At 38.2% G+C, this 122,677-nt stretch overlaps 5 protein-coding genes across 5 annotated transcripts; 2 read left to right on the top strand and 3 right to left on the bottom strand.

Annotated features, from left to right (window-relative positions):
- Positions 1–30,064: 30,064 nt before the first annotated feature.
- Positions 30,065–33,222, bottom strand: LOC115921853. Its single transcript, XM_030980110.1, has 2 exons — positions 32,091–33,222; positions 30,065–31,272 (listed from the first exon to the last, which is right to left on the bottom strand). Exons 1-2 carry the CDS (start codon positions 33,220–33,222, stop codon positions 30,065–30,067), a joined length of 2,340 nt encoding a protein of 779 aa, XP_030835970.1.
- Positions 33,223–39,951: 6,729 nt separating this feature from the next.
- LOC105441791 (bromodomain-containing protein 4-like) lies at positions 39,952–70,007 on the bottom strand. The gene is made up of 9 exons (XM_030979552.1): positions 69,768–70,007; positions 56,233–57,557; positions 53,026–53,119; positions 52,211–52,304; positions 45,187–45,269; positions 44,044–44,204; positions 43,341–43,475; positions 41,744–41,802; positions 39,952–41,143 (listed from the first exon to the last, which is right to left on the bottom strand). The coding sequence occupies exons 2-9, from the start codon at positions 57,459–57,461 to the stop codon at positions 40,224–40,226; spliced, it is 2,775 nt and encodes a 924-aa protein (XP_030835412.1). The 5' UTR covers positions 57,462–57,557; positions 69,768–70,007; the 3' UTR covers positions 39,952–40,223.
- A 6,705-nt stretch (positions 70,008–76,712) lies between these two features.
- Positions 76,713–84,809, top strand: LOC105440270 (mitochondrial import inner membrane translocase subunit Tim23-like). Its single transcript, XM_030979553.1, has 7 exons — positions 76,713–76,873; positions 78,061–78,125; positions 78,885–78,978; positions 79,661–79,742; positions 80,617–80,675; positions 81,632–81,742; positions 83,156–84,809. The coding sequence occupies exons 1-7, from the start codon at positions 76,789–76,791 to the stop codon at positions 83,275–83,277; spliced, it is 618 nt and encodes a 205-aa protein (XP_030835413.1). The 5' UTR covers positions 76,713–76,788; the 3' UTR covers positions 83,278–84,809.
- Positions 84,810–87,361: 2,552 nt separating this feature from the next.
- On the top strand, positions 87,362–91,367 carry LOC105440269 (ubiquinone biosynthesis O-methyltransferase-like). Its single transcript, XM_030980061.1, has 4 exons — positions 87,362–87,651; positions 89,069–89,397; positions 89,970–90,105; positions 91,102–91,367. The coding sequence occupies exons 1-4, from the start codon at positions 87,399–87,401 to the stop codon at positions 91,275–91,277; spliced, it is 894 nt and encodes a 297-aa protein (XP_030835921.1). The 5' UTR covers positions 87,362–87,398; the 3' UTR covers positions 91,278–91,367.
- An 11,627-nt stretch (positions 91,368–102,994) lies between these two features.
- LOC579419 (opsin 4) lies at positions 102,995–121,134 on the bottom strand. Its single transcript, XM_011670231.2, has 4 exons — positions 120,944–121,134; positions 109,349–109,482; positions 105,667–105,745; positions 102,995–104,270 (listed from the first exon to the last, which is right to left on the bottom strand). Exons 1-4 carry the CDS (start codon positions 121,132–121,134, stop codon positions 103,229–103,231), a joined length of 1,446 nt encoding a protein of 481 aa, XP_011668533.2. The 3' UTR covers positions 102,995–103,228.
- Positions 121,135–122,677: the final 1,543 nt, after the last annotated feature.

The raw sequence follows: 122,677 nt of genomic DNA on the forward strand, positions 1-122,677 counted from the left end.
AGGGGTGGGGAGAAACTTGGCATATATATCAAACAACAGTGACAAAAAGAGGGACCATGGTAACATTCCTTCATTCTAAATATACTAATGATGCAACTGTCTTTGTTTCTGAAAGTCATTCAACATTTTTCTTGTCATGCTCCGCGCACCGACCAACATGGTCAATGGTCATGTTTGCATAATTCTGCACTATCATTCATGTCAATACAAAAAATCTCTCTCTCAAACGTCGTACATGTATTAATGTACACAACGTGGTGCAGGTGTAGATATTACAATTGATGCACCATATATTGCCCGTTTTTTAAACGTCGTTATTTCTCTTGAGAAAAATAGTACAAAATGAATGTTTTTTTGTTAATGCGAGTTGATTTAAAGCCCTTTCACCCTAACCTTAACAGCTTCAAAATTATCACCAAGTCATACTCTATTATTTGTGGCAAAGTGGATCTTTCATCGGTTATTTTATCAAGCATCACACAAATATCGCTATCAAGCTAGATGGTATAATAATAATAATGATCACATTGATTGATTGATTCGATAGATTGATTCAAATTTATTCCATTACATAGCAATTGCTTGCACAATAAAGAACATAGTTTACAAAGTAAGTTCCGCGTTTGTATAGTGTTTTCAGTTGTTATATTTTGGCTAGAAATCGTAAGGACTCGTAAATACTCATGATTAACTCGTAATTATTCGTAACAACACGTATACAGGTCGTAACCACCAGTTGCTCGTCATTATCCTCGAAAACTCGTAACAATTCTTAAAACTTTGCCGTAAATACATAGTAATAAATCGTAATAATCCGTGATAAACCTTAAATAGCTCCTAATAATTCGTAACAACTCTTGAATAGATCGTAAAAGTGGCCAAATCTTTAAAAAGGATCCGTGAAAGATCCGTGAATTTGTGCGATCCGTAAGGACTCGTAAGAAAAATCCGTGTATGTGAAGGGGGTATTAAGGGTTGTTTTATGTACGATGAATATTGAGATTTGAAAGTATCCCGTTTTCTGATGTTTAAAGGATAAGTCCACTCGAAAAATAACTTACTTTCAATAGAAGCAGAAAACAATGAAAAGCACACGACAAATTGGAAACTCACTCATCAGTTTGTGACGTCATGTCCTCACCATCCACTTATTATTTTCTTTATATTGATAATATAGATTTCCTATTTCCCCCCTAAGAATCTTATTTCTTTACACCAGCATCCTAGTTAGATTGATAGTAATATGTTTTTGTGTGGATGCACTAATATGGGAAACAATTTCCACTTAAATCATGAACATTGTGAATTGTGATAAACTTGAAAAAAGTGAATTTGATAAACTATTCATATAAAAATCAATAATTATGAATATACAATATTCAGAATATAGTATCAACTCTTCAAAGTTCATGAAATATTTTGTGAAATGTCATGCACGCAATATGATACAAATTATATAACCTGGGCAAAGGTATGGAGGAATCAAGTTTTTGGGGATAAAAAGGAAAAATTAATGGGATTAAAATATATAAAACAATTGATAAATAGTGAGGATATGACGTCACAAAAGGATAACCACATTGGCAATTTGTGTAGTGATTTTCATTGGTCCATAGTTTAACATACTTTTTCAAAAAGTCATAACTTTCTTCTTAGTTATCAGATTTTTGCTCAAACTTTTTTTGATTGGTTTGTCTGATTTTTCTGCTTCTATTGAAAGTAAGTTATTTTTGGAGTAGACTTGTACTTTAGGGTTTTCAAAATGATAAGTTTCATACTATAAATATTAATATTTTCATCCATTCAGATAAAAGAAAACGAATGAAAACGAATCATCTGGATTAAAAATGTTTATGATTATATGCGTGAGTGCTTGTGTGCGTGCGTATGTGTGTGTGTGTCATTTGAACCAATTTGTAGTCTTAAAGTGAATAAAACAAAGACATATTTTATGTGGATGGGTGAGGATAAAAACAAGCGTGATGGGCATTTATTTTGAAATTTGGCTAAGAAAATTCACATTTTAGGGGTTAGTTATTCATTAGATCGAAAGATGATTTAAATTATAAAGAAATTTAAAGTAAAATATAAACATTTTAATTTAGTGGAAAAAAGAGATTTAACTATTGTGGGAAAAATACGTTTGTTAAAAACGTATGCGATTTCAAAATTAAATTATAACTAATCTCTCGTTAATGTCCCTCATTGGGTATACAAGGAAGTAGCACAAATTTCATTTGAATATTTATTTGGAGGAGAATGATAGAATTAAACGGGCAATAAGGTATCAGGATTATGACTTTGGAGGATTAAGAATGATTCATTTTGAAATGTCCGTTAAAGGTAAAGATCAGTACTTGTCATGCGATTGCATTGTGAAATAAAATTTGTGGAATCGATCAGAAAAGGTTGATCATCTAGCTTAAAATTATTGGTGTGTACTGCAAGGTTCTGGAATCATCAAAATGATAAGAAATTTGGTCCAGTCTTGGTAAACTTACAAGCATTGTACACAGAAAGATGTATTATGGGACTATACGCGACACGTGGGTGGCACGTGCGCGATATCTATCCAGTCAAGATAGATATAATAATTTACCAAATATATCAATTAGTAGGCGGTTTCCCGGCAAAATTTGTATCAACACGTGTTAGTCAAACCATATTCTTTCACATGATTGGTAATATGAGCTTCCATTTCATTTTTCGAGAGCGTGGCGTTTCAATAACTGGTTTTTACCTTTAAAATACAGCGCATAATGTGGATAAAACGTCTTTTATATGGAGGAAAAAAATTGGGATGGAGTTTGTTTTTTGATTATTGCTTACAGTTTGTGGGTGGTAGATTCATTTTTCCATGTGATTATGATATAAAAAAGATTACGTTCGTTTTAGATATTCCATCGTTGTATATGGAAATGTTGCAAGCATGGCAAGATACAAATAATTAAAGATATTTGGACGGTATATGAATCCAATTATTTATAATATTAGGAATATATGTATGAATGGAAAAACTATATTTGATAGATACTTGTTTTAAAAGGGGATTTTTCAAGTGAATCACTTGATTTAGAAAGCTCATGTTAAGTCGGTTCAATATTGTGTGAACCTCGGCATGAAAGGTAATAATACGTTTATGATTATTGCTACTTATGATGCGATACCCAGGTTATGGAAAGAAGATTCAGGGTCAATACAACTCAGCAAGGTTGATGTTTTAAGCTATAATACATTTCTTATATTTCAGGTATAAAAACAAACTTTTTAGATGTGGGTTCAAGCACAATTCATGATTATTTTATAAAAGTACTACAGTAAACGTATGATTTGCAGGTAAGGGATGGGAAAAATAAGTATGATTTTATAGAGAAAGAATTAAAAGAAATGTTTGTTAGACCAAGAATTACTTTACTCATTAGAAAGCAATGAGAATTTCAATTCAGATTATTGCATGGAACCAAATATAAATGAGCATCTTCATAGATTTGCTTTTGTTGGCGATAATTTATGTTCGTTTTGTAAACAGGAAACAGAAATTTATAAATATTCATTTTTATCCTGCGGGAGCGTTCAAAGTATATGGCAGGTTTTAGTACAACTTTTTGAGTTAAATGAAATTAAAGATTTAGAATGGCGAGATATATTTGTTGGACTGGCAGGCAGTTCATATAGACTTAAAATCTGTAATACTATTATTTCATGGTTAAGAATATTATATTTATATCAAGATCGGGGGGGGGGGCAAGTACCAACTGAGGAAAAAATGAAGAAAAGCATTTTTAGTTATAGGGATGAGGAAATGCAAATAGCCTTTAGAATGGGAAAGCTGGAATTACATTTTCTAAAGTGGGAGCAGCTTAGGGTTAATTAAGATTTGTTTTTCCTCTCCACCGTGAGCTTGTTAAAGTGTAACTCTATTTTGTGGCCTGGTTAACTTAATAATTTAGTATATTTTCTTCAGGAGAATGTTAGCAGACATCCACTGAGTAAGTAGTGTGTGTGTGTGTGCGTGTGTGTGTGTGGGGGTGTGCGCGCATGTGTGTGTTTGTGGGAGGGAGGGGGCAGGGTGGGGCAGGAACTGCACCAGTGAAATAACCTCCAGATTTGTTTAGGTATTTTTTAAACATGTGAATAACGTGCACTTGACTTATACCTTATGTTTATGTACTTAAGGTTTACTTTTATACATGTGAATAACGTGCACTTGACTTATACCTTATGTTTATGTACTTAAGGTTTACTTTTAAACATGTGAATAACGTGCACTTGACTTATACCTTATGTTTATGTACTTTAGGCTTACTTTGTTGCCAAGTTATATACTGCAAAAGAGTTTTTTGTTTAATCATGTTTATGTATCAGCAATTCATATCAATATGGAAAACGTTTATTTATTATATTCAATTGTATTTTTTGTTTGTATTACACATTTAGAGAAGTAAAACAAAATTGAAAACGAAAACAAGTGTGCGTATGTGTGTGTGTTTGTGGCGGAAAAAAAGGGGGGAGGGAACAACCCAAACCAAAACACGTTGTATTTCTGATCTTTTTGTTATGTTCATGTTAGACTCAACGACTGACTCCTTCAATCAGGGTATATCAACAACTGCTTTAAAGGGCCACTCTAACTGAAACAAATGAAAAAAAAGACATGTAGAATAACTTTTGACGGAGATTCCGAACATGACAATGATTTTCTTAGAAATCATCAATAAATCTGGAATCTAGCTTTAAAAATGACGACTCAGAACGCGCAGAAAAAAAACACAGTTTCAGTGATGACACATTTGACGTCACTGCTGGCGCCTCTCCAGTAAAAAGGAGGATGATTTAGGCATTAAAATGTCTTTAAAAAGGCAAATTATGATTTTAATTGGAAGAAAAAAAAGAAATTTATCCAAAAAATAAAATGTACTTGATAATCCCAGTTCGTTTCTGTCAATTTCGTCATTCCTAATTATCAAATCAGACATGACCGCAATGACGTCGAATGTGTCATCAAGCCACGTGACGTATCACCTTTTTTTTCGAGGGGCGTAGTCCAGCGGGCGTCAGAACTGTGAAAAATGGATGGCTATTATGATTTTTGTTGTCAATTCAGAGATTTTCTTTAAAATCAGATGCTGGAATATAAAGCAGAAGTGTATTCATGTTTTGAAGGCTATGTTAGTTGGGTTAAAGTGGCCCTTTAAATCACTGGATCACAGTCTTGATTAAACGAGAGTTTATGTTTACATCTGACATTTTGACGGTTTTTAACATTTGGTGTAAAATCAACGGCAGTCCTTGTACTCTCCCGAAACGTTGAAGGAACTGCAAAGAGAAAACTTATATTCGTCGCAGTGCTATGTATTTTACATATGCATTGGATACATAATTGAGCTTACCATCATTACTGGTAAAACGACATAATTTGATTTCAGCATCTACTTTAGCTTGTGCAGCACAAACCCGATCCTGGTTCCGGTCATACCAAACAAGCCAACCAGATACGAAGAATATGCTTTGAGGATGCATGTCCAAACTTTGTAGGTTTAGTAATGTGAACGGTCCAACGCCAGTCTTCATGTCAAACGAGTAAATGATGTTTAGTGATGATGTCCAAAAAGTTCTTCTCCTGCGTAAGAAAAGAAGAAAATATTCGTTTAAACCCACACTTATGCTCATTATCTTTCAAAGAGCTCCTAGAGCAAAAATTACTATCCATATGTTCTTAAGGCTAAACACAAAGGCTTTGGTGAAATGGACCACCTATTTGTAGATCCATTTGGTTCATAACGTTCATCATTGATCGCTCATGCTGTTAGTAATATAAATGTTGTTTTTAAGAAACAAATTAAAATGGACATGGCTTGAATTTTAAAAAAAGATATAGACATGACATGCATCACAAATAATATGCACAAAAGTGCAAGAAGATCAGTTTTAATATATTAATAACAACATGTATTTTATCATTACTTTCTTTATAGTCACTAACTATTATTTTCGTTGTCATGAACTCTTGTAACAGTGTATTTGAATACAAATATAACATAATGAACTGCAGAATTTCAGCGGCCGATCCAATGAGGAGTATGCGTTACGATTAGTTTAATAAGTCGCCGACCCGTTTCTAAGGGCTAGTAATTTTATTTTTTCTCTCCACCCCCCCCCCCCAAAAAAAGGGGCGGCAGATTCGCCCCCCCCCCCCCCCCCGTGCATTCGCCACTGAATATTTACAGCCTGGGTCCATACTTACACGAATTTTAGAGCAGATAAAATTAACTGGGAAATTATTACGATGTCAACTGTTAATTAATTATCGTAACCTGTTTATTGTATGAAAACTTATATCATATTGAATTCCATTATGAAGTAGCACGATTTGCACGATCCTTGAACTATACCTTAATCATTGAACCATGCAATGATGTTCAAAATACTATGAAGAGGTCATATTTTATGGGCTTGATTTTGGTAAACTTTTTTCGGGGTAGCGTCTTAGCCGAATCATGTTAAGACCAAATAACAAAAATAACGTGTTTCTCGCCCCGAACTGACTTTATTCACAGATATTGTGCTATGTGAGTATACTGATTCATTGTATGACATAAGAAATGACTTGTATAACTTTAGAAGCTATTTAAACAAAATGTATATCACAGGATTTTTTTTGTTGCTTCGCTTTGCTTTGCTTTTCTTTCTTCTGAATAGTAAATAGTAAAAAATATTTGAAAGGTAAACACCAGTATTGGAAACGGCCCAATTTCAAAAAAATGAAATGGAAGCTCTTATAAACAATCATGTGAAAGAATATGTTTTGACTAATACATGATGATAACAATTTTGCCGGGAAACCGCCTACTAATTAAAATATTTGGTAAATTAGTTTATCTATTGGCCTGTGAGAGATAACACACGTGTCGCGCACGCGTGCGTAGTCCAATATACATCTTTCTGTGTACAGTGCTTGTAACTTTACGAAGACTGGGCCAATTTTTTTTTTATCATTTTGACGATTCCAGAACTTTGCAGTATACACACAAATACTTATATGCTAGATGATCAACCTTTTCTGATCGATTCCACAAATTTTTATTTCACAATGCAATCACATGACCATAACTGGTCTTTATCTTTAAAAAAGGAGGCGGCGGCCAAAAAGGAGGTGAGCGGGGACGGAAAGCACTTCATTTTTGTTATTTGGCTAAATACTAATAGTAGAAATGGAAAGTTTTCATTCTTAGCTCCCAAATTCTATAATTGGAAATTATTAAATTGACAAGTAAATAGGCGTGTCCTCAGACCAAACCCTCCCCTTCTTTGTTACTATTCACCTTTTTCATCTATTGTCAATCCATAAATTGAATCAGAAGCTACATCTGATGAAATTACTTCGGAATGCCAACTGTCTAGATGAAATCGAGTAATCGCCAGGTTACTGTTGCCTCTGATATGCCCGATAGCATAGAAATATCTGTAGAGAAAAAAATAAATTATTTGGAACATCTATTCTTTTCGATGTATTCAAGTTTCATGTAAAATAAAAAAAGCGTATGGTAGCGTGTCAAACTTTTTTCTATATACTCCACATGACGCCAGATTTTTTTTTTTTTTTAACAGTATTCACCTGCCCAACGCCCCGGGCGCCGTGCGATAAATTAGTCTACGATTTTTCGTGCAATTCTGGGGGGTATCCTATGGGACTACGGGCTACGGTGTTTGTTTTACATAATCTACGAGCATAGTGCCATTTCTTGTATTGGCCCTCGGGGGCAGCTCGATCGGGGTCAATCCGTACAGAGGCTGCTCGGAGATTGTACGGATATCGTGCAATTCCAATGCAGTATACGTGTTGTCTCCGCAGCCTCTGCACGGAAGTCGTACGGAACCCGTGCAGCTTCCGTGCAAAGATTGCTCGAAGAAGGCGCGGTGACCGAGCAGCCGCCGTGCCGTTTTAAAGCGGTTTTTTTTTTTTGCCTCTATGGTCACCGAAAAATCGTGTGTTCGCTGCACGATCACCGCGAGTCCTCCGCGCGATGCCCGTAGGGGATTTGGACTACGGACTACGGGCTTACGATTTTTCAAATTTGTATAACTTTTGTAGAGGCCGCAGAGCCCCGCGGGCCCGTGAATCCGTACGAAAATCTCATGATCTCACGGCCGCCTCCTACCTCCCTACGGAGGCCGCACAGAAAAGAAGATAAGGGCAGGAAACGGGCTCCGTAGACTAATCACAGGCCAAATGTATCCAGGCATTAGTCAGCGTAACTTGTCTCGATACAATAAAGATCTATTGCCTGGGTTCTTTGCTCTTCCTCTAAACAGGCCCGCAACACGTTAACAATAACAGCAAACGGTACATGGCAGTTGGCCCCATTTTGTGGTATATCACGCGTACAAAGCCCCTGGAAATTCTGGGGTCAATTTGAATTTTTGATCATCACTTATACCTTGTAAAGTCTTGAAATTTAATGTGAGTCACTTTTTGCGTGATTTAAAATTTTAATACTTCATTCATACCGCAGAATTGGAAATCAATCAAATTAGAAAAACACCCCCCTTTTCACGGTTTAAAGGTAAAGACCAGTATTGGAAACGCCCCAATTTCAAAAAATGAAATGGAAGCTCTCATTACCAATCATGTGAAAGAATATGTTTTAACTAATACATGATGATAAAAAATTTGCCGGGAAACCGCCTAATAATTCATATATTTGGTAAATTTGTTTCTCTCATGGTTTGTGAGAGATATAGGGTAGTCCCATATACATCTTTCTGTGTATAGTGCTTGTAACTTTACGAAGAATGGGCCAAATTTCTTATCATTTTGATGATTCCAGAACCTTGCAGATGCTAGATGCTAGATGATCAACCTTTTCTGATCGATTCCACAACGTTTCTTTCACAATGCAATCGCATGACCATAACTGGTCTTTACCTTTAACCAATGGTGAATGCAAGGCCGAAATAACAGTCGAATCAAGGGGGCCCGGGGGGCCCGCCCCCCCCCCCGGAAAAAACATGAAAAACACGTTAATTTTAACTTTTTTGGAGAACCCCCCCCCCCCTGGCGCTCAAGGGGGGGGGGGATGTGATTTTTCTAATTTTCGAGGGCCAACAAAAAAAAATCAGTGCTCGGTTTCGTTTTTTCTGGGAAGCACTGTATTATCGTTAATATACATAATTTACTCGTTCGACTTAAAGACGTTGGACCGTTCACATAACTATATATGTATATATAGGATTTCATTGAAATCAAACCATTAAAAACCAAGAGCAAAGTCCGAAGACTGACAACTGTCCTGGGTACAAAATATAATTTAAATCAAATGTACATAATAAAATAGCAGTAATGAATAAATACATACGTTACATAAGTCAACATATCAAATAATTAAACTATTATCACTAAATATTGCAAAGAGGACAAATAAACAATAACAACAACAAGTATAAATCATTACAATTACATCAAAAGAGGGCTCTTGGGCTGAGCAATAACACTAAATGAGGCACAGATCGAGAGTACATTAAAAAAGAAAACTGAAATGTACAAGACTGGGTTTAAAAAGATCAACGCTGAAAAGATGGGAATATGTCAGCTAAAAATTAAAAAAAAAAAACCTAGAACTTTTAAAAATGCAGCCTTGTAGCAGATATAATCATACTCGAGATTCAAAACATATTTAAAAGGGGTTTATATACATTCTTATAGGGAAAGGTTACCTCTGCTGCTGATCAATGACACATCGCCTGGGTTTCACGCTTCCAGGTATCTGGCCTAAATCGGAAACAATCCCGTACAAGGCTTCTTCTCCTCCTACGGTTCGCCGCTTATATCCCGCGTAATAACTTGACCAGTAAAGCTCCTGCTTCTTCACGTCCATGGTGAGACAAGGATATAAAGCTGATACATCATGACCATGTATAAAGAGCATAAAATAAGAGGTCAAAGTAGGCAAATATACTACTGAGGTTATAACCAATAAGTTTTTATAACACTGACTTATCGAACACCTTTTCTCTTGAATCGGGCGGCTTAACCCATTATTTACAATTTTACCAAATCACGGTCCATGAAACGACCAAAAAAGCTTCGTAGATGTCATAAATATATCATTGACCATGGATTGAAATAAAGAAACTGATTGATACCAATTTCACTTTGAATATGCTCATAGGATTTCGAATTAGAAATTGGTATTAATGTCGGCATGCAGAAAATACCATGAATAGGGATGTACGGGTCCATGAGCCAAGCCATTAATGGATTAACTTTGGTATTTAAGACGATTCATTATTTTTTTACCTTAAATTTTTGTTTGACTTTCTAAAATCTGCAGTAAGACTTCAGTAATGTCCATATAGAGTATGAAGGATACACACATTAGTAAGACAAGAACACATTCAAGATGTAAATACTTCTCGGGGAGTACAGATTGAAAATGTAGTCATTCGAAGAGTGATATCGTGGGCTGTCGGTCTATTGGCACGTCTTAATTTATGTGCTGTTTAAAAAAATAATCCCTCGATAGGTATTTGTCAGTGTGAACTTCGTCACTGGGAGATAATACTTCTAATAAATAAACCCTACCTTCCCGTGTATTGGAGAGAAGTGTTCTGTTAGGCATTCCCAACTTAACCATCACAATGTCGAAAGTCATCTGACTCCGAAGGATACTCCAACCAGGTGTCGCAAGATTTTCCCAAAAGAGTGCGTTAGCCCCGTCATCAAAATATATTTTCCGATCCTGGCGGAGCCCCCGAGCTCTATGAGACTCGAGAATACAAAGTCACTCATATTTGCAACCCAAAGTCCGGTCTTATCTGGGTTGACAATAAGTACTTGTACAGAAACGTCTGCGAGGAGCACAAACAAATGAAAAAGATGAAATGAGAACATCCATGTTCATTATTATGCCATTACCTTCCTGATGGGTGTAGTCAATATAACAATACTTTATTCAAGAAGCTATATTCTATGGCTGCTTGAATTTCTTGCTTTGAAACTGTTTATGTCGTTGAACAGAAGTAAATCATCCTAGTACTTACTACAATCTGTGCCGTCGTACCCAAGATCACACTGACATGTGTAGGCTGGTGTATGACCAGGAGAAGCCGTGCATGTGCCTCCATTGCGACAGGGGTTAGGTGAACAAAAGTATTCTAAACATAAGGCATAAGAAAGGAACGTGTGAACTGTCATATAGTTTTGGATGGTTAAACCCCCCCCCCTTTGGTATTTTTTTGTGTGTAAACCCCCCCCCATAACCCCCCCTAAAAACCCCTCTCCCCCCCCCCCCTTTGGATTTTTTTTTAATTTGTATTTATTAAAAAAAAAAAAAAAGAAAAGAAATTCCAATGGCTGACCTAAAAAAGCTGACCTAACCCCCCCCCCCCCCCCCAACGGAGCAAAATGTCAATTTTTCAAATTTCGAGACCAAAAAAAAAAAAAAAAGTGTCCTCTTACCCCCCCCCCCCCCCCCCCCCCCCCCCCCCCACGCTTATTCAGCGGTCGGCTGAGTCGTTGCGAAATTTTCAGCCCGATTTATACATGTTAACCCCCCCTTGAAAAAATCCTGCGTACGCGCCTGATGGGCCTGTACATCATACGTATACTAATTAATGGACTGACTGAAATGTTTTCGAAAAAAAGTGACACGAACACACACACATACACGCGCGCGCACACACACGCACACACACACACACCCTATTTATTTTTAGTAATAAAGGTAAAAAAAAGCCAAGGAAGAAAGGTACACGAATCTAAGAACAGAAATCCAAAGAAAGATAAGGAAGGATAAAGCATAATGGTTGAAAGAAAGATGTAGGGCGATGAACGATTCAACATGGCTGGTAAAGCCAAAGAAATGTACTCAGCTATCAAATTGGTCAAGACTCACCCCAGAGAACCACAACAATCATGCATAAAAGACAAGAACGGCATCATTTTAGATCAGAGGAAAAACATTATGGACCGTTCGAAAGAATATGGAACTGAGTCCACAAACAGAAGAGAATGTCCCTACAATGGAACAAGAACCAGTGCCACTTTTTTCAGAAGTTGCACATGCGGTGGAATAGCTCAGAGCAGGGAAGTCACCAGGAATTGATGGAATACCAGCCGAACTGGTGAAAGCTACAGGACCATATGGTATCAAATTTCTCCACAAATTGTGTGCGAGCATTTGGACTTCTTGCCATTGGCCAGATGAATGGAAGATACAGGAATTTGTTGTTCTGTATAAATATGGAGATCAAAAACTGTGCTTAAACTATAGGATCATTGCCCTTATCAGTCACACCAGCAAAATCGTACTCGTGATAATTGTTAACAGAATGAAACAAAAGTTAGAACAAGAGCAACCAGAAGACCAGGCTGCCTACAGAAAAGGCAGAGGGACCAGATACATGCTTGTATGTTTGCAAGTTTTACTTGAGATTAGGTGATTGCCATGGATCAACAAGCTTGTATTATGTTCATAGCATATTCAAAGGCGATTGATTCTGTAAGCCACAACAAACTTTTCTCCATCTTCTTAGATATGGGTTTCCCAAAACACCTCGTCACTTTAATCCAATCTCTCTATGTAAACCAAAGAGCCAGAATCCGTTGGGATGGTGAACACACTGAAGAGTTTCAGATAGGAAAAGGTGCAAGACAGGGCTGTATCTTATCACCATACCTCTTCGTCACATACACAGAAAGTGGGATGAGGGAAGCAGATGTTGCGCACTATGGCATTAAATTTGGTGGTAAAAACATCTCAAATATCAGATATGCTGACGACACAGCACTTATCGAATCTTCCAAAGATGGAATTGAAAGTATCACACTTGAAGTAAACGATGCCGGCAGAAACTCAACTTGCATCTAAATGACCAAACTCCTAGTTGCTGGTAAAACCTCAGATACCGATCGTAGCATCCAGATCGACGGGGAAACAGTCAAAGATGTGGAAAGCTTCACATACTTTGGATCTACAAAGAACAGCGATGCCAGCTGTACCAGTGATATAAATATCAGAGTAGCTATAGCAAAGAAGAGAATGGTTGACCTGCATGTACTTTGGAATGATAGGAACATCTCAACCGGCCTAAAAATAAAACTGGTCAAAACCCTGGTTTGGAGTGCTTTGCTTTATAGTATTTAAAGCTGGCCACTGCTTAAAGCCGCTGAATATCGCATCATGGCAGCAGAAATGTGGTTCTGGAGGAAAATGCTAAAGATCAGCTGGAAGGGCAAAAGAACTAACCTCGGTGTTCTACAAGAGCTAAACACAGAAAGAGATCTCCTAGGAAAAGTGGCCCGCCTCAAGATGGGCTACTTTGGTCACATTCTGCGTGGCAGTGGGAGCCCCTTAGCAGCACAAATAATAGAAAACCAAGTAGAAGGAAAAAGAAAAAGGGCAGACAGAGAAAGCAGTGGTTTGATAACATCAAAGAATGGACAGGTCTCACATATTCAGAAGCCACAAGATTAGCACAGGATAGAAACAAATAGAGAAAGACAACAAGAAGATGTGCAGATGTGTTCGCCAATCGCCAGCAACTGACGGTGGCAGCCAGGTAGCCAGGTAGCAGGTAGGTGTTAATCCCTCTATATTAAAAATCTAGAGGCTATTTTACTGGTAGGTAAGTCCTGCTCCTCCCTGTACCCCCTCACTCATACATACAAACACACACACACACAAACACACAAACACACACAAACACACTACTCACTCAGGGGATGTCTGCTAACATTAACAACTCAATAAATATACCAAATAAGTAAGTTAACCAGACTGCAAAGTAGAACGCACACGCACATACACGAGCGCACACATACGCACACCCATCCATCCGCCCATGTCATCTTTGCGACATGGGCCCAACCTAGTATGCTCTTTTTTTACTGGCGCCTAAAAAAAGGCTGCCGGGCATAAAAGAAAGGGGCTGTTTTCTGAAAAATGTGCTATTTTCATATTCGGGAATGATAGGCCTATGTTTCATTGTGATAATCAAAATCGCACAATTGCATAATGATAAATGGCAATAATGATAATAATGAAAATGAGGACGATGATGGTGATGGTGATAAAAATAATGATAATAAAACATAATATAAAATATAAATAATAATTACAATAATGATAACAATAATGATAATGATAATGTTAACGATATTGGCTAAATTCATATTGCGAATTACACATTCAAAAGGCACTGAAAGCAATCGAGGAATAAATTCCTACCAGGTACCCATTACACATAGATCGGGTGGAGATCTAGTCGCAATGTAGATTACTGTCTTGCCAATTATCGCCGCGGGGGGGGGGGGGACTCGAGCCTCGAACCTGTCGGAGGAGGTATAAACTAGACCACGGCACCTATATGTATACTCATTATTGACGCTTATGCAGATATCTCTTTAAATGAGGAGTTGTTAGGGTAATAGGTATTGATTTATACTTTGGAAGTGAATCGAAATTAGACATTATATATTGCCACTACGACTGCCAGTGTGATTCTGTCATGTCTGTTTACCCGCATCTGGTGATTTGCAAATAACTATCATAGGATCCTCTGCTGTCTCAGTTGATATTCTGTCAAAGCCCACACCTTTGACAGCCGTACCATCAAAGTGTAAAGAAGAAGGGCAAGGATTCGATTCAGGACAGTGACCATTTATCCCTACATAAGAAACACCAGGAAAAACATGATCATGAGTTATTAAAGTTCATACATACATTTCCAGTATAATCACAGTCTTTAATTTTTTTGTTTATTAAGAAGAATCGTTTTGTTCAAAAGTCATTAAACTTTTACTGCTATGTTGTAAACGAGAACTCCATAAATTTTCGATGCCATGGTAGAAGTAATATATGATCTGACTTTAGTTATCTCTCTGTGGTAATCACCGCGTACAATCAAATATCAAACAGGTAATATGCTTTTGGAAGAAGAGCGCCCACAACCATTTAAATTGTAAAAGTCTTTTTAATATGTAGTTATTTGAATGCTCCTTGTGAATATACACATGTATATACATGTAATATGTTTGGGTGCAAATGTCACAGCCAGAATAGGATTATTATCCTTTCAGGAAACCTCCCAGTAGTTAGTAGGTTTAATAATTGATATCATTTTCATCCATCTAAGGATGCTTTCCGTTAGCTTCTGTCCACCTAATATTCAGATAAACTGCAATTTGTGGGCGGGCTGCTGACGCCTTCACTCTCCCAATCTCCATACGCCACTAATCGCATAGCTTTTATGTTAGTGAGCATTAATAACCCTTGTTGAATTACTCCAAATTCGAATTTCTCTTCTGCCACATTTGAAACATTACAAAGAGGCAGACGAAAAGAACATCCGGCTGGGGTACAACTAATCAACCAATCCAACACTAAAAAATCCCGACATTATCTTCATATTGCAAAAGCATAAAAACTCACCCTTTTCCAATAGGAGTATTTGGGCTATCCAAAGGCTGATTAAAATCTATTATCAACACACAAAAAATAACACAGAATAAATCAATCAATGATATTGGCAGTTGATTGTATGAATTGATGTTATTTGGTTGCTAGCATAGATCATCAGCCAATAATAATCATTTTTAATGAATACTAATCTAGATGTTATTACCAAAGAAAAAAAGATGCCAGTCAGTTACTCAATAGTGTCTGACAGTGAAGTATAGAAGGTAAACGGTTCGCCTTGCATAATGCGAATACTAGGACACCCCTTATGTTTAAATTTCACAGATAGGACATACATGTTCGTATGTGCATGATCAATAAATTTGGACTTGAACTTGAATACATGACATATTTATAATTCCTGCAAAGTTCTACAAAATTTGATGTTAGCTGCAAAAGGGACATAGTATCTTTAATTTATATACAACACTTTGCCATTTTGAAAGATGGTCATGGGGCCTGTATCATTGAAATACCTACAGTCAATTGTGACAATTTTTTCCCTTTCACATGGTTCCTTTATTAAATAATATCGTTCAAATATGTACACAAGAAGAGATATATACATCCAGAATTTTAAAATGATATTTTTTGCCATCCAAAATATGATAAGAACATGCATATCAGTTATAAACTGCAGTTCATTTTAAAATAATAATTTAGAAGAAATAAACAATCAGAAACACTTTGCAAAAAGGAACAACTTTTTCATATTTGGTTTTCTTTTCTTTCAGATCTGTTTTACATATTTACTTCTCCATGTCATAATAACACTTTATCGCTGATATTATGTTAGCAAAAATGTCTTTCCTCACTATAATCATAATAAATACATTGATAATCATGATAAATATATTATTAATCATAATAGATTAATAATTATGACAATATGTTGTATCTCCAGTCTTGCTGCAATAAATTGGATGTAACCAAAGATTTTATCTTTCTATAACATGAAATTAATCACCAATTCACCATTTGATAAACAGATACCCCCTAGTTTGATTGAGTAGTATTTGGAGTACAACTCTTTTTTTTTCTTTTCTTTTTTTTAAAATTTAAATACCATGATTAAAAAACATGCTTTCAGCTTAGCATAGCCGTTTTTCAACATGTCCGTACATGGCACATTAAAATACATATTAAACACTGGATCAAATCACAAAATTAAACAATAACAAATACACAATATCAAAATAGGTAAATGTAAAGAAAAAAATACTTATTTAAAAAAATTAAAAAATTAAATACATGTTTATAACTAGAAAGGGTAGGGGTATAATTGAGAAATCAATCTGGTAAAAAATATTCAAGTTACTTGCTAAGCGGATTGACTCTGGGAGTTCATTATACGTTGACGATCAGCCATGCACAAAGAAGACGAAAGACCTGATGCATGGCTGATCTTCAACGAAACGGAGTTAAGTCTTTTGTCAACTATGTTAGTTGCTACGGCAGGCAGCCAGTGAAAACGAACTCGTTTGATCAAATTATGGAAATGCCAGCATTACTTTAAACAAACAGAACTTTGTTATTCCTGGCTCATTTTTCCTGATTGATGTGTCATATGAAAGGGCAGAAAATGAAATCTTTGGAAATGTGATTTTCTCCTTGAAATTCAGATAACCCCCGCCAAATGACTTTTCAAATTTCTTTTAATCACTCATGCGTGAGATATGAATCATATGAGTTGCATCAAATGAAAGAGGAGGATCTAAGCTTTTCCAAATATGTGTCATTTATTAATTATATTATTAAGTTATGATAAAAATCGATAATGTATATATCTTTCCTGCTATATCTACAATCTACTTTCAAAACTATATATGCACATGCACATGCACAGCACCTACATCAGTACGAGAATAAGACAAGGCAAGAGCACAGGCAGTCACGGTACATACAAATGTCAATAAAATACAGCAACAAAAAATAGGTGGGACAGAACAAACGATTGAAGTGTAATTTACAAGCTTATAATCCGACAAAATTAGGACCAATTCCGAACTGTTGCCACACTTGATGATGTTTAGAAGCACTACATATCAAAAAAAGTCAAATGATGATGAGGAAGAAGAGATATAAGTAGTAAAAATTGAAAATTCTTGTAGCTAAAAAAAAACTCGCAGGAGACGTCATAAAGCGCCATCTGTAATATGAATAGAATCAGTCTGTAAAATATCGGCAGAATAGATCACGAGAAGATCACGAGTTGCTGTCCAGCCTGCTCAAATGATTAAAATTTGCGGTGTTTGAAAATGAGCCCCTTCTTTTTTTCAAAGACACATGCCAACAACTATAGTTCAAAATACACAGCCCCTCATTCGGGGCATGTAACCATAGATTGTATCTTTCAATAACATGATATTGATCATCAATTCAATATTTAATGAACAGTTACCCCCTGGTTTGATTGAATAGTATTTGGAGTACAATAACATTTCTGCACCTAAAATACGCACTCTCCATTCCTCGAAACGTTTACCTAGTTACTGTAAGTATATTCGATTTAAAGTCGTGTCGTAGTACAATAAAATCGGGGCAGGAGAAACAGAATGACGATGCCATACACCAAGTTCAGGTAGCTATGGAGTTTTTTACGGGCATTACGGAGGGGGCCCGCAGGGGTAGGGCTGCGACATCGGCTATATCATGTTCTGGATACGCCACTGTTCCTAACCATCATCAATACAAAATGAGATACAAACAGTTTTTACAAGAACATAACATAATTACCGAGATGGGCATGTTGACTGCGATGTAGGCCTTTATGAATTATAGAAAAACGATATGAAGTCGTGCAATACAGGAGAAAGCATTGAACCATACGAAATAAGCTTTAAAAGACGTTCATTGAATCCCGGGATTGAATCAGTCTGTAAAATATCGGCAGAATATCGCGAGAACTTAAAATCGCGAGTTCCAGTCCAGCCTGCTCAAATGAATACAAATTTGTGGTGTTTGTAAATGATCAATATCATGCGGGGCGTTCAATAGAAGTCACTTTTAACGCGTGAATTAACAGGACTAACAGTATTTTGATGATCCAACCTATATCGGTTACAATTAGTTATGGAGAAATACATATAATATCAAGAGTAAGACGAAGGTCACGTACATCATACACTCGGGTATAGATAAAATGATAAAAAGATAACACGAAACCCACTTACATCGCGCAACTTGTGACACTTTTGCAGCAGAAACAGTTCCATTCAGATATTGAGGCACGATCTTAGTAAAGTTTATATTTTTATGAGGCAATTGAAAAGGACTAATTGAAAAACAGATGTTTATGTCTTTATGTCATGGTGTCCAATTCATATTATGATTTGAATAAGGGGGGGGGGGGGTATCTCACTGAACGGCGAATGCTTGCGAACGTACCGAATTTGGGTTTCGCCAGGGTTCGTGAAAGGTTGCAAAGGCTTCGTAAAGGGTTGTAAGAAAGTAAGACATTTTTCGTCCAATTAGTTCCTAAATGGCGTAGCCTGTTTGTGTTTCACGGGTGGGGGGGGGGGGGCAGTGGGTGTAGCAGCGTTACCATCAATGGACTGATCTATCATGGCTCTACTTCTACTTATATGGTAATACTCATTAACGCCTGTTCGGCATGTAGATGAGGGTAAAGCATAGAGTTGTTATATACATCTCTATGCGGTACAGTTCCTGAAAAGGGAACTAAATTGTTTCAAGAGCCACCTTGAACTGCTCCAAAGAAGGCAGTTCGACGATGATCTGAGGTAGCTCGTCCAAGTCCTTAAGTGTCCTGGGGAAATATCGGAAATATCGATCGGTTTGATGTAATCCGGTATTGGTATCGCAGTTTGTTATTTGCTATCTTGTAGAATATTGACAATCGTGCCCGTTTTCTTTTTTCTTCAAGAGTTGGGAGATTAAGTTGTTCCCGCATGGATGTTACACTGGCATCACGCTGGTAGATTCCACAAGTGAAACGAAGTGCACGTCTTTGGATCTTCGCTAGTTGGTCTATCTGATTTCGCTTGTTGGGGTCCCATACTACCGAAGCATACTCTAGCTGGGACCGTACGAGAGAGATGTATGTCAGTTTTTTTCACTTCTGTTGGACATTGTCTTCCGAGATTTCTCCGAATGAATCCAAGGGTCCTCGAGGCCTTGTTTGTGACCGCATCTACATGCGATTTCCAGCTTAGACGCTCATGTGGCTCGATTCCAAGATATGATTTGCTAGCCACACTTAGAAGATCATCTCCCCTCATAGTATAAGTGTGCATAATAGGATGCCTCTTTCTATGAATTCGCATTGAGTAGCATTCTGTGCGTTGAATTGCATTTACCAACGATCAACCCACTCCAAAAGTCTGTCCATATCTGATTGAAGTTTTACCGTGTCATCTACAGATGCTATTCTCCGCATCAAAAGGCAATCGTCCACAAATAATTTGATGGTAGAATCGACCTCGTCACCAATCTCATTTATGAATAAGAGGAACATCAGAGGACCTAGAACTGTGCCCTGAGGCACTCCTGATGTGACATGAACCGACGTTGAAGCCTCAGTAAAAGAAGGAAGGTTAGCGTCCCCTGTATCATGTCTTTTTAAAAGTATTTTATTTTTTTAGCTTTGATAATTATATAGAGAAATCCCCAAAATCAAGCTAATACATTTCTCCCGTTCCTGAGTAGTGACACAAAAAAGGAAAACATAAGATACATAATAATCCTTTTGTAATTTATCCATCTTGTGGGAAATGTTGTCCCACAACCACGCCCCCGACTGAGCTTATCTAGGCTATGCCACTGAAACTTTATGTACACAAATTAAGCAGGCCCATTAGCCTTATCCAAGGACCCTAGCCTGAAGTTATTCAATTTCAGCAAATGAAACGATTTAAAGATTTTTCTCTTCCATGAATTATCATAATTTGGGATACTAGTTAATATTAATATTAATAAACCTATTTTATTCATCCATAATCTTGATTTCCTGAAACTTTCCTAACATCGGAAACACACTGAGTTGTACTGGACCATGAACCTAGTTATCATCCGGAGAGGGGTGGGGAGGGAGGCACTTTAAAATTGTGTTTTATTTGGGGGTTAGGGGGCTTGAACACTTTCGGACCTTAAGGGTCTTTCTTTCATGTAGCGTACAAATATGTAATGCAATCCCAATATAATTTACTGTTTGAGTTCTATAATATTTCAGATATTAAAAACCGATAGTATTTATATTTCGTACGCTTAAATATTTATTTATACAACTGAACAATATGTCTTGCTCTGTATTCACATTACGAGTCATAATTCATGGAAACACGAAAATCTTGAAACTCTTCATTGGATGAACTTTAAGAACTTCTGGATGCCTCGATATGGCTCCGGCTATATAATTTGTAGATCCACAAGTTCTACTAAAAGCTACTTTCTACACAAGATTTGGAATCTACCTTGCTCACCATCTTGTACCCGAGAAGTCGAGAAGACGAGATTTGGAATCTCAGCTTTTCGTACTCGAGAAGTCGAGAAGATGAGATTGGTAATCTCGCCTTCTCACCTTCTTGTACCTGAGAAGTCGAGGAGACGAGATTTGGAATCCCACCTTTTCATCTTCTTGGATTAAAAAGGCCGAGAAGACGAGGAATTATCTCGTCATCTCAGTGGCACTTTTAAGCTTCCGTACGTTTAAAATCGAAGGTGCGTCGGTTACGCCAAACCGACCATACCATTCAGCATAGGCGCCGAAAGTGGGGGGGGGGGGGGGGGGGGAAGGGGGGGGGGAGCAAAACGCATTTTTGACCCCCAAAACGCCCCCTCCCCCCCTCCCCCCCCCCCCCCCAAAAAAAAAAAAAAAAGCAGTAAAGGAGTAAAGATGGTTTGTATTTTTAACCCAAAAGAACATAACAATAATAAAAACCTGAATTAAATGAGGTATAAAATTCCATTCAAAGAAAAGGAAAGGTTTTTATAATAGCGATACGCGCATATCGTGGACAGAATGGTAAAGCGTGTCTGTTTTTTGTTATAGGGGTGAGAAGCTCATGAGCCCCTGAACGCTGGCGTACTGACGAGGGGGGGGGGGGGGTATTCGATACCAGTGATTTACAAATGTTGCTGAAATAACATGATTTTCCGGTATTTTTTCTCAAATTTTTTTGTAAGTCATACCTTTTTATGCGTTTGTTGGAAAATTAGAAATTCCCAAATTTACAGTCGGGCAAAAAATATGCTTATTTAAAAGCCCTTATGTCAGGGTCTGCAAAACGGCCGGTCTCGGGGGCTCGAGCCCCCCTCACTTTTTGAAAAAGTTTGTTACAGAGAAAAAGAAAGAAAGAGAGAGAGAAAAAAAAATGACCTGCCAATGTCACAAATGAGGTATTAAAATATGCTCATCTGGTAATTAAATGCCTAAAGCCCCAGAGCTTACGGGGGCTCCGCCCCCGGACCCCACCAAGGGCCCTAAGGCGGTCACTTGTATGCTCATCTGACCGTTATTAAATACCTAAAACCTCCGAGCGTACGGGGGCTCCGCCCGCGGACCCCACCAAGGGCTCTAAGGCGGTCCCCTGTATGCTCATCTGACCGTTATTAAATACCTAACACCCCCGGCGTGTTACCAAAATGTCCGGTAAAGGGGCACATTTCGTGCAACAAAGTCCGGCCCCAGAATTGTAAAAAAAAGGGGTGTATTAGCTTTTCACCCGGAGATTTCTTTAAAAAGGGGGTGTTTTTTCTTTTTTTCTCTTATCTCTTTGGACTCCTGAGAAATTATTCCGAACTTAGGGGGGTACATTGAGCATTTTTCATGATTTAGGGGGGTCTCCAAGGCAGGAAAAGCTCGCAAAAGCACGCGAAATGGGGGTTCGAAAATGTTAGCAGTCCTCAGATAGGGGGTGCTTTCAAAAAGAGGGAACAAGCATATGCGTACCCTAAATAACACTGAGTGGGGAGGAGGGCCGGGGCTCCCTGGACTCTCCGCCAATTAGTGGCCTGCCAGTGTCACAAATAAGGTATCTAAATATGCTTATCTGATCATAATTTTAATACCTAAAACCCCTGAGCTTATGGGGGCTTAGCCCCTTGACCCCCTGTCGGGGCTCAGGCCCTGGACCCCACGCCAATTTACGCTCTACCTGATCGTTAATAATCCACTTTGAAAAACGTTCCGCCGGGCCTGCATGTAACGTGTAAGAGTGGTGGTGCTGCAGATTTTTCTTCCCCCCCCCCCACCTTCCAACTGTTTTTGCTTGTTACGTCACTGCCCCTGGAAAAGTGAGCCCCCAAGAATGTTCGCCCCCCCCCCCCTCCCCCAATCCCAAACTGCTTCCGGCGCGCCTGCCATTCAGGCTACTGTATTTCTCGTGTCTGTCTCTGTGTAACTGTGTCTCAGTGCCTCTGTGTCGCAGTGTATCAGTGGCCCAGTGTATCTCTGTCTCTCCGTCTCTCTGATGTCTCTGTGTTTCTCCGTCTCTCTCCGTCTCTCTGTCTACATGTGTCTATATCTCCCGACCATACCATAGTGTAATATGGAATCATGTTATCAGGGTAAACATCACTTTGAACCATGGGCTTATCCAGAGCTTAACCTTAGGAGGGGCAAATCCTCTCAAATTCATGTGATCCATTGTGGTATGGAAATCATATTTTGATGGTCATGGTTTTATGGTAATACGAGGGGGGCTGATTTATTTGCGATGGTAACAAATCCTTTGAGTAAATGTATCTCGTGCGGTTCTTGACTTACAGCAACGCTCTATTATTACATGTTAACTTGTATACAAAAAAAATAACGCAATTATTTTTCTTGGTTGGAAATCTGCCGGGAGGCGTTATTTATACCAAGAAACTGAACACATTCTTTCCTTTTTTATAATATTTACATCAATTTGTATAGGCAATAAATCACTAGGGATCTTCCGATTTCGAGAATGAAATATTACATAATTTGTTTTATCATAATTGAGCAATAATTTATTACATTTGAACCAATTATCCAATTTTACCAATTCATTATTCATAATATCAACTAAAGTAAATACACTACTATGTGATGTAATAACTGAAGTATCATCTGCAAAGGGTGTAAAATTTAATACATTTGAAGATTGTTTAATATCATTTATTGATATATATCACTGGATTGAGGAACTTGACAACTTGGTTAGATTTAGATTGGTTGCTCGTTCAAAACACAAAATTGTGTTGAACCAGCAACCTTGACAACTTGGTCAGTATGACGTCACACTTCGGTACTCTAAAAATATCCGAATGTTTGATTATAGGATCATACAAGTACGTGAACTATGTTGGATTCAACAATGGAGACTTTCATGCATTTCGACAATGACCACCCTCTCCTGAGTGGATTAAGGTCGGGACGAAAGGCCTCGGTGGAAGAGAACTACGAGTTTGCTACCCAGGAACGGATCTCTCTCTCTCTCTCACTCTTTCTCTGTCTCTGTCTCTCTCTCTCTCTCTGTCTCTCTCTCCTCCTCTCTCTGACTCTTCCCCTCTCTCTGACTCCCTCCCCTCTCTCCGTCTTTCTCTTTCTCCCTCCCTCCCCTCCAGGGGCGTCGCTAGACTTTTTTCATTGGGGGGTGTAGAGGCCAACGATTACCGACAAAACTAGCCACCAATTACCGACAAAATTAAATTTCCAATATCTACAAATTCAAACCTATAAACCTGGGGCCGAAGGCTAAATAGTTTTACCTATAGACTATCTATAGTACTAGCATATGCGCAAAATGGTCATTTTCCCCCGCATTTTCCTCGACGACATAAATATACGAATTATTTCTTCAATTTAGTCAGCATCATAGCTATATATTTTAATGCAGGCGCGGAGCTGGGATCTTATTTTAGGAAGGGGTGGTAGTGAGCAAGAGAATCACTTAAAAGCGCGCTCATTAGGGGGTTGTGGGTGATGGGCCGCGCGAAGCGCGGAAGCTTAGACGTTTCCTTAAATTATTAGGAAAAGAAGACGATTAATTGTACCGTTTTCGACTGATAATCCTTGGCCGAATGAAGTTTCCCCCCCCCTTCTCACGCGCGAAGCGCGAAAGCTTTGACGCTTTCTTAAATTATTAGAGAAAAAACATGATTCGTTGTACCGTTTTCGACTCTAAATAAGCCCTAATAATGTTGTCTGAATTCAGTTTACCCCTCTCGCGCGAAGCGCGGAAGCTTTAACGTTTCCTTAAATTATTAGAGAAAGAACACGATTCGTTGTACTGTATTCGACTCTAAATAAGCCCTATTAATTTTGTCTAAATTCAGTTTCCCCCTCTCGCGCGAAGCGCGGAAGCTTTGACATTTTCTTATATTATTAGAGAAAGAAGACGATTCGTCGTACCGTTCTCGACTCGTCTAAATGAAGTTTCCCCCTTCCGCGCGAAGCGCGGAATTTTTGGCATTTCATCACAATTTAGAGAAAGGAAGACGATTCCTCGTACCGTTTTCGAATCTTATTAAGCCCTATTCATCTGAATTCAGTTTCCCCCTCTCGCGCGAAAGCTTTGACGTTTCCTCAAATTATTAGAGAAAAAACACGATTCGTTGTACCGTTTTCGACTCAAAATAAGCCCTATTAATTTTGTCTGAATTCAGTTTCCCTCTCTCGCGCGAAGCGCGGAAGCTCTGACGTTTCCTTAAATTATTAGAGAAAGAAGACGATTCGTCGTACCGTTCTCGACTCGTCTAAATGAAGTTTTCCCCTTTCGCGCGAAGCGCGAAATTTTTGGAGTTTCATCACAATATAGAGAAAGGAAGACGATTCCTCGTACCGTTTTTAAATCTTATTAAGCCCTATTCATTTGAATTCAGTTTACCCCTATCGCGCGAAGAAGACGATTCGTAGTACCGTTTTGGACTCTTAATAAGCCCTATTCATCTGAATTCATTTTTCCCTCTCTCGCGCGAAGCGCGAAAGCTTTGACGTTTCCTTAAATTATTAGAGAAAGAACACGATTCGTTGTACCGTTTTCGACTCTAAATAAGCCCTATTAATTTTGTCTGAATTCAGTTTCCCCCTCTCGCGCGAAGCGCGGAAGCTTTGACATTTTCTTATATTATTAGAGAAAGAAGACGATTCGTCGTACCGTTCTCGACTCGTCTAAATGAAGTTTCCCTCTTCCGCGCGAAGCGCGGAATTTTTGACGTTTCCTCAAATTATTAGAGAAAGAACACGATTCGTTGTACCGTTTTCGACTCTAAATAAGCCCTATTAACTTTGTCTGAATTCAGTTTCCCCCTCTCGCGCGAAGGGCGGAAGCTTTGACGTTTCCTTAAATTATTAGAGAAAAGAAGACAATTCGCTGTACCGTTCTCGACTCGTCTAAATGAAGTTTCCCCTCCCGCGCGAAGCGCGGAATTGTTGGCGTTTCATCACAATATAAAGAAAGGAAGACGATTCGTCGTACCGTTGTTGATTCTTAAACCTTGTTTAAAATTAGTTTCTCCGAAAATTTTAAACCTCTGATTTCTTTAGCTGATATTATAGGAAGTGAAACTTCGAGAAAATACAAGTATTTTAGGTGTAGTCACTCTCGAAGTCGTCACAGCGGATAAGAAATCACAGTTCGTAGGGAAAAAAAAATTGTCGGCCGACCGACAATATACATCTCACCGACTTCAAACTTCTGCATTGATAGTACACGAGGATCGAGCAAGAATACCGACACAGCTGACCCGACACAGCAACATATTTACCTGCGTGTCTTTCTTGCTCCCTCGACGAGACGACTCCACCCAACAACCCCCTTCTCTCTTTTACTCCCACTCCTCCTCTCTCAGACTCTTACCTTCCCCTTTTCTCCTCTCTTTCATCCCCCGTTTCTTTTGTTTCCCTTTCACTCTTTTTTCTTCTTTTTTCCTTTTCTTTCTTTTCTTTCTTTTCCTTTCTTTCCTCTCCTCCCTCTTTTTCGTTTTTCTCTTTCTTTCTTCTCTTTTCTTTCCTTTCTTTTCTTTTTTTTCCTTTCTTTTCCTTTCTTTCTTTTCTTTTCCTTTTTTTTTTCTTTTCTTTTCCTTTCCCTCTTTTTTTCCCTTTTTTTTTTCCCCTCTCTTTTTTTCCCTCTCTTTTTTCCCTCCCCTTTTCTCTTTTTCCCGACGGCAGCGCAATTTTACCGACAATATCCTGACAGGTGGGGGGGGGGGTGTCGCACCCCCCCCACACCCCCCCCCCTTTGGCGACGCCCCTGCTCCCCTCCCCCTCTTCTCATTACCCCCTCTTTCTCTCTCCTCCTATTTTAACAGACAGTAGCGGATCCAGGAATCCCGACCTCTGTTTTGTTTATTTATTTGTTAGATTTGTTTAATGTTATTGTTTTGTTTTTCTTAGTTGTTGTAATTGATGAGTATAAACAATTCAAATAGCTTATATAAGACCAAATATGGAGTGAAAAGGCACACTTGGTGTCAATTTGCGCAGAACAACACAATATCGGGAACGAATGGGGAAAAAATGATCACATACATGGGACTTGCCCATATAGTTCCATAGAGTTAGGGGATCTGGGATTAATATAAAAAATGTACACATACCCTCTTTGATTCATCTGAGGCATTAATAAAAGCGAAACTTTGGTGTTGACGAAAAGTTCTTCCCGTATCAGATCTCACAACATGAAGAATTGTCAAAGGAATAGAATATTCATCAATTTATTTTGTATCGATATCAGCTGTCATATAATTAGAGATGTCTCTCTTTCTTTGTTAGATTCTTTGAAGCTTTCACTAATTTGTGTATTCGATTTGTTTTTCCTCCCCCTCCACCTTTTATAAATGGTAATTTTCTTTATCTTTGTCACCTTATTCTGACACGTTAACGAACTTCTCTTTTGTTTGTTGTTCTTTTTTCAATTTCTTATGCTCCCACCCAAGCCAAATATCTACGAAGATTTAATTTCCTTGTAGTACTTATTGTTCATGTTCATATTTAAACATAACAGGAGGTTACGCAGAAGTGGCGACTACGTCTGTTGAACCAATGTGTACCACGCGAACTAAGGATCAACAAAAGTCTTACTATCTCCTTTTTTCCTCAATTATAAGGTGGGTTAGTTTCTAATTTAGATGGCAGAATATACTCTAGGGAGATTCTAGAAAGTGAATAAACATTGAAAATAATGTGTCAAGCATTGATACAGCATGAGATGGAAAGACACACATCTTCGGGGAATAATTGGTTTGGCAAGGTGGGAATCGTGATTCTCAGATTTCAAACCATTAAAGCAATACTGTATTAGAACACTACCGCAAATCACCTCTCATAGCCTCCCTGTGTAGAGATGTTCATATTTCAGTTCCTTTGATCTTCGATCGTTTTTGTTTTAGTTTAACCCTTTTTATCATTCTATTCGGGTAGGACTCTGACATAGATGAGGCGAGTTACAGCGCTTTCCAAGCGGAATGGAAGGCCAAGACTGGAGCTGATATAATAAGTGCTGCATTCCCGACCGATATCAAGAGGGGCGACATCGCTTTGTATAAGAGACGTCGACCCGGAATCACTCCTTTCGTTTATGTCCTCCGCGTTGAAATACTTCCGGGAGCATCTGTGTAGAATGGGTTCCAGCTCCTGTCGATCCTGTGGGAGAAACTGAAGGCTGGAGGGATCCCGTTCAGCGACGTTTGTGCCTACAGTATTTGCTTTCTTTGTGATCCAGTCAAATGTTAAGCCTGTACCACGAGCCTTTAGGTCATTCACTCTCGTAAATCACCACGTCCAACTTTTAATCCAACTTTTAATGTAACCTTGTTTACATAAAATTCCAAATTGATTGTAATACTGTCCCTTCTTACGTAATGCAAGCATCTTACATAAAATATACACTTCTCTTTGATTTCTGATCTTAACGTTAGATATGTTAATAGCATGTTACTCAAACATATCCAATTCTAAAATGATTGTATTGATAACTGTTCCGTCAAAAAGAAGTACCAATCAGCGCGGTGGAGAGTGTGGGAGTTAATATTCGTCTATACAAACATAACGAAAATCATTTGGGAGCAGTAACCATCTCCATATTCAATGGAAATAAATCTGATTCTGAATCTGAACTAAAATGGCTAAACACCCCCACTGGGTCACGTTGCTTAAAAGACTTTTAGAGTACTCGTAAAAAGAAATGAAGCAACTGGATGTTTTAAACATTGCTTCAATAAGCCAGTTCGTAGATAAAATATGTGCGTGGCCAGATAAAAGAAATGTCTACCCCGATGTAGTGGTCCACCTCCATAACCCCAATCAGTTATACCGGGAGGGTAAACCCGAGGGTAGCATTTATTCAGTTTGATTTTCCCCTCCCAGACTTAGGTGAAGCCAAATACTTTGTGATAATTGTACAAATGCAGATCATTTAATCACATTTTAAGCAAATGCGGGGAAAGGTCGAAAGTTAACCCGGAGCTAAAAAGAAGGGGTCGTTTTCTGAAAAATGTGTTATTTTCATATTAGGGAATGATAGGTCTATGTTTCGTTGTGATAATAAAAATTACACAATTGCATAATAATAATCGCAATATAGATTAATGTCTTGCCATATTATCGCCGCGGGGGGGGGGGGGGGAGGACTCGAGCCTCGAATCTGTCGGAGGACCAACTATACCACGGCACATATACGTATACTTATTGTTTCGACGCTTATGAAGATATCTCTTTTAAATGAACAGATTTTAGGGTAATAGGTATTGATTTATACTTTGGAAGTGAATAGAAACTAGACACTACATGTTGCTATTACGCTGGGAACACGCATATGCGTACCCTAAATAACACTAAGTTGGGGGTGGGGCGGGCTATTACGACTGCCATGGTATTTTTGTCCTGTCTGTTTACCCGCATTTGGTGATTTGCAAATAACTATCGTAGGATCCTACGCTGTCATTGCTGATGATCCGCCAAAGACCACACCCTTGACAGCCATGCCATCAAAGTGTAAAGAAGAAGGGCAAGGATTCGATTCAGGACAATGACCATGGATCCCTGCATAAGAAACACCAGGGGAAAATGATCGTGAGTTAAGTACATACACACATGTCTACTACAAGCACAGTCTTTAATTGTTTGCTATATTAAAAAGAATCTTTTTTCTTCTTCTTCAAAAGTCATTATACTTTTAACTACTTTGTTGAAAATGAGAATTCGATAAATTCTCGATGCCATGGTAAAAGTAAAATGTGATCTGACTCAAGTTATCTCACTGTCGAAATCACCCCGTACAATCAAAAATCAAACAGGTAACATGCTTTTTAAAGAAGAGCGCTCGCAACCATTTCAATTCTACAAGTCTTATGTAGTTCTTTGAATACTCCTTGTGGGTACAAACGTGAATATACATGTAATATGTTTTGGTGCAAATATCGCAGCCAAAATAGAATCCTATCCTTTCAGGAAACTTCCCAGTAATTAGTAGGTTTAAAAATTGATATCATTTTCATCCATCCAAAGATGCTTTGATTTTGCCAGAAAAGCTTCTGTCCGCCTAATATTCAGATAAACTGCAATTTGTGGACGGGCTGCTGACGCCCCCCCCCCCTCCCATCTCCATACGCCACTAAATTGCATAGCTTTCATGTAGTAGTAGTAGCTGTCTGTCGCGAAGCGGCAATGACCGCCTTCATTTTCACTTTACAGTTGTTCTCCATACAGATCGCAGGCCTGCAGCAGTTGTCCAAGTCTTGATTTCAATTTGCCTCCGCTTAAGGTTCCGCTTGATCGCGTCCTTGTACCGAAGCCGTGGACGACCAATCCCTCTTTCGCCAGCGGGTAGTTGCGAAAATAGTACTTGCTTTGGTAACCTCTCAGAGGGCATCCTGATGACATGGCCTGTCCGTCGTAGGTTCTTCCTGATGAGCAGGTCCTCCATAGGATGTAGGTTTGCTCGTTCTAGTAACTCTTTGTTGGTCACCTTGTCCTTCCAGTTGATTATCATGATTGCTCGGAGGTGTCTCATCATGAACGCGTGAAGTTTCTTTACTTGACTTTTGTAGAGAGTCCAGCTTTCCGCACCGTATAAGACAGTGGATAGGACGATAGCCCTGTAGATTTTGCACTCCACTCTCGTTGAGACACGATGGTTGTTCCATAGCCTGGTTCGCAATCTTCCAAAGGCACTGCTGTCCTTTGCCATTCTTTTCACCAGCTCAGAGTCGATGCGTATGTCTTTGGATATAGTGCTGCCGAGGTAAGTGAACTCATCTACCTGGTTTAGGGCTCTTCCATCCACTAGGATCTCCTCCCCCTCTCGGTGGTCTGTACCTCGTTGGAATAGTACTTCAGTCTTTTTGATGTTTATTTGTAGACCGAACTTCTTTGATGCTGATGAAAATACATCTATAACATGTTGCATCTGCTCTGGCGTATGAGCAACAAGAGCACTGTCATCTGCAAAGAGGAGTTCCTTCACGAGAATCTGTGTAGACTTCGTCTTAGCTTTGAAGTGTGCGACATTGAATAGGTCGGCGTCTTGACGTGATTGTATGTATACGCCCTCCTCAAAGTCCAGCGTAGGGGCCAACACACATCCTTGTTTTACACCGTTACTTACAGGGAAGCTGTCGAATGTTTCGCCTGCTTCCTTGACTTTAGCCATCATACCCGTATGTAGGGACTCTATCATTCGGGTGAACTTCTCGGGACATCCATACTTTCGGAGTAGTTGCCAAAGACCTGTCCTACCAACAGTGCCAAAGGCTTTAGTAAAATCGACAAAAACCACACATAGGGATCGGTTGTGCTCGATACACTTCTCCTGTAGTTGTCTGAGGCAGAAGATCATGTCTACAGTGCTCCGGTTGTTTCTGAATCCGCATTGCGTCTCCGGCAATATATCTGGTGTTATGTGGGCATTCAATCTGTTAAGGAGGATCCTGGCAAAAACTTTCCCTGCTCAGTATTGACAATAGCGATATTCCTCTGTAGTTTCCACATTGAGTTCTATCTCCTTTTTTGAAGATGGTGACAATATTAGCATCCTTCCATTCAGGGGCGTAAATCCGTACCGAGGAGTGGGGGGATGATCGGCGATAGCCTTCACATACTAGCACACGCCCACACTAATTTACGCAAGCGCGCGCGATCGCGCACGCACAAACACACAACACACACACACACGCGCGCACACACACACACACACACACACACGCTCGCTCATTATTGGGGGTGTGGGTAATAGGCGGAAACTTAAACGTTTCCTTAAATCATTAATAACCGTTTTCAACTTTTAATCAGCCCTATTTATCTGAAATCAGTTTCCCCCTCTCGCGCGAAGCGCGGAAGTCTTGACGTTTCCTTAAACTATTAGAGAAAGAAGACGATTCGTTGCCCCGTTTTCGACTCTTAATAAGCCCTATTTATCTGAATTCAGTTTCCCCCTCTCGTACGAAGCGCGGAAGCCTTGACGTTTCCTTATCGTGACATACTGTATACGTGTAGGCTATACATAAACAAAATAACTAATTTCTCATGCATTATGCTGAAATTGAAACAATCACATTTTTTCTTCTTCTTCTTCTTCTTCCTTTTTTTTCCTCTCTAAGTTTGTTTTGGTAATATCAGGGGGGATGATTGTACAGGCCATCCCCCCTACTTCAAGCCAGGGGGGATGCAGCCCCCCCCCCCCCCCATCCCCCCGGGATTTACGCCCCTGCTTCCATTGCTGAGGTACGGAGCATGTACGGGCACGGCCCATGCTTGTTGTATCAGCATTAGTAAACTGTTGGTTAGTGTGGCTCCTCCGTGCTTCCATATCTCGCTTGGTATCCCATCCACTCCGGGGGCCTTGTCATCACCCAAGGAGGCAATTGCCAGGTTTAGCTCTTTTCGTGTTGGAATATCATCGAGTGCAGTAACTACAGGTCGCTGGTTGATCCTATCACGCGCTGCAGACTCGATATCTCCTGGCTGGTTGAGTAGTGTCTCAAAATGCTGCGACCATCGTTCAAGCACTCTTTTGTTGTCTGAAAAGGTTGTGTTACCGTCCAGGGACTTGAGATGAACTGTACTCCTTGTCTGTGGGCCCCAGACTTCCTTCAGTCCAGTGTAGAAGGACTTCATGTCATTATTGTCTGAGGAGCGCTGCAGGTCCTCTGCCTTTTTCTCCCACCAGTCGGTTTTCATTTTCCGTGTGTACCTCTGCAAGTGTCTGCAGGCTTCCTTGTACGCGGTGGTGGTGGACCTTGTGCTTCTAGTCTGTAATACACGTTGGTGTGTTTCATCCCTTTTCTTCATGAATATCAGAAGCTCGGAGTCTTCTGGGTCAAACCAGTCCTGGTGTTTTCGCTCTGGTTTACCGAGGGTGTTGCTCGCTGTCTCATATACTACTTTGCTGAGTGATGCCCAGGTCTGATCAACTGTCAATCCCTCTTGCACTTCCAAGTTCGTCAGAGCTTTCTCCATATCTTGCTCTAGATTTAGCCGTTGTGTGTTGACGTGTAGCCGGTCTGTGTTCAGCATTGCAAGTTTAGTAGCTCCTTGCTTCCTACGCTTTGAACGTAAAGCAAATGAAATCTTTGATCTTAGTAGCTGGTGATCTGTCAAGCAGTTAGCTCCACGCATAGTTCTTGTGCTGTGAACATCCATTCTGTCTCGTTGTCTTGTTATGATGTAATCATTCAGGTGCCAATGCTTAGAGCGAGGGTGCATCCAGGTGGTTTTGTGTTCTTCCCTCTGCTTGAACACGGTGTTTGTCAGTAGGAGTTCGAACTCAGAGCACAGCGCTAGAAGTAGCTCTACATTGGTGTTGCATTTACCGATTCCGTGCCTGCCTATCGTGACTGCCATTTCTCAAAGTCTCGTCCTACCCGGGCATTGAAGTCTCCCATCAATATCAGCTTGTCAGTCCGGGGGTGTCCCGCAACGTTCGCCTAAGCTGATTGTAGAAGTTCTCCTTTGTTTCATCCGGACTAGTCATGGTTGGTGCGTATACACTGAGCATTTCCCTTCTTCGTCAGTGGTACCGCCATTGTCATAATTCTATCATTCACCGCTTTAGGCATTTCTGTGAGCTTCACTAAGATCTCTTTTCTGATGGCGAATCCCACTCCAGCCTCTCGTCGTACGCCGTCCGGCTTGCCGCTCCAGAAGAATATGTAGCCCATGTCATCGAGCCTTCCTGACTCGGAGAAACGTGTTTCACTCAGAGCAGCAATGTCAATTCTGTATTTCTCCAGCTCCATGGCTACAAGGGCAGCTTTCATGTGAGCATTAAAAACCCTTGTTGAATTACTCCAAATTCGAATCTCTCTTCTGCCTCATTTGGAACATAACGAAGAGGCAGACAAAAGAACAGCAGGCTGGGGGTAATCAACCAATCCAACACTAACAAATCCCGACATTATCTGCATATTTGATTTGATTTGATTTGATTTATTTATTCCTGTTTGATTTTCTTTTTCTTTTGCATTTTTACAAATATATAACAAACAAATATTGCAAATTTACACATGACAAAAGAATATATGTGGAATAAGGTAAGGCTGGGTGTAACTAATCGAGAACATCAAACATTGCAAAGGCATAAAAACTCACCCTTTACTGATAGGAGGATTTGGGCTATCCAAAGGCTGATTAGAATCTAGTAACAAGACACAAACAACAACACAGAATAAATCAATCAATGCTATTGGCAGTGGAATGCATGCATTGATGTTATTTGGTTGCTAGCATAGTTCATCGGCCAATAATAAGCATTTTTAATGAATAGTAATCTAGATGTTATTACCAAAGAAAAAAATGTCAGTCAGTCACTCAATAGTGTCTGACGGTGGAGTCTAGAAGTTAAACGGTTCGCCTTGCATAATGCGCATTCTAGGACACCGCTAAAGTTTAAATTTCACAGATAGGACATACATGTTCGTATGTGCATGATCAATAAATTTGGACTTGAACTTGAACTTGAAATTGTGATGTTGGCTGCAAAAAGGACATAGAATCTTTAATTTATATACAACACTTTTCAATTTTGAAAGATGGTCATGGGGTCTGTATCATTAAAATACCTACAGTCAATCGTGACATTATATTGTATCTCCAGTCTTGCTGCAGTAATGGATGTAACCATAGATTGTATCTTTCTATCACATGAAATCAATCATTAGTTCATTATTTGATGAACAGTTACCCCTGGTTTGATTGAGTAGTATTTGGAGTACAATAATAACTCTTTCTTTGTTTGTTTATTTATTTAAATACGGTGCTTTCAGCTTAGCATAGCTGTTTTTCAACATGTCCGTACATGGTACATCAAAATACAGATGATTAAACAGATAAAAACACAAAATTAAACAATAAAAAATACATAATATCAAAATAAATTAATGTAAAAAAAAAAATATTTATTAAAAAACAAATACAATGCAAGTTAAACAGAAGAGGGGGAAAAATTATATCTAGAAAGGGTGGGGGTTTAGTTGAGAAATCAATCTGGTGAAAATATTACTAAAGTTACTTGCTAAGCGGATTGACTCTGGGAGTTCATTAAACAGTTTTATACCAATATCTGCTGTATCTTTTCTGCTACAGAATGTTGAGGAATTTTAGATAAATACATATAACATCAACAGTAAGACGAAGGTCACGTACATCATACAATTAGGTGTAGATAAAATTGTTAAAATAGAATGAAAGCCACTTACATCGCGCAACGCGTGACACTTTTACAGCAGAAACATTTCCATTGAGATATTGAGGCACGATCTTAGTAACGTTTATATTTTATGAGGCAATTGAATAGGGCTAATTAAAAAAAAAAACACTTTACATTCAAAGTAACAAAGGAAACAGAATTCGTTTTGTTTGCGGTTACTTGAGATTTAATGGAGGATGTTTTCTTGTAACCTGAATATCAACATCATGACAATAACAACAATTACAACACGAACTTTCCCAACTGAATATAGAAGGATAAACCGTCGTCATACTTTCCCCTTTTATATTACACTGCTACAATCCACCCCTGGGAAGGACCTGGGTATTTTTACTTTCGAATTTTTCGATCAATTTATACAAGTATCTGCATCTGCATACACTACAAAACTAAATACACTGGATCATGAAGCTACCATGTCCAACTCAGAGTACTTTCTGCATCGAGGCCACAAACAGATGGCGACATTGTTCCATGCGTTAAACAGGCGAACAGTATTACTTTCTTGCTCGGACCAGCGAGATACATAACCCCCCCCCCCCCCTTGCATAAAAAGAAGGCAAACAGTTCCCTGCATTGAACAGGCGAACAGATACCTTAACAATCAGGTACAGGTTATAAAAAGATAGGACGGAATGCCTGCAATCATCGGGGCCCCACCGGAAACCAAGTTGCAAGATACAATGGCCAATTCAAATAATGCAAATCATGTTCTTAAAACACAACCTTCTCATGAAGTATTCTACAGCAATGTGTAATACAAATTATAATACCCTTTATACGTATATATTTCTACATATACACATACACACAGGCGCGTACGCAGGGGGTGTTTGGGGGGCTAACCCCCCCCCCCCCCCCCCCCTTTGTTTTTTTGTTTTTTTGTTTTTTGTTTTTTAATAATAAAAAAAAGAAATAAAAAAATTATTCCCATGGCTGACCTAAAAAACTAAAAAAGCTGACCTTACCCCCCCCCCCCCCCAACGGAGCAAAATGTCAAATTTTCAAATTTCGAGACCAAAAAAAAAAAAAATGTCCTCAACAACTGAAGCAATATCCCATTCTCTCAAAAAATTGCTTTCATATTGTGCCATAAATAATATAATAACCCAATCCGGTATATGAACTTAACATTTTGATCTCAACCCCTCACCTATTTGGTTACTTTCGTTTAACTATACCTTTTTGCGATTTGAAGCTTGACACCTTTATGAACACGGCTCGGGATGATAGTAGCCCCGCGATCACCTCAGTGATGATATTTTGTACCAAAAAGAAAAGAAGGGGGTAAAGGGAAAGATTTATTTAATTTTGTTGAAAAAAAGTGTTCCTTCCCCTGGACCCAACCAAGGGCCCTATGGCGGGCCCCTTGATACTCATCTGACCGTCATTTAGTGCCTAAAGCTTCTGGGGGCTCCGCCCGCTGGACCCCACTCCAATCAGTGTCCTGCCAGTGTCACAAATAAGGTATAAAAATATGTTCATCTGACCGTAATCAAATGCCTAAAACCCCTGAGCTTCCGGGAGATCTGCCCCCTGGACCCCGCCCAGGGCCCTAAAGCGGACCCCTGGATGCCAAATTTTCAAATTTAGTACTCCGTCCTTCCTATAATTTGTGTGCCAGAGTTGGTAAAAGAAAAATTACATCCTGACAAAAACTCAATAGTTTAGGATAATGCGCTAATTTGTGCATGTTTTAATGTCCCGTTATTTGATCCATGATTTACAATCTTCAATAATATTAAGTTTGCTAATGCGTGTTTTTTTGTATTTTTGAAGTTTAAAAAAGGATGAAATTACACAAGTTTGTGTTCGCTTGTTCTCCTCTTTACACATTCAACAATGGATGAGATATCATTGACAGGGACAACGAACAGTTGCTGTGATACCATTTTCTGATGTAGGAATTCTAAATCCTGAAATTCATGCGCTCTTTTATCTCACCATCTGGTCAACAGTTGCAGATTAGCGCATAACTTTTCGGCGGCTTGGAGCATGGGGTCAAAGGAGAGCGGCTTGATTCCAGTCCTTCTCTATCACGTCCCTGGGTAGGGCAAGCCACTTTTGTCCTACCTAGGAACAACTAAAGTATGCAATTTATTCATAACAGGTCAATTAAATCATTTGAATGATGCGCTTCACAAAGACATATGCATGAATTTTGGTTACATTACGAAAATTTGCCTACTTTCATCAAATCAGTTAATTCCGGCTATCAAGTATGAAAATGATTTGTAATATTATTGTCTGTTGAGTGTCTAGTCAGGATACTACTTGCTCCTATACCTTACACACACTATAAAACATCCTCCTGGCTCTCAGCACACAAATAAAACATTACATAGATAAACAGTTACCGTAATTCTGCACCAGTCTATTATGTTCGGAGTTGGTACTGCAAAACAAGAAATGTTTGACTTGCAAATTTGGACTTGCAATACTTTTTGCATAGTTTGTCCAAGAAAACGATTTGACTTGACCAATATTTGACTCGTTGTTCGTTGTGTGACGTACTTCCAGTTATGCCTGGTTAACTGTACATCAATATGTGTCATATCTAGTCCTATTGATTTAAATCAAACATTATCAAAAGTGAGTAATGTTTCATATTTGTTATATCTAGTCCTATTAATTTATATCAAACATCATCAAGCGTGGTCCATATTTTCAACTTCACACACCTACCAAATAAAAACTATCAACAAGTAATCATGAATTTCTGCCATATTTATTATAGACATTCTGAATGAAGGAGAGTAATTAAAATGTCACTCCCTTCCAAATTTACAAACATACTACATGTGAATAGTAAATGAATAAGCATTCCTTTCGCCGTTAATATGCATTTGGATAAACAAAAACAGGAGATAAATTGGAAGACGTGTCCTACATAAAAAATATATTTCACTATTCTCAAGCACAATGGTCACCAGAACATGGTTTTAGCATGGACCTACTACAAATGGACTTTTGACGAAGCAGTCCCTTTGATCCTATGCGTTCCACCGCTAGGTTTGAATTTCGCGCCAATGCAAAAACCCAGCGTGTGGTCCCAACACAATCTGACAGCTGGATGCGATCAGTAGAGGGTCCATCGTTTTAGGCAGGATGAATTTGAATTTAGAGTGGTATAGTTGAGTATCCTACAATTATGGAATGAAATTTATTGAACTGATTACATTGCCTATTTCTGAGGCTTTGGCAATTAACATGTTTAAAGATGGTCACACATATGTATCGTCTTGATAACTTGCAATGGTACAATCATTACTGCACAAATAATAAAAAAATAAAAAAATAGCTCAAAGGTTAAGTAAATAATGAAGAATAAAGAGATGAGAATGAAATAAAATGAACATGATGCTGATGGTACATATGTTTGACGTAACAAGTGATGTAAATAGTTTGTAGTCTACTGTGTTTTGGTTATGCTACAGTGAAACCTGTCTAAAAAGACCACCTAAGGGAGACAAGAAAAGTGGTCCTTTAGTACATGTTTCAATGAGAAACCATTTTCAAGGGAAACAAAAAATGTGGTCTCTGTAGACAGGTGGTCTTTCTATACAGGTGGTCGCTAAAGAAGGTTTTACTGTATAAACATGTTTTATAAGTGGAGGTGTCATGGTGCAGTGGTTCATTCACTTGACTCTCAATCAAAGGGTTGAGGGTTCAAATTTCAGCACTAACGTCTTTCACACTTTCCACTCTCCACCCAGGTGTAAATGAATACGCAGCAATCCCTGGGGGGTGTTTCACAAAAATCCTAAGTTGAAATTATCTCTAAGTTCGACTTAAATATTATGGAGAGCCATTTGTAGCCTTATTTTGAAAAATATTCAAAAGCAAAAATTCAAGTATTTTAGACTTTTCATAAATTCCACATCAAGAACATGAAACCTCCCATGATAATAGGAAATATGAATGATTTAAATCAACATTTTATGCCTTTTAAAATAACTTTAACAAAACATTTTCAAGGATGCTAACGGCTTTCCATAATTGTTAAGTCCAACTTAGAGATAAGTTCAACTTAGGATCTTTGTGAAACACCCCCCTGGAGTAATAACAATTGCAGGGCCTTCGGGAAGAACAGCATTGATGCTGATGAGGCCTCCTTGGGTATACAAAATTATTACCATTAGGAGTAGTATCATTATTATAAACAAGCATGGAAATGATTTCAGGAGCTTCTAAGAAAAAAAGCTGATGAACAAAGCCTATGGTAAACTTGATTTAATTATAAAAGATGCAGTAACTGTAATGTACTAGGTAACAAAGGCTTACATACTAACCGTACTTAGATTCACCTACACATAAATCACTGTATAAAATTCATAGATGTAAGAAATTAAATATTTTGGAGTTTCCTACCAAAAATGTATTATTGATTTGCATAAGAACAATTTATAATACAGGAAGCTACTTATTAGAACAAAATATACATACATATATTCTGGAGAGATAAAAATTGAGGATATAACAAGTAATATAACATGATACACTCTACTTTTCTACATCAAAATCAATTCAATGGATAGACTATGAAAGAGAATTACATGTACTTGCAAAACCTTAAAATGTAATTGTATGAGATTGAAAATTAAAAATAAAGATATGATTTTTAGGTACCTCCATGTAGCAAAGGTTATAGAAGCTTTTCTTTTTCAAACACAATATTGGTTTAAGGGCATTCAAAATTTTCAAATATGCTTATCGTTTCCTACAATGCAGAAAGATTTATTTCATATCTACCCCCTAATAAAGGAATATAGGAATACCAAAACGAAAATTGAGCAAAGAATTAGTATTACTAAGAAATTATAATGGTAGATCATTTAAGAAAATAGCCTGATCCTGAACAGATAGTCTCTCTTTTTTTTATACGTTCTGTGATTAGAACTGCATATCATTATGCCAAAACCAGGGTCATACATCAATTCTACATTGATTATAATACTCTGTCGCTTTTTATACTGTATTGCTAATAACACCTGTTTTGGTGTTAAGAAATATGTTGCTGTAATGTTAACACATTTCAAAAGTTAATGTGCAAGACTATTGAAGCTCATATTGTGTTTAATGATAATACAAGAAGAACACAGATTACATCACTTTGCAGATGCTATGATGACCCTTGTTAATTTTGAGTCTTAGGCTCTTGTCTAAAGGACTGCATCATGCGGGGATGGAAGGAAGGCGGTGGGATAGGAGCCGGGGCAAAGTTGGAAGTGGAGACCGGAGTTGCTCCGATTTTGGGAGTAAACGGCATCTGGCCTTGCTGGCTCTGGGCCTGGATCCATTGCATCTGACTTGAAACCGAGTGATGCAGGGACGCTGGTGGATGCACCTGTTGGTCCATCAAGGAGGGCGGTTTCTGGGCGTGGTTGCCTGCACCCCTTGGAGGCATGCCTGGAGGAGGAGGGGGTGGAAGAGTCAGTGGGGGTGGAGGGATGTTGAATAGAGAGAACCCAAGGAAGGGTGGTACTGGTTGATTGCTAGGTGGGTTGGTGAAGGCATTGGGAGGTGCATTGCTTGTAGACGGTTGCAGAGTGGCTGAAGGACTGTTCAATAATGGCGGAGTTCTTGCAGGGAGGGGTACACCTCCCCAGGAAGCAGGGGGCTGGGGTGGTTTCAGTTGCCAGGGCGGTGCAAAACCAATCCCCCTTGCTGAGAACGTCTGGGGATTGGATATGGACGCACTTTGTTTCAGAGGTTGAGAACCTTCCATCTGCATCAGCTGCGGTGGCTGATGGCCTGCGGGAGGCTCTGTGGTTTGTGGATTCTGGAACATTGAAGGAACCCCTGGAGGGAAGCCTGGTGGCCTTGGTGGAGCACCGTACCACTGTCTGGGAGGAGGACAGGGGAAGTCCCCTCTTGGAGGACCCACCATGTTAGGCATCCAACCAGGTTGGTTTGAAGGGCGTGGCATGAACTGTTGTTGGTGGTGGTGGGGGCGTGGACCAAACGCAGGAGATCCAAACTGAGGAGGTCTGCATGCTGGTTGCCTCTGGAGAGGAGGATGCGGTCTAGGCTGGTTTCTTCGGCCATGGAATTGTTCTACAATAAAGAAATTCATAAAAACCGAACTAAAATAACAAAACATTCTTTATATCTAAACGTTAGAATCATCTTCTTTTTACAGAAAATACAAAGGTACAAGAAAGAATACTGGGGCGTTATTCAATTCAATACTGACGTCAGAAATAGGACTATTTTACTCAGTTTTTCGGCTTAAATAAAATACTTGGCCAACTTTGGTATTATAATTAGGTTGAAGCCTTTGGTTAAGTATTTTACCCTAAATTTAAGACAGCTCCCTAACATACTTAAGCCAATTATTTTGGAAACATTGATTGAAAGGCTTATGGTTTTCATGCACATTCATCATAAGCAGTGCACAATTATATTATGTTAATCAAATTGTGCATTACTTTCAATTGACCGTGTGATGTCACAATGCTCAGTAGGTAGTCTACCATAAAGGCGGCTTTTGAAAGTAATTGCTTAAATGTAATCTAAATACAACTTAGAACATTTACTTACCTAAGCCAAATGATAAGAAAAAGTTTTACTTAAACAAAGTATCGCATTGAATACCGGCCCCGATGACTTATCAATGGTTTTGAGCCGAACAACAAATAAACATTGAATGATTACCTTGTCTATTGCCATGTCTCCACTGTCCCTGTTGTCCTTGCTGAGAGCCATCATTCCTTCTGAAATTACAAAGGCAAAATTATTTATAATATTAATAAATCTGGTTTCACATACCACTTCATAGCTTCAATCTTTTCCTCTCATTTTCATGTTTTTATTGAAACTAAGTCAGTGGACTTCTCTTTTAAAACAGATTAATATTCACCAGTGCCATATCATCATAATTACTGTGTTTTCTGTTTAACATGGCTAAATAGATGGACATTTAAATTTAACTGACATGTGAAGAAAATAATTTTTAAGTTTTCAGAAAGAAGCTATGTAAAGCCTTTGAATTATTTGCTTTATAAATAAAATACATTATGGATAACAAAAATTGTTCAAACACCAATGGGAATTTAATGCCAGGACACCTGGTGGCATAAATAGTCTATTTGACCTTCCAGTAAGGATAGTGGATTCATGTTACTAGCACACACATTATCTGTAAGTCTAGATATTAGGTCTACTATAGCCAGCTAGCTGAAATGTCTCCCTCTATGCTCAAATTTGATAGTTTCAAATCTTTCATGGTTTTCTAGACCTGCAAGCTCAAAATTCTAACCGAAAATAGATCCCCCCCCCCCCTTGGGATTATTGTTTGAGGGGGGAATGGGTCAAGGATTCCATTGTGTTGTGAGCTCATTGTGATTGTCAAATTAAAATGTGCACCTCTGTAGCGTGGCATATTGATAGAGATATTTGTGGTACAAGCATGTAAGCATACACGAAATGGGTCATAGTTTAAGTCATGTTCCTACATGTTATTCCTATTTTGGAGCTTCATAAAATGCTGCCCAATTAGGAGCAACTTCCAGTGATGTAACTATCTCTCTCATGTAGCTATGCTCTGTAGGCTCTTCTGGTCGAGTATTTATTGTGCTAGTCTCAGTATTGTTCAGTATTTACAACACTACAACACAATATTCCACTAGCGTGTTGGTGCTGGTGGAAGTTGAGCAACGTTCAAGAGCATTTCTTAAAGGAGTCCAATTTGTTGTACAGTGTGCATTGTGTGTGATGATCATCATGGTTAAAGAAAACCGTGAAATGAAAACTATTTCCTTTTTTCTTTTTTTCAAGAAAGCACAAATACATACATATCTTCTCTTGGAGAAAAGGGGAAAGGGAAAATGTTGGTGCTGGTGAAAGTTGAACAAGTTCTAAGAGTTTTCTCATTTTTTTCTTTTTCTCAAGCTGAAGATCACTGAACCCTTTCAAAAATTCTGATAATCAACAGCATTAATTATTCTTGGTCATCAGCTGTTTATGCCTCATTTACACATTTGTGTATTTGGCTTGGGTATTGCTGCGTATTTACATGTATGGCAAGCTGTTTTTTACATTTATTCCTTTTTCTTGAAATCAAGAAAAGATTTGTGTTGTTGTAAAGCAATGGTAATTATTAATATCAAGAATTGAAATCTTGATTTCAGAAATAGGAATAAATGTTAAAACAGCTTGCCATAAATACGCAACAATATTCAAGCTAAATACACAAAGAAGTGACTGAGCATTAGAGCAAGCTGATGTACCGGTACTGCAATAAGCAACTCACCCTTGTGGAACTTTCCTCTTCCTTTCTTTCTTCTTTGAATTCTTTGCTGCCAACTCTGCCTCATCATCGCTGAATTCCTGAACCTCTTCTGGGCATTCCTCATCATTCTTCCATGATGCATCAGAGCCACGCATTCTGGATATGGGAGAGAAAAAAAAGTACAGGTTTGGAAGAGTTTCAAATGTTTAAGGATCTACACTTTTGTTTAACAACTTTTCAGATATCAAGGGACAGAAAAATAACATAATGAGTAATGCAAAATGTAACTGATCATCATGTATTAGGGTCCATAGCACATCTGACATTATCCAAATCTTAAATATCACACTTTGTTCTTGTTTTGCATAACAGTGTCTGCACTTTGATACTATGCTGACGGCATACTGCATAGGCTCTGTACTTGAGTTGTTCCAGACAAGGCCAAGGACTGACAGAGTTACGCTCTGCTCAAGGCTTTAGGAATTGTGGTCAAGTGTCAAATTAGACTCCGTGCCTGAAAACTGGACATGGTTGGCCTTCAGAGGCATTGCAAACCTGCTTTAGCGACCACCTGTCTTCAAAGACCACATTTTTTGTTTCCCTTGAAAATGGTTTCTCATTGAAACATGTACTATAGGCACCTGTCTACAAAGACCACCTGCCTATACAGACCACTTGTTGTCTCTCTTGTGTAGTCTTTATAGACAGGTTTCACTGTACTTACTTTTTGAGCTGCTCTGTGAAGACATACTGTGTTACGTCCACATTTTTAGGGGCAAAGAAGACCTCGGTTTTGAGCTTGATTTCATGCTGCTCGATGTCGGCTGCATTGTTGAAACGCACAGAGTAGAAGGGAGAGACGACAGGGCCAAACAGATCATATACCTGGAATAAAAAATCATGGAAATATATTAAACCATTGTAAGCATTCATAATAATAATATCGGATTCTTATATAGCGCACGTATCGACCTTGAAGTTCCTCAAGGCGCTCCAACATTACCCGGCTATGCTAGGCTGCCGATTTGGATGCTCACAGCATTTAAGGAATTCTTTCCTATTGGTTCCCATTTAACACCTGTGTGAAGAGTGGCAAGCGTAGATTAATGTCTTGCCAAAGGACATTAGTGCCGCGGCAGGACTCAAACCGCTCACCCAGTGACTTATCCACTATGGCACAACACCTCTACATCATATTTTTATAACAGCTGATGACAGTAGTTTAGTGAAGCACAATCAACTCATCAATTGTATAGCCTATCAAATTGGCAACACTTTCATATCAGTTACAGTTATATCGGGTACATATTTCTAAGTTGACTGTTCTAAGTAGCCAATGTGAGCCAACATAGGAACAGATATTATCTTGCATTTTTTCTTCAAATTGGCATGAAAAATGTATAGTTCTTTATGACTGTTATAATATTTTACTGCTACAAATATACAGGAAAAAAAACCAAAGACCAAACATAAGATCAGTTCACACATACATTTATGTGCCTTTTTTATATTTTCAATTTTTGTGGGGGAGATATTATAACAACAATAACCTGCACTACACGAGTGTAAAACCGTTGAGGGACTGTCCTACTGCATATACGCTACAGTCTACACAAACACTGTCTGGGTGGAGAGTGGCAATTGTAGATTCACGTCTTGCAAAAGGACAATAGTGCCGTGGCAGGACTCAAACTCTGTACCTTGTAATCTACAGTCAGGTGACTTGTCCACTAGACCACAACACCTCTACAATCATGGATGGAATACTAGATGACTGCTAACATATATCTTTTAATTCAAGAACAATACAAGACTGCTTTCCCCATTTCCTTTTTTTCAATAAAACTGTATATGATCTTTAACCTACCTGACCAAGAACAGATCTATCTGGTTTGAACAGGACACTCTCGATGTTGAGGGCTGGACTTTTAGGTTCAGCTTGGATGATCACTGCAAGTAGAAGAGCATAAATGTATAAATCATTATTAAAGGATTTATCATATCATGCATAACTGCCAACATTTGAAAATAAGAATTAGCAATTTTTAGCACGGTATGCCTTCGAAAATAAGAAATCAACTCTTAAATTGCGGCACATGGTAGAACAAGCTAAATTTAATTAGCTTAAGCACCACAGATAGCTTTAGCTTAAGCACCACAAAAAAAAACACCCCAAAACCAACAACAACAAAAAATGAAATTTTTGAAAATCTGGAATATTACGAATTTTCAGACCTGTCCTAAAAATCCAGAAAAACAGAATATTCCAGATTATTTGTAAGGGTTGGCAGGTACATGTACATGTACGTATCATGTTGATTATAAAGTTTGATTTCCATCTTTGATAAAGTATTGTTGGCATGAATGCATAGGACATAACACTTTTTAAAGAACTGGTAATATCATAAAAGTAAAAATAAACATGAATTGCACATACAATGCCAACAAATTAAAAAAAAAGGAAAATATAAGAGAAAGTAGAAAAAATACAAACAGAATAGCATCGAACAGGTCAGATCAGTGTATAACATCTAAAGGTAAAGTAAACTAAACTATATACAAATAAATAAAATAACACAAAGCAAAGCAGTCTGCAAAAAAAAAAAGGAAAAGAAAAGTTGATAAAATGAAGTACAAGAAAAGAGCACCCCCCCCCCCTCCACAAAAAAAGGAAATGAAAAGAAACACAGGGAAATTTAAAGAAAAAAAGAAATTATCGACATGTAACAATGTTTGTGAGGGAATATTGGATTCAAATTATTCAAATAAATAGCAGGAAAAAGGTGAAGAAATAAGCAAAAATGTTTGCTTCATATATTTCTTACTGACATTCAAATGTAGTAAACAGGATAATATCTGATCTTTGCTACAACCAATGCTTGAACTTTACTAAGATATTCCAGTGGGGTTTTTTAATCACAAGCAATCAAGAAATAAATGCAGATCAAAGCAGAAGATTCCTTGAGCTATGTGCAACATTTTATTGACGGAAGAGCCTGTCATAACATTCTCCTAGCTTCTATTTCTGACTTGATCGAGTAAGAATCCCCACCAAGGACATTAATATTAATAATGATCCAAGTCAACACATGTGACTAATGCAGGCCTGTTCAGACTTCAGACTTCAGACTACAGAAAGTCTATATGAAACTCGTTTCTATTTGAGAGAACGTTGTATAAAGAATCATCGTATACTGAAAGGAGCGTACAGACTACTGTAGATAACATCTTTTGAAGAAACGTTGTATAAAGAAACGTTATATAAGAATCATCGTAAAGTCACAGGAGCCTAACAGACTAGAAAACATTTAAAGAAACATCTTATAAAGAAACGTCTTATAAAGAAACTAATTTCGAAGAGGTCAGTTAAAATGACGCTCGCAAAAAAAAAGTCCAGTTACACAATTTTTGTACGATACGACGTATCCTGATTCTTTATATGTTTCATTCAAAATGATACTCAAACAGGTGCTTTGTATACAACGTTTCGTTATACGAATTATATTTGTTAAATGACATTCAGACTAGATAAACTCATCGTTTAGCTAAACGATAAATGCTGGTAGTCTGAATGCAGGGTTAATTTGGCTCGTCATTAAGCCATATCTTCATACTGTAAGAGGCTGACAACACGCAGGAAACCACAAATTGATTCTCATAAACTTAACTGAAGGGGTAAATATTACTCATATTAGGAACAAGTGGTAGTTAACCCCGCCCTAGTTTGCAGACACAAACCCATGTCAGACGTGATGCGTAAGAGTGTCTGCACCATGAGACTACAATGGGGTCTGTACTTTATAAGTCACTCTACTTGACAGAGCCAGAGACTGACTTTAGGCTCTGCTCAAGGCTTCGGAAGTCGTCCATGCAGACCAAATCCACCCCAAAGATGATCTTAATTGAATTTTGAAAATGTTATACTAACAAATTTATGTATCAGTTACAAAAATACATCACAAAGCCTTAAAATGATATGTACACTATATTTGCCTCACATATCGCACAATAAAGATAAAATGAGGCAACTTAGACAATTAAACCACTCATTGTGGGTAAATCAAAATTACTCTGGATTAAAAAAAAGAGAAAAGATACAAAAAAGTAGTCCTTGTTTTGTTTTGTTCTTTCTTTATTAGTCTAATGCAATTAATTCAAAGCATTTGAAATCACTGACACACGATATCTTTTGTTCACTTCATATTTTTTTGTTTAAATTTGCAAGTAAAGTAATGGAAGGGAGAAACACAGAGAGAAAGAAAGAAATAAAGAAAAGAAGCAGAAGAGGAGGAAGAGGAGGAGGTGGAAGAAGAGGAAGAAGAGGAAGAAGTGGAGGAAGAGGAGGAGGAGGAAGAAGAAGAGGAAGAGGAGGAAGAGGAGGAAGAGGAGGGAGAATACGGGAGAATAAGAGGAAGAAGAAAAAGAAGAGGAAGAAGAAAAAGAAGAGGAAGAAGAGGAAGAGGAGGAAGAGGAGGAGGGGAGGGAGAAGAAGAGGAGGAAGAGGAGGAAGAAGAAGAAGAGGAAGTAGAAGAAGAAGAAGAAGAAGAAGGAGGAAGAGGAAGAAGAAGAGGAAGAAGAAGAAGAAGAAGAAGAAGAAGAAGAAGAAGAAGAAGAAGAAAATAAAGAAGAAGAACAACAAGAAGAACAAGAACAAGAACAAGAACAAGAAGAAAGAAAGACTGAAAGAAAGAAAGAAAGAAAGAAAGAACACACACAAAGCAGAAGACACCGAGCTAATGTACCCCCATCTTCTTGTAAATAATGTAGACAATATGTAGAAGTCTAGACTCATTACATGTTGGGTAGGAAGAGTAAACATGAATAATAACATGTCGGTTTTTTTTTTTTTTTTTTTTTTTTTTTTTTCCTTTCTGTTTTTATTGTTATTTTTGAAAAATTAACAGAGTAAAAGCAGCAATATAAAATATAATATCATCTTAAAACTACAAAACAGGCACGCACTCATGCTTTTGATGACTTATTGACAAAAGACAAGTCGTCCTCTCCTTGACAGGTCATGCAAGGAGGGCAAGTATCGTAACAAAGGCAACAAAAATATTGGGGTAAATATGGAGGTATATTTGTCATCGTGGGGGATTTGTTACCATGGTGATTTGGATTAGTAATTAATATGAGGGGTGAGTACACCGCCGATGACTTATTTTACCTAGGACAGGGAGTGACATGGGGACGGGTTTACTTTTCTATTGACATCTTGTTCTATCAAGTTTATCTAAATGCGATCAGATCACAAGAACAAAATCATAACATTTTAAAGCCAAAAACATATACTGGTTCTAATGCAGCTCCAACACATTTGATTTGTATATCATATCATAACTATCTTTATTCTTATTTGTTGTAGACATATCAGACCTAACCTTCTACTTTATTCTAGCTTCATTGTCTTAATATGCATCTCAGGCTATTTACATTATTATATTTGTATTCGTTTATATGAAAACAAAAATGAAACAAAAATTGAAGAAAACAAATGTTACTCAAATGTTATTTTACGATGAAAAGATAACTGCTCATTTCATAGAATAAACATGACAGGCTATCGGAGGCTATTATTCTAAGAGGCAACTTTGAATGCTGCTTCAGCAACACAATGCAATTGGATGGATTGGTAAACAAGTATTTTCCTTTTTCTCTGACAAACACAATAAATCTCAAATGTTTAGCTTCACCAAATGGTTCAAAGCCGCTTGACATTTACAAGACTCCACGGAGAGCCCAAAGAGACCGTTACTATTATCCTCCTCCACTGATATTCTCCTCTATTTTTGTTTGGGAAGGGGGGGGGGGGGGGAGGGGTAAACAAATGTGTGCCCAGCAAAAGGGTACATGTAAATAAAAATTCAAATTCCTTCTGTCTGTCTCTCTTGTCACACTCTATACATGTATGTTCATTTTCTTGTTATGCCTCTATCTACATTATTTCTGCCTTAATTTGTCTGTCTCTCTGTCTCTCTTTTTCTCTTTTTGTTTAATCTCCCACCCCTCCCCCTCCCCCTTCTCTCTCTCTCTCTCTCTCTTTATCTACATGTCCCCATTTCCATCTCATAGCAAATATTCTATAAATCTCTCTCATCTTCCCAAAATGTATCCTTTCAACTTTGAAATACACACATTCATTCAATATGTCTTTCCAAAAGGAAGACAGAATCTTCATAATCTAAAATACTTTTTTACCCCTTGGTCAAATAATGCCAAAATCAACCAATTTACATTTTGTAGTCCTTCTACATGTACTGGTTTCCGTGGATTAGTTGATTTTCTGTACAACGAAAGCACTAAATACAACCTGGGGGGGTGTTTCATAAAGATGTTCGTAAGTTACGCACGACTTTACGCACGACTGGAACATGTTCTTGGGTGCTAATCAGATTCTCAATCATTTACATGTAGCACAAGAACTTATCACCAGTCGTGCGTAAAGTCGTGCGTAACTTACGAACAGCTTTATGAAACACCCCCCAGACTGCCTCAAGTCTGAAAACTACAAGACTAACATTCCTCACTTTCAAAAGTTCTCCCTGGAAAAAAGAAGAAAGTGATGTGATCAATGGGAATGCTTTTAAACTTGGACGTCTAACGCACGCTCAGACGATCAATCCATTGCAAAGCGAAATAACCTTTCAAAATGCCATCTTGGCTTTGCCAGTAAGCCGTTCTACAAGTTAAAGTTGATTTTCTTTCTCTCTCCCACCTATGAGTCAAAGTGAATCATATTCCATGAATTAATGATGCTGCTTCTTTGTGCTGTAGGCAATGTCTGGATTTCCTATATTGGTTTTTGAACATCCATACATGTATGTGCCTCTCCCTCAAGCAAGAATGTTACCACATCTTTCTTTGAAAAATTAATCTAGACCAGACTATGTGCATTGGTGAATCATTCTGTAGACTGTTCATTATTCAATGTTACAAATGTACTACTAGTAACTTTTTTAAAATTGTATTTCACCAAGATACGATACCAATAAATAATCAAAACATTACACATTTTTTTCTCTGATCTTTTGGAAATTAACATCTTTTGCTTTAGCTCCTGTAAAAGGGTAAAAAATATTACAAAGAATAATTACACAACAACAAATAGAAAGAAAGAAATGAACAAATGTGTTACTCATTCTTTTAAAAGAAACAATGTGCCTGTGAAAGAATAGTAACTGAATACCGTCTTCATTTTAGATCCAAAATATTAGGTGGTCAGATATACTATTTTTACGCAGTTGAATGACAGATCTAACCGCATTTGCTGACAAATGTTATGAAATAAATTCAATTGAAATATAAAATGGGGCCATCAGTTGCACTGTGTGTGAGCTTTTAAGATCCTTTCCGTTTCAAGCTCCTTTGTTCCTCTCCCTATCTGTACATAAAATCAGTCCGATCAAGTTCTTTACTCCTCTACATGTATGTACATATTATGAAAGTCTAACTGAAAACACATGTACTGAATACTATTTTGGTTTTATCACAATATGCTATCTTTCTATGCCATGTTTCTATGTTTATTACGTGATGTTAAGTTGTATGAAAATGTGAGCAAAGAGAATTTCCATCGGACAGAAAAAAATATTTTAAAAATTGAAATTTTGAGTGACTTCTTTGTTCTCATTTATTGTGGGTTAGGTCAGTCTAATACATTACAGATTACAGGAATTTCAACTGAAATACATTGTACAATGTATGTGTTACATGTAGTGATTTACAACTATATGTACATGTATGTAGAATTCAAACGTTTAGATAAAACATGTACCGGTACATGTGTGAAGTAATTATATTAAATCTTTCATTTTTTTCTTTCTCCTGACCATGTTTACTGTACTTAAAGCCCAAGTCCACTCCAAAAATAACTTACTTTCAATAGAACCAGAAAAATCAGACAAACCAATCAAAAAAAGTTTGAGCAAAATCGGATGACTAATAAGAAAGTTATGAATTTTTAATGACATGAATTTTTTTTTAAATCACTACACAAATTGGCAACTCACTCATGAGTCTGTGACGTATGGTCCTCACTATCCACTAATTATTTTCTTTATATTGATAATATAAATTTCCTATTTTCACCCTAAGAATCTTATTTCTTCACACCAGCATCCAATTTAGATTGTTAGTAATATGTTTTTGTGTGGATGCACAAATAAAGAGTAATTTTTGTCCAGTTAAATCATGAAAAATAGAATTTTGATAAACTATTTATATAAAAATCAATAATTATGAAATATAATATTCGGCAAATAGTATCAATTCTTCAAAATTCATAAAAAAATTTGGGAAATGTCATGCACGCAATAATGATACAAATCATATAACCTGGGCAAAGGCATGGGGAAATCAAGTTGTGGGGGATAAAAAGGGAAATTAATGGGATTAAACTATATAAAGCAATTGATAAGTTGTGAGGACATGACGTCACAAACTGATAATCATCTTGGCAATTTGTGTCGTGATTCTCATTGTTCCATAGTTTTACATACTTTTTCAAAAATTCATAACTTTCTTATTAGCTATCCGATTTTGCTCAAACTTGTTTTGATTGGTTTGTCTGATTTTTCTGCTTTTATTGAAAGTAAGTTATTTTTGAAGTGGACTTGTCCTTTAAATACCCGATGATATTCCAAGATATATCCTTGGCTGGTTTTCAATAAAGAAAGCTTGACGAATATTGTAGTTACATGTACATAAAGATCCAGTGATGCTCGAAACATATCCAAAATAAAGTTTGATGATTGCTTTACTTACCTAAAAACCCAATGATTATTGAAACATATCCCAGATTGAAAATAAATAAATTTAAAACAAAAGAAGTTGAAGAACACTGATCAAAAATATATACAATATGAAATAAAGCTTGATATACAGGTACTTACCAAGTGATCCAATAATGCTCGATACATGGCCAACTTTGGTGAGCTCTACTGACTCCGGGAGAGAAATCTGCAGATATTCTACCTCTGGCAATCCCTGTTATTAATGTAGACAGATATAATGAAGTTCAAAGGTCACCTGTCGTCTTTAAAACAGGAGGTTGGGTATCTTCTTTTTATTTTAATAAGATGCATTATTGAATCTAGCATGTACATTGTACATACAGGTGTACACAAGAACATTCATAAATAACTTTCTAAAGGAATTCATAACGCATTTCCTTCAACAAATAAGCTGAAACAAACAGTACACGTAGATAAAGATATGAAATTAAATTGGCAACATGATGCGAATAAACTTGTTCATGCTTTTGATAACATACAAGAGAATTCCTAGTAAACTGAGTAAACTGTAAGTTTTGTTCCCATTAACACAAATTAACAAATCATACAAAGAGGCTAGTTAAGCAGGGCTCCCACTTAGCCGAGTTGGAGTCTCGAGTTGTGGCGAGCTGGCGCGATCTTATGGCAAGCAGTTTTATCATTAAAACATAATTCTTGATATCACGAAATCGAATTCCTGATATCACGAAATTGAATTCTTGATATCAAAATATACCATTGCTTTACAACGTAAAATTATTTCTTGATATCAAGAATTGATTTCTTGATATCAATTAATAATAAAACGGCTTGCCATAACATCGCGCCATCTCGCCACAACTCGAGGCTCCAACTCGGCTAAGTGGGAGCCCTGCTTTACAGTCCAAGTAAGCCAACATTTACAAGAACCATTAGAACTGAAATCATGAACACACCTTGCTAAATCCTTCTTTTGAATCGACAGAACGTTGTTTTCCTTTCGCAGGCTTTGTCTCCTCCTCCTCTGCTTCATCATCTGATTCATCCGCACTGAAATAAATTCGGAGAAATAATTCTTACAATATGTCCATTTATAATTCATCACGGGGTTAGGGGAAGGGTTACATGTGAGTTTTAGGATACATGTAGGTACATGTAAACTATGTTAATAGGGGCAAGGGTTAGGGTCATACATGTAGGTGTTTGTTCTAAGATTGATGTTGGGAATTCACATAGTGTGGTGTGTTGACCATGGAAAGCAAATGTCGCTGGATCATGTGTCGTACAACTAGTGTACAGTGTAGCTTCTTTTACAAATAAAATACTCTATTGTGCTCTAACAATTATCATATTATTTCATATATTTCAAAACATCTATTCAGAACGCCCACCACCCCACCCCCTCCCTCCACCCCTGCCCACCCCATTTAATAGCTCCTTTGTCAAATTTGCAGCTACTTTATAATTTATATGGACATTTTTGGCCCATGGGTCACACGTATCAAAACCATTCACGGACCACCAGAGATAAAAAAATATATTAATTTGTGGAAATTTCATTTAAGAGCTTGGGTGGATGAATGAAAAATAATAATATGGGAGTACATGTCATGTACAGTATCTGGACTTGACAAACTGACAGGACTATTTTTTTTAAAGTTTGACCATTGTGTTGTGATGGTCTTCTGTCAAAACTTCTCACTAGTCCTGTCTGACAAGATAAATATGTTTGACCCGCTATCTGTCAAACTGACAAAAATATAAGAGTTCCCAGAAATCATTATGGCTGCTTAAAAAAAGACAGAAATAGCATCACTGAAAAAAGATTTGTTAAATGACAGGATTGGGATGATGTACATGTACAATGTAGTTCATTGAACCACAGTGTTGTCAAACAGACCATTTCCCTGTTATGGGGCACGCAGTATAACTTGTTGACCTGTTAGGCAACAAATACAAATTATTTTGTGGTTATATCAGCCTGCCAAGAATAAATTAATTTGACCGTGTTTGTGTCACGCTATAGGAATATCTTGCCTTTGACTAGGGTTGTGTCACGCGGACAAAAATAAAAAAAGCCCCTTCCTTTAAAGGAAACCAAAACCTTCATACTAAGTTACTTTTATGTAAAGTTTAAAAGATTTGAATAAAATCAGTGAAAATTTGAACAAAATCGGGCAAGGAATAAAGAAGTAAGAGCTTTTTGAAATGACTAGTCACTAGAGGGCGGTATTCAATTTGATGACATCATCTGTGAACAACTCTCCATGCCTTTTGTACATAAAATTTCACAATTTTTTTGTTTTCTTCGTATTTATTTGTGTTCTTGATCCGACTTCATAACATGTGAAGTAGAATATCATTTTGCATTCTATATCTTGCTTTCGGGGGAGTACATTATCTCAATCACAAGAAAGAAGGAAAAACGTGAAATTTGATGTACAAAAGGCATGGAGAGTTGTCCACAGATGATGTCATCAAATTGAATACCGCCCTCTAGTGACTAGTCATTTCAAAAAGCTCTTAGGCGTTGTGGCGTGCGCCTGTAATCCAGCTAAAAAGTGGAAGTTACAAACTGATTCAGCCGAGGACGCAGGTTCGAAACTGAGTCACGTCTTTCGGATGGTGACGTTTAAAGGTCGGTCCCAGACGTAAATAATCATATCTGATTGATACACGTCTGTAAAAACCCAATACACACACACACACACTCTTACTTCCTTAGTCCTTGCCCGATTTTGTTCAAATTTTCACTGATATTTTTCAAATATCTTAAACTTTACAATAAAAGTAACTTAGTATAAAGGTTTTGGTTTTCTTTAATAGACCTTTGATACGGCTCTAAACAATGTTAAGTTCACATACGTGCAATGAAAAATTTGATGTGTCAGCATTACAGTTACCGGTAGTGGGTAATGCCTAAAATCCTTTCAAACAAGTCTTAAATGAGTTGTTTATGTTTGTTAGTTCTAAAAACAAAACATTCACAAAAAGGATTTTCTTTAAAATCATTTGATTATGACAAAAGAATCACAAAGATCTAACAGAAAAGGATGGAGTTGAGCCAACATTGTTTGCAAAGGACCTACCGCTGGTACTGGCAGAGAGCCATAACTTCTCATCACCTCAAATACTTTCGCTTCAATATTTCGTTTCCTTCCTCTCGTTGGTGTCACCTAGCAACCAAGTTTTGACGGAGAATGAGAATTTATCTGACAGGAAATTTATAAAGCCCCAAAGAATTGGAAGAGAACAACAGTATTCATATTTTAGGGGGCTGATAACTTTAACAGAGCGGTTGCAAATTTGGAAAGGGATTCTACTCATGTACTGTATGTATCTTGTTTGGAAGCCATACTCTTAAGTTCTTGAGAAAGCAAACACATTCTCCACCTGCAATTTCCCAATTATGCTCAGTATGAACACGGTGACAGCTTGGCAATACTAAGGTAAACCTCAGGTAAACCCCTGGACCTTTCAATTCATGGAATGCAAGCCAATATAGTGTGAATGTTTTGTAAACTTTTGTTTATAACAATGACAACGCTCTTGAACACAAACTCACACAAGGTCAAAGATATCATGGTTGGAATTTGGGTAGCACGTGTACAGGTACATACATGTAGATGTACAGTGTACAGCACTGTTTGTGTTTTGAATTTCTAATTCATTTGCACTGAAACAGAATAAATTATAATCTTTAGGGGAAAAAAACATTGAGAGAGCTACTTGTAGATTTCAAAACTACACCAGGGGCCAGTTTCACAAAGACTAAGATCAAGATGGACTTAACTATGGAAGGCTGTTAATGCCACTGTTTTCTCTCACCAATTAATGGCATTCGTCTTTCAAGGGACATACAAATCATGGTCTAAAGATCACAATAGTGAGAGGAACTAGTGGCATGAACTGCCTGCCTTAATTCAAGTCCAACCTAAAGTCGATCTTAGTCTATGTGAAACACTCCCCTGTACATGCAATTTACATTTTAAATTCCAATAAATCCCAACCTGATTGAAGTGATGGGAATGCTACTTTTCATCTTAAAATTCCTTACCATGCTGGACAAGCCACAGATGAACCTTCAGGTAAAAAAGGGGAGTTTTGTTACATTAAAGTTAAAATTTGAATAGATGAATAAAAACCGGTCCACTTTTATTTACCTCGATAATTCGGATTCCGAGCTCTCGGACTCAGAGCTAGAATCGCTGGAGTCGTCACTGGAATCTTCGCTAGAGTCGTCGCTTGAGACACAGTCACTCAAAAGATCATCTACACAGGCCATCTTCAATGCCTCACGCTCTATTAGTTTCTCAGAGTCCGGCTGGGCCGCGTTGAACAGCACCTTGGCACTGTGGAGATCCTCGAAGATCATCTCCTTCTCTTCCTCTTCCTCACTCTCGCTCTCTGAATCACTCTCACTGCTGGAGTCCGAGGCCTGGGCCAGGTCCCTGGCTCGCGAGTAGATGCGACGTTTGGAAACACGCGCAAGCTTGGCTTCCAGACCCGACTTCTCGATCTCAGCCATCGAGTCACTGGCGCTGCCGTCTTCGATGTCCACCGAAACCTTTCTCAGTGGATCTTCACATTCACTGACACAGACCCCCTCTGGTCTCGACTCGGTCTCAACTTCCCTTGAACTTGTGAAATCCTTCCTCTCATGTTCCTTGTTTTGATCCGTTTTGAGTTCTCCACAATCTGTCCCAGGTTCACTTTTCACTTTAATTTCAGCTGCACTTAAAACTTCAGATTCCTGTTTCGAATTAGAACAGTTATTGTCATGTTTCTCGTCCGTTGACTGCATGCTACAACTCAACCCTTCTGTTTCTGATTCAGAGTCGGAGCTGTAGCCTGTATGGAAAGCCTTACTGCTCTTCCTGGCTACACAGCTGGACCTAGTTCCGGAGTCCCGTGCCCCAATGTTACAATTGGCATCCTCGTACCTTCCGCTGCTCGTCTTCCCAACAGCTCCTCCATTTTCTAGAATCACCGCGGACTGTGACAGCAGACTTGTTCTCATGGCATAATAGCCACTTACGTCGTCCGAGAGTTTATTTTCAATGACTGGTGAGGTCGCATCACCTGTTATTCTCTCCAAATCGTACTTTCCGTCTCTCTGGTTGTCCAACGGCAACGTCAGGTTATCGAGACCTTCCTGTTGCCTCTCCTTCGACGCCGACGAGAATCTGCTTCTTTCGCTCTGGAGGAACCCCTCCTTTGGATCCTTCTCGGAATCCTCAGTGTCCATCTCTTCGGAACCCCCTGAGGCAATGTCTGACCCAAAGGATCCAATGGACATGCTGTCGCTTCGGGTCATACACACTGCTACTTTCTGCTTGAGGATAGTCCCTCCTACGGTCACTCCCTCCAGATCCATGGCAACGTCCTCCATCTTGGATTGGGATTATAGTGATGCTGGTTGCTACGTTACTGGTATTTAAGGTTCCATTATGTGAAAGGGTGTAACATCCAGTCAGTCAGTCGAGATCTGCAAGAGCAATGAAATACAGAGAAATGATAAAGTTGCCAAGGAAACAAAGAACAATTCCTTCCGTTGTTTAATCTGGAATCTTACAATTTGCATGCTTCAAGAAGATATTAGATTGTTCTGTAGCTCACAGCCTAAAATCTTGGTCGGGGCCCCATTACCATACCTGCCAACATTTGAAAATGAGAATTAAGAATTTTTAGCGCGGTATGTCTTTGAAAATAAGAAATCTGTACCCTTTTAGCGTTCGCACACGCAGCGGCAGTGTAACTGGCAGTACGCGGTAAATCTGTGCAAAAAAGCGAATACAAATTCGCTGCTCAATCATGCAGCCCTTCAACGCAAGCAATACGTGAACTTTCACATCGTGGCATATGATAAAACAAGCTTAATTTGGCTTAAGCAACACACACACACACACACAAAAAAACATTGAAATTTTGAAAAAACAGAATATTCCGGATTTTGGGGTCCTAAAAATCCAGAAAAACAGAATGTTCCGGATTATTTGGAAGGGTTGGCAGGTAGGCATTACCATTACACAATGATTAGCACTTCATTGTACAATTGATTTTGAGTGCATACTGTAGTAATCAATGCAATCAATCTCATCAATTGCTAAGCTCTGTGTTATGGGGCCCTGGTCTGCCTACATTCCTCTAAAAATACTTGCCATGTTCTTGACCAGTCTGGTAATTCTTATAGAATGCAGTTAATTCTATCATCAAATTTACATGCTGTACATCGGTTCTTTGTATTGCTATATTGCATCACAATGATCAACCCACCCCCCCCCCAACAAAAAAACAAACAAAAAAATTATATTTAAAAAAATAAATAATAAAAAATGATGCAAGCTTGAAAGCTGGTCGAGTCACCACATTTTCTCTCATTCCATAAGTTGACTTTAGAAGCCCTAAAACCTGGTGTCAAGATATCGATTGTGTCCTAAAAAGTGATATGGTTTGTACATGGGGACAATGAACAGCGAGAAGTCAAAAGAGGTTTGCCATAATGCTTGAATTAGTCCATTTCCTTTTCACATATAACAATGTCACGTCTTATTAAAGTGTCAACTACAGTACCTGGGGCACACAATCTCAAGATTCTTTTTCAACTATTTCATATCGTTCCTCTCACTCTCTTTCCAAAAACAGTCTATGCAGTTAAAGCGGATACATGTACATTGCTACAGGTATGATGACGTTTTCCCTTGAGATTGACATCCTATGCTGTGAACCAATTGAATACTGGAACTCAGGGGTGATAGTTAGCATTAAAAAAAAAATAGATTTTTTGTTTTCCCTCAATTACGCCCCCTTGAGTAAAAAAAAAAAAGGATTCAAGGGGGAAAAATGGCATCTAATAACATTCCCCCCTTTCAAGTAAGAAAATTTGGACAAAATTGGGGGACAAAATTGGGGGGAAAATAGGGCAAAATAGGGAAGAATAGAGAAAATCAGGATAAAATAGGGAAGAAAAAAAAAAAAGGTAAAACAAATAAATTAATTAAAACAAATCAGGATTTATATATTTTTTTTTTTTTTTTTAAATCGGGAAGTAAAAAAAAATCGGGAAAAAAATCGGGAAACTGATTTAAATCAGGTTTTTATCAGGCCTGGGAACTGGATGACTGTTGTATCAAAGCCTACAGGAATTCAAGAATACAGTAGTCAGTGGGTGAAAAGGGACAACATGATTCTTCTTCATTGAATTATATTTGATTCTTTTATATAAAATAAAAGACAGGCATTAACATGAATAGCTTGAGAATCGTCAATCGCGGTAAATTCTCACTTTATTATCAACATTTCATAAAACTTATGTGTCGTGGACTCACAGACATCATCAACCAATTTTAATAATTATTACATTAACAATTTAAACCATAAAGTGCTCTTTCTTTTTTTCTTTTCTTTATTTGAAATGTAATTATTTCTTCTTGGTATTAATACAAAACATGATTAGCAGCAATTGGCTGAATTGTTCACATTTTACGAGCAAATTGTTAAAAAAAAAAAAAAAATCCAATATTTCAAACGGTAAAATCATACAAACACCAGATGATAACCAGGGTACATATACATATCCACTGTGGTTTCAAAATATACCAAAACCAAAAATAGCATAGACATCATAAGTCATAAACATAATTCATATTTCAATGGAGAGAAGTAATTGCATTGATGATTGATAAACTTTGTCCATGTTTCTTTTTATAGGAAGTGTAACTCTGTTTTTAGACTGGACCCACTGAAGGAACTGTTCAGGGCACACCCGCAGGTGTGACCCCATACTGATAATAGAGGCACATACGATGCAGTCATTGCATTAAAATGATCATTACAGTACAGGGGCCCTTGAACCTTCATACAGTGCATGTAGGCCTGAAACAGGGATTCACACTTTCTTCACAGTGCAAGACCTTTCACATTTAGATGGCGATGCTCTTATAATGGGACCCTCAAGCGACATACATGAACAATGTATGGAAAAAGGAAACTCATTCTCCCCTCAGACAACAAAATGAGGTACATACTGCACATGAAAGAGAGAGAGAAAGAGAGAGAGAGATCTACAAAAACAAGATGAATAGGATGAAGCTAGAGATAAAAGGAGAGAGAAATAAAGAGAAATAGAGAGATAGAGAGAGAGAGAGAGAGAGAGAAAGAAAGAAAAAAAGAGGGAGAGAGAGAGTAAGAGTTAGAAAAAAGAGAAGGAAAATGTAAGAGAAAATAGAAGGAAAAAAGAGAAAGGAAGATAAGATAGAAATAGGCACAGAACAAGAATGTAGGAGAGCTTAATTGGAAGCAAAATACAAAAATGAGAGACAATTCTAAAATCCCACTTTGGGGAAAGAATACAAGTTTTTTTACCAGAGTGCACTTCATCATGTTTTGAGGGATCCCTCTCTTCAGGACTGCTACCAAAGTGAAGAACTTTGTCGGCAGGCACTCGCTCTAATGAAATCTTGGTGATCGAATTCCAAGAATCATTTATTTGACACAGGCATACATTGATGAGTATTGCTTGTCTGAGTATTTATTATTCAGGTCGGCATGCCTTTCTCACAAGTATGTGCGTAAAGGTCAAGAGATACATCACAACTGAGCAATGTTAAAGGTATGACATACATGTAAACCTTTTCCTGCCATATTCAATTTTATGGATGTTTCTTCTTTACTAGGGACCTAGTGGCAAGGTACACTGTATCCATTAACCTCAAACTACAGTACATTTACAAACTTGGAATCAAGCCTGCAAACATTATTTGTGGTTGATATGTAAGGCAAGCCATTATTTTTGGTGGTCAAGAACAACCTTAATAAAGAGTATGCATAACATTGAAAACAGTACCGGTATGTTAGTTATCAGGTGTATTCAGAAGAGTAATAATTACTTTAAATATTACCCTTGATCAAACATTTTTTTGTCGATTTCATTTAAACTTTCACCAGTCTGCTTCTCTGATTTTTCTGTATTCCTCTAGAGTAGTTTGCTATCAAGGTTGGATTTCTTTTAAAACAAAGATCAGAAAGGGCATCACTAAAATCTGAGTTTTTACTGGTTACATACATACGGGACAAAATACATGTCGCCTGGAGTCCTGGAATAGCCTCAGTATACATTTGGACATGTAACGCTGGGTATTGAGAATCCTTGAGAAAGAGAGAAATAGTTCACACTTTACTTGGAGACAGACAGACAGACAGAAGTCAATTCAGGTATTTAAACAAGAGGAAACAGAGTTCATTAAATAAATCTCTCTAGTGTCAAATTGATTATCCTGTCTTCCTCTGCGAGCTGTCCAATTGATCCTCTCTTCCTAATACAGTCTGCTTCCAGATGATTTATCGCGATGTTTGTTTGCGCGAGATTATTAATTGACTTTATGATGATCCAGTGTTTGTTTTTTAATGCTAATTCAATTCACATGATGAATTTTGACAAGCGTTTGCAATTTAAATGGGAAATTTCAATCAATCAACGACCTCACACTTCACATCTGATTAACATCTAATGAAATAACGTACTGTACTGGTGTCAATAGCCATGGGAATGCAAAGCATCTAATGCAGACAACCAAATTAGGGAGGAAACTATTGCAGATTTTGTGGTTTGAAATGTAGGCTAGACAGATACACATTTACCATTCTGGAGAATTAATCAAATAAAAGGTGGGGGGAGGCAAAAAGAAAGTCTAACACCTGGCTACTTTGCCATTAGTTCTGACAGTTTTTTATCACGTTATACTTTCTCATTTAATCTTAATTTTGTTTGTTGTTTTCTGATTTCAATTAAGTATTGTATTTGAATCGTTATGTATTGCCATACTTTCTTAACTGCTGTAATCTGTAGCAATTTCAAATATTAAAGCCAACTGACTGTGATCCAATTTCGGAAGAATTTGTAACAGCATTTAATATGAACATTCAAAATTTAAAAATCTTCATGATCGAGGATAGAAAAGTCATACTTCAAGCTTCAAGCTTCCTTGGAGAAGGAAAAGCCATATCAAATGTCAGACCAGCGGACTAGTAAAGTGATTGTCTGTGATTTTAAAGCCGATTTGGCTTTTGTTCTGACTAGAACTAAGAAGGTATGACATGCACAAACTTTCTAGTTGACATTGATCTTAGCATTGACATTCAGAATCTTAATCGAGAAGATGTTTGTTTAATAATGTTTAGATTTTCCATATCTACTATAATTGACAGGGATGCCAGTTAGAATCGGTCAGAGGGCCTGAAAATCACCCAGAATGAGCTATTTTGTAAAAAAAAACGCCTAAACTATGGCCTGAAAATAAATCGCCAGGGCATGAATTCAGGCTTTTGCCTGAAAACTGGCATCCCTGAATTGACAGTTCTTCGAAAAGTTAGATCGCAGAAGGATCCCGTAATGTACAGTAAGCGCTGGGCATAAGCAGTCTGGGAGGGGTCTAGAGATGATTATTAATACATGAACATTTAGTTCGATGACTTTGGACATGAGGACTTAACCAGAAGGGCATCTTGGACAGGAAGTTTAGGATTAGATTATTACGCATCTAGCTTATAAAATAGTGACTACATTTAGCATCCTACGCACTTGCTTTAAAATTAAATGTCCTTGGATGTTTCGACTGAGCCTACATGTACATGTACACAGGTTCCAGCCCAAGATAATTTGCCCCACTCATAGAAAATGGTTTGACAAAATGATATTCTGATTTTGTGAAGTGCTGTACATTTAATTCATTTAATTTTTGGGGGGATGCTTAAAGCAGGAATAGTGGGTACAATTTTACCCTCTCCACACTTGGCAAAACAAAATTTGAATTCACAGCCAAGGGAACCCACCTGTCCACTTCTGTGCAAGCACATTGGTAGATCATGCACATTCATTAAACTTTAATACTGGTAGGGCCCGCATGTACCAGAATATTCAGTTGCAGCTCTGCATTTCTTCTTTGGAGGAAGGGGGGATGATATTGACAAGAACTCTCCACAATCGGCCGTTTCAAAGTGCAAATTCCCAGGTAGCCTTGTATTATTTACAAGGATTAGAAGATGAATCAGGGAAAACACTTCTAGAACTGGTCAGAAAAGGTCAAGAGCTGCCCTACTTTCATCCAACTCAATAGGCCTGTCTTCATCAGCTCAAGATTGCCAAATAGCCCGCTATTCCTGATTTGGGAAATAATCCTGAAGTTACAAATCACGTCTTCATCAGCTAGAGACTTGAAACTCGAGCTCAAGAAGTTGGCTCAAGAAGTTGGCTCAAGATATTTTGCTCAGCGTTCGTGCATACATGTAGTGCGAATCTTCGGGCTGGTTAAGACGCACCAGACAAGTAGCGGAATATTTTGCAAACTAGCCCAAGATATCTTGGGTTGATTATCTCAACCAAATATCCTGCTAATTGCAACTTCAGGCTGATGAAGAAGCAAATTAACTTGATAATTGGCGATCGGGATAGTTCAAATAGCAGGATATATGGCTTTCTTGAGCTGATGAAAACAGGCCTAATTTGAATTTCAAACGCGCTCAATTTGCTCTGCACTCTTCTTCGATTGAGAATACCACTTCAACCTGTGCAGTGTGCACTTGGAGTCCGTGCAAGGTCTCATGAATTTCTGAGAATTCTTCCGATAGATTGACGAGAAATGATCATGCATTATCTACAGGCTCACAATACTTCTCTACGTTGTGCTCGATGTTTGTACCAATGATGTGATGCAGAAAGAAAAAAAATCAAAATATATAACGGGGCAAGTTTTCTAAGGCTTTTCAATACATGTACCGTGAAAGTAGCTGGTATTTCTTACATGTACAGGTAGTTATAAAAAACCTTAAACACATCTAAAATGACCAAATGAAAACTCTGGCCTACACTTGTGTTGTTAGGCAGGAAATTATGAAAATAAGCATCTGATATTGTTTTTCCCTCTCGTCTATGATAATTAATACTATTTAAATACTCTTTCAAACTATTTTCTCTTCCTTAAAATGCAAATTTCTCTGAATAATGCTGTTTTGTTTTTCATCAAGAATTCAACAAGAATGCCTAGCAAACTTATAATAGCAACTTCCCGCAAAACACTGGAATATAAGAAAAACTGATTGTTTTGCTTGCAGAGTAAACAAGCCAGCGAGAAGATAAAAACTGCCATAAAAAAAGTTGATAGTGATACTGATGATTTCAAATCATCCTTTAAAGATAAAGACCAGTTATGGTCATGCGATTGCATTGTGAAAAAAACGTTGTGGAATCGATCAGAAAAGGTTGATCATCTAGAAATATAAGTATTGGTGTGTACTGCAAGGTTCTGGAATCATCCAAAATGATAAGAAATTTGGCCCAGTCTTCGTAAAGTTACAAGCACTGTACACAGAAAGATGTACATGTATGGGACTAGGCACACATGCGCGACACGTGCGTTTATCTCTCACACACCAATAGATAAACTAATTTACCAAATGTATCAATTAATAGGCGGTTTCCCGGCAAAATTTGTATCATCATGTATTAATTAGCCAAAACATATTCTTTCACATGATTGGTAATAAGAGCTTCCATTTCATTTTTTTAAATTGGGGCGTTTCCAATACTGGTCTTTACCTTTAAACGTTGACATCTGGGTTTATGTTCTCTAATTTAAAAAAAAAATCCATCTGAACTTGATGTACCAAGGTGTTTGATGACTGTAATAATTCTTAATTGTCCCATATCTAACACATCTGGATATCTCTTCACACGGCTGATTACACTTTAAACTCTTATCAGCCAGCTATCATTACCAGGTCATGATACTACATGTAGACTGCAACAAATTAGAACCGAGATATCTCTAGTCTGTGCACCTGTTCACACCAATTCACAAGCAAATGTTCAGAGTTATTTGTGAGCAGTCAGGTAATTTGTCTATTTCCTTCTTATTATCGATATTCTCTTTCTTGGCTTCTCTGCTATTTTCTTCTGTAATGATGATACCTTCTTGGCTTACATGTACGTTCTCATTCTGAAGCATATTTTTCTTTTATCTTCTTCTCCTTCCATTTTGTTGTCTTTTCATTTAATTTTCTTCCTTTTTCCTTCTTTGTTCCTTCTGATTTCCTTCTGTTTTTTCTGTGTCATTCTCTCATTTTTTTTACTCTTCTTTTTTACCATCTTCCTAATTTGCAATCTCCTATTAAAGCTTCTTTTGATCTATACAATTCTCCATCTTCTGCTTTTCCTCTTTTTATTCCTTCTTCTATTTCTTAAACAAATGAAACATATGCAACATACACGTAATACTTGAAGTCGCAAAAAACAAATTTGAAAGTCAATTTGTCTTCAAAGCACATCGATAGAAGCCACAGGGTACATGTACATTGTAGCAGGGGTGATAGTGAGCACTAAAAAAAAAATAGGTTTTTCGTTTTCCCCTTAACCACGCCCCCCTTGAGTAAAAAAAAAAAGAGGATTTGCGGGGGAAAATGCATCTAACAACATTCCCCCTTTCGAGTAAGAAAATTGGGACAAAATTGGGGGAAAAATAGGGCAAAATAGGGCAAAATAGGGAAGAATTGAGAAAATAAGAGGGAAATCGGGAAAATCAGGATAAAATAGGGAAGAAGAAAAAAAATTGGTAAAAAAAAAAAAAATTGGGAATTTTTTTTAAAAAATCAGAAAACCGATTTAAATCAGGTTTTTATCAGGCCTGAGTAGGTCTAAAGAAAGATAACCTTGTGAGATTATGTAAGACAAACCTTGCGGTTTCATCTTCACGTTCAAATCCTAATGAAACATGATGAAACAATCAAGAACAGTCAAAAACTCAAAGGAACAAAATACACCATTGTAGAAGTCCTGACATCAACAAATCAAACACTACTCAACGAAACAAGAACAAACTCTAAAGTCAACTCTGCTTTGAGCCAGGATGGAAGAATAACCACACTGCCAAAACAACAAAAAGAACAGAAAGATGGTAACCCAAACGGCATTGCAATTAGTCTTGCCTAAACAGCCCTAAAGAAAAGCCATACTCTTCTAGTCTTCTGTATGAAGAGAGAGAAATCATTTTCTGCCTATCTCTTTGTCTTACTTACCGGTACATGGACAGTAGCTGACACAGGTGTGGTAAGTACTCTACAGGAAGTACTTTGTGACGTTTCTTAAATGTATTGAGTGACATGTACATATAGTTCAGAGCTTAATAAAGAGTTGTCGGTCAATTCATCATCAGCCATTTATAAAGAGTTTTTTAAAGGAACTTTAGTACTTTTATTGTACTATTTGTCATTTTGTAATCATTTACTGTACATGCTTGTACAGTAAATATGTGCATGTACAATTAAACTGTATGGTCTATAATTGTTTTTTTGAATATTGTTGATCTTGTGCTATGATTACTTACTTTAATATACACGTACATGTAGGTCAGTGAAAACAGAATTCCTGTGATTCTCATGTAGGCAATTCAATGACAATTAGCTTAATATCAACATTGTTCTTGAAGTATAAACTTCACAATTTTCCCCCTACAGTGTAATTATTTCAAATTTGTGTGGTTTGCCATTTGGAAGGAAAATTAAAAAAATTATGACTATTTTCTGAAGGATGACTCAAGATAGAAAGTAAGATGACAAGGGCCCCTCACGAAGGAAGAGAGTAAAAGAAAAGGATTTTAGGATCAAAGATGCATCAAGAGATATGCCTTGGGTGCAATTCTTGTCAGGAAAGAGGGACAAAGCGAGGGGAAATACTTCATTTTCGTAAATAAATGAGGGAAACGCCAAAAGAAATCTCTAGTGAAAGAACCGACGCTCAGTTTGACGATTCACTTCCTCATCCATGTAAACTACATGTAGTACTCCAGAAACCTTGCTGAGGTAGAACTACATGTACACGTAGTAATAATAACGATAATCTTCATAATCTTAATGTAAACATGTACACTGTACATGAACATCAATATCTTTCTATTCTCTCACATTTAGACACTGATGTGTTCTATGGAGTTGACATTTAAATTGTAAATAGAAGAAAAAAGCATAGCCTCGGTAAATCTCGCACAATTTCGCTTCAAATGAATCTTATTTATACATGTAGAAAGGACTCTTTTATTTCTTCAGGGATGGGGAAAGGAATCCATCTCATGGTCAACTTAAAGGGAGTGTAGCCTGACAAGACTGTGTCTTTCTCGTGGCCCGACTCTGGGCCAATTGGGTATACATGTAATTATACGACAATGGAAGATGCGACTGTAGCAATCACGTGCGTGCAACATACGCAAAACGGAAGCGTGAGTAGAACTTCGGTCTGTTTCGCGAACGCTGACCATGAAGAGATTAAGCAGCTGACGTCCGACTACCGTTAATCAAGTCCTTTCGTTTACGTGCAGTTGACCAAAAGAAGTAGTGAACATTTTTTGTTTTTTGCACCCCCCCCCCCCCCCCCCCCCCCCCCCCCTGGATCCGCCACTGGTCCTATCTGTTACATTTAAACATTAGCAGTGTCCTAATATTCAAATTATGCAAGGAAACCCGTTTACTTGCTAGACTTCACTGTCAGACACTATTGTCAGTATTGAGTGACTGACTGGCTTTTGCTTCTTCTTTGGTAATAACATAATATAAAATGAGCTGTAAAGGATTTGTCTACATCAATAACCCACTTCTTGTTATGGCCAAAACTAAACTGATTGAATCTTTGCGCAGCATAAAACGTACGACCATGCGGTACAATGGTCTGAAAATCAAGACTATTACTTATTGGATCTATAGCTCCTAAGTCGATTTGACAACTACATGTAATAGTCGTTATTTTCCCACTTACATGTAAAGACATTTTCAAGCCCCATTTTGTTAAGGGGAGTTCTAAATTGGTATTATCTTTCAAATGCCATTGGAATTTAACCTTTTCATTTTTTTGGCCTGCAAAAGGGACATAGTACCTTTAATGTGTGTACTTTTTGTTGATAATTTGATATGCATTGTATCACTTACATGTACATGTAGTTTGGGTACTTTAAAGGTACTATGTCCCATTTGCAGGCCCAAAAAATGAGAAAATTAAATTCCAACTGCATTTGAAAGATAATACTAATTTAGAACTTCCCTAAAAAAAGGTGGGGCTTGAAAATGTCTTCAAATGGGAAAATAACGACTATTAGTTGTCAAATCAACTTTAGGGCTATAGAGCCCAAAAGTAATAGTCTTGATTTTCAGACAATTGTACCGAATGGCCATACGTTTTATGCTGCGCAAAGATTCAATCAGTTTAATCTTGGCCATCACAAGAAGTGGGTTATTGATGTAGACAAATGCTCATGTACCCTTTACAACTCTTTTCATGTATGTTATTACCAAAGAAGAAAAAAAGCCAGTCAGTCACTCAATAGTGTCTGACGGTGAAGTCTAGCAAGTAAACGGGTTTCCTTGCATAATTTGAATATTAGGACACTGTTAACATTTAGATTTCACAGATAGGACAAACATGACATATTCATAATTCCTGCAAAGTTCTACAGCATTTGAGGTTGGCTGCAACAGGGACATAGTACCTTTAAAGAGAAAATAACATTTTAAAGAATTTTTTTTTTTTTTTTGTTTTTTTTTGGGGGGGGGGGGGGGGGGGGGGGAGTAGGACTGTGGCTCACTTCACTGGCTCACAAAATTTAGAAATGGAATACATGTACATGTAGTTTCAGGACTCTCAGACAATGAGAAGCATGAATATCCCTGTCGGGCTGTATGACGACAGACCAAACTACATTTACATGTAATATCCCAAGATGACAATGTTAGAAAATAACAAAGTAATGAGAGAAGAAAAACATAAAGAATTAAATTTTTTAGTCTTGACCTACATGTACATGTAGTTTCAAGCAATACATTTTAGAACAATTGCAGTTTCAGTGAAAATGACCAACAAAGATTTCATATCCACAAAAATTTGTTAAATCATTTTGCTGAAAACACAAAATTGATCGATGCACAATTCAGAATCCTTTGAAGGCATTTGATCTAGAAAATAGACAAAATGCAGGAGTAGTTACAATTAAATCATCAGAGCTCAAGCCAAGGCTCAAGTCAATATTGGCTTGAACAACTAGATCCTATTAATGAATAACGCAAGAAAGAAAAAAAACATCGGCCTACACGCAAACAAAAAATATTAAAACTTGAATTTGAAGTTACATTCATTCATCATTGGTCTACTATTTTATGGTGTAGCAAAATACGAGAGATCTAGTCTGTAACCAGTACTTAGTTAGGCCTAGATCTAGATAATATTGGATGGCTTTGAGTGTGATACAAAAATATATTGTCATAGCAAGAGCAATGTATTTTTGACATGAACTTGTAATCACGCACAAACAAATCAGCCATTCGTGTACAAAAAAAATTGTATTAACAAAATTATTATATTTCTTATTACGTTTATTAGTTGCATTACTGTTAAATACATGTAGAGGTCTAGGTTATCCAGCAATTAGATCTCGCTAAAATTATCTAGGTCGAGATGTAGAATTAAAACCTCATGACTATAACCCCATGTTCATTACAAACTTTCATTCACCAGTCACTCACATTCACTCTATTCTGCCTTCATTTTGTTGACATTGTTTGATGAATTAAGAATGAAGATGATGGTCTGCAAACATTTCTAACACGTCTAATGTCACATTCTAAAACCTAAATTTCAAATAAAACATCAGGTTTTGTTCGTACTTACTTGTAGTTCCTTTGTCAATTGAAGGTGTCTTTGCGAGTTAGCCGGACGCGAAATAGTACCACGAATGTATAATTTCCACGCCCAGAGTTCCGGCGAGTGATAACTTGAGTGTACCGCTCCTACTTACAACTCGCTTTTCCAATGGGCATGCGGTGCACAGTACCACCGCGTAAAGCAACTCGATGCAAAACGCATGTAGTAAAGACGCACGTGCGATGTTATGTTGTGCAAGCAAAAGCTGAGGTTAGCAGCTACTTTGTCCTGAATAAATTTATTTAGTCTGATATGAAGACTTATCCTAACACAGCAATGTAATTTTCCCCTAATTTGTTGTTATCGTTGCTTAGCTTACTGAGCAATATTACTGTTGTCCTAATAATTTACAAAATTGCTTCCATTAAATGGCAATTTAAAAGCTTTATCTATGTCTTGAAAGAGACGTATGTAACGGTGGGTACAACTGCAGTGGCGTAATGAGCTAAAACGTTTTGGGGAGGGGGCAGAAAAAAACATCTGCATCACCACCACTCTTACATGTAACATGCAGTCCCCGACGAACGTTTTTCAAAGTGGGGGGGGGGGGGGGGGGGCTTGAGTATTCATGATCAGGTAGAGCAAAGCGAACGAAGGAAGTGGATCGTAAATTTGCATGCCGGGTCCAGGGGCGAAGCGGTTATGTGGCACTGATGAGCATATTTTGGGCTTAATTGTGACACTGGCAGGTCACTAATTGTAGTGAGGTCCAGGGGCGGGCCCCCAGAAGCTCATAGGTTTGTGGCATTAATTACGATTATATGAGCCAATATTTTGCTCAGTGGGGGGGGGGGGGGTAGTGAGCACTATTTTTTTTTTCTTTTTTCTTTTTTGCTCCCAAAAATTTGAAAATTCGCTCAGTGGGGGGAGGGGGGGTAGTGAGCACTATTTATTTATTTATTTTTTTTTTTTTTGGGGGGGGGGGTCCTCTAAAATTAGAAAAATTGCACCCCCCCCCCTTGAGCGCAGAGGGGGGGGGGCTATCTTCAAAAGAAGGTGGGGGCAGGGGGCAAAGCCCCTGGAACCTTTAGGAGTTTTAGGCATTTAATTACGGTCAGATAAGCCACCAGTGTCTCGCCCTAGGGTCCTAGTAGTGAGGTCCAAGGGGCAGAGCTCCAGGAAGTTCAGGGGAAAATCATGCCATCCAGCAACCTGATTTTTTTTTGGGGGGGGGAGGTCACAGCCCCCAAGCCCCCCCCCCCCCCCCCCCATTAGTACGCCATTGGGTACAATATATAGTTTGAAACTGGGAGGTGGTGAGGGAAGAGATTTCCTTTAAAAGGAAAGAAAAAGAAAAAGAAGAAGAAGATGTAATTATGGGAGGGGCACCATCATGTCCGGTAAAGAGTAGGCTTACTTACTTCCCATCAATTCCCATAATTCCGTATTGAGACCGGGGAGGGGCACCTGTAAATTTTACCCCTCCTCCTTCCCTTCTTTTTCTCAAATGATATCCATGCCCTAATCGCGCAGACTTGATCACTCACCGGGTTGATATCCGTTTCATTTATCAACTTATCATCATATATACAACCGAACCTGTCTATAAGGGCCAATGCCAGGGGAAAAAATGGCCAATGTAGTAAGGTGGCCTTTCCAGACAGGTTTTTTAACACACTTTAATTATAGATAGATGGGACCACTAAGGCAGGGGCGGATCCGAGCTGGCGGCAGGGGAGGGGGCCCCAATTCGTGAGAAAATATTTAGCGGCGAAACAGTCGGCCGATTATTCGCTCAGTGGGGGGGGGGGGGGGGGGCATATGCCTATGCGAAAAGAACCAAAATCATAACATTTTTGAGAAAACAAATTTTCTTTTCTCGTGCTTTTTTCGCTGAATACCCCAAAATCACATCGTCATCAAATTGTTAAGGTATTATTTTCTTTTCATTAGTGAACTTCGAGTTTCAGGTAAAATAAATCTGCTACAAGGCACGCCTACACGGGCCGTCATCCAATTTTTAACATTCTTGTTCCTTTCTGATTTGTCTTCATCCACTCATTACAAGCCAAATTAGTATAAAGTATTCATATCATTGTATAAAAGTAGAATCGCCATCATAATATTTTATTTTTCGTTTCTACGACCTACCCATGCAAGGGTGTCGATTTGTATCCGTGGTTGGGGGTTTGAAAGGTGCCAACATATTTTCGGCAATGGATCAAAGCAACCGAGAGGTAGAATCGTGTGGCAGGTTGCACCCATCCCCAAGCGCGTAGCCAGGATTTCATTTTAGGGGGGTAGTGAGCACGCAAAGCGCGCTCCCTATAGGGGTTGGGTGCAGGTAGGGAGGAGTTTCCCCATTCCCCCGCGAAGCGTGGAAGCTTTGACGCTTCATTAAATTATTAGAGAAAGAAGACGATTCGTTGGAACGTTCTCGACTCTTAACCCTTGTTTGAATCAAATTCCCCTTCCTCCGCGCGTAGCGCGGAAGTTCTGACGTTTCATTAGATTATTAAAGGAAAAAGACGATTCGATGTACCATTCTCGACTCTTAATCCTTGTTTGAATTCAGTTTCCCCACCCCACCTGCGCGAAGCGCGGAAGCTTTGACGTTTCTTAAATTATTAGGGAAAGAAGACGATCCGTATACCATTCTCGACTCTTAATCCTTGTCTGAATTCAGTTTCCCCCCCCCCCCTCCCGCGCGAAGAGGGTTAAGCTTTGACGTTTCAAATAATTATTACTCTTAATCCTTGTATGAATTCAATTTCGCCCATCTCGCGCGAAGCGCGGAAGCCTTACGTTTCATTAAATTATTACTCTTAATCCTTGTCTATATTTTCGCCCATCTCGCGCGAAGCGCGGAAGCTTTCACGTTTCATTAAATTATTAGAGAAAGAAGACGATTCGTTGTATCGTGTCCTTGTCTGAATTAAGTTTCCCCGCGTGGAAGCTTTGCATTTCAATAAATTATTACTCTTAATCCTTGTCTGAATTCATTTTTCGCCCATCTCGCGCGAAGCGCGGAAGCGTTCACGTTTCATTAAATTATTAGAGAAAGAAGACGATTCGTTGTATCGTGTCCTTGTCTGAGTGCAATCCCCCCCTCCCCACCCTCCCGCGCGAAGCGCGGAAGCTTTGACGGTTTAATAAATTATTACTCTTAATCCTTGTCTATATTCATTTTCGCCCATCTCGCACGAAGCGCTGAAGCTTTACCATTTTATTGAATTATTAGAGAAGGAAGACGATTCGTTGTATCGTGTCCTTGTCTGAAATCAGTTTCCCCCCATACACCGTTGTCTCATTTATTTCGTATATAATTATGTATGTATTATGAAAATGAGAGAGCAAAATGTGTATATTGATGGTCATCTTGCAAGTAATAATCAGAAACTACTCTCATCGGGCTCTCATCATTCATTTTTTTCTATTAAAAAAAAAAAATTATGGTGAATTATTAGGGGGGGGTGACTGTACAGGTCACCCCCCCCCCCACCTGAAATATTGGGGGGGGGATATATCCCCCCCCCCCGGGATCGACACCCATGTACCCATGTATTTTGGTTATTTATTTGAATAACCAAATAATGTTGTGAAGAAGAGCTATCAAAATAAAGTAAGAAAATCAAGACTATTCAACATTGCTAATACGAATACTAGTCGTTGCTAACTTCAGCAGGAAACTGAATCGACGAACACATTTTTGGCTCGGTTCATACTGCTAAGCGCATAGTGGTTAAGCACATTGGTGGGGTTACTTCTCGCGTTGCCAATTTGAAATACATATACTCAACGTAAACCTCGTGTGAAAGCACATGTAGGACTCAGAGTTACTGTGTAAACACAGTATTTATTAGTTAAAAAATTGAATAACCTCTTAAATATAGTTTATTATTACCCATACAAGGCATTTTAGCGGCAAAATAAAAAATCGTATTTTGCACGCTGCTCCAGATATGAAACCGGAGCGGGCAATATTTGCCATATTGCCCTATTCCGGGTTTCACCTTGTATAGTAGCATCCCTCTGCCTAAATCACTTAAATTGTATTTCAGCAACAACATATGGTATTTATATAAATGATCTTTGTGTCAAAATGCACAGGATTACGAAAGGCGTAATATTCAATGATCGTTGTCGCGGTTGAAATCGAGCCAAGTAATGATAACTCTTTATGCTCCCTGTCAAGACTGACTACTTTAGCTTTAAAACAATGTCTCTTGACTACAATCGACCGATTTGCTATTCCCGTTTGGAAATTATAAAGCAGAACTGCATATTCTGAGATTTGCATGGTCGCAGCTACCATGGAATGGCCTTAGGCGCTATTTACCAGAGTACCGGAAAATTTTGATTAATCTGCTCGAAAGCAGAAGTGTTTTAGGGGCTAAATTTGTTAGTTCTTATAGTAAATACACAGGGGCATCCACATGTATACAAAAAATTACTATCCATCCCATTTTCAAAATTTCCCAAAACTCTGAATTATCTTTAACGTGTCACGCGCGGTAACAATTTACGTCACAGTTACATGTTCATACATTTTCATCTCTGGACAAGAGTTTGGTAAAAACAGTCATACATGATAAGTAAAAATCATGCTTGATACCGAAGTATATTATTTGTTTTAAAAAATGCCTCGTATAGGACAGGGCTTCTTTCGGGTAGGCCTACTTCAGAAATAATGACCGCGCCTGTTAGATCATTATTGCCCTCGTCTTCGACTCGGGGGGGGGGGGGGGGGGCAGGCGCGCCGGAAGCAGTTTGGGACTGGGGGGGCAAACATTCCAGGGGGCTCACATTCCAGGGGCAGTGACGTAATGAGAAAAAAAGTTCGGAAGGGGGGGGGGGGGGCACACGAAAAATCTGCATCACCACCAGTCTTACACGTTACATGCAGGTCCCGCGGAACGTTTTTCAAAGTGGAGTATTATCGATCAGGTAGAGCGTAAATTGGCGTGGGGTCCAGGGAATGAGCCTCGGCAGGGGGTCAAGGGGCTGAGCCCCCGGAAGCTCAGGGGTTTTAGGTATTTATTTACGGTTAGATGAGCATCCAGGGGCCCTCTGTAAGGCAATTGACGTGTTCCAAGGGGGGGGGGGGGAGAGCCCCCAGAAATTCAGAGGTTTTGATATTTAACTACGGTCAGATGAGCATCCAGGGGCCGTCTTAGGGCCCTTGATGGGGTCCAGGGGGCAGAGCCCCCGGAAGCTCAGAGGTTTTAGGTATTTAATTAAGGTCAGATGAGCATCCAGGGGGCCGCCTTAGGGCCCTTGGTGGGGTCCAGGGGGCAGAGCCCCCGGAAGCTCAGAGGTTTTAGGTATTTAATTAAGGTCAGATGAGCATCCAGGGGGCCGCCTTAGGGCCCTTGGTGGGGTCCAGGGGGCAGAGCCCCCGGAAGCTCAGGGGTTTTAGGTATTTAATTACGGTCAGATGAGCATCCAGGGGCCCGCCTTAGGTCCCTTGGTGGCGTCCGGGGGCGGAGCCCCCGTAAGCTCTGGGGTTTTAAGCATTTAATTACGGTCAGATGAGCATTTTTTATACCTTATTTGTGACATTGGCAGGTCACTTATTTTTTTCTCCGTCTTTCTTTCTTTTTTTCTTTAACATACTTTTTCAAAAAGGAGGGGGGGGGGGGGGGCTCGAGCCCAGCCACTTTGCAGACCATGACATAAAGGCTTCTAAATTAGCGTATTTCGCCTGACTGTAATTTGGGAATTTCTTATTTTCCAACAAACGCATAAAAAGGTATGACTTACAAAAGAAATGGAGAAAAAATGCCGGAAAATCATGTCACAACATCAACATTTGTAAATCAATTGTTTCGAATAAGAAATACATCATCCCCCCCCCCCCATCAGTACGCCAGCGTTCAGGGGCTCATGTCTTCTCACCCCTATAACAAAAAAACGGGCACGCTTTCCCATTCTCGCGCAATATGTCCACGATATGCGCGTATCGCTATTATAGAGACCTCCATTGATAAATACCGTATAGGTGGCATGCGCAATGTTTATGAAATTTAATTCCTGTGAACTTTCCGTTTCTTCGAATGGAATTGTATATGTGATTTAATTCAGGTTTTTATTATTGTTACGTTCTTTTGGATTAAAAATACAAGCCTTTACTGTTGTTTTTTTTTTTTTTTTTGGAGGGGGGGGGGGGCGTTTTGGGGGGGGGGCAAAAATGCGTTTTGCCCCCCCACTTTTTTGACTGGGGGGGCAACTGCCCCCCCTGCCCCCCCACTTCCGGCGCCTATGGGGGGGGGGGGGGCGAGTCGGGGCAATATGATCTTAGCTTGGTCAATATTGCTGATATACCCCTCAAGCCCAGTCAATATATTTACTTATAGTATAATTATTATCTTCATTGTTATCATTACAATCAGTTAATTGTTGTTGTTGTTGTTGTTGTTGTGTTTGCTGCTAGCCGCTGTTGTTGTTGTTACTATGATTAAGAGCGGCGATCTACTTACAAATAAAATATGTTTTAAAACTTTTTTTAATGAATTAATCTAGCACAAGAAAAGATAAACAACGAAACGAACGAAATATCGAACAAACAAACATTTCTAACAAAAAAAATTGTTTTGCAAATTTTAAAAGACGGACCTATTTTGAATTGTATTTTTGTTAAACGTGGGACCCATGTTCAGGGTCTTTTTGTGAAAGAGTGACCCATTAGAGCGGCACACCCCCATATGTCCTAATACAATACAATACAATACAATACAATAAAGTCATTTATATAGCGCTCTTACGAACTAACTGTTGTTTCACAGCGCTTTACATAAAAAGTTATAATATGTGAGTACCCCCCCCCCCACCCCCAGGGGAGGGGGGGGGGGGGGGTTCCCATGACATGGGGGTCGGTTAGTGTGTAAACAATCTTTATGCCTTACGAGAAAACAGATTTTCAAATTGGCAACAAATTTACTACATGACCTGTCGGATAGTTCATAAGTTCCTACGTGTTACGTGATTATGCGTAATGAATTGTATGTCTTCGTGATACTGACGCAATCGCAGTCTTGTAATACCGAAAATGGATCAAAATTCGTTTCCATCCTCTGGCCTATTTGGTTCATATGGAGCTTATTCTTCAGGTGACCCGTCTCTCAACATACCTGGTAAGCTAACCGTCAGAATTCTTCTTTAAATTTCATAAAGACAGTCTAGCAATTTTTCTTGTGCACCGCACCGGTCATCAGGCCGGGTGAACATGCCCGCGCCGGGCCCACGGGCGTGAGATAGCGTACATGTACGGGTCAGGCGCTGGAGCGCCTAGGCGAAGAATTAAGCAGCTAGCAGTGCGCAGTGCAGTGGATTGGTTCTTCTTTGAATATGCCTAATAATATCTGCCTATGCCTTTTGGCCGGGTAAGCTAGGCCTGGTAAGCTAGGCCTGGTAAGCTAGGCCTGGTTGAGTCCTTACGCTACCTCGGTGGCATTTACGCTGCAAGCAAAAAGCCATCACTTTTTTCACATTCATATTCAGAAGTTTTGTCGAGAGTTGCAGGGCCAGGCATAAAACGAGCATGATGAAAAACTTGAATCGAAATTAATGAAAATTTTAAAACCCACCTCTGGTCTGGATTGTGTAGGTCTAGATCTATGTTTGAAAAAAAAAATGCCCTCTTTAATTCAGCCGGCTTTTTTTAATAGTTTTTCAGTGTAAATGCTCGCTCTCAGAAGACTGGTGCACGATATCACGAAGAACTTTGCGCATTGAGCACTGTACAGTGAGTTAACGCGCTCCCATTGGCCGATCTGCTCGAGTGGCTTCGAATTTAAGTGAGAGAGGGCCTACTTTACTTAAGCGCAAATTAAGTTCAATGGCAATGTCAAAAGACCCTACGTAAGATTATGTCACACCACAGAGATTTTGACATGTCATGCTTTAAACAGGTGGCGCATTTCACACATAACTGACGCACCCATGAAATAGACATATCAACGAACACTTCAGAATAAATTTCCACTTTGTACCTTGAATATGACGAAAGTGAGAATTGTTCAAACTTTAAAAATAGCAACGCAAGACTTGCCAGGGTAAATGGGAGTTCAAAAGAACAATGGTATTTCAATTTAGTTTTTCTGCAATGTAAATGGGCTTGAATGCCTACATGTACATGTAGTTACTAGTAGTATTAGATAATACTTCAATGTCCACAGGCTGGCAATCAATAAGTCTATTGTATATATAGGTACATTCTGAGAGTTCACTGAATTCAGTGACCATGAATTTCCAGAACTCCATTAAAAAAAGCTGTAGACTAATTTTCACCATTTTTTTCTTTCTTGTTTCCCGTTAACAGTTACATCAGGAGCCAGCGGTTCCCTCTCACCATACCTGAATGTCGATCCCATGTATCTGAATCAGGTTTGTAGTATGATTAGCAGTCATGGAGTCTTTCATGTATACCCAGGCGATATGTGTGTCCGGACAAGTTGTGTATCCGGACAGTTGATTTAAAACTGCAATTTGAAGAAGTTTGCAATTACAAGCAATAGATCATAGATTTTCTAAGATTTATGTTGGACGATATATTATGTGGGAAAGTATACATGTTGGTTAGTCGAATTTGATGAATATTTTTAATTAAATACAAAGGCGAAAGAGAAGGGTTTTTTTTTGTTTAAGTTTCCCCATCATACAGTGTTTTGGGCAGTAAGTGTATGTGTGTATTGTGTACATGCACTGATTATTGATGACTTAAAACATTATCAGAAAATTTTTCTTGACTTTACAAATCTTCCTTTTTTGTATGGAAAAACAACCACTTTTCCTGTGGGAATTTCCCAACAAATCAGAGTATCAGACTTAAGAACAATACATCATTTTTCAGTGAGCTGTAAGACTACAATATTTTCTCCAAAGCCCTGCTCCAAAACCCGCTGAATGCAAAGCGAAAAGCCTAAGAGATAACTCTAGATATAACCCATTGAATGATAAATGTCAGAATTAACAGGGAGGGGGGGGGGGGGGGATGCTACCAAAATACCAGAATACCCCAGAGTAAAATCAGATAACAGAAGCAAACCTTGAGATTTGTTGCATTTCATGTTTTGAAATTGGAGCATAGTTTAAAGTGAATGTTTAACTTTATTTCCATTTTCTTCTTCTTCCCTCCTATTTCAGGGTGACTCCCAATTCATCATCCCCAATGGCCAAGCTAGGACGAGAGGAAGATTTGAGTTGGCTTTCTCTCAAATTGGTAGTTCATGTCTTGCAGGTAAGTTATAATGGTACTTTCATAATTTCTATGTCTGATGTGTATCATAAATTCAAAGTTTCAGTTTCATTTAAATACAACCTGAGATTGGCTGGGAACCTGCAATTTATTAAAGTACTTCTAATATTATGTCATAGGCTCGAGAAGTAAAATATTATTAAAGTGAATCGGTGATTGTAATGACACTTTGCTCTTACCATTTCATTCTGTATTTTAGATATTTTAACATTGTACATACGTACACTCTCTTTTAATATTTTATATGTACGTACATGTTCATGTAATGAACACGCTATGGGTTTTACAAACATATTTCTCAAGCATTGTATTCTTAAGTAAATTTAATTTGCCTCTTGATCTTAAAAGTAATTTTTAATGGTACATTGTAATGTGACATAATATTGGGAAGATGTTGTGAACATGTGTAATTTCAGTAATGAACAAATAAAATTAACAAAGCTAAACTGACGTTGGTTAAGATTTTGGCTTTGATGAGAATATGCTCTTTTGAGATGATTACATCAGCAACATGTATGCAGTCATCAGTGTGAAAGCTTGAATAAAACATGTTGGTCCATCCAAACTTTTAATCAATCAGTGAATCAATTAGTCAACCAATCAATCTATAATGACACAATTTATCTGTTACTCGATGGTACTATTTTGTTTGTTTCTTTATTAGGGGCATTGTATGGAGCTGTGAATGGCCTTCGTATATCAGGTGTAGAGACGAAAGAGCTTGCCGGCAGAGTACGCATGTCACAGTAAGGCATTTTTAAATATCTAATGTATTCAAATTGGAATTGCCCCTTCCAACTAAACCATTGGAATCAGTTCATTATTTAATTTAATTATTTTAATATAAATTTTGAGATGTTTAATAAAGCTTTTTATGTTTATTATAATATCTTTGTGTAGAATAAAATTTTCTTGGGTTCATATTGTTGTATTGATCTGTGATTATATTTCATCAGTTGAGAAGCACATTTAGTTGTGTTTTTAGACTTAAAGAGAAGGTTGAGTTCTGGGAAGAGGTGAAAAATAAATGCAAGGTTGGAAGAACATCAGAGTAAAAATGTCCCATGAAAAGCATGGCCCCTCAAATGCCTTCATATTCTTAATATGGCATGTAACATGTTTGTGTAGTCCCATATTTTCTGTGTACAGTGCTTGTAACTGGGCCAAATTTCTTATCATTTTGATGATTCTAAAACCTTGCAGTACACACCAATATGCTAGATCATCAACCTTTTCTGATCGATTCCACACCATTTCTTTCACAATGCAATTGCATGACCAGAACTAATCTTTATCTTTAAGGCCTCATTCTCAACTGACTAATCGTAGTCAAGAGAGTGATCAATTCAGACCACAAGTTTATGACCTCTTAAGTGTGGCTCCCGATATTAAGCTTTTGATTACATCAATACTGTAGTTATGTAACTGTGTGTAAATTATAATTTATATTTTGCCCCATTCTGATAACAAGTAACTATGAATATTAACAATTGTTATGGTACCCATGAAGATTGTTGCCATGCCCTTCTTCATGTGTTTTTGTTTGTGTAAACAAAAAAAATTCAAAGAATATTTTTTATTTGTTATTGATTCTTTATTTTACTGCCTATTAATTTTCAGAATGTTAACACTGGTCACTAAACAAGGAGCCTCTTCTGCAAATTCTATAGGAGTAGTTGGTGAGTACAGAAGTACAGTGTGTGAAACAGTTTTCGCATCGTTAGACAGTTGTCCTTGTTAGCTCCTTCCACTCCTTTGTCAGAAGCAATGGGTGCTCCAATTGAACCAAGTTTTGTATGCGTTTGCTGGAGGTCTTCAGGGCCTAGACCCTTGTAAGGGAGGTACTTTTTGGGGGAGGGGGTCTAGTTGCTTTACCCCTATCTGCACTAGTTGTCCAGGAGGGATTAGACCTCCCTGCATGGTCACTGGCAGGTAATGATCTCATCAAATCAGTTTTAAATGAACATAAGAAAAAGTGGATCATGGGGGACCAACGGGTACTGCTTATGCATTGTTGGTTATATAGAGGGTGCAAGTAGATACAAGTAGTGCAGTCCCGCTTTAAAACTCTAGCAGAAAGTCTTTAGCAGATACTTATCAGGAAATGTGTAAATAGAAGATTTGCCTCAATTGTTTTGCTTTGTTTTTGTTGCATCTGGTTGTCAGGGATTTTGGAGAGAAATATTACTCCCTGTTTATTCATTGACCATAGAACTTACGAGTGGCTTTGTGTCATAACCTAAAAATCATATTTCACTGTTTCATCTATACTGTTTGAAGTATGGGGAATGACGAAGCCATCCCAGGAAAACCCTACAGACATAAGCACAAATGTAATATATGCAGCTAACAACTGAATTATTCAATTGTAAATTGGTGTTTTTTGTGTGTTTCCTCATAACTCAAGAATGAAGGGTGGACAGGTTGAATTAGGGCCTTTTTTTTTTAATACTTTTAGATGAAAGCTTTTACATGTCACAATCTTAGGAAACATATGTCAGGACAAATCAATTTTTCACATACAGTACTTAAAAATTTACAAGATTTAATAAAGATATGAATTATTTAGTTGTTAACTGTAATAGTTGTTAATGGAAAGAAATCATAAACTGATTTCTATTTTGTTTCATTGTAGCTCTTATGTACACAATCTTCGGTATTGGTCTTTCGTGGAGTAGAGGAACAGACGATGAGATTAACACGTTAGGTGCTGCAACCATGACTGGAATGCTCTATAAATCTTCAGGTATGTATACGTCGATAGAAAGCTCTTCTTCTCTCCATCTTACTATCCCTCTCTCTATCTTACTTTAGTTAGAGAGAAGAGAGAAGGGAAGTAAGTTAGAGAGAAGGATTACTTTCCTTCTCTCTATCTTACTTTACTTTCCTTCTCTCTATCTTACTTTCCTTCTCTCTATCTTACTACCCTTCTCTCTAATTTGCTTTCCTTCTCTGTATCTTACTACCCTTCTCTCTATCTTACTTACCTTCTCTCTATCTTACTTTTCTTCTCTCTATCTTACTTCCCTTCCCTCTATCTTACTTACCTTCTCTCTATCTTACTTTTCTTCTCTCTGTCTTACTTTTCTTCTCTCTATCTTACTACCCTTCTCTCTAACTTGCTTTCCTTCTCTCTGCCTTACTTTCCTTCTCTCTGTCTTACTTTTCTTCTCTCTACCTTACTACCCTTCTCTCTATCTTATTTACCTTTTCTCTATCTTACTACCCTTCTCTATCTTACTTACCTTTTCTCTATCTTACTACCCTTCTCTCTAACTTGCTTTCCTTCTCTGTATCTTACTACCCTTCTCTCTAACTTGCTTTCCTTCTCTCTGCCTTACTTTCCTTCTCTCTGTCTTACTTTTCTTCTCTCTACCTTACTACCCTTCTCTCTATCTTATTTACCTTTTCTCTATCTTACTACCCTTCTCTATCTTACTTACCTTTTCTCTATCTTACTACCCTTCTCTCTAACTTGCTTTCCTTCTCTCTGCCTTACTTTCCTTCTCTCTGTCTTACTTTTCTTCTCTCTACCTTACTACCCTTCTCTCTATCTTATTTACCTTTTCTCTATCTTACTACCCTTCTCTATCTTACTTACCTTTTCTCTATCTTACTACCCTTCTCTCTAACTTGCTTTCCTTCTCTGTATCTTACTACCCTTCTCTCTAACTTGCTTTCCTTCTCTCTGCCTTACTTTCCTTCTCTCTGTCTTACTTTTCTTCTCTCTACCTTACTACCCTTCTCTCTATCTTATTTACCTTTTCTCTATCTTACTACCCTTCTCTATCTTACTTACCTTTTCTCTATCTTACTACCCTTCTCTCTAACTTGCTTTCCTTCTCTCTGCCTTACTTTCCTTCTCTCTGTCTTACTTTTCTTCTCTCTACCTTACTACCCTTCTCTCTATCTTATTTACCTTTTCTCTATCTTACTACCCTTCTCTATCTTACTTCCCTTTTCTCTATCTTACTACCCTTCCCTCTATCTTACTTCCCTTCTCTCTACCTTACTTTCCTTCTCTCTATCTTACTTTTACTATCTACAGTATCTTTTATATAGAATATAGATTAAAACTGAGTGCTTCCGATTTAAGGTTTAGATATGGTTTGTCTGTCTTGCAGATCATCAATTTCTTTTCTGTTCTCCTGTTTTTCAGCTGGGGCGCCTAAGATGCTGCGAGGCGGAGCCGTTGGCCTGACTCTCGCTTCAGTGTACTGCTTGTACCAGAACAGGGATAAAGTGTCATCCATGATGTCAGGAAACAATTCCCAGTACTAGACCATCATCATCATCAGATGCTCAGGTTGAACTGTATTTATAGAGAAAGACTTTTGGATGATCTAGACGTGGACAATACACTGCTGCACATTGGATATCAATCATGCTTCTGAATTTTAACGGTTAAATCAAGTCCAGGCTCTTTCATTAATGGGCGTCAGCTCTTCAGCGGAGTCTTGAAGATGGTGTTGATTTAATGCAACCGTTACGGCCCAAGAATTCATGGTATTTTGGTTTTCGAATGACTATTTTTTTTCACCGCACTCTGATTAGATAAGAGAAAATTGTACTCATCTGCAGGCCAAGATGTCTCTCTGCGCGAGTCAAAGTCACTGGCAGGAGAAATACGTCTGCAGCCATCTACTGTCAAGTCATGCACATTTGTGGATGTTACAGATTTCATGATTCCTTTTCAAGGGCTCAACTGGTTTACATAATGTTTGTAAAATTGGCAACAATAATTTTTTTCTTTTATTGCTTTAAAGTTAAAATGAAATGTTATGTCTCTGAAAATCATGTACATGGGCAAGGATGTGGTCGGGAAGTTGACGAAATTGCCATTTTTGATCGTAAAACATTGATTTTAAAGCCTCGATTGTGTTGCTAATTAAAGGATCTAAAAACTTATTTTCTTCTTTAAAATTCATGGCATCTAATGCAATATACATGTAGTCATGAAACATAAATGGATGCAGTGTGTGAAGAAATTTTTGCCTTTTCTACTCGTGTATCTGCCATACATTGATGGCTCTGAAGCCTCTGAATAAAAAAAATTATTGAGTAAAAGGAGGTGTAGCATAGGAAATACTGTTTAACACTATCTACAACTTCTTTTGGACAACTGTGCTAGCGTTCGCAAAATTTAGTTGTATCATACCCGATTGGCCCCGAGTCAGGCCTCGGGAAAGACATAGTGTCGACATACCAAATCCCATTTAAACCACAAAATGTGGAATGATTGTTGCAAAAGGGTTCATGGCTTCTCTTTTACATAAAATTTACTTCAGCTAGGCCCCGTTGTTTTAAACTGAATGTGCAACATAACGTGAAAACAATATCAACTACTTCCGAAATATCAACTCATGGATTTGTCATGTTCATTCATTTCAATGGGTAACACATAAGTCTATTCAAATCGCTTGAAGTTGATTTTTAGAATGTAGTTATGATTGTGTTCAAGTTATAGCTACTAGAAATGTTGCAGTTGTTTTTGGTGACACGCTTTATCAACGTTTCCCAGAGTTCTATTCATAGTTTTTCATCAATCTGTAAATGTTCAGCAACATCTGTGCCTGGAACGGCATGTGTAATCGTAATCACTGTTTACCCTGTGATCGGATTGTTAAGTTACTGTCGAAGATGGACTTGTTAAACGAATATCAATATTCCCACAGCACTTTATGTGCATGATTTACATATGTTGGGAAAAGTAGAAAAACACGTTTACTGTAAAAGTACCACTAAAAGGGTTTGGTGGTTTAGAAAAAAGTTTGTTGGCCCAGATTTTACTAACATTTCAGTAAAAATTAAATCAGAAACTGGTATATAATCTCCATGTGACTGACAACCTATGCCATTTGTGTGGCTTCATATATTGGAGAGAATTACCACACTTGTATTCTCCAGTTTCAGGAGACATTGTATTGTAAAGTACATTTGATTATGTGAGAGAGCTATGTGTATTAAATGTATAAAACAAATTTACAAACATGAGATCCTCATAGCAAGCTGCTGTCTACATTGTATGTACATGTATTGTGGATGTTGTATGCACCATTAATTGTTTAAGTTTAGGGAGTCATTACTGGATGTGAGAAAATACGTGGGATATATAATGTAACTCAGATGGAGAGATCTTTGAATGAGATGAAGAGGGGGAGGGGTTTGGGGGTCCAAGAGATGTAACGGAAGATGAAGGGAAGACAGCGAGAGGAGGGAGGAGGTGAGATCTGTAAAGAGAAAGAGAGAGGGTGGATCCAAGAGATCGGTAAAGAAAGGGGGAGGTAGATCAAAGAGATCACTAAATAACAAGAAAGGGAGGGGTGGATCCAATAGATCATTAAAGAGAAAGGGTGGATCCAAAAGATCCATAAATGAGAGAGAGAGAGAGGGGTTCAAGAGATGGAAAAAGGAAGATAAGGGGAATACAGAGATACGAAAGAGGAGACAAGAGATATGTAAAGAGAAAGAGAGAGGGGTGGATCCAAGAGATCAGTAAAGAGTTAAGAGGGGGTGGATCCAAGAAATCAGTAAGGAAAGGGGGTGGGTCGAAGAGATCAGTACATGAGAGAGAGAGGGGGAGGGGAAGGGGGCGCTCCAAGGGAGGTAACGGAAGATGAAGGGAAAACAGCGAGAGGAGAGAGGATCAAAAAGATCTGTAAAAAAAAAAAAAGAGAGAGAGGGGTGGATCCAAGAGATCAGTAAATGAGAGAGAGAGAGAGGGGGGGGGGGGGAAGGGGTGGTCCAAGAGATGTAACAGAAGATGAAGGGAAGACAGCGAGAGGAGAGAGAGGATCCAAGAGATCTGTGAAAAATATTTAAAAAAGAGAGAGAGATCACTCAATAAAAAGAAGGGGGTGGATCCATGGTTGTTTTCCGGACCATGAACCAACACAGTCATAGAACTCAATTTTTGTCTCGCCTGCGTAGCAAAAAGCGAGACATAGGCGCCGCTTTTCCGGTGACGGCGACGGCGGCGTCAACATCAAAAACTTAACCTAAGGTTAAGTTTTTGAATTTTTGATATAATTTTTAAAGTATAAGTACTTAGTGAGTCAATGAAACTTTGACTATAGGGTAATCAAGTATCCTTAATCATGTAAGTAGAATTTCAGATCACAAAGTCAAGGTCGAAGGTCATTTAAGCTCAACAAACTTAGACTTTGTTGTGGCATCAACATCAAGATTTTCAAAATGCTTCTTCTTCGTTATTTTTCAACCGATTTCGATTCTGATTGTTTCATATGATAGGGCTAGGAGGAGGATTTAAAATTTCTACACATAATCGTGAAATTCATTATCTATAATAATAATAATAATAATAATAATAATAATAGCTTAATAGTCAACTCCAAATTTTATTAAACCGAAACGGAAATTGTTCTCCATTAATTAATTATGGTAATTTTGGCAAATTTATTCCAAAAATAACAAAAATTGCTTCTTTTCCCTCATTTCTTGACCGATTTTGATTTGGTTTGCCTTATCTGGTAGAGTTAAATTTGGAACACTAAACTTCTACACAGAATTGTGAGATTTTGCTCCATTGATTATTTATGGTACTTTATGCAAATGAAATGAAATTATGTCCCTTCCAGGGCATCAACTTGATTTTATTTTTTGACCAGTTCAAAAGTGTACCACATAAAATTTACGATATTTGTTGTTGCGAGATGCAGATGAGCGCTACGTCATTGACATTTTGGTTTATCATATTGTATTGAATTGCGTTATGCAGGCGAGACCGCCGAGAGCGTTTCCCTTGTTCCAATTTCAGGCAGGCCCAATACCACACTATGTCAAGAAGACCTTCCTTAGGTATTATGAGCTTAAAAAATGGTGACATGATCCAATTAGATGTTGGGGTTAGTAGATCAAGATCATAGTCGTCAGTTGACATTTGATAATAGGCGGATGCATATGTAAACATTTATTCATTTTTGCTAGCAATATTTCATATCTTGTATTTTTTTTAAAAATCTTTTTTGGTTGTTTTGTTTTCTTGTTACTACTTTAATGTTTTGATTTAAAAATGTATTCATTGTTATATATTTGTCCTCATTTACTATGTTATCTTTATGCTTTTGAATGCTTTTTATATTGATGTAAACTTGCATTTTTAGTCTTCGGACTTGTTGACAAGTAATGAATAAAACCTTATTTGAACTTGAACTTGAACTTGAACCAAAGTATAGGAAACGCAGTCGGATATACATTTGAATCACCAAAAAGTGACCGGAATGGTTGGTTTTCCCAGGGATGTCACACTTCCCTGGTTTTCTGGACCATGAACCAACCAATCATATTCGAAAAGATAAACAAAAAAAGGACATAGTCAAGTAATCGTATCGTATAGCAGCATATATATCTTTTCTTGTTAGAATCCAACTGATTTAAAACGAATGTTATTTTGCTCAGTGTTTTTTTTTCTTCGTAAGATTACCAGGAAAACAACGCGAGAGAAAAAAATGAATGCCGATACACTAGAGCTTGCACGAAAGTACGATTCAGTCAGTTCTGTGTACATGCAGAATGGAGTTCGCGATAAAGCTTTGAGTTGGATCGAATTGGAGAAAGACGATGTCGTGCTCGAGGTCGGATGTGGTTCTGGAAGGCTGTGTAAGATATTGTCCCCTCGCGTTAACTCCGTTACTGGTGAGTATATGATATAGGCCCTAGGCCATCGTCTTTGTAGATGTTCTGCTATGAATGATGACTAGCAAATTTTCATCGCTGATTTTGCCACTTTTTTATGTCTGGACTGCATAGTTGCCCCCTATAGGCTACTGACATACTAATTATTTGCCACATAATTTTGAAAAGAAAATATAATTTTTTTTCCATTGATTACCAGGTGATAAGAAATGTGTGTTTGCCATCGTAACTAGCCAGTGGCGGACCCAGGGGGACCTTTTTGGGGGAGATGCCCCCCCCCCCCTGGTGCAAGGGGGGAGGGGGTGCACATTTTCAAATTTCCCAGGGCCAAAAAAAAAAGTGCTCTCTACCCCCCACCCCCCCCCCCACCCCACCCCCCACTGAGCGCATTTTCGGGAGCAAAATGAAAATAATTGGGCCCCCACCTCTAAGAATTCCAGGATCCGCGCCTGTTACTAGCAGTGGCGTAGGTACTGGGGCGCGGGCCTGGCCCCTCCACTCAGTGTTATTTAGGGAACGCATATATGCATGTTCCCTCCTTTTGAAAACACCCCCTATGTCCGGTGTGTAAAGTCTTGTTTGTGTATGTACGAGCCGGACTTTGGTGTGTGAAAAGTACCCCTTTACCGGACATTTTGGTAACACGCATGTTATCCCTCCGTTCACGGAGTGGGGGGCGGGGGCGAGGGGTACGGGACACGTGGTCAAAAAAGAAAGAAAGAAAACATATGCGAGAAAAGAAAGAGGGAGAAGGGGAAAAGGTCTGGATTTGAAGACGTCTAAAAAACCTTCCCCCCCCCCCTTTCCCCTCATCAATAGCCTTGCAAAAGTCGCATTGCATTTTCCTAGTTAGACCGGTGTGCCGCCCCCTCCCTGGCATCGTGTTATTGCCCCCTCAATGGATGAACATCCATTTAGCACGCGCAATGGCAAATACACACTGGAATCGCTGACTTCAACAATCAGCACAGGCCAACATTGTTCTATTACATTTCACAAGTTTGGTGTTGCTGATGTTGTTTTGTGTTGCGGGTCCCCTAAATGTGCTCACGATGCTCTCCATTTCTTTCCAAGAGAAAGGATGAAAAAAAAAACCTGAGTTAATTAATTGATATAATAATAATAATAATTCGGTTGTAACACATTCAAGATTATTTTAACTGGTATTCAGGAACATCACTGGTGTTAGGTTTGTCCTTGTTATATCGCTGGCTAACAGTATTCAGAGTAAAAGGCATGGGCGTCAATCAGGGGGAGGAGGGGGGGGGGGCAGGGTCAGGGTCAGGGTGACACGCCCACATTTTGGAAGTCTAGTGTCTTCTTCGGAAAGGTACCCGTCCACATTTTCCCGCTATCCTTGGAGACCTAGATTTGGATACAATGGTGTGTTTTTTTGTAAAACAATTTTTTTGTGCAGGTTTGGACATCTCTGTAGGTTTGATAGAACTTGCGAAAAGGGAAAATCCAGCGTCCAATGTACAATTCTTTGAGGAAGACGCGCAGACGTTCGGGCCTCACCTCCACGACTGGCGCGAAAAGTTCGACAAAATTCTGAGCTTCACGGTTCTTCAGTGGTGCTCCGATAAGGAGAGCATCCTTAAGAATGTCTACCGCTGTCTTAAACCTGGTGGTATATTCCTCCTTGACTTTGGACTACATGGCCAGTGCATGGGGGAGTGGAGTAGTTATGGAGAAACAGCTGATGTATGGGTCAGGAAACATCCCAAATGGGGTTCATACCTGCAGGTAATTAAAAACACTATTTGTACCAGTATCAGCGAAATAGCATCGTGTCCTCTTGTTATATAAAGGGAAATGTTCGAGGGGGGGTGTCGCGATCCATATCTGAAGGTAGAATCGCTTGTAAGTACAGTTTTGTAACTTGGTAATGGCGAAATAAATGTTGTGCCCCCCCCTGTTGTATTTTATTCCAGAGGCGGTGCTTCCGGGGAACTAATGCCCCTATTAAAATATGTTAGGGGTCACTACAACTTTGACAAGTGCCACTTTTACAATTTTCCTTTTTAATAAATTCACCGGTCTCCCTCTTAGTATTGCCCCTTTTCACCACTGAAAAGTGCCCCTTGTATTTTGCCACGTGCCCCTTTTTTCCTTTCCAATAAGTGCCATTTTCTCTTCCGAGAAGTCATCCCTTTCCTTCTGTAATGTATGCTTCTTCCCCTTTCTTATAAATACCCCCTCTTCGCGATTCGTAAGTGCCCCTGTAAAAATGTGATAGGTCCTCTTGTGGAGTACATAATGACATTACAATTTCCTTAATTGTTTCAGTCCCTTTCTTTATTATTTACACAAATCAGAATTGCGGCTACGCCATATATTACACGAAAAGTTCTGAAGGCTTTCTCGAAATAATGAGATCAGTGGGTTTCATCATTCAAAGATCTGAAGTCAAACAAAGGCCCTGGGTCAAATGGAATGAAGAAACAATAAAAAGTAAGTACAGCATATCATTATTGTTAAAAAGCCAAACAAACAGCAAACAAGAGTTTGATGTCCGGGCAAAAGATGTCAGCCCCACCCCACTCCCAACATGACTAGCCTCTTGTCGATGCCCTCGCGCAGTTGGAGTCTCTAAATTCTGACGAGCGAAGCGAGTCAGAGAAACCGAGGCGCTTGCGCGGAACGCCTCGGTTTCTCTGACTCGCTTCGCTCGTCAGAATTTAGAGACTCCAACAGCGCGAGGGCATCGACAAGAGGCTACAACATGACTGGCTACACAACCGCGTATGAGAGTGCCCCCCCCCCCGGCCCCACCCCCTTATGCCCTTATGCCGATTCATAGAGAAGATAGTCGACGTTTTCCTTAAAAAGGGATGTTTTTCAAGCACAGATCGCACATAAACCAAAAAAAAAAATGCGATACTTACATTTCAGAGGTTGAAGGACACGGCTGGGTAGGGCAGCGCTTGAGTGTATATGAGAGTGACCCCCCTCCCCTTATCCACTTATAAGGGGATTCATAGGGAAAATGAAGGCTACTAAAGAGAACAGTACTGTTGTTCTCAGTTGACTAGAGATTCCTGACATAATAAAGTTTAGGTCAAATGTAATTTATGCAGAGCTGAGATCGTGAAACTTCTTTTCTTATAAGCCAGTTCACGGTTGCAGTCTGAGCATGAGCAGATAAAAATCATTGCAGAACAAATTGTAAAATACACAGAGACAAAATACTGGATACGTGCTCATGAAAGTTATGTAATCATTATTCATTTATACACAAGCAGTGCACCCCATGAGACACAGGTGGAAGTATGCTTTGAAAAGGGAAAACTAAGGCTATTTATGTAGTACCTCCATCGCTGTAGGAGTGATTATTTCATTATTTACAAAGTGGGACTTCTTCATCTTTTGAAGATCTGTGAATATTCGGGGTCATTCGGGACATGTGCTAACCATGAACTGGTCTTTTCATCCTTCATGATTGTACAGGTCAGCTGCGATGCCTATTTTACCCCATCAAGCACATCCCCGCGGAGCATCAGGATGAATTCATCGATGACGTCTACAAGTGGTTATATGACGTCACCCCTAAGAGATCTAAAGACGTTTTGCAGGGTGAGGTGGGACGCTTTGAAAACATGACCATTGTGGCTACCAAAGAATAACGTTCTCCGTTACTTTTGTTTTGTTTCATTGTATACGTTCTTGGAAACCTACTGGCCGACATAGCGGCAATCAAACGTGCGGTTCTATGGGTTATAATGTGGCCTTTAAAAACAGTTAAAGGTACTCTGTCCCATTTGCAGGCCAAACAAAATGAAAAGGTTAAATTCCAACGGCATTTGAAAGACAAAACTAAATTAGAACTTCCCTCAAAACGAAAGGGCTAGAAAATGGCTTTTAGTGGGAAAATAACGACCTTGAGTTGTCGAATCGACTGTCCCGTTTGTTTATTTAACATTCGCAATGCTCATCACATTCGGCTCCACCTCTGTAGGTCTTCTCCTTTACGGTTTTACACCTACTTCTTTTCTCATTACATGTTCATAACATTCTCCTTCTTCTCCTTCATCTCCCTCAAATGTTTTCAATCTACTCATCCCTCTCTTATGACAGTCTCTTTTAGTTTTCTTCTGTTCATCTCTCCTCTCCATTCCCTTTCTCATCAATCTAATATGTTGAACGATCATCATCTAATTCTTCCATCCTATCCTAGTTCTACCTGAGTCCTCCCATCCAATCTCCTCACTCTCTCTCTCTCTCTCTCTCTCTCTCTCTCCCTTCCCCCCTTTATATTTCTTCGATCAGCTATAAAGTAACGTTTCGTCAGTTTGAGCCGCCATTTAGATATTCAAAAGTTTAATATATGTTTTTGCTGCCAATTTCAAACTTTGACAATTTCTGAGCATTCGAATTCGCGCAAACGAGGATAGGGGTAGGTTGATTGACGCCTTTGAGAAAGAAAATCTTGACTACATCGAATTGAAGGACACCCTCGAATAAAGTGGGGGTTCAATTCGTTCAAATCGAGTTCATAAATATATATTATCATAATATTATATTTTATGTTTAAACGTAGAATGTTATGTAGTATGTATTCCATTGTATAGTTTATGTTGCCCTTTACATTGCTCTTTGAAACACGAAACCTGGACTTATTTTGCCTTTTCCTTTATTTGTGAAGAACAGAATATATAAATAATAATTATGGGATCTTTTTTCTGACAATTAAACAAAATGTATATCAATCAATTATGGTTCGTTTGGGGTAGCTGATCCAGGTATTAGATTTATTGATGAAAATGTTTTGATGGAACTTCCTTGAAGTGCCGTAAAAAAGATGAGGCTTCCTCGAAATGTGCGAGAAAAAAAAAGAGGAGTATGAAAATCCACATTTCGTTGATTTTTTTTTTCTTAGGCCTCAAATATCATTGCGGGGGTGGTGACAATGTTATACATGTAATTAGATGAATCGTCTCGTTTTCCCGCAGATGGTATTAAATTCCGTTGTCCTGCATATTACAGTCCTGTTTTCCAGAGTGAAAATCAGATTTCTTTAACTCTAACTTGTATGTATAGGACATCCCTTGCGGGGAAAATGAACAGGTGTGTGTGTATTGCTACTTTTTATGATACTTCCCGCAATCATGAAGGGATCATGGCGCAATCAAAGACGATGTTACGCTTGTAAACACTGACCTCTACACAGAGAGGTCAGTGCTTGTAAATAAGCGAGTTCGTAATTAGGATTTGCGCATGGGCAGATAAAGGTCGTTCGTACCCAAATTGTAAAACCATTGAGACGAATACTCGGAACGTGCTCATGACAATCATGTAATCAGCATTCATTTATGCACCAACAGTACATTTACACAGGCCGTGGAAGTATTCTTCCAACAAAAGGTATTCATGAAGCACCTCCATCACTTCGGCAGTGATTATTCTGAAATGCACACGTGGGAAGTATCCATCGTGTCAAAGATCTGTGGATATTTTGGGGTCATGCGGTCCAGAGCTATTTACGAACTCGCTTATTGGTCTTCGAATTGGTCTTAGAGGGAGAAACTCTCATCAAGTGATCCTCTTTTTAAGAAACTTAGGAGTCTTAAATATTTTTGACATTTGTAAATTGCAAACTGCATAATATTTATGTACAAATAATTCAACAACTTGATGCCTCAGGCCCGGGCGCTAATTTTTAATAATATGTTCATGATAAACTCTGAAATGGAATTCATTACCTGCTGACATAAAAGAACAGCCCATCGCTTGCCTCTTTTAAATGCAAATATAAACGATGCCTTTTGAAATGCTAAAATATGTTGATTTTTTTTAAAGGTACTACACCACCTGAAATATTTATGCTCAACTATTCTTTGTGAATACTTTTCCTTCACACAGACCGCCTGTTTTCCTCTTGTTGTGTACTTAATTATGTTTTCTACCTACCTATATATATTTGATTTATTCCTGGAGACCAGCCCTTGATAGAGGTCAATTGCCTCTGTCGGCTCCACCACAGTCTCAAGTATCAATCCTAGGTGCTCTAAATTTCTTAAAATATTGTTATGCTATTTTCTTGTTTTGTTTTGTTGTGTTAATCAGATATTGTATGTTTTTTTATGAGAAGTGGAAATAAAAGAAATGAAGAATAAAAACCTCTAATACACAAAGAAAAACACAAGGACAATGTAAACGTCTGGGTACCTTCTTCATATACCTTTATTGCACTGTATAACTTTTTTTTTGTTACGCTCACAGTAATAATTTCATCACGATGGCGTCCATCTTAATTTGTGTAGGCACTTAGAGATGGAAGTTCGCACTGACACAGTAATCAAAATAAGTTGATCAGGGGGGGGGGGGGGTGTTTCATAAAGATCCTAAGTCGAATTTAACTCTAAGTTGGACTTAAAAAATATGGAGAGCCATTTGTAGCCTTAAAATCAAATATATTCAAAAGCAAAAAATCCAAATATTTTAGAATTTTTATAGATTCCACATCTGGAACATGAAATCTCCTTGATAATAGAAAATACGAATGAATTGCATCTACATTCTATGCCTTTTAAAAATAACTTTTAAAATGTTGTTTCATAGATGCTAATGGCTTTCAATAATTGTTTAGTCCAACTTAGAAAAAAATTCAACATAGGATCTTTGTGAAACGCCTCACATGTCTAGTTCTAGATGAGATCCATCTTGAGATAGATTACAGATTATCTTTAAGGGGTATCTTTGCCTCAGATTCTAAACAAAATCCTAGATTTAACTCATGCTGCAATCATGATTATAAACCTTTAGGTCAGACAGGAATCCCATGACTTTTACAAGCCGATCGCCTGTCTGATTATCAAGATATCTATGTTTGGAATTCGAAATTTCAAAAACCGTTTTCCCAACGGTATTTTTTTAACACTAGCCTACAGTCTACTAGTAGGTAAAATGAGTATGGTAAAACCGGTCACTCAAAGATTTTTACTTTTTGAGGCACTTCATGATAATTTTGAAGCGCAATTTGCTTATATAGGGCTTCAATATTACACCATATCACAGACACTGATAACACGTAGGGCCATGCATCTCAGATGTGTTAAACTGGAAACATTGTTAAACAATGCATTTAAAGCAACAACAAGAAAGAGAGAATGGAGGGCGTTCTCTCAATAACATAAAGGGCGTTAACTGACGTACTTTAAAAATGAGTTAACGCCCTTCTGGCTCTCAACGGGCGATATGGCTAACCCGTTGGCTACTGAATTATCTAATTCCAATAGGCTTCACACAGGGACCACCAGGTTCCAGTAAGCAATGGGTTAAAATCGACCCTCAGTTCATAACAGATTGAAGAGTCAGAGTTCCAAAGAGAATGGTAATCGCTAAGTGCACGTCTTTAAAAACAAATGGTCTAAATGTTCTACATGTATTATATTCTAAAATTGTGTACCTTACTCGGTTGGCGTTGTTTACGTTGGTGTTGTACATTTACGATATTGGTCCTGATCAACAGGATCAATTAAAGCCGCACTAAAGCAGTTACAAGCAGCGAGGTTACTCTCTAAAATCAATCGCAAGTTTGCAGTCTCTTATCTCTTATGTACATAGTTGCGATTGATATCAACTCTTAAGATGGGGTCCTGGAATAGACTTGCAATCATATGCCTTATTCCTTAGCATATCATATCAAAATAATTGCACTTAAAAGGGTGGGGCTATGGGGTTGAAGGGTGGGAATATTGGGGGGGGGGGGTGACTAATGCCCCTCCCATATTTTGACCACTTTCTAAGTCCTAAAATAGCGCTGGAAAAAACTACCATTACCTCTGCGCTTGTAACGTTCTTGGAACGAGGTTGTTCAACCATTTTTGTTTCGATTTTTGCTCCCCACACACAAATAACTGATGAGGCCCATGAAGCTATCAATAAAAACAAATCCAAATTATGTTTGACGGTTGAAAAGTGGGCAATGTAGGGGGGGACGGCAACTCCTATGAGTAACATGTCATTATATCGTAATTCATCAATAATTTCCGAAAATCTCTTCATATTGTCTAGAATTCTTTAAGTAGCTTATGTTGTCATGCAATTCTGCTTATATTGATTTATACTTTATTATATTTAAATGGTTATATGAATGCATAACTTGAATTATCATTGAATACTTCTCTAATTAGTGAACTAATCCTGTCTTTAACACACTGAATTATAAATAAATCTTAATAAAAACTTATTCTTGAAAATTCAACCTTGATTATTCAAACCCTCCCCCTATTCAATGATGAGAGAACGAAGATAAATTGTGTATTGTCATATTGATAAATACATGAAGTGAAAATAACAAATTGACATTTAATGCTCAAAACAAGTTTCATAGTCCGGATACTCAGCTACCTTCTACTAATAATTGATAATTACTTTGAATATCACTAGGTTAAGATGATGACGATAACAGAAACAATAATAATCAATTTCTTGATATTACAATTCTAATCATTGTCGTGATTATTTGAAGAAAAAAAAACTACACAGCAATTGATGAATAATTATAAACGTAATATAAAAATAAAAAGTGATATAACCAAACCGAACATCCGTGACTGGACTATGCACTTGGTTAGATACAAATAAACAATATTCCTATGTCGTGTTCAAGTTATAACATAATGATATGGCAGTGGATATGCAGTTACTCTGATAACTTGTACAGGTATAATGCTCCGCCGAATATTGCCCCGTGGTTAATATCCTTCAGCGGCCTCGAGGATATTATTGCGTTATGTTGTAATGCATTTACCATTGATAAAACAGATAATTTTGATATTTATCTAAACACACATCAGGCTATCATTTATAGATTACCGTTATTGTAACATGAATATGTGAAAAATATTCCTACGATTTTTGGTAAATATCTACTCAGTCTGTTCACAAACATATTTAACATTATTTATAATATTAACTTTGGATTTATATTAATTCTAGTTTCTGTTTAACATATGGAGTTATTCTTTCGTCTTCGCGTACAAATATTTCATAAAATATATGGAAATCGATAACATCCTTTTAAAAATATTCCTTGAAATTATTCAATATTTCTCTCCTTCCACAATCTATATTCGCGATTAAGTGTTGATTTAAAACAATGAATTATTTTGAATTTCAGTCTATTCTACTTGGAATATCTAGATTATTATCACTTGTTCCCGGGGCACTCTGAATAATCGGGAGGTGGATGCCATTTTCCTCGTCGCTGCATTTACAGCTGATCAAAGTATGATATGCACAGCTCGCATTCGAAAGAAGAAGAAAAAACACCTTGAAATTAAAAAATGATATCCGAATAAATCAAGAATTATTTCACCCCTGTGCATGCATATACGCCCCTTTTGACGCCTTGGTGCTCATTTGCCATCGAATCTAATTCTTATCAGATGAATCATCTTGAATTTCTGAATAACATTTTGTACACTTTTTGTAAGAAATTTAACAAAATCAATATGTTGAGCAAAGGGTGGACATATATTCTGATTGTCATCGCTTTCATGCATGATAAATACTCTTGATATATACCATAAACTTACATATAAACAAACAAACATAACTTTCCTTCATTATGTTTGAGAATACAATGTTTATGAAAGAGAAACAAAATCAGTAATATACTACTATAGCTACATAAAGTTATAACTGAAAATATTTGATATATAATAAAGCACGGTATAATATACGTAATATAATATATGATATAATCGATAAGAATTCAATTTCTGTATAAAAGATCATCTTTTGATTGAATTCTATACCCAAACAAATTCGCTTTTCAGAGGGAAAGAGGATCTGCTGTTTTCTTTTTCTTCTTTCTCGAAGAGTCTAAGATTCATCATGTTTATAACATAACATAGCGTTCTACCACCCAAACCATAATGATGGATACGAGTAGTGTCATGACTATAACCATTCGCTACCTATATATATAATTACACCACAGGATACTTGAGGCCATTAGAGAGAGTGGGGGAGAGAGAGAGAGAGAATGAGAGAGAGAGAGAGAGAGAAAGAGGGAGAGAGAGAGAGAGTGTGTGAGAGAGAGAGACCCTCAAGATATATCATAGCGGAGTGGTGTACCACAACACAAAGTCTGCTACACAACACGCCATCGCATTGTGTTGCCACATTCTTGTTGCTGTTGTTGTTGTTGCTTCTTTAAAGACTCTTGTTAACAAATCAAAGTAGTTAAAGTATTTTGGTCACATAAAGTTAAAACAAATAATATGATACATTACATGGCCGTGGTGTGCCATTGCACAATTTCTGTTGCACAACACGCCATCGTAGTGTGTTATCACACTGTTGCTGCTGTTGGTGTTGTTGTTGCTTTAATGACTCTTGTCAAGAAACAAAAGGCGTCACAAGCCCAAATCAACTACAATCATAATTTAAGTGGCGCAAAACCATACCAGACTGTCTGGCAGAATTCGTGTTAAATAAGACAACATGTTTTTAGGTTATCAGCAGCATGGTAATTACAACGCAAATCTCCACATACCTGCAGGTGAAATTTAGAAGAAAAAAGGTAGATATGCCGCAGGCTTCAAATTACGAAAGATTATTTCAGAACGAAACCAGTTTCAACAACTCACTTTCCGATAAACATTCCTTTTTAATGTTTACTCTAATAGTCGAGATTTCGAGATTTAACCAAACAAATGTGCGAAAAACCTGGCAACGAGATAGTATACCTCTGAATAATCAGTATTTCTTTTTTTTTCTTCTCCTTTTTATGATGTCCTATAATTCCACCTTCGGGGTATTTTTCTTTGTAAAACTTATGTTCATCGACAAAATACTTGGTCTCCTAATTTGTTGTCAGTAAAATGTTATGTTTAGATTGTGAAATACATCTTAATTACATCATGTGATTTAAACAATGCGATTACAAAAAAAAGTGTTAAAGCTGTGTATTCCAAGGGATTGATAAGCCCGCTCAATGTTCGTAGCAGTGTTGGCTTGGACGATACACCCCCAGCAGTGTATGTACCAGTAATGTAACATGACTCGAGCCAGGAATTATTACGAATCGACTACCTCATCTGATTAAAGTAAAGGATCAGAGTAGGCGTAATTAGTCAGATTTTGCTGAACGCCAAAAATACAACCAATAACAACGACAACAACTGTGCAAGCTTAGGCAATCAGATGATTTATACAAAAACATAACATAATAAAATACTCTGGGTTTCCAAAATCTGTTGATTAAGAAAAGTTTATTTTTGTCAGAAACCAGGGTTTCACCTCGAATATCCCATTCTGAAATTTGATTAGTTTTGGCGGTTGGAAAGCAAAAAACCTCATTTCACCAATCAAAACATGAACAATGACATTACCCAAGCCCATCTTGATATAAATGACATACTAAACTATAAACAATGTTGTACCTTGAATTCTGTGTATTGTAGGATGACACCTTTTTCATAATTATATATTAAAAATTAAAACGAATAAATAAGATAAATGCCCCTCTTCTTAAAACAAACTGTCTATTTCTGACTGATTAAACATGTATGCATGCAGGCGTATCTCACTCCTTGGTAATTAGTAGTGCGACAATTCTTAGTAACATTGTAATGGGGTTGAAACCGTGCATGCGAGTAGAATAATTTCACAACGCACATGCGCTTAACAGAGTTAATATAATAATAATTATAGTTAACAAGACTCATGGTCATAAGACATCACATCAAGATATCACGTTTTCTTACTCAAGAAAGAGACTGATGTTATTTTCTCCTTCTTTATTTCAACGAAAAGGCCTCGAACAATTCTGAACCCTATATGAAAACAAGACATACAAACGATAATTTCTCATCATAATGATTGGGAAAATAAATCAGTAATAACATCTTCTGATTTTCTTTCATAATACATCTCGGATAGGGTACATTAGAATCAGGTTGTTCTATTTCAAACTTGGAGTATGTTTTGATTGCCGTCCCGCAGCTTCAAATCGAGCAAATATTTCAGACTATGTCCCGCAGCAACCATATCAAAAGCTAGATTCTACTATTTCTCGTATCATGATATCACATTTCAAAGATAACCTTAAGTTCTGGTAATAGAGTTAAAGTTGAGGAAATTTGTAGGATCTGTTTCAGCTAACATTTTGTCATTGTTTTGATAATCCATCTCTGACGGGGTTCAATAGAAAACGGTCGTTCTATTTCCAGTGTGGATTCTGTTTTGATCGCCGTCCTGCAGCTTTACTTTTAACTTTAGCATTCCAACCCTATAGCATATATTTCAGACTTTTTCCTGCAGCATCCATATCAAAAAGCTATTTCTACTATTTATCGTGTAATATTACATTTGCAAAGATAACCTTGAGCTCCGATCTAATGTAATTGAAGATGAGAAAAACTCTAATATTGAAATTGAAAGTTCAAATTGAAATCAAACATTTCTTATCCATTCGAAAATTCTTTTTCACTGGTAAAAGTTTACAGATCAGTTTACAAACAGATATAATCATAATCATAGACAATTACAGTAAAGTTAAAATGTTATTGTTATTCAAGCACTAATTAGGTACGCCGTGTAGAGGTGTTTGAACAAGTAAGTGTAGTATATAGAAGTTAGAAAAAAACTAGCTGAAAAGCAAAATGTTAATGATGACGAACGAATACTGCAAGAATGTGCATGGGACAATGTGTAAACATTTTGTCAAGGCCGATCTAATATCATAAATGATCAAACTTTTTTTTAATGAAGTCGTTTGGCAGGTGTCACCTATCCAATTATATCGTTGGCGTTATTTAGTGTAAATATATATAATTGATATGTTTGCGTATACACAGAGCTCACGATCATCTTGCTACACATTTTTTATAAATATAATATGTTATTTACACAGTTGTCAATTCTGATTATAAAATAGTACACACATTGTTTACGCATATTTCGACTCTGTTTATAGAAAATATATGTATATCAAAATGATATATCTTCAGAGTATTTACATTTGCACACAGTCATGATTAATTTCACAATGACCAACAATTAATCGCATCTTCATTATAAGTGATGATATAACCTATAATATTAGATTTTTTAAGCCAAAGTTTATTTCAGGATCGCATTGTAATCTACAATGCACTGGATATAAATTACATCATGCCACGCATGGTAAACAAAGAGACAATAATACGGAAATAAATAGAATACATGTATATACAAACAAACAAATATATATTCAATATATACAAAATACCAGTACAAGCAAGGTGATATAGTTATACGCTTCCAAAAAAAAAGAAATAGTTTCACAAATTAAATGGGCTTACTGATCTGTATTAACATGATTAATTTAATCCTCATCCAGAGCATTCACAACGTCGTAAACACTTATACTTTTTACATTAATTCCATTCCATTGTTTTATATGCCTGTTAGATTAATTTTGTATCCAATTAAATATGTAATTTGGAAATGGCCTTATACACACCACCAAATCAAGTGTTTACATAGGCCTATTTAACATATCCTTTGAAATTCATCTAATTTCCATATATCAATTTCTTATTGATGTAATAGGGGAAGTTTGAAATGAAAAAGCTTGATATATATATAGGAAAGATCTAAGACTGCTACAAAGTCTATATTGGAATCAGTTTGCATGCATCAGGGTAGAAGGAGAGTGTAGTGAATATATTAACATCAGACGGGGAGTCAGACAGGGTTGTGTTATGTCGCCGGACCTGTTCAATATGTATAGTGAAATCATTCTAAGAGAATTGGAAGAAGAAAATGGGATACAAGTGGGTGGCCATTCAATCACAAATATTAGATATGCTGATGACACTGTTTTATTTTCCGAATCAGAGAAAGATCTCCAGAGACTCCTGAATGTAGTTGTAAAAGAAAGTGAGAAAATGGGACTAGAGATCAACTATACCAAGACAAAGTGCCTGGTGGTCTCTAAGAAGAGCAGTCCAAAATGTAACTTGAAACTAAAAGAACAGATTATTAAACAAGTCTCCTCATTTAACTATCTCGGCAGCATGATCACCGAGGATGCCAGATGTGAGACAGAGATCAAGAGAAGGATAGCTCTCGCTAAATCTGCATTTTCAAAGCTAGGCAAAATTCTGACAAATCGAACAATGAGTATGAGGACCAGAATAAGAGTATTGAATTGTTACATATACCCAGTACTTATGTATGGTAGTGAAACATGGACTTTAGCCTCTGATACTAAAAAGCGTTTGGAAAGTTGCGAAATGTGGTTCTTAAGAAGAATGATGAAAATCCCCTGGACTGACAAAGTTAGTAATGAGGAAGTTCTTACACGAGCTGGAGTGCAAAGGAAAATGATACGTGAGATGTTGATTAGGCAGTTGAAGTTCATGGGCCACATTACACGTAAAGAAGGCCTTGAGAATCTTGCTTTGACAGGGAAAATTGTGGGAAGGAGTAGGGGAAGAAGGAGGATAGTTTGGATGGACAGTCTGCAGAAATTGTTGGAAGAGAGAGGAGTGAAAAAACTGGGAGTGGTACTAATACAGAAGGCTAGGAACCGAGGGTTTTGGAACAGCATGATCGCCAAAGTCAATCGATATGGCACTTAGAGTGAGAGGGGTAATTTCAAACAAACAAAAAAAGGTGTAATCTATCATTGTGGTAGCCAAGAGGGGGAGGGGTGGGGTGCAGCCCCCCCCCCCGATAAGAGATATACCGGTAAGGTATTTTTCGGCACAGTTACGATACTCAGGGCAGACGTGAGACTGCTATAATTATTGTCAACATGTTTCATTGGGCTGAAAACTCCTCTTCCCAGAATTTGTCGACGCCAATGCTTTTCATCGATGTATAAACACACGGCAAGTATTGATTTAAATAAATGAAATAGTAACCCTGTTCCACCAATGAATACTGTGGTGTCTTAAGTTTGCAACAATAATAACTAGCTTTTAATAATTTTATTCTATCGCTCTTTGGAAAAGTTGACAAAAGACTCAACTCCGTTTCGTTGACGATCAGCCATGCACACAGAAGACGAAAGACATGATGCATGGCTGAACTTCAACGAAACGGAGTTAAGTCTTTTGTCAACTCTGCTTGTTGCTACGGCAGGTAGCCAGTGAAAACGAACTCGTTTGATCAAATTATGGAAATGCAAGCCTTACTTTAAACAAACAGAACTTTGTTATTCCTTGCTCATTTTTCCTGATTGAGGTGTCATATGAAAGGGCAGAAAATGAACTTTCTAGAAATGTGATTTTCCTTTTAAAATTCAGATACCGCCCGCCAAATGACTTTTTAGTTTCCTCTCTTCAAATTGCTTTTAATCACTCATGTGTGAGACATGAATCATATGAGTTAGATCAAATGAAAGAGGAGGATCTAAGCTTTCCAGATATGTGTCATTTGTTAACTATAATCGTGATTAAGTTATGATAAAACATCGATAATTCTCGGTTTCGTTTTTTTCTGGGACGCACTGTACGTCACCCTCGCAGGGTGCGTCAAAAGACTGCACCAATCGCTGACGCAATGCTGAGTCAGGAATATAACACCTCGTGTGCAACAGGCACTAGACGCAGATAAATTTAACCCCAGTATCCTACATCTTTGTAAGGTATTCTTTATCATTGACACCAGGAGTAGGAGCAGAAGCAGAAGCAGGAGCAGGAGGCGGTTGGCTCCATTGGTCCATCTGTCCCTCACCTTGTGGTCTCACCCGATCGTCACGCTGGCCCTGATCGCCCCTCCTCTTCTCATCGACCTCAACTCCGGCGTCTTTGGAAAAGGTGACATCTCCAGGATTCCTCCGATACGTACCCCCTTCAACTTTCTCCTGCTGGACCTTGACAGTAGCTGGACCCTGCTTCCGGTCCTTCAGCTCGATAGCGTCCTGATCTACGGTACTGGTGACAGAAGACTCCGACAGTGTGGAGGAGTTCTGGCGATGCATTCCACGTCGTCCTGTGACCGAAGACTCCTGCGATCCCATGCTACGGTGCTTCGATGGGATCTCTATGCCGCACATCCCCATGAGCTTCTCTTTCAAAGCTGCGTTGAACTTCTCATGAGACAGACAATAGATGATGGGGTTCCAGATGGCGGAACACTTGGCGAAGATGACAGGCACCACTGTTCCTAGAGGTGTCAGTAAATCAGAGTCGAAATACTGTCCAATGACAGCGACTATGGAATAAGGCATCCAGGAGAGAACGTAGAAGATAGTGACTTGGAAACCGACCTTGGCAATTTGGAACTCTGTCTTGGCCTTGTTGGCGCGACGGATGGACGACTTGTGCTTCTTGTCCTTGTCTTCCGTGAGTTTTGTCCTCATCTTGTTCAGCTCATGTCGATGGGCCCTCACCGTGATCGCTATCCGGGTGAAGCAGACGATGATGATGGTGACTGGCACGACGAAACTGCTGGCGAAGAGGAAACTGACGTGCAGGTAGTGATTGAGATCCTTTGTCATGAAATCGAATGTGCATCCGAGTCCGTAGCCTTCCAGGACATAGGAACCTACCCCGAAGAAAGGCGGGATGGACCAGAAGATGGCATAGCACCAGACTATGATGATGATGATCATAGATCTTCGATGAGTCACCGAACGCACAGCCTCCAGAGACCAACAGATCACGTAGTACCTGGAATGGGGGCCAAAGAAAGCGATATATCTGTTTGGCGGTTTATATCGGGCAGTTTCTCCTCTTTCCTAATGATATCGTTATGTAACATTATTCATTTATGCACCAACGGTACATTCTATGATACGCAGGTGGAAGTATTCTTTTCAAGAGGGAAAACAAAAGGTATTAATGAAGCACATCTAGGACTTTGGCAGTTATTATTCTAATATGCTCAAAGTGGAACTTCTCCAAGTGTAAAAGATCTGTGGATATTTGGGGTCATTTGTACCATGTGCTATCTGTAAACTCCCTTATTACACAAAATGAGTTTCACTGCCTTTCTTTCTTCTTCTTTCAAAAATCACTTCCCCTTCTCCGCTCATACTTTCAAAAACTATTTGAAGAAATTCTAGGGCTCTTGTCTGAGATCATGCATATATATTCCAGATTTTCCGCAGAGAACATAATAAAAATGTGTTGTCGTCCTCAAAGAAAAACACATTTTGATCTCTTTCCCAATGACAGCTCTTTTTTTCTGGAGTTAATTTGTTCTTATAATGAGATTGGTAGGTGCACAACTTACTGAAGAATTTCAACCCTCGTTATGAACACAGATATAACTCATGTATCTGATCGACTTTAAAAATGAAGGAGAAGTAGGCTTCACGAATTACATGTACCAATGTGAAGATATCAAAATAGCGCTTCATAGTGTGCACACTGGGGGGGGGGGGGTGTTTCATAAAGCTGTTCGTAAAGTTACGCATGACTTTACGAACGACTTGTATATGAAAAGCCAAATGGGATGCTCAATCATTATTGATTATTATTTATTAAGTTGAACTGTGCAGATGTAGATTAATATTCTTTTTATAACAACCACTTTTAATGCAAAATATATTTTTTCCATAATTTAATTGAGGTTATTGAAATTATCAGAAAAAACTTTGGGCATCCTATCTGGCACTTCATATACAAGTCGTTCGTAAAGTCATCCGTAACTTTACGAACTCTTTATGAAACATCCCCTGTATGGCATACTGTACTGTATGGTTATGTTAAATTCTTAAATCTGTTTTTTCTTTTCATTTGTTGTTGTTGTTGTTGGGGGATTTTTCTTCTTTTAGTTACCCTCTTTATTAAGGAATATGTTATCATAACTTACAAGCTATGCTTTTCGGGTTTTCGCCTCCTTCTGTTATCTGAATTATTAACTGTATACTCTATGTTGAAATCATTGTTACATATATAATTTATAGATACATTGTGTTTCATATTGTACCGTTGAGAAGGAAATAAATGTTTATATGAATACATAATACAAATAAAAAATTGCTCAAGAGTACGTACCCCCCCCCCCTTCTCCCTATGAATCGAGGGCTACGCCAATGATTATTCAGTCATCTTTCCTTACCTATCCAGGGCGATGGCAGTCATGTTGGCAATGGACATGATTCCAAACAGAGCTCCACAGAAGGCATAAAACTGACAACCTGTAAAATTAAAAATAATTGGGAATGATCCAAAAAGAGATCATTACGACCCAAGAGATATTATACATTTATTAGAGAGTCGCATAAAAATTCACGTGACCAGAAGGATTGGGAGAGGGAGGCCTTTTGAGCTGACAGAGTATTTATTTCCTTTATTTATTTATTCATTTTTATTTCCCCTAGCATTTAATGAACCCGAGTTCTCTACCTCGAAAATCATACTCATGTTTTACATTATTCTAGCAAGAACAACATTTTCTGTTTACGCTTGGAATTATATTTGTATTGGTGGATTGATCAGGACGGATATCGTGTACAAGACATGATACAACGAAATGGGTGATGACTTCAAAACAAGTGTTACGTAAACCACTCCTGACAAGTATCATGATAGAGCGTCGTTATCAACCCTCCTCTCAAATTGTACTTGCTTCTTAAAAAAGAAATCGATTTAGCTCTCACTGTTCTGCTTGAGGTATAGATGGTGAAACGTATTAAAATTTAAAGACACATAGTAGTGGGTTCTCATGGGGGAATTTGACACCATTCGGGTGTTAAACCAATGACCAGTATTGTCAATCACCAGGAGTTGCATTCAGTTTAATGACCAACAGGTCTTATGCAATTAATGCTCTGCATTTTCCACCAATCGCTTCATATGGAAAAGCAGGGCACTTCCCTCACCCGAAGACTCCCTCGAGAGAGACGAGGGGATATATATCCTGATGGGACCCTGTCAACCTGGCTTTCCTGTAGGCAAGATTTGTACACTCACGATATGGCATAAATGGTATTTCCACCAAGTCTTGTGTCGGCGACGTATGACCTACTTCACATGAAAACTGACTACCATATCCCTTTAAGTCTCGAACCGGTCGCGTTTACCAACTTGGCCATGCGGTTATCGCTGCGGGTGTTGGTAGATTAGAAGAGACACATATAGCATAATCATTTCACCGTTTCCATTAAAACAAGCAATCCCTCGGACTGATTTTTAGATGAAAGCAAAAACACAGCCCATAAAAGCCAAAGGCACTTAGGCCTTCTGCAAATAGAATCAAAAACGCAAACACAATTACATGTAATGGACGGTGAGAAATTGAAATGGTATAGAATGAGACAGAAATTGTAATGTTGTGAACGATCCCATTAGACCGTTTGCCCACATTGAGTTCGTGAAGATAATCATTTATTTTCAAGTATAGAGCTGCGGGAAAGGTAGAAGATGTAATATCAATTAATTTGATTACTTAGTAACACAACATTAGCTTAAACATAACCTCCATGCTTAGTAAACATTATATCCTTGGTACGAACAGCTGACGCACTCTGTGTTTACCTCAAACCAAAATGACACATTGATCGTGACATAGACGAAATGTGTTCGGGGGGGGGGGGGGAGGGGTGTTCACCCTTTCCCTCATACTTCCATTTCTTTCTTTTTTAGCTGAAGATAGGCCTACATGAAAACAAATATAAAGGAAATGATAAAGGGATGGGAGTAACAAAAGACTACAAGAGGAAAAAACCGAGTAGGGGAACAAAATAAAGAAGAAAAGCACCAAAGAGGGAAGATAATTTAACTTGAATAAGGATAAAGAATTGAGGTAGATTAGAGAAGAGTAGAATTTTGGAGCAAAACTTCTTTATTAGGACCGGCAAGAAAAGTTGGATTAATAATGTGGGAAGATTGATAATGATGAGGATAAAGACACATTTCTAAAACGCCTCTAAAGTACACTATACGAACCTCCTGTAATCTGATTTTCGAAGAAAGGGAAAATTATATGAGATATGGAAATCTAAGGATAATATCATCTTCCTGATTTAGGTTCTAAATAATGACAATAATAATAATATTCCGCCTTTAAATAGCGCTAAATACATCTACGATGTCTCTAAGCGCTTGACAGATATACTTTTATCCCCGGTCATTGGATTCAATGCTTGCCCGCGCACGTTGTGTGCACAATCTCCACCCACTGGGGAGCATTCCAGCAAGGCGTTACTTGTCGCTCAAAAACTGTTTGACTAACAATGATGGTCGCATCCTACCGGGTACCCATTTAAGACCTGGGTTGAGAGTAGCAAGCGCAGGGTAGTATTCTTGCCAAATGATATTAGGTGCCGTGTCGGGATTCGAACCCTCGACCTTCGCATTTCTAGTCAAGCGCCTTAAACCACTTGGCTACGACACTAACAAACCGAATTTCAGTGCATACTACTAGTCAGAAAAAAAAAACCCGAATCAGCTTTAAAGTTGGAGACAATCGCACTGCTTGTCTGGCCTCAGTACGATTTTGATTCAATTTAGCTTATCCTCCTCTTTGTGAGAGATATAGATAGAGGTCTGTCTAGATATGAGCCGAAAGCGGGATGAAGTGGACGAAATGCAGCCGAGAAGAGAGCCCTTAGATTAAATAAGTCTTTAAATGGCAATCCAACCGCTGTAATAAGTTCATGTTTTTTTAAAGCAGATAAAATAATGAGAGAAATTGAATGATGCAAGTTTGAAATAAATCGAACATGATAAAAGAAAGTTTTGAATGTTTAAAACAAGAGATCACTTTTGATATCTATGCGGATATCACACGGGCAATTTGGTTTATGACGTATTTACGATCAACTCTCCTGCTTTACCAATTTATTATAGCGTTACTTTCCGTTTTTCTCTGAAGCTTAATTTCTTCTCCCGTGGGGCACTACTCAAAATAAGATATGGATAGCATTATGATAGGTCCTCGAGTAACAAATAACTTCCCAGTACCATTTTATTTCAAAGTAACATATATTGTCTTCCATTTTATTAATTCTAATGTAAACCCCCCCCCCCCGCCTTTTTTTTTTTTTGTCTTTCCATACCAGTAATGGTTTCTCCCTCTCATTTTTGCTTTTTGTTTCCTCATTCTCTTTCTACTCCACCCTCCTTTTTTAAAATCCCCTTTTCCTTTGACCATTTCCCTCCCACATTATCTTACAATCATTGCATCCCCCACTACTTCTATAATGAGTAATTATTCACACCGCCAGACCAACTCCAAACGAGCTACAGATCGACCGATTCTTGGCCATAAGAAGTGATGTAATATTGTTTGATGGACCTGTTGTCGGTATGTTGTCGGTCCGTTGTCGGTCTGGTGTTGGTGTATTTTCGGTCTGCTGTTGGTTGAGGTCCGTCTGGTGTGGGTGTGTTGTCGGTCTGTTGTTGGTGTGTTGTCGGTCTGTTTTCAGTGTGTTATTGGTATGTTGTCGGTTTGGTGTCGATGTGCTGTCAGTCTGATGTCGGTCTGGTGTCAGTCTGTTGTTGGTCTAGTGTCGGTCTGGTGTCGGTCTGTTGTCAGTGTGTTGTTGGTATGTTGTCGGTCAGGTGTCGGTCTGGTGTCGGTGTGCTGTCAGTCTGGTGTCAGTCTGGTGATAGTCTGGTGTCAGTCCGGTGTCAGTCCGGTGTCGGTGTGCTGTCAGCTTGGTGTCGGTCTGGTGTCAATCTTATGTTGGTGTATTGTGGGTGTGTTGTCGGTGTGTTGTCGGTCAGGTGTCGATCTGATGTCGGTGTAGTGTCGGTCTCGTCAATGTGACTGGGGTAGAATGAAAATATAATCTTACCCGCATCTCCGAAGAGCCATCTATTGTAAATAGTTGAAGCAAACATGAGGGGAAAGTTAGTGATGACCATTCCAAAGTCGCTGATGGCAAGATTCACAATCAACATGTTAGGTGGTGTCCTCAGAGACTTGGTCCTGTATGCCAAGAAAATAGAAAGAGAATCATATCATTAAAAAGATCGTATAACACGCGTACCATCCGAATTGTATGATATCAGTGATTTAGATATTCGGGGAAAGGGAGCACTTGCCCCCAATCTTTTTGTCTTCTTCATGCTTTAAAGTTTTTAAACTTATTGTTTACGTGTTTAAGATTATTTACAAAATGCTCTTTCCTAACTTTAAATTGTTCACATTGCATGGCACAATTGGAGTCGTCCCCATCCGTCTTCATACTTCAGTCATCATACTGCAATTTACATTTATCTACATGTTAAAAAGCAACCAAACCCTTGGACTAACTTAATTTTGATGGAAGCAGAAAATAAAATTTAAAAATGGTGAGAGTTTAAAATAAATAAAAACAATAATAAGAGAGTTATGAATGTTTGAAATAATTATGAGGTCACTACATGCGAATCTCAAATTGGCAATTTGGTCAGTGGACTCTATATAGCAAACAATGCCTAATCAGTGACCATGCATTGGTCCCTCATGGTCCCCTTTTTCTGAAGTCAATTGAGAGCTAATTTGATGAGATAACCACCTGTCAGTGACCATGCAGGGAGGTCAATTCCCTCCTGGCCAAACTAGTGCAGATAGGCTTGAAGGATTAACAATGAAAATGGGAAATGAATTTAGGATCAAATGAGTATTTTCTTGTGCATGATTTGTGGTCATTGACCAGGTGGAAAATGAGGTTTCTGTAATTATAGCTTTTGACAGTTCTACAAGAACAACCTAATGTATCTATTCGGCAATACATTAGTGATAACAACGACAATCATATTAGCTACACATATTCATCCCATCTATGGGTTTGATGGTAAACCACTTAAAAATAGAAAAAGATTGATTCTCTGGAGATGGTGGGGAGTGGGAATACGATAACTTTGTGACAAGCAAGCCAATGTTTCTCCTTATTTTTTCTTCTTTTCCTTTCCCCCTCTTTTTTGGGGGCGGGTAGGAGCGCGTGACCCGATGACCCCTGGATGAAGCAGACTTTGTAATTATCCAACATTTTTGTTCAAATTGGCAATTTGATCAATGGATTGTAACGTAGCCACGGTCATTCACCCTATTTGTCTTCTCCCTTGGAGCACTGCTCAAAATATATTATGGATAGCATTTACATTTGCCACTCCCCACCCAGGTGTAAATGGGTACCTGATATGCTTGAGCGCTAGTTACTCTGGCAGCTAGGCTACGACCAGGGTAATTGTGTAAAGCGCCATGAGCGTCAGAACCTGACGGATACCGGCGCTATATAAATAACCATTATTATTATTTATTATCATTATACATCTTCTAAAAGAAATTGAATGTCCTGAGGTATACATTTTAAAGAAATGTAATGTTCGTAATTTTGTGTTTTGGAACAAAAAGATGGGAAGTTGTCCGGTACTACGTCAGAGTTACCGATTCGACCAATATGAGAATCCACATTCGTATAGTGATTATAATTTAAAAACTTGTATAACTTCTTATTTGTAGTCCGATTTCGTACAAACCTGTCGCCAGTCTGTTTCGTTGAATGCTTTGCTCTCTTTTATAGTAGTTTGGTATAAGGGTGGGATTCCCCTTTTAAGGGATATTTGAGTTTTGTTGCAGAGGGCGCTACACACAAAAAAATGTGTGGGATAATGAAAAAAACTGAGGCCAGAATTCACAAAGGAGGTTTGTCGACAAACAGAGGTTTATGTACGTCATATGACGCGTTTTGACGTGCTTTTTACAAACCTGGTTTGTAAAAACGCGTCGAAACGCGTCATATGACGCACGAAAACCAAGGTTTGTCGACAAACCTCCTTTGTGAATTCGGGCTTGAGTGTTTAAGTTGAAAGAACGTACAATTTAAATGACAAAATCATCTTTGTTTGATCAAAATCAGTTCAGAGACGGCTGAAATATCCATAAATATAACCATTTCTAAAATTTGTGGGGCACCACAAATATTCGATAATTTTGAACCAGCCGTTGTAAGAACGAGATAGCGCCTTATACGTTTTACTCCAGCCAATGCCAATTTTGGCTTTTCGTTGGCTTTTCATGTTGGTTAAAATACCAGCCAGCCCGTGTAATGATATTATTAATTAATTAGTTAATTAACGGTCACCATATTTTTTTTGAAAGTGGAGCTGAATATGTACGCGTAGTTAATCTAAATTTCACACATTTTGGTGTCTAAAATTACCTTCATAGCAATTTTAGGTTCTAATAGGGCACTAGAAATGTCACAAGAGCAATAACCATGCATATGCATGGTGAGCGTTGAGGTGAGTCGTGATATCGGGTGCTGAGAATCACGCCTGTGCTAGGATTAGGTCAGTGATGCAGGCATGAGCTCACCAGCGAGCTTCAATCGTAGGTTTATTCAAGCCATGCGGAAGGGCTGTCGTGACGGCATTCATGGGGTAGGGGGTCCAAATTTCAGACAAATCACCGCGACTGGGGTAGTTAAAGGGATTGGGTAACTGTGCCTCAGATTCTAATAGAAATCCTGGATTTAGCTCATGCTGCAATCATAATCATAAACCTTTGTAAGTGAATCCCACGACCTTTACAAGCCAATCGCCTGTCTGACTATCAAGATATCTATGATTTATTATTGATTTTAGAAATCGTTTAGATATGGATCGATAAAGCTTCGAGAACATTTAATCTTCATCTATCAAGAAAATCTCTGTAATTCTAAATAATGTTATGGGCAACAGTGATATCAAAATATGACGCAAACACGTCAAAGAATAAACTCAAAATTACGATCCTTTCTGACAAACTGCACTGATTTTCTAGCCGACTATAAAGAAAGTAGGAGGGGACCAACCCCCTGAGTTAGTTACGATGCGGCACTCAAGCAGCCAAGCGAGAAACTGGACTCTTTAATCGATGCATGTGGATAATGTCGAGCCATGAATAGATTTTCCTCAACCCGGCGATTCTGTTATTGTAGTGTAGTTCACATTGTGCATTCCCCAAAATAACTAAGACCCTGATAGTATTACGAATTTTAAAATGATAAACAGGTGCAATTTTAGTCAAGTATAGAAAATAAGTACAGTCAAATTTAAAAGCCGATCTTGAAGCCTTTGGTATTTCTATCCAATTGTGACTATATAACGTAGCGCAGCTAGGACATTATTTTTGTGGCATATCGAAAGTTTTAATTGTCATGCCAAATCGCTCTTCTCACTATGAACATGACGGAAAAAGAAAGAGGGCAAAATATACAGTTCCTCAGGTAGACAAAGGAACATCCCTTCCCTGCTATTATGTAAAAATGTGTAGAACAGGTGTCACATGCATAATCACCTGATTTACATATTTTTACATGATAGCAGTGAAGGGATGTTCCTTTGCCTTCCTGAGGAACTGTATATTTTGTCCTCTTTCTTTGTCCGTCATATTCATAGTGCCTTCAGCAATCACCTTTTCTACAATTCTACACAAACAAAAACAGGACAAAAAGTGGGCAAGTCCAACTCATTTGTGTATTTGATTACAGGTGCTTGGAAGGGAAAAGAAGACGATTTGTGAAAGGATCACATGGCCGAAGAGGATAACAGGAAAGTAATAGCCATGATCTCTTTTCAGATCAGTGGAATTGAGACGACGAATGTAAAGCTCTACCATGTCTATGAGTATCATGAAAATGACGTTAACACTAACACTGCCGTAGTTTTGATGCTATATCCTTGAATCGTTTTTGGTTACTATGTCCCATTTGCAGACCAAACGAAATGAACATGTTAAATTCCAACGACATTAGAAAGATAATACAAATTTAGAACTTCCCTCAAAACGAAAGGGCTTGAAAATGGCTTTTAGTGGGAAAATAACGACCATTAGTTGTCGAATCGACTTAAGTGTTTGCAATCACCTAAGTAAAAGTCTGATTTTCAGACTGTTTTACCGAATGGTTGTACATTTTGTGCTGCACAAAGATTCAAATCAGTTTAATTTTCGCCATTGCAAGTAGTGGGTTATTGAAGTATACAAAAGCTAATGTACCCGTTACAGCTCATTTTATGTACATGTATATTATTACCACCAAACAAATATAGATGTTAGCCAGTCACTCAATAGTGTCTGACAGTGAATTATAGAAGGTAAACGGTTTTCCTTGCCTAATTTTAATACTAGGACACTGTTAATGTTTAAATTTCACAGATAGGACTATACATGGCATATTCATAATTCCAGCAGAGTTCTACAGAATTTGATGTTGGCTGCAAAAGGGACATAGTATCTTTAAGACAAACTCGTTTTACTTCTCAAATTAAAAATTAGATTCACTTTTAGGTTGAAGATTTTGTACCATACGAATTTTCAGTAGATGACAAATCGTGCCCTGCGTCACGCTTTTCAGCGCCTCTCTAATGATGTCCGTTGTACACAAAGCGTCATTTTGTTGACGCAAGTCTGCGTTATTGACGTCACCGACGCCTGTACTATTTTTTCTTTTCCTTTCCTTTGATTGTGACAGGTTTCCTTTTGCAAACGTCTCCAAACATCTAACAAACGTAATGAAATTGATGAGCTATAAAACCATCCACTCATGGGCTCGATAACATGCACTTCGATGTGAACTGAAAATCACACAATTTGTCCACATATCGAGTGCATATTAATTTGATTAAATATTGAAGTCGGTTTCCAGTTCCTAAAATGGAGCTAGAGCGATGCCTCAAATACTAGTATCTTCTGTATAATGCTTTTGAAGAACTGTATTTAGGGCAAATACCCGACATACATACCACTCATTACATTATATATAATCATAGCTACTATGGCTAGTAACTTCTTGCTCCAGCATGTCTTTCAGGATTCCTATAATAATCATCGAAATTGACTGAGTTAGCCACCTGGGTGGCACCGTGGTATTTGTTTTCGTTTCCTTGATTATTTCTCTCTCTGTCAGCTGAAATTAGACACAAGCATGATGAAATGCATGCTTGGAATGAGTGATACGCAGAAGGAGGTCGAACATTTTTTTTTATCACAGGCAGACAGTGAATTATGACATCTCAGTTTTATAAAATATTGAACTCCCGGAGAAAAGGAGGATGCGAACAGACATGTAATAACACCTCAATCAATCCATCAGTTTTTCGTATCTTTTACATCCTAATATTCTTATGTTACCACTAATTTTCACAATTCAGTCTTTTTTTCTTTGTGTATTTTGTTTACTTTTGGCTACAACATTGCGTTTCAAGATTTTTCAATACGCAAACTACAATTTAACAATTTTGTTAAGGAAGAGGAAGGGGAAGGGGAAATTAAGAAATCTCCCGCATTCCAAAGTTTTCAATATTTAAAACTTGACAGCGTAAAGCTTCGTTCAGATATAATGTGGCAAAACCGCGGCGGCTTTTTATCGACACCAATAGACAAAAGTCGCAAACGGCGTAAACCCTAAGAAACCAGATGAAGAGCACTCTTTTGTATCAACACACATTTCTGTTTCTTATAACATAGAGCTCAGAAAATAAACGCAGGACCTTTCTTGAGCGCATTTGCCATTCATTTACAAGTTCAAAAAAAAAAAAAAGACTGCGGACATTTTTTTTTGCGGCTCTTTACCGCGTCATATCTTAACGAACGGTTTTTATAACACTAGGTCTATCGGGGAAAATAGTATGGTAAAACCGGTCACTTAAAGATTTTTACTTTTTGAGGCACTTCATGATAAATTTGTAGCGCATTATTTTTAGAGCTAACGCATGCATCTCAGATTTAACATTGCTAAACGATGCCTTTAAGTACTTCGTTCTTCGGATGGCGATCAAAATGAGATGGTGTTAAATGACACACGTAAGAAACCAACTGATCTTCGGGGTATAAGTAGGGAAGAAACCCAGTGTGTTGGTAAAAAATTTGATGAGGGCCACAGCTATTAAGCATTGCACCTCGCGGACACAGGTGATTGCATGCCCGATGATTAATCAGGAGCAGACTAATCTTATTAACATATATATAATAATAGCGAACGAGAAAGAGTGGGAGGGCAGAGGGTCAAAGGAGGGAGAAAGGGAGAGAAAGAGGGACAGAGAGAGAGAGAGAGTGTGTGAGTGTGTGAGAGAGAGAGAGAGGGGGGGGGGGGGGGAGAAAGTGAGAGAAAAGGGAGAAAAGTGAGAGATAGAGAGAGGGAAGGAATAAAACTAAAAATGAGAGAGGAGAGGCAAAGGAGAAAGGAAGAATATAAAGAATTCAAAAACGAGAGAGGAAGGAGGGAATGCAAGGTGAAGGAGAAAGGCAAATATATAAAATTCGAAAGCGAGAGAGGAAAGGAGGGAAAGAAAGAAAGGGAAGGGTTAAACAAAAAAAACAGAATAGTGAGTGAAAGAGGGAGAGAGAGAGAGATAGAGAGAGAGAGAGAGAGAGAGAGAGAGAGCGAGAGCGAGAGAGAGAGAGAGAGAGAGAGCGAGCGAGAGAGAGAGAGAGAGAGAGAGAGAAAGGGGGAGGAAGGGGATGGGCATTAAAAAAAAAAACGGTTATATGATAGCTAAATTTGTTTGTCCACCGAGATGCGGGCCTGCAATTTAAAGATTGTTGGCTAACAATACAACAACAAAAAAAAAAAAACATATCGGAATTTCGGTGCCGACATTTTGCCGACATTTATTCTGAACTTACAATAACAGCACTAAATCGCTTTGTGAGCACCGGCATAAAAGCAAATAAAGAAAGCCTTTTAGCATGTTTGAAGAAGGACAGTACGCGACCATAGAGTGACCCTTACTTGACCGATGAGAGCTAGACAGCGAGACCGACTTTCAATAAAAAGGTGAAAGCCGTTTAAAGGCACACTGTCCTACTTGTAGCTACTTGCTCCCTCTATATAGAAAACTTTCCAAATCTGTGCCTGTTGGTCCCCCATGATCCTCTTTTTCTTATGTTAAATTAGAGCCGAGTTAATGAGATAGCCACCTGTCACAGTGACCTCGATGGCTTTCTGGGTGGTCTAATCCCTTCTAGCTGCAGTAGTAAAGCCTCCCTTTAATATGCATGCCACTTAACAGCTGCTCAACCTTAATATAATCACAAGACCCTTTTGAGAAATACACAATTTTCGCGTCACCGTTTTTTGTCTCTGGTTCACTTCAAGTGCCATGTACACACGTGCGGACAGTTTTTGTTTCTGCAATTTGCGAGTGAACGAAGCGAGCGAGAAAAAAAGAGACAATTTTGTATGGTTAAAATGTTATTTTGTAAACAAAACACACCATATAAGAATACAAAAGTCATAATTATGTTCGGTCACCTCGATGCACGAATATAAGGATATTCGGGCATCTCGTTGTCCAAAGTCATCCTGTTTCTAAATAATCTGAGCGAGTGAAGCGATCGAACGAGCGTGGTCAAAAAGCAATTTTGATATTAAAAATATATAAAATATATTCGGTCAAATTGCATTCGGGCACCTTGCTGTCATAGAGATATTCTGGTAACTCGTTGACTAATTATATATGGGTAGTCAGGCACTTGACTGCCTGTAATCATGCTGTTTGTAAATGTTGCGAACAAGCGCAGTGAGCAAGGAAAAAAAAACAATTAGTTTTCTTTAAAATGTTATTTCTTCTTGAAAATACTTAACGGTTTCTAATATTTAGTTTTCACGAAATTGACACTGATTTCATATTGGATCCAAAAACGGATCTTTAATTAAATTGATGCGAGGCAACCCTGGAGATATCCTGCGGCACCCCGGCTGATAAATGCACAGGATGTACAGGTGGATACAGATCAGAAAGAGGCTTAGAGAGAGAGAGAGAGAGAGAGAGAGAGCGGTGGAGGTATTCTAAAATAAGACAGTAATTAGACCCTAACTATCTTGAAGGAAAGAAGCATGTTACCCTATTCCTCATCTTGTTTCCGTTTTGTTTCTCAAGGCGGGGACGTTCCCCCTGTACTCAGCCCCCACGGCACCCTATACGAGTCACTGACCCTACTGGGAAGATGAAGAAGAAAGTCCTCCACACTTGGACTACATCCCACAGCAATTGTTAAGTGCTACAGATGACGACAGGGAGTAGAGCTGCAGTCAGTGACGTATCTTAGGAGTAATAAGACAAAGGCACCTATAGAGAATGAAGCTCCTTGGTAAGATATGTTCCTCAGGCGCAACTTGAATTGAGCTTAATGAAGAAATTAATGAAAATATCAACGCAAAGAAGAAAAGCAGGACGTTCGTGAAAGAGAATTTTGTATGGTAGTTTGCGTATTTTTATTGTATTATTTTTCCCTCTACCATAGTGTTTTTATGTTCAAAACAAATTCGACAAATTCTCCATATCCCCAAATAATATAAAAACAAATCATATCCATATATAATGACTAAACAATGATCATGACCATCTCATACGTGCCATAACACTACACAACGACAGGTTCAGGAGGTAATTGTTAATTATTTATTATTTATTATTAGTTACAGAATCAGTTATTAAGGATATATGGATGTACTGCATATTTATTTAAACTCTTGTAATTTGCCCATAACTGTATAATGATATCACCAGTTGTAATTTGTGTGTAATTATGTTTCTATACCAAAGCCTACACTGTATACCAGTCTGTACTCATTTTCTATTGTGTGTTATATTTATTCCTGGTTTTGTACTTTGTATAAATTGATAGTAAATGTATGTTAATTGATGTTATATAAATTGAGAAACAGCCGGAAAATGATTTTTATGCCATGTAAATGTGCATGATCAATAAAATTGAACTTGAACTTGAACTTGAACTTGATCTCGGCTCGAAGTTTTGGGGCAGAGAAATACAAATGAATATTTCAATACATATTTTATTAGAAAATAACAATGAAATATGTGATCGTTTTCATGTTGTCATGCTGCCGACATTCTCCGAACATTTTGTTTAAAAATAAACCCTTCTTTTTTTAATTTGTGTTTAAAGATTCGATTTGATGTATATTTTCATTTCATAATAACATTTTACAGCTGATACCCTTTGTTAAATGAAGGAGTTGATTTCGTAATATAAAGAGAAATAACGGATTGAAATTCAAGTATGAAAATAAACAGGAATCGCTTGGCTGCTTCGCTTCACCAATATTTTGTTTGAAGGGATCCGGTAACTTTGTCTTAGATTCTGAAACAAAATTCTGGATTTAGCTCATGATACAATGATAATTATAAAGCTTTAGGTCAGTCAGGAACCCCATGACTTTTAGAAGCCGATCGCCTGCCTGATTATCAAGATATTTATGATTGGAATTACAAATTTTGAAAACCGTTCGCCTGACGGTTTTCATAACACTACAGTCTATTGGGGAAAACGAGTATGGTAAAACCGGTCACCCAAAGATTTTTACTTTTTTGAGGCACTTTTTGATCATTTCGAAGCGCAATATTTTTAGGGCTTCAATATTACACCATATCACAGACATTGATAACACGTAGGGCCGTGTATCTCAGATTTAACATTGTTACATGATCCCTTTAAGGTGAGGCTTATATGCACTTCCCATCCTGTTTCAAATCAATAAGTGTTTTTGACGTTTAAAACGAAGGGAAAAAAAAGAAGCGAACGAAAAAAATATTGGCGATTGGTCATTTGCGTGTTAAAGTCATGGTAGTGGTCGCCACTCGCCAGTCCAGGGTAAAATGCATTAAAAAGATCAATACAAAGTGCATCAAGTCTACCATGATGGTCACCAACATGTAGGGCAGATGAGTTGAGCTTCGTCGCCCCTGAACTGCCAACCACCTTTATTGATAGCCAACAGTTCCTTTAAACAGATTAAAAACACTTCCTTCTCTAAGAGGGCCCCTCATTGGAATTAATTCGACTCCAAGAAAATCGATTCGTAGAGATTTTTGGTGTGCCCTTTAATACTATGCATGGGTAATTTGATTCTTGATTATCATGTAGATAGGTAGATGGGTGACCTGAGAGAATGTGTTATTAAAGACCGCATTGGAGGAAAATAGATTTATATGAATAATTGACATTAATATCAATCAAAAGCTTGTATTGACAACGCTGTACAATCTTCATCCGGGAATAGCAACAATACCTGAGCCCTAACTGTAAAATAAAAAAACGACTTCCGAGATCAATCGTTAAAGGTAATACAAAGTTTTGGGAAATTTTGAAAATTGGGTGGATAGTGATTCTTTACAATTTTGATATATTTGGATGCCCCTGTGGATGTATTTGAAGCACTAGAAAATTTAGCCCCTAAAACAATTCTGCTTTCGAGAAAAATTGAATATACAAATTACCGGTGCTCCCGGTAAATGTTTTTTAAAATTTCAAATAGCGCCTGCGGCCACACAATGGCAGCTGCGACCATGAAAATCTCACAATGTGTAGTTGTAATTTATATTTTCTGAACGGGGATAGCGAAACGGTTGATTTTAGTCAAGAAACATTGTTTTATAGCTTAATTAATATCTTGACCTTGAGAGGGAGCTATACAACATAAGAGTTTATTATTTACAATTTCATATCTTTAAGACTCGATTTTACTCGAGACAATGATCACTGAATATTGTAGGATCGCATACGCTTCCAACATAATGTTCATTTGAACCAAATTCATGACCCCATATATACCAAAACTTTGTATTACCTTTAAAATCCCCTGTATCCTCGATCTTGCTTCAATTAATTGTATGTTTATCTGTAACATGAAATTGATTGTTACTCATTATTAATTGTAAGTATTACTGAAGTTATATGGAAGAATGCTGGTAATATACAAATAATTGAAGTTGTTTTGTTTCTAATGTCACATGACCCTAGGTGCATGTAACGCTCTCTGTGCAGTAAGACTTTTAGGCATTCATAAGCTACGCGTCTCAGGTGCAGTTACAGCTTAATTGAGAAGGAAAACAAATTACTTTCTCGAGCTTAGCACCAAGTCATATCAAAATATAATCTGCTAGCAACCAGCTCATTTCAAAACACTTGTATCAAAGTTTGAATGAAAAACATTTGTATGAACAATTTGTGAAAAACAATGAATACAAAAAACATTTATGAAAATATTGTGAAAAACTATGAATTGAAAAACCATGAATTAATAATTATGAAAGAAAACCATTTGTATCAAACTATGAATTCTGAAATGATGTATAAGGCCTACGCATTAGTCTATGAAGAATAGCAACGAAATTATCTGCTTATGGGTGACATGAGCATAAATGTCTTTGTCATTGTCATAATATGGGGGAGACCAAACAAGAAATATGCCTAATTGAAATAGCGTAACTGAAAAAGCTGCAAATGGCCTATTTAAACACCATTGTCCGCCACGCACTAAAATGGGCAAACATGACACTGACTAATTACGTAATCCGATCAGGAATCCTAATTGCAGCGCGATTGGCTATTGACATTGCCTTTTAAGTGATTTTTTTTTTCTCGAAAGTCTTGACGCTAATGTTACTCTTCTACTTACTTGACGAAGATCATGATGGCCGCCCCATTACCTGCGATACCGAAGATGAAAGCGAAGACGAGTACGATGGATAGACCGTGATCAAGAAATGGGGGCAGAGGTAACGCCGTGGTCGAGGCCAACGGTGTCGTGATGTTTGCTGTCATCGCTGTCATCTCCGTCATATCCTTCTCCGTAGTCCACATCGCCATCGTGGTCGAATCGTTCTCCATTTCGAAAAAAAACTTCTTCAAATAAGCCCCGAATCGACAATATTTCGCCTAGAAAGTCAGATTACACGAAAAGGCCTTCGGAACGAAATGAGTAAGTTTATACCATATAAAAACACTTTATACGATATTCAACAAAACGTGCGTTCTCTTTGATTGAGAGACAAATTCGCATACACGAGGCAATTCAGTTTCAAGACGTGTTCTTCGGAGGGTCACTATCCGAATTATCAGCAGAGATACAATTTGACGATGCCGCCGAAATTGGAAAACATGTGGTCGTCTGCTTATGTGCGTTAAACGAACGTACTTTAAAAACGACTCTCTAATGAAGATATGAAGTTCGCGCACTACAGTCTTAAATCCACGCAGTCGCTTTTGCGAGTGCTATGCGAATAATCTCTGCGATGTCCCGACAATGTAAGTTATCTGAAGTTTTTGTGGCATTCAAAGAATATTATTAATGGTCCTCGATTCCTCTAAACGGATAGCTTGACTTGGGAGCAGCAACAGTAAGTGTCGGACTTGTTTCAGAGCAAATGGAATTGCGGTTTTGGAAAGTGAGTGGGATGTTGAACGCAAGACACAGGCATAAGAGAGGAAGTTTGTGAGGAGAGTGAGAAAGGGAGAGTTAATAGGTGTTCTGTTGAAGAATAGAGGATGCGGGGAGGTACATGTTGCATGTCGTGTAATATGATACAAACAGCAACCACGTCTATGCTTTGGACGAGATCCTTGCTAAACTCGCAGACGGGTGGGCGGACTAGAATTCTACACGCATCGAGAACCCACCGGAGAGACAGAGGGCAACGACGGATTACCCAAACCAGCTCGATTCCTTTTGTCTAGAAACTTCATCCAATTCATCTAGGATGGGCAGACATCCACCTAAGCATGACAATCGATGCCTGATGCTAAACGAGGAATGTCTGCTCTCACAGTGAGGATGACTAGATAGTAACCAATGGGTAGTCAAAGAGCACACATTAACCAAATGGGATGAACCTATGACCCGATTTCAAATTCTGTTCAAGATATTATCGATATTTATGACGTAGGGAATATCAAATTAAACTCTTGAAACTCGATGAAAACCTCAGATTGGAATCTGTGATGAACTGATGAAAATTATTGTCCGAGTGCTAGGGGCGTTTCCTTTTATTTAACTCGTAATCTTTATCATCTAAATATGAGCAAAAGAAGTGTAGTGCATAATTATATTTGTTTGAATTTAAGTGAGGGCAAAGGCGGGAGAGGAAAGGGTTGCGAGGAAGGAAAGGAAGTTACTCTAATAATCATTATTTGAGAAAGGGGAAGAGCAGGAAATGGAGAGAGATAGAAAGAGAGTAAGACAGAGAGAGGGTAAGGGGATAAAGAGATAGAGAATGGAGAGGAGGGCAGAATAGAAAAGAGTAATACAAATATTATACAGGAATTTATTCCTTGAAACGCAGCGCGCGTAACAGCTGCACTGCTAAAGCCAGGGTAATTATGCTGCATTATTGTAGAGCGCTTAGAGACTTCT

Source organism: Strongylocentrotus purpuratus, unplaced genomic scaffold (genome assembly GCF_000002235.5).
Source record: "Strongylocentrotus purpuratus isolate Spur 01 unplaced genomic scaffold, Spur_5.0 spur5_scaffold_10, whole genome shotgun sequence".
Classification (NCBI taxonomy): domain Eukaryota; kingdom Metazoa; phylum Echinodermata; class Echinoidea; order Camarodonta; family Strongylocentrotidae; genus Strongylocentrotus; species Strongylocentrotus purpuratus.

What these genes read in the sequence shown, in the direction of transcription:
- LOC105441791 (XM_030979552.1), bottom strand. Translation starts at nt 57,461, where the DNA reads ATGGAGGACGTTGCCATGGATCTGGAGGGAGTGACCGTAGGAGGGACT. An exon ending in CAAAAGAAGGATTTAGCAAG is followed by an intron (nt 52,305 to 53,025) that starts GTGTGTTCATGA and finishes CATTAATAACAG; the next exon opens with GGATTGCCAGAGGTAGAATA. An exon ending in GAGACATGGCAATAGACAAG is followed by an intron (nt 41,144 to 41,743) that starts GTAATCATTCAA and finishes TCTTTATTGTAG; the next exon opens with AACAATTCCATGGCCGAAGA.
- LOC115921853 (XM_030980110.1), bottom strand. Translation starts at nt 33,222, where the DNA reads ATGGCAGTCACGATAGGCAGGCACGGAATCGGTAAATGCAACACCAAT. An exon ending in TCCGTACCTCAGCAATGGAA is followed by an intron (nt 31,273 to 32,090) that starts GCAGGGGCGTAA and finishes ACATAACACCAG; the next exon opens with ATATATTGCCGGAGACGCAA.
- LOC105440270 (XM_030979553.1), top strand. Translation starts at nt 76,789, where the DNA reads ATGGATCAAAATTCGTTTCCATCCTCTGGCCTATTTGGTTCATATGGA. An exon ending in ATCCCATGTATCTGAATCAG is followed by an intron (nt 78,126 to 78,884) that starts GTTTGTAGTATG and finishes CTCCTATTTCAG; the next exon opens with GGTGACTCCCAATTCATCAT. An exon ending in TGGTAGTTCATGTCTTGCAG is followed by an intron (nt 78,979 to 79,660) that starts GTAAGTTATAAT and finishes TTTCTTTATTAG; the next exon opens with GGGCATTGTATGGAGCTGTG.
- LOC105440269 (XM_030980061.1), top strand. Translation starts at nt 87,399, where the DNA reads ATGTTATTTTGCTCAGTGTTTTTTTTTCTTCGTAAGATTACCAGGAAA. An exon ending in AATGGGGTTCATACCTGCAG is followed by an intron (nt 89,398 to 89,969) that starts GTAATTAAAAAC and finishes TACACAAATCAG; the next exon opens with AATTGCGGCTACGCCATATA. An exon ending in GAATGAAGAAACAATAAAAA is followed by an intron (nt 90,106 to 91,101) that starts GTAAGTACAGCA and finishes ATGATTGTACAG; the next exon opens with GTCAGCTGCGATGCCTATTT.
- LOC579419 (XM_011670231.2), bottom strand. Translation starts at nt 121,134, where the DNA reads ATGGCGATGTGGACTACGGAGAAGGATATGACGGAGATGACAGCGATG. An exon ending in GCCATCATGATCTTCGTCAA is followed by an intron (nt 109,483 to 120,943) that starts GTAAGTAGAAGA and finishes CTTGGCATACAG; the next exon opens with GACCAAGTCTCTGAGGACAC. An exon ending in ACTGCCATCGCCCTGGATAG is followed by an intron (nt 104,271 to 105,666) that starts GTAAGGAAAGAT and finishes CCCCCATTCCAG; the next exon opens with GTACTACGTGATCTGTTGGT.